The following is a 112,296-nucleotide window of genomic DNA, read 5'->3' as shown; positions in this document are numbered from 1 at the left end:
ATCAGCCCTTTTCTCAAGTTTGTCACTGTATTGTTTTTCCTTAATATTGATCATTAGTATTATTAACTATTTAACTAGATAATTACAACCAGAAGTTCAGATAGAGCTTCCATCACTCACCAGTCTCAATATAAAACCTGCAGAATGAGTGATTTGCTAGACCAGAATGGTGTAATGGAAGACAGGATGCATACTTGCACACAGCAGCTGACATTGTCTGGAAAAGTAACCAAAGAATACTATAACCACCAGAGTATATAACACCAAATAGATAACCTTCTTAGATAGTGCTAAAATATGGCAAAATGAATAAATAAATAAACACAGGGTGTTACAACAAAGTCAGTTAACTAATTTACTCATACTGTAATCATTTCAATCATTTGAGGAAAAAAAAAACCCTGAAGTATTCATGAGCTACAAATTGTGCGTTATTTTATTGTCGTAACAGACCAGATGACTGTGGACATAATGGATGAAATTGAAAGAAAGAAGGTGCTATTAATTGATTGTAGGTGTTGTTCTAATTATTTGAAGAGTTTGCTGTTTACTCAGTGGACAATGAATGAAGAATAATTCTCTATGAAATGAGAGAAGATACTGTATGTATCCCAATACTTGGATAACTAGAAAATATGCGTGGAGAATGGATTCTTAAATTAAAATGCTTCGCTAATGCAAGGTGTTCAAAACAACAACAACAACAACAAAAAAAAAAGGCCTGTGCTTTCTGTAACAAACGGGTGTTTATTTTTTGGTGATAAAATCCATTATGCAACTTGAGCAACATTTTTTTTTAAGATAACAAAAGTATTATACAAAATCAAAAATATCTAGAAGGTAGGGAAAGGCTTTATGAGGATGTTTTTATTGTAATGGGAATGGAGAGATGTCATATATACATTATTACTATCTTACATAAGAGTAATTTGATAGATTGATTGTTTAGTTTGGGTTTAGAAAGGGAGATTTAAACCATGACCTTATAAAAAGAACTTACATTCTAAAAGAACAAGTGACATAAGGTGACCTGTGATTATAGGTTGGAGCATGATATCCACTATGTGTGTATTTTTATGTGCTGTAAATAAAAACCTTACTGTGAGTGACTGACACTGTATGATTAGAAGTTGTCAAACTAGAACAAATAAAAAATCCATGCACACACACACACGCACACACACACACACACACACACACACACACACACAAATAAATTACTGTCATAATACATCAGAACTTTTGACAGATGTAAATGCCACTGTCATGATTTATTGCATAATTTATTGCATAGTTTCCCCAACAAAAGTTTACTGTATACATAATTCATCGGAATGCGAATTTGTTACATCACATTCTAATAAAAAATTATTATTTATCTTATATTGGAAAAAAACCTTACAAAACCGTTCCTAAGACTATACCTAATACTAAAAATACAAGTTCTTTTCAGACTGATTGAGAAAGAGACAAATAAATACCAATGTAGATAAAGAATAAATAAAGAAAGAATGTACATAAGAATTTAAAAATAAATAAATAAACTAAGTGCTTGTGATTTTTTTTCCAACTAATGACTGTAATCATCCTTCATGTATTATGTACTACAAAGTGAAGAAAAAGTATCAGCATATATAGTACATAGTGATCATGTAAGAATTGTTAGTTTAAAGACATTAGAGCAACCTGAGAGAAGTAGAATTCCGGATGTGATTGGGTAATGATTAACTTTGAGAGAAAACTGTCAACATAATAATGATCTAGACATCTTAAAAATAACCTAAATTACATTAATATCTGCACAGGAAAGCATCCAAATAATGTTGGGGTTTTTTTGTATACAATTCTGTATACATTTGCTAACTGCAAAATAAATGACCCAAAGATACTGGATGCAAATCACACAATAAGTTAATGGACACCTGACCATCACATTCATATGTGCTTGTTGAACATCCCATTCCAGATTTCCTGTTATGATAAGCTCCACTCTTTTTTCTGGGAAGGCTTTCCACTAGATTTTGGGGCGTGGCTGTGGGGATTTGTGTTCATTCAGCTACAAGAGCATTAGTGAGGTTGAGGTCAGGCGCTGATGATGGGTGAGGAGGCTCCAGTTCATCCCAAAGGTGTTCAGTGGGGTTGAGGTCAGGACACTGTGCAGGCTCTGTGCAGGACTTCTTCCACCTTCTTGCAACCTTAACACACCATGTCTTCATGGAGCTCACTTTCTGCACTGTGTCATGCTGGAACAGGTTTGAGACTCTTAGTTACAGTGAAGGGAAACTGTAATGCTACAGCATACAAAGACATTCTATACAATTGTGTGCTTCAAACTTGGTGGCAACAGTTTGGAGAAGACTCACATATGGGTGGGATGGTCAGGTGTCCACATACTTTTGACCAAGTTTGCACCTGAAGCACACAGCAAGTTTAAGATAAAGTTTGAAAACTGAAAAATGAACCGCATACCACTAAAAAAAGTTAATACCACACTATCTACTAGCTATCTATCTAGCTAAATTACAACAAAGATCCCTTAAAGGTCAGTGAGCAAGGCTAGAAAGAAAGCTGACTCGAGGTCACAACTTGTAATTCCCAACCTCTAATCAGGAAAAACCATAGAAAACACCCCTACTCATCAACTTGGGGTAGTCGTCTCAACTACAAGTTCATTCCCAGTATATGGATTGAGGTCAAATCAACATGGCTGCACAGAGCATCCGAAGTAAACAAAATAGCACTTCTTATATTTGAATGAGTTATACTGTAAATACAAGTATTTCTTTTAGCTTTAGAGGTAAATATGCATTGCTCATAAGAGTTAGCTGGCTAGCTTGCAACTTACAAGGTAAGTCCAATGCAGCAGAACACTTATAAAAAGACTGAAAGACTGGAAAGTTCTACGGTAGGAGTGGAGGACATTGGTAAATATGGGGCGTGAGGAGGCCTGAGCTGGCTTGGTAGTTATGGTTGGTGTCAGTCATAGAAACTGGCCAGAATGGGCCACACGTGGATACCGTTCCATGTGGAGCTGGAGGACATGCTATGTACCACAGAGTTACTACAGTGGATATAAAAAGTCTACATACCCCTGTTAAAATGGCAGGTTTTTGTGATGTAAAAAAATGAAACCAAGATAAATCATGTCAGAACGTTTCCCACCCTCAGTGTGAAATTACAACATCTAAAAATAAAGTGAAAAACAATCAGAAACATTTTAGAGAAAAATAGGAAAAATAAAAAACTTACAATAAACTTGCAATAACATATGCAACCTGGTTTGCACACCCTTTTCTAACTGGGGACATGGTTGTGTTCAGAATTAACCAATCACATCCAAGCTCAACAACAAACTTATTCGGATTAACCCCAAATAAAGATCAGCTGTTTCTGTAGGATTTTCTTCACATATTATTGGTTTCATCTGACTGCTAAAGCCATGGTCTTCAAAGAGCTTACAGCATCTCACTGTTGAAAGGATAGGGGTATGAAATAATTTCCAAAACATTAACTATACCATGGAACACTATGAAGGCCATCATTAACAAATAGAGAAAAGGCAGCACCACAGTGATATCTCCAAGAACAGGACTCTCTCAAAAATCATTCAAGTTCAACTAAATCACCCCAAACCATGTAGCAAAATGTGTTATGGTCTGATGAGACCAATTTCAAAAGGTATAATAATTGAATAATTCCAAAAGGTTTGTTTGGTGCAAAAAATAGCAGATCCCCAAAAGGACACCATACCCAGGGTGAAGCATGGTGGTGGCAGCATCATGCTTTAGGGCTGCTTTTCTTCAGCCAGAACTGGGGCTTTAATCAAGGTGGAGGGAATTATGAATAGCTACAAATACCAGTTTATTTTAGGGCAAAACCATCATTTATCTGCTAGTAAGCTGAAGATGAAAAGGAATTTCACCTTTCAGAATGACAATGACCCAAAGCACACATCCAAATCAACAAAGGAACGGCTTAACCAAAAGAAGACCTAACCAGAGCCCAGACCTGAATCCAACTACAAATCTGTGGGGTGACCTGAAGCGAGCTCTTCACAGACGATGCCCTCACAATCTGATGGATCTAGAATGTTTTTGTAAGAAAGAGTGGGAAAATATTGCTAAGTAAAGATGTACCATGCTGACAGACTTTCCCACAAAAAGACTGAGTGATGTAATAAAATCAAAAGGTGTTTAAACAAAGAATTAGTTTAGGGGTGTGCACACTTATGCAACCAGGTTATTGCAAGATTTATTTATTTTTCTCCCTGTAAATTTTTCAGCTTGTTTTCAGTTAATTTTTATACATTGCAATTTCATATCGAAGGTGGAAAAAGTTCTGACATGATTTATCTTAGTTTAAACTTTTTACATCACAAAAACCTTTTAGAACTTTTTAAGTACTGTCCATTCGATATCTGTACATTTTGACGGTTTGCTTTAACCAAACGCTGTTGTTAACCAATTGCTGTTATGTTAATTCAACATGGAAAACACAAAATCACCACTGGCTAACCAAGTAATTACACTGCTTAATGACAACTCTTGAACCACCAAAAGTACTTTCAGCAATTTTTCACAGGCACATATGATTATGACTACCTAAACTCCAAAGGCAATATCACTCAAGAGAACATAAAAACACAGAAATATTCTTTAAAAGTAGAATAAAGGGGGAAATAAACAAATTATAAACATGGCCCTTAAAGGGGTTCCTCATCATCGCTTTCTTGATCACCATCTTGTTTGTTCTCAGGCGCAGGTCTCAGGGATGAGAGCGATATAGTGGGATGAGAGGAAGGAGTTTGAGTTTGAGACGGACTGCCGTTGTGACTTCCTGCCCTGCTGATACTAGTTCCTGTCTGAGGGCTGCTGCTTACACTGCTGCTTTCTGTTTTTACCAATATCTCCTGTTTTACTCCTTCAATCCACACTTCTGCCTCCTCCTGTGGTTGGACAGGGGCCAGGGGAACTTGGGAGACCACTTGGGATGAAAGATGGTAGGAGTCGGGGGCAGAGGAAGACATTGGGGAAGTTGGGGCCGTGGAGGCTTGGGTTGGCTTGGAGTACTTACGAATGGTGTCACGGAAACTGGCTAGAGGGGGACGCAAGCGGACCCCACTCCGTGTTGAGCCCTCGATGGCTTTCTGAAGCTGACACAAGATTTTTAAAAAAGAATTTGAATATATGGATCTGCATATTGAATAGTATACATAGTTTGATGAGTGTATATATGCATATATACAGTCTAATATGCACATTTATCTACCTCTTTCAGTGCCACAACTCCCACTAACTTGCCAATACTGGTAACATAGGCATGACTGAGGCCCAGTAAGGAGAACAGTGTATGAGTCTGTGTGAAAAAACAAAGTCATTGGTCAATGCCATCTTATGTACAGTAAGAAACTCAAGAAGTAGCTGAAGGAAAGTAATATGCAAAGGAGTACATTACTCAAATTTATCAGGACTGCATTGGATACCAGTTCATTTTATAATTCAAGATACTTTTATTAGTTTTTAATAAACCTTTTCATAGGCTGGGTCCAAATGATATTTTAGACATGCTCAGGCTACATTCATCTCTCAGATCTATGAAGTTGTCATGCACAAAAATTATTTTTCAATAAATAAATTTATTGAAATGTCTCACCACAAAAACATGAGTTTGACAAACTGTATTTACTAGGCCAACACCAGCCTGTTTTAAGTCAAATTTAGTCAGATATTTGACAGGAAATTATAATTTGGGTAAATAGACAAAGAAAGAAACAAAAAACAAACCTCCATGCCAAGGTCATTTACTGGTTGACTGGCTTAAAACATACATATATATAAAGATTAGTTCTGAAATTAAGATAAGGAATAAAACTTTATTGATCCCAATCGGAAATTCATTTTTAATCTTAGCTTTGAAGAGGTCTACTGAAATTTGGAATATATTAAAACATACTGTACATAAACTATGACTGTACCGTTGATTAGAGGTAAAAATCCCACAGGTAAAGAATCCAAGATGAGAGAAGGTAAACTCACCTTGTGTAATGATGTTCTCTCCACCAGCTGAAAAGGAGATGGATCTATCTTCACCCGCTCAAGTTCTAGTGGCTTATCCATCTGTGAATCCTCCCATGCTTTAACCTATTTCAACCAATACCACATAAGGTCAAACACTGCAATAAACCAGGACATATTTTCTGCCATTTTCTTAACAATTTGTTAAGGAGACCAAGATATTTTCCAAAATATGTACACTATTAAAAATATATGTTCTTTAATGGATCTTAATAGCACCATAAGTTGTGCAAAGAACCTTCTTCTTGTCAGCAACCATTTTTCATTGTATAGGGTTTCTGAGTTGAGCTAGAGTGCCCTCCACTAATATTGGCACCCTTGGTAAATATGAGCAAAGAAGGCTGTGAAAAAATGTCTTTAGTATTTAACCTTTTGATCTTTTGTTTTAAAAAATACTCACAAAAATACTCGGTTCTCATGGATAATAAACAATTGCAACCAAAACACAGGTTTATCCAAAAAAAAATATTTTTGTTAAATATAGGTGTGCAACTATTATTGGCATGCCATTAATTCATATAAGAAAAATATACTTGAAGTATATTCCCATTAATATTTCTACATTATTTTTGTACACCTGGGTGACCAGGAACAGGAAATTGTTCAACCATGACTTCCTGTTTCAGGTGGGTATAAATACGAGGTAACACATAGGAAAAATTCTCTTAATCATTCATAACAATGGGTAAGACCAAGGAATATAGCTGTGATCTGCGGCAAAAGGTTGTTGAGCATCACAAAATGGGAAGTGGCTATAAGAAAATAGCACAAGCATTGAAAATGCCCATTTCCACCATCAGGGCAATAATTAAGAAGTTCCAGTCAACTGGAAATGTTATGAATCAACCTGAAATTGGACGTGTGTCTACATTGTCTCAACACACTGTGAAGAGGATGGTTTGAGTGGCCAAAAAATCTCCAAGGATCACAGCTGGAGAATTGCAGTAGTTTGCTGCATCTTGGGGTCAGAAAGTCTCCAAAACTACAATCTGAAGGCACCTACATCACCACAAGTTTTTTGGTAGGGTTTCAAGAAAAAAGCCTCTACTCTCATCCAAAAACAAACTCAAGTGTCTTCCGTTTGCCAGACACTACTGGAACTTCAAGTGGAATCGGGTTCTATGTTCAGATGAAACCAAAATAGAGCTTTTTGGCAATAAACACCAGAGGTGGTTTTGGCGCACACAGAGAGGTAGCCATATGGAAAAGTACCTCATGCCCTCTATCAAATATCAACAGATATTAAATGAAAACCTGATTGCCTCTGCCAGAAAGCTTAAAATTGGCCATGGTTGGATCTTCCAGTAGGACAATGATCCAAAACATACATCAAAATCAATACAAAAATTATTTACTGACCAAAAAATCAAGGTCCTGCCATGGCCATCCCAGTCCCTGACTGAAACCCATAGAAAACCTGTGGGGTGAATTGAAGAGGAGAGTCCACCAGCATGGAGCTAAAAATTTGAAGGATCTGGAGAGATTCTGTATGGAGGAATGGCCTCAGATCCCTTGCCATGTATTCTCCAACCTCATCAGGCATTATAGGAAAAGACTCAGAGCTGTTATCTTGGCAAAGGGAGGTAGCACAAGTATTGACTAAAAGCGTGCCAAGAACTGTTGATAAAACTGTGTTGTATTTGCAATTGTTTGATATCCATGAGAGCAGAGTATTTTTGTGAATGTTTTTAACAAAAGATCCAAAGGTTAAAAAATAAATAAAAAATGTTCACAGCCTTCTTTGTTCATATTTACCAAGGGTGCCAATATTAGTGGAGGGCACTGTATATGGTTCTTTGGAAATGAAATAAATTCTTTATGTTTCATTATAGGTTCTTCAGAGCAGTGTATATATTCTTCAAGGTATCATCCCTTAACAGTTTAAAGTGAACCTTACTGTATAAGGTTCTTTGAGGGACTGGAAAATGTTCTCCTGGCATCACTCTTAAGGACCTTATTTTGGTTCCTCAAAGCACTAACTAGGGTTTTTTAGAGAACTTATGATAACGTGGTTCCTTGTGGCACTGCTGTGAATAACCATTTCTAGGTTCTTTAAAGCACCAGTAAATGTATGGTTCTATAAAAAATATGAGAGTAAAAGGTTCTTAAAAGGGTTCTCCTAGAACATCAGGCTGAAAAAACCCTTTCTGGTTCTAATTTGAACCTTTATTTTAAATCAGAAGTATAGCTCCTGACTTATTGGAATTGCCCAAATCACTACAACTATTTTACAGGAACTAAAATAGTTTTTTTAATTGGGTTATGTCAAGTTCAAATAAATCTAAAAATGACTACATTCAAAACCCTATTTTAACAAGAATCACAACCTCTTCAGGTGTCATTGTATCAGTGAGGGGTGGAGGAGTTGGTTCCTGTGGAAAAAAAGAAAAACAAATATATATACATATATGAATCATGTCAGAACTGTGGCGGAAAACTAGGAGGAAAAAAAACCTACTGTAATGTTTTAATAAGGTAGTAATCTACTTGAGTACTTTTATTATGCACCTTTGATTGCTCCTCTGCCTGTCTTTCTGAAGAGGAGGAGAAAAGGTTGTGTAAAGTTTTCCTGAAAGACTGGAGAGGACCTTTAGCTTGGAGTAAAAAGTAAAAGTGCAAGAGAAAGGGAGAACATAGCTTACCACAATAACTTACAACAATAGCTGTCGATTATAGAAACTGATTCTAATGGTAACATTGTCACAGTGTGGTTTTAATGAACAAAAATAGCAATACTACATCAGTATTTCTTGTTTTAATAATTACCCCTTCTACAACATCAACTCACCAGGAGGGGTATCATTTGGGATGGGCTCTGGCGGTTTGGGTGAAGGTAAAGGACCATTCCTTTCTTCTAGCATCGATACGCTCTGAGATGTTGAAAGACAACAGTGGTTTAATAAATCTAAAATTCACATCCCACAATGACCATTTCCCCTTCTATAAACATCTGTTTACCTGTTTCTTTTCTTTCAAGCTCTATTTTTATGATTTCGTTTTATTTATTCATTTATATTTTTAATTTACAAACTCAGTTTTAGTTATTGTGATTATTTGCTCTTATTCTTGTTTTTCTCATGCTGTTTCTTCATGATTTCTTAAGTCTTTAGTCTTTTTAGTTTCCGTGTGAAGCACTTTGAGATGCATTTAGCATGTATCAAATACAAATACTACTACTACTACTACCACTATTACTACTACTACTACTACTACTACTATTACTACTACTACTACTATTAATACTACTAGTATTACTACTACTATTACTACTATTACTACTACTACTACTACTACTACTTTAACTACTATTACTACTACTACTATTACTAGTACTACTACTATGACGTCTATTACTACTACGACTACTATTACTACTACTACATTACTATTACTATTACTACTACTACTATTACTATTACTACTACTACTACTACTATTACTACTACTTCTACTACTATTACTTCTATTACTACATCTACTACTACTACTATTACTACTACTATTACTATTACTAGTACTACTACTACTACTATTACTAGTACGACTACTAATACTAATACTACTGTTACTATTACTACTACTACTACTACTATTACTATTACTACTACTACTATTACTACTACTTCTATTACTTCAATTACTACTACTACTACTATTACTATTATTACTACTACTAATACTACTATTATTACTACTACTACTACTACTACTATTACTACTACTAATACTACTATTACTACTACTACTACTACTACTATTATTACCACTACTACTACTACTACTACTACTACTAATAATAATAATAATAATAATAATAATAATAATAATAATAAATAATTATACAGCTTTTTGCCAATAGACAAATACTAGATTCTGAGCAAAATCTAGAATACATTTCTCCCCTTTTCACGCACCTTTTCACCACCACTGTATTCTCCTTCTTCATCCACAAAGGCAATGGATTCCCAGCTGGCACATAACCCTTGGCCTTGCAAACCCTCTTCCTGTGTCATGATCCGCCGCTCTGCTGACAGCCACCAATCACAGAGGGCAAGAAGCTCAGACCGCTCAATGCTTCCCAAGAGGATCATTGATTCTTGGGTAGAAAAACAGGTGATGAATTATTGAATAGATAATTAGCAAAAAAAAAAAACATCCTTTTTACATGCATGTATTTTTTATTCAGATTAAAGCCAAGGCTTGATCAATGCATATCAAAAACAGAAAATGAGAAAAAAAACATACAAATCATAATATTCCTGCTTGAAATGTGCATAAATAAATAAATAAATCTGATATGGCCATATAAGCCAATCTCACCTTTTGTGTCCACCAGAGGGAAATTTTTGAGGGAAGTGGAATCTAGTAGATACAGCACTTCTCTGTATGTGGACTGTGAGCACAGATATTTCACTTTTCTCACCATGATGTCTTCAACAAAGATGTTATATTGACTGTGGCAAGAGAAAATGGACAATATCGCTGATACCTAAAAGAATTTGGTGAATACAGTCAACTCCACAATTATTGGCACCCATAATAAAAATGATGAAAAATTAATATATATAACAAAAACCACATGCAATTAATTATATTTTGAGTTTGAACATCGGACTCTGTTTTATTTTAAAGCATTTTTTTCCCAAGATGTTAGGGTTGCTGCTGAAATATTCAAACAAAACAGCTCCTCTTAATCACTTTAGGACCTGAGTATGTACAGTGCAGCATAATTAAATTTTGTAATAATATATGATAATATTTCACTTATAAATGTCTTATCAGTTTTAAAAGTAGAAAGACCTTATTGCAAATGAAGTATATTTTCTGTTTTGCTAGTCTCACTAACGTAGAAACTTGGATGCAAGTGTGTGCATTTTATTTTTCATTGATTCATCATCCCAGGAATTCTATTCACAATATGCTCATACAGAACATCCTTTGAACACATAGTCAGTGTTTGCCTTTACTATTCTATTTTGTACATTGTAGTTACTTAAAATTATAATTATAATTATTATCCTTGAGGAAACTTAGCATTTGGTGATGTCCATGGCTTCCAGACTTCAGGCATCATTAACTGCAAAGGATTTGCATCCAAGTATTAAAAATAATCCTAATGTTTATGATTACGATCGTTTGTCCAAGTACTTTTGAGCCTGTGAAAGTGGAGGGACTCTGTAGAAAATGGCTTCAATTCCTAAATGGTTAATGCAATATTTTTGCTAAACCCGTTGAATTAAAGCTGAAAGTCTATACTTCAATCAGATCTTAATTGTGTAATTTCAAATCCATTGTGGTGGTGTACAGAGGCAACACTATGAAAATTGCATCACTGTCCAAATACTTATGGACTGGACTGTGGGTTTCTTTTTTGAGTCTCATTAATTTGAGTTTCTTCCTCATGTTATCATGGGGAGTTTTTCTTTGCCTCTGTAGCTTCTGGCTTGATCATTAGGAATCTAAATCTACATCCAGATTTGTGTAAATTTTCTTTGTTACAATGCATATTGTTAAAAGTACAATATAAATAAGGCTGAACTAAACTGAATATTGTGAACACCAACTGTCAAAAATCCAAAATCATTTAAAAACATGAAAGGAGCTAAGTGCAGAGATAAGAATAAAAAATAAAAAAAAGACATTAAAGAGATCTACAGAAGGTCAATGATGAATATAGACAGTTTGAAATCAGCCACATGCAGCAGTCTCACACACAGAGCACATTAGTTTTCTGCAAAATATGTGGACTGCGAACAGAAGTGAGAATCATCCCATACATAAAGCTGGCAGCAGCTCAGTCTTGCTGGGATTTAGTTTCTGAGATTTAGCTGCCATCCATGGCAAGATGCCTGCCAGACATGCTGAGATCTGAGCAGAAACACGAGTGTCTGAATGAGGAAAGAAGAGGATGAGTTGACAATCCACAGCAAAGCACTGGTATGAAAACCCATCTTAGGATATGATCTCACTAAGAGAGTGGGTACAGAGAGAGAACAAAAGAGGACCCAGCACTGAACCTTGCAGGAAACCAGTAGAGTCTGAGTAGAGTGGATGTGGATCCCTTCCGTCTCACTTGCGATGACCATCCCTCCAGGTAAGAAGATTCCAAGACTCGTGAGGATGGACAGGAGAGTCTTGTGATTGACCATCAAGGATTATGAGGACCAATGACAGCTTGGCAAGTATCTAGAGCTGGCTTCTTCTAGATGGGAATAACCCTTGCTGTCTTAAAGGCAGTCAGTACATGACCAAATGTTTTGGAGTTGTTCATCATGGAAGTGTTAAAGTGGAGGATGTTTTATGAGGTGGTGGGTTTGCTGGACAAGATTATATGCAGGATCTCTTCTGTACAAAGAGGAGAAAATTTTAAAAAGGAAAGAGGAAAGGAAGAGTGATTGTGAAGCATAGACATTAGAGTAGAATGGAAGGATTGCCAGAGTTTGCTAATCTTCTAATCAAAAAAGGTGGCAAAGTTATCAGCAGTCAGGGAAGAGCTTGAAAGAAGATACAGAGGGTTAGAAAAGAAAAGTAAAGAAAAACATTGTGGAGATTGCATGCATCAGATGAGTTTGCTTCCAGGTTTCTCTTGCAGGAGGATGTCTTAGCAGCTGTCACGTCAGTTGAGAACTTTAGCAGAAGAGAGTGGTATAAGAGGAGATCAGTGTCAAACTTGAGGAGAACACGTCATGCTGCTGCATTCTTGATCAGTTGCGGGGTAGTGGGTGGGGAAAACCTGCCAGGAATACATTGCATTAGTCCGATCTCAAGATGACATGGGACTGAACAAACACCTGAATGGTCTCCCTGGAGAGGAATAGTCAGATATTGTAAAGGAGAAATCTGCATACTGAGTTAGGTTAGCATTATGAGAAGAGGATAGTTGGTTGTCCACTAACTCTCAGCAATGGCTGTCCAATAATGAACCCAGTGGTCTTAACCTTTTTTTGCATACAGCTAAGTGAGATGCCATATCACCAGAAATAACCTAATAAGGCTTATATATGGTATAGCCATAAAATGGCATGTAATCAGAAAACCTAGATTGCCAGGCTCCAAGATGACACAATTGACCTATCCAAAAGTAATACTCTTGAGCATACTATATGTGTATACTGTGATCCATGATGCAATGAAAAAAGATGCACTACTGTTTAGTGGTATGGGGTTCGCTCACAGATGTTCTCACCTGATATGACCGAAGCCTAGCTCTGGGAGGTAAGGCAACTTCTTGACCTGGATGATGGAGTCATAGAGTGAGGGTTGAAGTCCTTGTGCCACCATGTTGGCCAGGATAACTGCTACCATCATGGGCAGAATGTGCGAGATCTGACCAGTCAGCTCAAAACAAATCACAGCAGTAGAGACTGTATGAGTGACAGCCCCTGTCATTGCTGCTGCACCTGCAAAAGACGAAACTTGCTTAGCAATAGATGGAATTCTACTCAGGAATACACCATACACCATACACTGGTGGTTTCACTTTACAAAGCTTTGTTTAAACATATGCAGCCCAAGCATCAAATACAGATTCCCTGATGACAGTCTGGTGAGGTGTTACGACATTGCCTTGCATATGACACATACAGTCAATTAATTAACCATTTTGCTAATGCCATTTCATGTAATGGAGCTGATCAAAACCCGGCCTTAGTCAGTATGCAACTTAGGCCAGGATGCAAGGTGGCTCATAGATAAGAAACTAGAAACCAGCACAGCCAAATGGACTGGCAACGTGCTGCCCTCGAAGAGCCTGGCTCAATGGCCCAGTGTCCATCAGCCTGGTACAAGCCCTAAACAGACAGAGTCACTCTCCCAGGTCCACAGCAGATACATAGCAATAGAGAAAATATACATTGTGGTTCAGGATAGAGCACTCTAATATCAAAGCAAGCCACATGAATCCTACGTGTGAAAGTATTGTAGATTCATTGTGAATGTTAGCCAACCTGCCAGTGGGGTGCTTTACAGATCAAAACAGAGCTAATAGGGCCATAACCATTGGGACCCAATGGTAATATTGCAGGGGAACAAACTTTAAGTCCACCATTGGCCCTCAGCCTTGTCAGGGCTCAGGGCCTCATCAATTTCATGGGGACACTTCTGAATACTGAAGCAGACAACACAATCCATTAGCATAAAGCAGAACTCAATGAAAAAGCAACCCACAATGTCAGCCCAGTGTATGACAAACATTAACATAATCACCTATCAAAATTGTGCAGGTCACTATGTGCAGCATCAGCTTTTGTTGAGGTAGGATTACTAACCACAGTCTTGAGACTTTTCTTACCAGTTCAGAGAAACACTGCCACTTGCTGGTCCATATGGACAACATTGCAATGTCAGATACATCAATCACCACACAACTATACTCGCTGGGACAAGACAATGCTGCTGCATATGTCTGGGAGAGTGGTGTCTGTACCCAGAAGTGGTGTCCCCAAAACTGGTTTTCCCTGGTGGAGCTGGACAGTCCACTAGGTCATGATACACTGGCCCATTGCTGGTTTGACTGTCTACTGTATACATTTCCACCATTCCACATTCCTGATTTCCACTGCTGCTGTCACTAGAGGATGGAAAACCTGGGCAGCTGACTCCCAGAATATTGTTCCAAATGGATGGATCTATTTGGCACCTTTGGAGTGAAGAGCATATTTAGGATATTGACTAAGCAGTCCAAGAGACACTGTTGAACACAGTAACTCTTATTACATAGGCCTTGTTTGCGCCCATGTGGAAACTGTTCAATGAATGGTCTATTGAAGGTGTATGTGGGAACTCCTTGAGCTGCAGTCCCCTATAACCTCACCTTATGAGCTCTTGCAGGGTGCAGAACTGAAATGGTCACTTTAAAGGCTCCCTTTTTGCTTGTAATCAATTTACCAAAAAAGTGGGAACACTACATGCCTTGGCAATAAGCTAGCTTACCTATGTTGACTCCAGAGTGATCTTGTGGTTAAACTTAGGTTTCTTCCCCCAGTCATATCACCTACTTTTGTTAACCAATAGACTAACATCATATCATAAAACAAAATGCTAGTTGCTTACAGAATGTAACTGTGGTTACTTGAACACCAGGGTCATTTTGAACCAGTGCCAATCAAATGGGAAATCAGCTAGATGGTTTCAGAGTATGATTGCTGTATGACAACAGTATTTATATGAAATACTACATCATAGTATGTATTTGTGACTTTGCTGAAGGTCTCTGCATGCATACGTACACAAGAAGGAATCCAAGTGATCTTCAATGAATATAATGAAAAGTTTCTTTATACAATCCAAGAACACAGAAACTAATGTTCTTAATCTTAGCATTTGCTGCCATATAGGATGTGGATTTGAGATGTAGATTTGATCGTCATAACAATTTTGCTGTGAATTATATGGTTTGTCATGAAGAGAGAGAAATGGAAAGTAAAAAGAAGAGAAGAGAAAAGAAAACAATAGAAGAGAAGAGAAGTGAAGAGAAGAGAAGAGAAGAGAAGAGAAGAGAAGAGAAGAGAAGAGAAGTTGGAAGTAAGACTGACCAATGACAGCATACCCTCCAGGAATGATCCGGTAGAGGATGTCATCAAATAGAATGCCATGAGGAAATAGGGTGGCCATGATCTCCCCCACTAGACGACCAAATGATGCACCTGGGGGGGGATATTTAAATGACTTGTCCTATAGTGGTTTGTACTTCCTTTATTAGGGACAAGTGGTTTGCCCTTGATGTCTTCATTTAAGAACAGAAAGGTAACTTATTACACAATGACAAATGGCTAGCTTTCTGTATTAGATATTAACAAAATTCTTAAAATTCTATTATTACTTATTATTATTATCTTACCAAGTACAAACACAGGCATGAATGCTCCAGAGGGGATGGGCATTGTCGTTGAAACAGCTGACATCCAAAACTGCAAAATACAATGCAATAAGATTCATTACTTTAAACATTTCCAACTAGTTTATTCAATATGAAGAGAAGTCTTAAAAGGCACTTGCATTCTTTATGCTAAAGCTGGTGGCTAATATACTGTACATGATCATATTTCCGTTTACTGCACTTTTAAATACTGAAGACATTAATAGAGGTGATGTACATGTTTATTTAACATTTTAAATATGCTCTCCATGCTCAATTGTTTTATTATAGAAAGAATTGTTTATATTTTGTTGGGAAGTGCACTTTATTAAAAAGTTCTACAAAGGACTTTACACTGTTTCTCATTCACCCATTCACACACATTCACAAACCAATTTCAAGACACTATCTTGCCATCGAGAGAAACTTGGGGTTCAGTGCACAAGGACACTTCAGCATGTGGAGTCATGTGGGCCGGGGATCAAACTGCCAACCCTGCAATTATTGGACATCCGGCTCTACAACCTGAGCCACAGCTGCCCTGGTCGTCTATTGGTCAAGATAATCTCAATTGCTAATAATTACTATGTTGTCCTGGAGACAAGAAGAGCTATAACCATGATAGTTCCAGCTTGCAGAGAGTATAGCCAGAAAGACGGTGAATGGTTTGTCCGTGTCCGAAAGCAAATGAATAACAATAACAAACACTTACACTGCCTGTATTATATTATGTTAGCTTTCTAATAATGCATTCACCATATCTAAAAAACTCTTTCATGTGTAATCCATTTTGAATATAGTTTTAGAAAATGGACATTTTATTTATAACCTAACCTTCTATAAACAAGGACACCTGTTTTTCTAATTCGATTCAATCACTGGATTACCACCAGAGGCAGTGAATATCACCTGGATGGCTTCTTTTGTGTGTACCTTCCAACCAAATCTCAGAGGATTGTATGATGCAGTATTTGCAATTTGTAACCATGTAACCTTTAGGCTGGATCTGAGCTGGGTCCAAATGACAGGGAACCCTGGCGCGTATCCAGTGTTCTTACAACTACAGTTTTATACGTACTGTAACTAATGCTCTATTTCATCCCTCCTAACCACGGAGGCATTATATATGTCACAATGTCATGAGAAACCGAAACACCTTAGGACTGACTGTGGACTGTGTTTAGCCATAAAGTCACCCCCAAGTCAGCTGGCCAGCAAGGCATTCAGTTCCCTTACTCTTTTTGCTGAGGTGATTGCAAGCAAAAAAAGTCAGTATTAAAGACACTCATTGCAGTTCATGAGGTCTTAAGGGCTTAAGGTACTCAGGGCTCTTGCGGGAACATGGTGGACAGAAGCAGCTTGTTTATTCCTTTCAGAAAGGTTGTAATAGGTTTATGAGCCTCAGTCAGATGCAAGTCACAGTGATATGGCACGCTGCAATGGCCACAACACATGCAGGGAGAACCATAATTGACAGTGAGTTGTTGGGCAGCAGCAGCAAGCCTAAAAAATGACCCTGGCATGTGTCCAGCAGTATGTCTGGCAATGTAGACTGTGCCCAACCACACCTGCTGTCATGCATAAACCAGACTGACAGAGAGCCACCCCATGCCCTGGCCCAAGCGTCCCACTGCTAGGAGTGAGGTCTCGACCAGCTCCCCCACAGAGGGATCAACATCTGTAGACAGCTCCTATACAAGCAGTAAAATAGTAAATTAATCATGCTTGTGTGCCTTTTATGAGGAAATACTATCTCACAAGAATACAATTTTTTCTGTCAGTCTTTGCAACGTGGCATAATGAATTCCCTCATGACTAGCATTGTATGAAAGAGTGCATTCAATGCAATCCTATTTGGACTGCTGCCATTTTTGGATGCTACTGAAGCCATATCTGAATACTGAATTTTTTTTTTTTTTTACTATCAGCTTGGAAAAAAAGAAAAACCTCTCAGAATCAGCCATATAAGTGTATATACAGTCATGTGAAGAAATAAGTACACCCCATTGAAATTGTTGCCTTTTTTGACATATTTGGACAAGTGACTATTAATAAAGTTAATATACTTGAACAAAAAAATTAGCTTTTTCAATTATTTATTCAACATAAATATCAATAGATGTGATATTCTTCTGTGGAAAAAGTAAGTACACCCTTGGCCTCAGAAGCTAGTATTGCCCCCTTCAGCAGAAATAACTTCTTGTAGGTGTTTTGCATAATTGTCAATATAGTGTGCACAATCGTTTGTTTTCTAACTCTCATTGGTATTTGCTTATCCCTGATCTTGGTACTTGTCGTAGAGGTTCTCACACTACAAGATTCATTGCAGAGAATTTCAAACATGCTTGAGAATATTGGAGCATCTGCGACAGCTTGCAGACTGAGAAAATAGCATTGCTGAACGATTGGTGACAAACTGTCACCATGGAAGGCACACAGCCATTTGTCACTGAGTGGGTGACAAATCCCCAGCATTAGCTTGCGACAGGGAAATCAGAGCTAAAGTCATGTAATGTGCATTCAGCATAAGTCAAGTTCTCATTTGCACCCTGTATCCCTCACCCTCATTTATCCAAAAATCACCTTTCAGGGATCAGCTAGGAAACTGTGAGCATGTGTGTTCAAGCTTTGCCTCTGGCTCATACCACGTCACATAGCCAAATTTATGTATTGTTGAACAGTAAGTAATACAGAGTAAGGTTTTGTGTTACTTTTTGATGATTAAATGATGAAATATCAATAGTCCAAAACATTTTAAATGAATCAAAATGCTGCAACATATACCCAGAAATGATGTGGCAGAAGTGATCTAGATCACTGTGGTTGTTGCCAATCAATTATGGGCAATAACTACTGCACGCTGTAATCCGCAGCATGCAAGTCTCAGCAATTCTGCTGAAGCATGCTTTGGGCCGAGGATCACTTGATCTCTCAGCACAGGACTGTGTCTGTCAAGGCAAGCCATGCTATACTTTTATTATTTAAGTTAAACAAAGACAAAAACAGTTAACTATGATGAAAAAATGTTAGAGTAAAATAAATATATAAAGAACATTACCTTCATGATAAAGAAGAGAAGTAGTATGATAAATACATTGACATCCCGGTGAAGCCAGGCAGAAGATCGTCCCAGACCAGGTGGAGCAGGAGCACCCCATATTTTGGTCCAGGTGAAGTTATCAAACAGAGAGTTTATAGCCTCTCTGGGCATTAACTGTGTTAAAATATAATTAATATACATTTAAGAGACTGAAAGATGTCAGCTAATAACAACAAGCAATCTCAGATCTTACAATAAAATAGAATTGCAAGATGAAATGCCATGCTTAGTGAATGTTGCAATGTCTTTGTCTAACCTCTCCGGCCATGAAATGTCCAAATCCTGGAGGAAATGTCAGCGTTGCGATCACAAATGTTACAACGGCTGGGTAAATTAGACGGCTGTCAGGGAAAGAAGTGGTTTCATTGTAAACATTGTAAAGAAGTTGTGGAGGCTAATCTGCTAACTGCAAATCAACCAATATAGGAAAAATAAGTCACTAGATAAAGTACACAGTGCTCTATTTGGGTTTGATAGTTGTGGTCTTAATGTCATTTGATATCTTTTAAGCAACCTTTCTTTTGGTTTCAAAAATTTATATGAACGAAAGTGTATTACATCAACTTTTTTGGTGGGCAGAGAACGGCCACCCATCTCACTTCAATTTGTAAAATGCTTCTCTAAAATCTCACAGCTGGCAAATATTGTCTATGTATACATGCTCTATGTTCCCTCTATTTACATTTCATTGGCTCTGTACTTGTACTCTGCACAATGACAATAAAGTTGAATCTAATCTAATCTAATGTTTCCCTTACTGTTTGGTAAGAAACCGTGTAAGGGCGTTGGGTCTTCTCATGAACAGGACAACCTGCCGGTTCAAGTAGACGAAGAAAGCTCCAAGAAACCCACAACAAATGCTGTGTAGCAGAGCAATAGAAACAAACATTAGATCAAATGTGATCTACTGTACCACAGCCCAAGAACCAGCACCAACTAACTCATAAAAGTCTGATTAAAATGAGCTATTCATTCAAACTTATAACACTTACAGTAGAAGAGAGGAAAATATTTTATCTCCATTTCAGTGCTTCCATGATTTCACAATTTCAAATTTCATAAAGTTTGTGTTTTAAATGCTTAAAAATATTTCTTTAAAAAGGTAATCTAGATGATGTTTGAATTATTTGAATTATTTGCCTTAGTACAGCGGTGTTAATGCCACACCAAATGAATTAACTGACATGCAAGGCAAAATGTGTTAAAATCAGTAATTTATTCACTGCCGTGCGTCAGTTCTAAAAATGAGCTTTTAAAGTATGCAAATGTGTACAATGGAACCAAAACTATGATGTTATGATGCACCAAAATTGAAATGTTGTGTGCTTTTGAAAGAGTTCTGTGGCATTGCGAGGGTTGTGGTACAGCAAACATAGCTCCAGGATTGTGCCCTCACCACGAACCTATGGCTCTTGCCCCACGCTCTCACCCAATGATGGCGAATGCTGGCAGCTCCTGCAGGTCAAAGGGGAAGTCCATGCGGAACTTGGTGCGGAACAGAGCAGTGATGGTGACTGGAAGACAGAAGAATGATGGGGGTTTGGAGAAAGGATATCAGGTGCTCACCTACTTCATGTGTGAATAATACTTATGGCCTTATTGGACATACAATTCACACTAATGGCTTAGCTCACCTGCGTCTTTATTGAACACTGAAAGCACCCTGAATATGAAGGCACTAAATGTGGCAGCAAAGTACCCCCTCCAATAGTTCCTCACTGCAAAGAAAGTTGATGTAACCTCAATGCTGAACAGCACGCCTAGAGAAGAATAAAAAGAAAAAGTCTAAGATATTAATAGTAGGAGGAATAAATATTAAATACATAGTGTTTCTTGTCTACTTTTCCACCATCTGTTACAGTCCAGAAGACTGCTATTAATACCAATATATGAAAAAAGACCACTTATAGAGAAAATATATGAAATATAAAAAGAAATCGTCACATTTTACCTCCAAGTGGAGTTCCAAAACAGCAGCCTACCCCCACAGCACACCCGACTGTGAGAATATCTGTGTAGCAATATGGGCTCTACTGACACAGAGGAATGGAAAGAAGGGGTGTGTATAGATAATACGGGGATGAGGAAAGCTGAATGTACATAGACGTAGATAAGAAATACACAGTTTAAAAACATTTTGCAATTAACAGATAAATAGATGATCAAGTTACCTTTTTATTCTTCAAATATCAATATGATTTTGATTAATGACTCATTTCTACTGGATTTGGTTAACAACAATCTTTGACAAGGATCAATTTGGCTGTGCCAACCCATTATTTTATATTGAAAATTGAATTAGCCAGTTATTAAATTGCATCATAGCATTGCTATAATGTCTAGTGCAGTTTGGGATTGGTAAATGTATTTGGAACAGAGGCCTTCTACAGCTCATCAATACAACATACACTATATGGGCCAAAATTTGTGGACACCTGACCATCGCATTCATATATGCTTGTTGAACATCCCACTCCAGATTTATTCTGCCTTTGCTGTTATAATAACCTCCACTTTTCTGGGCAGGCTTTCCACTATATTTTAGAGCGTGGCTGTGGGGATTTGTGATCATTCAGCAACAAAAGCATTAGTGATGTCAGGTGAAGAGGCATCCCAAAAGTTTTTATCCCAAAAATATTTATTTATTTTTTATGGTATTTTGGCAGACACCCTTATCCAGAGCAACTTACATTTAAGTCATTCATACATCTGAGTAATTGAGGGTTAAGGGCCTTGCTCAAGGTGAGTTCAAATGGCAGTTTGAACTCACGACCTTCTGAACAGTAGCCCAACACCTTAACCACTGAGCTACCACTGAGCTACCACTGCCCTTTTATGTCATGCTGAAACAGGTTTGGGCCTTTTAGATCCAGTGAAGGGAAATTGTAATGCTACAGCATACAAATATATTGTATATTCTATACAATTGTGTGCTTCCAATTTTGTGGCAACAGTCTGCGGAAGAACCACATATGGGTGTGATGGTCAGGTGTCCACAAACCATATTTTGACCATATAGTGCATCTCTGTTAAAACTATGGTAAAACTGAATCCAAACCTTGGCAAATGTATCTTTCTTTCAGATCACTGCATGTATTTATGCAAAAAAAAAAAGATAACAACTAACAATAGTTAATAGAAAAAAGCAAGTCTTTTCTATTAACTAATGCTTACCTGATAGACCCCAGAAAATAAGGACATAAACTTGCTGAGCACAGCAGCACAAATGCTGGCTATGTGTACAAAGGGACCCTGAATAACACATAAAGAAATAATACTGGTATGTTACAGCCTATAATTGACTGCCAATAAGTCGCACAAGGAGTTTATGCACAAGGAGATGTGTGAGTGCTTTACCTCTTTGCCTACTGGCATTCCGCTTCCTAGTCCAGCAGTAAGACCAACTACTTTTGCTGCAAATGCTTTAAAAGTGAGGTACTCTTTCAGCACAACTCCTCTAAGGATTGTTTTCATCTCAGGGATACCAGAACCTGAGGAAACAATAGGAAGATTAAGGGGGGTGGAGGTTGGGTGGCAGGTAAGTGGTAACACCAGGCAGAATACCTGAAGATAAACAACGATGAAGTTTCAGATTAAGAATTATGTAATTCAAACAATATCACTGAAATCTTTCCATCGCATCTTGGCAGAAGATGCAAAGAATGTGACAGTGATAGGGCAGAATGTATCAAGGGTATTTGCTGTTTCAACTACTTATCACGGACCAACAAGTCTTCCTCTGCCATCCACATCAGATTTTGATTTTATTGTAACTTATGTCATGTATGTTTAAAACAGAATATATAGGAAGACTTCTGATCCTTGAGGATCCTTTTGGAGCTTCTTCAGTACTTAATATAGACAGTAAATCAGGGGTGGTTCTTAGAAATGCCGGGCTAAAAACATATTGATATATGGTTTCATTTTTGGCATACACATTAGATTATCTGCTGTTAATAAATAAGAACAATAAGCAGGATGGTATGAAGAAGCATTGCTGGGGCTGATTTCTTTCTAGGCCAGAGAGTAGATACATGCAATCTATCAAAGGCAGTCATGTCAGGTGATAACACAGAATGAAATCCAGCAGTTAAAATCAGTGGTTATTGAAGAAGCACATGTAAAATACCATCATGGGTGAAATGAATATGAACGAGGTGGATTGCTTCCTCTCGTCATCAATCTTTCCCCCTAAAATTCCTTTAGAGGAGGACGTAAAATTAGATGGGCTAAGCATACACTGTCCAAACCAACTACAAATTACAAAAAAAAAAAAGAACAGACAACAGTAGCATTAGTTTATTGGGTTTTCTGTTGTTGTTGTTTGAATGAAAGGGCTACAGCTTTCCTGTTAACCATGTTTGGTATTTAGAGGAAACACTGCATGAGCCCAGTAGGGCAATACGGACTTGAAACACTTGAATTTTCGAAATAATGAACGCAGCTGGCTATCTGTCTTTAAGTGTATGTAATAATTTGACCCACATCGTTGTTATTATGCCACTGATAACACCTCATGATATAATACATTGCTCAACCCTAATAGTTTCATTGTCAAGCTATTGATAGATTTTTGCACTCCCATCTAATAACACAACCAGCCATCACTGCAACAAATCATAATTCTAATCAGTTATAGGAGCATGCATTGACATGGTACACTTTTAGAGGTTTAGAGCATTTTAGAGCTTTCAAAGTTTTCAGTCGAAAGAGCAGCAGAAGCGGTTAGAATGAAAATACTAGAAGAAAGCAGACGGCATACAGATGTTAATGGCTCAAGGAACAGCAAAGAGTACACACCGATGGCTTGTGGAGCAACCAGATTGCAGAAGAAGGAGGCGAACAAGATGAGCACCATTGGATAGCTGACCCAAACCAAGTACTGCAGTGGGACATTTCCCCTCAGCTTCCCATACATCCACTTATAAGCTGAGTATGAGGGGTAGTAGCAGCAGTGGAGGACAGAAGAGATAGAAGAAGAGGAAAGAGTGAGGAAAGTGGAAATATGCAAGGGTTGATGGGCAATCATATTTGAGCATTAGAAAATTAAAATAGTTGAGTGGTAGAAAAATGATGAAGAGAATAGAATAAGAGGGACAGAGACAAAATCGGGAAAGAGAAGGAAAAAGAATGTTTAGAGAAATGTAAAGAAATTAAGACAAATAAAGCATCTAAAATACAATTTCTGTCCAATGGACAACTCCGACCAGTAGAACATATTTGATTAACTAATAGAAGAGTGTAGACACAACCATTCATTAACAGAGCTCCACTACTCAGTATGAGTCTGGAGATTGGATAGCTAATCATTAACTCTAAATGTTATGGTACCTTGGAGGCTCTTGGCACTGGCATAGTCCATAGTCCAACTGACTAATGCCATGGAGACACCCAGGAGAACCAGAAAGATCCAATCTTCTCCCAGTTTAGTTACTAGGAACGTCTGTACACGAACCACATAGTCTGCATGAACAAAAGCATGGATCAAAAGTGTTTAGCCAACCAGAGATATTTGCTGGGATATTCCAGCATACCAAATGGCAATTAAATGTGTTTTCAGGCTAAATAAATTTCTTCATCACAGCATATGAAGACCAACACAATTTGTTTGGTTTAACATTGCTCTATTACTGTGTTATTTTTGTTGCTGTTGTTATTATTGTTGTTGTTGTTGTTTTACTTTTCAGGACACTCCTCTGAGAGCTGTTGATGGGGTAAACACAACTGCGAAACTGCTACATAATATTCATACCATGCTTTCAATAAATATTTATGGACACACACAACCTCCCTCACATCTGGGTCTTCAGAAGAGATTATTCATAGTTGAAGAAATAAATCATTAAATGCCACCTTTACACTTGGAGTAGGAGGGTTGTTTCTTCAGGGAGGATGTGTGCCCCTTCTCTGATTCTTTACTATCATGTTCTGTGTCCAGTTCCATGTGGGGTCGGCTGCGGTGGCTGTGACTGTGCAGATGGTGTCTATGATGACCATGGTGCTGGTGTCCATGATGATGCTGTTTCTTCGCCTGCTTCCCTGTCAATAGGTGACCAGCATCTCGTCGACAGGACCCCCCGGGTTGTTCACTGTACTCCCCATACAGCTAGGCAGGAAAAACAATAAAATATTATACTATTAAAAAAACAATAAAATATTATACTATATAATAAGAATAATATTATATATATATATATATATATATATATATATATATATATATATATATATATATATAAAATATTAATAAACCCTGACCCCTCGAAACCATTCATAGTGGAGGTAGATGCCTCAGAAACAGGTTTTGAGGCCATTCTCTCACAGTGGTTTGGAGAAAAGCCCAAGCTCCACTCAGTGGCCTTCTTTTCGAGGAAGCTGGCCTCAGCCAAGAGGAACTACAACATTAGTAACAGGGAGCTCCTAGCGGTAAAACAAGCTCTGGAAGTATGGCATCACTGGTTCATCCATTCACATGATGTACTCATGGATCAAGAACCTAGAGTACTTAAAGTTACATAAAGTACTCAGCCAAGAGACTGAACTCCTGTCAGGCACCATAAACAGTGGCAGTGCCTCCATAGCCAACAACTTGAATATCTTCTATTCACAGTTTGAGGTTACCTGCACCAGCATAGAACAGAAAATCTGTGAGGATTTTCTCATGGTTTGTGGATTACAGCTCTGCCTTTAACACCATTGTTCCCTTACACCTCTGAAAAAAGCTCCAGAACCTGGGGCTCTGGCCTCACATGCAGCTGCCTCACTAATTTCTTGTTAGCAGTATCAGTGGTGAATATATTCACATTATGTGGCTGAATTCATAAGATAAATTCATAAGCTAAATACTGTGTGTACATCACCATGGTGACACATACAGTACGTTGTCAAAGCACCTTTAAATTTAGTAGAATAATTGAGTATGTATTTAATAAATAATGTTGTATTTGCCCCTTATGTTTAATACAAAGTAAAATTAAAGTGTAAAATATTGATTTAATAACAACTAACAATAAGTAAGATATCAAAATTTTATTTGTGACCAATAAGAAAATTTGTTAGCAAAAGTATTTATGACTTGATTATACGTGAAAAATCAATCAATCAATCAATCAATAAATCAATCAATTTGGATATGTATAACGATTTAATGTTATATTGGTTTAAAATGCTTGGATGGTTCTCTTTAATTGTAATTGGGCTGCTGATGGATTTATCAAGTATCTCCCTCCCTCATTACACATGAGCTGGCTCCATCCCATTAGTCTATCCTATTACTTTTGCCATTCCCACAGTACTTGTAATTCCTATCTTCTCTATATTCCACCCCTCCTCTTTCTCCTTCTCTGATCTGTCCCAAACCTCCATATAGACAGTTCCTTTAACACCCCCCCCCCCAACCACTCATCCCCTCACTGGACTCGAGCTAGTCATTTTCCCTCTCTTTCTGTAACACAATCCGCCAGGCTATTTTTAAACTGAGTGAACCAACATGCACGTCCCCACCTTTCTCTCTATATTTTCTTTATTCCTTATTATATGGTCTGTTTCTTTTTATATTGTTAGTCTTAATTGATTTAACTGATTGATTACTTTCATGTTTATGTTCTAACTATCTGACTATCTGAGTGAAATGTATACAATGACTCAAATGTGTGTTTGTTATTTCCAAAGTTAAGCAAGGTGTTAATGTTACATAACTCTACCAATGCCATCACACAAAGTATCTAGATCTGGCATTCATACCAGTCTGTGAAAATACACAGGAAAGACTGGATACTCTATTACATGTTACATGTCACATTCACTAATAATAATAATAATAATAATAATAATAATAATAATAATGAAACTATTTTCTATAGCACTTCTCAAGGTGCTTTACATAGGAATAGAAACATAATCAATAACCAGTAATAAAATACAATTCAAAATAATAATCATAATAATACTGATACTAATAATTAAATAATTTTTTTAAAAAATTGTCTTCACTAAAGAAATCCTAAAGCTATCCTAAAGAAATAGGTTTTGAGAGAAGATTTAAATACACTAAAAGACTGGGCTTCTCTAAGATCAGATGATGTGCGTTTCACAGTTTTTGAGCATAAGAAGAAAAGGCCCTATCACCCATAGTATGTCAATGAGTCTGAGGAACAGTTAAAAGACCAGAATTGGATGAGCGGAGATCGTGTTTTAGGATGTAATGGCTTTAAAGCTAAGCCAAATACTGGGGAGCAAAACTATGCAAAGCCTAGGGAAGCATGAGGATTTTAAAATCAACACGAATCTTTACAGGGCGGCCAGTGTAAGGACTCCAAAATAGGAGTGATGTATCAGGATAGTCAAGATTCTAGCTTCCGAATTTTGCACATAGTAGACTTAAAGACACCAGCAAGTAGCTAATTGCAATAATCAGTGAGAAAATACAAAAGAATTGATCAGCTTTATAGCCACAGAGAAAGATCACTAGGGTGCAATCTTGCAATATTTCTGAGATGAAAGAAGGATGTTTTAACAGTATTCTGCTCCTGGATCAAAGGACAAACTCGCATCAAATATAACTCCTGGGTTTTTATAGTTTTATTTGAAACTCCAAAGCAGAGCCATCCAAGGTTCAATTTAAAGAGCCAGCTTTACAAATCTGGTTAGGAGAGCCAATGAGCATTACTTCAGTCTTATTACTGTTAAGGCAAAAAACAAACTGTTAAGACAAAGAACAACCGAGTGATCTTAAGAGCTAATCAAGAGGAAAAATGTAAATGCTAAAAAACAAGGGGCCCAAGACTGAACACTGAGGGACCCCAAAGTAAACTGAACCCATGGATAGCCATACGCTTAAACTGTCATCTCATGATTTTATGTTAAGTCAAATGTTTTTTTTTTTGTTTTTTTAAGTCCTCTAAAATAGACATTCCTATGAAGTTGTTCACCATAGTGATGATCATGTTTGTCCATGCATTCCAACAAGCCCGCCTACTGCAACTTTCTGCCTATCACCCTTGCCTAAAGAATCTGCCACAGATTTGCTATGTTGACATCCTTTACTATAACTAGTGGTACATATTAAATGGGGCAAGGAGTCTCATATATATATATATAATATGGCGACACATCTGAGTTTACCGCTGCCTCCAGGGTGATAAACACTGAGTTGTCATCCTTACCAGCGACGCTTAAACATTACAAAAATGCAAGCAAATCTTTTAAGCTGTAGTATAGGAAGACGATCAGTTAAATAGTTTCCAAGCGTGCAAAAATGTGCTGTCTCTGTTAAACATTAATAAATGAGTGGGCAATTCATAAAGGACAGACATGGCAAACCCATAGTATTACCTTCTTACCTGCAATTCACAAAGGACAGACATGGCAAACCCATAGTATTACCATCGTACCTACACTTCAAGCTCTCTCTCTCTCTCTCTCTCTCTCTCTCTCCCTCTCTCTCTCATATTAAAACAGTCCCAGATGTTCTGGAATACTCTGAGCCAAGTTCATCACCCTTGTGACTGGGTGATCAGGTTTACCCTTCACACAACAGTGTATGTTTATATTTGTCTGTGCATATAAAGTAACACACTGGTGTAGCCTCAAGCTTTCTGCAGCTAGACAGAACAATATCCAACATTTAAAACACACAAATGTAAAAATAAAATTAAATGTGACAGAGTTGATTGGAAAGGTAAGTAAGCAATGGGGCTGCTCACAGACCAATTTAGATTAACTATAAACAGAGAACTCAAGAAGAGCACATAATTCTACCATAAAGATCTACTAAACACAGGCACCTGTTGATAAAGTCAGTGCTAAGCTCTTCAGCTTTGAACTCACTGGCTTAGTCGAGGTCTCACTGCAGCTAAAGTAATGTGTTACTTCATGCAGAAATGAATTATGTAACGTCTAACCATTTCAAAAGAGTGAAAAATAACAAACCGTGGTACAGCAGAGAATGTCAGTACAAGACAGCAAACCACCATGTAAGAGAGGCTGGTTAAAGTGTGAGAGGATGAAAGAGAAGGAGAATGAACAAAGAGAGTGAGAGAAGTTGGGACAAACCAGGGTCTGTTGGTATCTCAGAGCCTTCCTTTGCGATGCATCTGCGGCCATTGACACACTGTCACTGACCCAAAAATAAACTGTGCGTCTGTCTCAGCATTCCCACCCTGGAGTGGTACAGCCTGAGGGAGAGTGAGTTCACTTTTACACAGACACTGTCACACATGTACACACACCATGTACATAGCCATCAAACTCTCAAATACACACCTTCTAAAATGGTGAAAAAATGAGCTAGGCATTTGTGCACAAGCATATAAGACAGACTTTAGTATATTGATTAAGAGCCAATAAATGGCTTTGAGACACAACTTCAATTCCTGCTTCTTCCAGCATGTTAATGGGTGTAATACTGGCCTATACACCCCCTAATTTCTCCATCTGGGGATTAATAAAGTATTATCTTATCTTATCTTAGCTTACACTTCCCCTTAACAATACACTAAAATTTTGATCACATGTTAATTTGGTGCCATTGTAGACAATTCACCTCTGAACTGCTTGGAAGAAGCAGCCAAGACACAACACAGCCAAGACACAACACAGCCACTTATAAAACTATTATATGAATGTTGTAACACAAGATTTTGTAAGCTTTTTTAACTGTTCATGTCTCATAGGTATGATTAAAAGGCAAAGTGTAATTGATGTCAAAAGTGTGACATGTGAAGGATGTATAAGACTTAGGCCATGGGGGAAGAAGCTGTTTATATAATTAGTTGCAGTCTGTCCTCACTTTTTGCTGAAAGAGAAGCAGTAAAAACAAGATTCAGGGGAAAAGTGTGATGTGTTGTCAATACTAAAAAAAGCACAAGACTTTGAGAGAAAGGAGCTTGCAAGCAGCCATCATTGCACATCATAATATTAAGGTTAGGGTGCCTCAAACTTGGACACCATCACACTGATGGAGAATGTGACAACGCCTTGGTTAATGGACTGTGAGCCAGTTAGCTTTGCAGATTTCTTGGCTGGTGGTAAACAGAAGAAATGGCAACACCTGCCTTCAAATATGAATGGAATGTGATTTACTGCTTCATGCCAGACCCCCATGACCACCTCCAGAAAGGCATGAATGCAACTTCAGCACCACGGCCAGCAACGACATGAGCACGTGGACAGCCACTATAACAATAACAAATGCACATGTTACTGAGGTGGAGTTGGTTTCATGACTGAAGGGTGATCATCTCATTGTCTGCCAGAGAAGCAACTTGCACTATGAAAGCTACTTACTATGCAATGTGTCTACCTTTCTCAATCCCTCTCCCTTTCATAAAGTTCCATGAGGAGGATTACCATCCATCCTAGCACATGAACCTGTGGCCACCTTATGCACAAGACACAAGAGAGCCTGGAGGAGAAAACTGGCCTAAAGTGCTATTAAGCACTGCCTGTCTGCTACCTAGTCCAATATTATGGTGGCAGAGAGAGAAGAGGGCTGGTATAAGTCATCAAACCGTATCTTCACAGGTCTAGGTCAAAGGCATCAGTAATTATCATCAGTTATCATAATTATTAAAACCCCTTTGTTCCCATATACTCATATGCATAACTTCCTAAAATTACAAGCTCTCCAGCCCCTAAACAATATTTGAAGTGCGTTTGTTTGTTTATTTGTTTTATTATTTGGACACTCGACTGTAAAGCCCGCCTACCGAGAAATCTGATAGGTTAGTTAGCACAAAGAGAGACCAGTCAGGACGCGCGCTGGTTCAATCTCTCACCACATCTGTCACTCTCTCTCTCGGTTTCGCCAGAGCCGTCTAACATTAGGACTGATTATTAAACTCTCTCTCTCTCTCGAATTCCGGGATATTGTATAGAATTTGTGGGCGTCAGGGAGCTGCTATTAAAATGCAGGAGATTCCCGGAACTTCCCGGAACAAATGTTTAAAAAAAATATGCGTAAATGATGTTCCATCACACACAGAGATAGGGGTGTGTCACATGCACAGTAGTGGTCTGCCCCAACTGCACCTTGGGATGAGCCGTGACTAATTATTATATTAACCTTAGCATTACCAAAAATATATTTCCGGTAAGAGAAATCTGGGTGTGGAATTGAGGAAAGACTGGTTAGGGCAGGGCATACCTTTGTGTAAGACAAAAAGAAAAGCAAAACATACACGTTGGTTACTGAAAGTAAGACAGACAGTACAGATGGTAGAAACAGTGAAGGATATCAATTTATCCAAGCCAAATAGTGCACCATGGCTAGAATATTCGACTGAAACTTTATCAACAAAATCTATCATAGAATACAAAGATTGTGGGAAAATAAGGAGATAAACTAACGCAGTTCCTCTTTGCTACATATCTCGGCATGTAAGTTTATTTACTTACTACAATCTCTGTCATTGATTATTATTCATATCATATAACCACAATGTTATGATTTTGAAAAGTCATTTATTGTATACAAATGAGACAATATAGCATGTAATAATATTAATAAACATATTATGCAGTAATGTAACTTATATGACATGTATATCAAAGATGAGATACAGTGTACATTTTCAACTGTTCATCTGCATTATGTAGTGTTTGAAGGTATGTTGGCCAGCAATATAGGTTGAAGACAATTTCTATTTTAGTGAATGATCTGTGTGTGCACATAATATACACGCTGTCTGAGCGTCAGCTGAATGCAGATGAACAGGTTGGGTAACAGGTAAAAAGGGAGTTAGAAATGAATGGAATGCCTCCTGACTAGACAAATAGGTATTTTCAATGTCACTGTGACATGTAACAGCTAGAAATAATGTGGGGTTTTCCCCTTCAACATTTGCTGATTCATGCAGTTAACCAATCAGCCATATGGCATATCATATGGCAGCAGTGCAATGCATAAAACCATGCAGCTACAGGTGTCAGTGCCAGTTGAAGACAGGAAAAAGGCCAGATGACACATTTCCAGTCTTCAGTTGTCCACTTTGGGTGAACCTGTGCCCACCATGCTCACCATGTTTGTGGTTTTTTGACTTACTGGAGACTCCTTAACCGCTTGAACCAGTCTGGCCATTCTCCTCGCAGAACCACCGCTCACTGGATGTTTATTGTTTTTCAAACCATTCTCCATAAATTCTACATAAATCCCAGGAGATCAGCAGTTTCTGAAATATGCAAACTAGCAAAGTCACTGAGATCACTTTTCCCCCATTTTGCTGATTGATGTGAACATTCGCTGAAGCTCTTGATCTGTATTTGGATGAATTTTATGCATTTCACTGATGCTGCATGATTGGCTGATTGGATAATTGCTGGAAAGAGTAGGGGTACAGATGTTCCTATTATAGTGGCCAGTGAGTGGATATTAAAGATTTAAAAAAGAAACCTGTGCAATAGTATATTCCCTACAATATCCACAGATCTGACTAAGAAATTTTCCCTCCTCTACATGCAATTTTTTTTAACTAATACATTCAAATGAAATTGTGATGTTTGCATTTGTCATTTGATATAGTAGAAGTGACTTGCAAATGCAAAATAATGCGAAAAAATTACAGAAATGTCATTCTGTCTTCAGGCATTTAACACTTCATCATTGGAGACACTTTCACACTGCAGCTGGCAAAATTCAAAGTGAGAATGAGGGAAACAGCATTTAAAATTTTTTGGAATTGATAGCAAGAATATGTAATGGCAAATAGAGTTTTTATTAAAACTCAGATTTTATTAAATTTTTATTTTTCCATCAGTGAGCCCATGAGGCCTTGGCCACAATAGGGCACCAAAACAGCTCTGTGAAGTTGGAAGAATCTGATCAGAAATGATCAGAAAACAAATACAACAAAGGATAAACAAACTGTATTGACACTGTATTAATTCCTATTCACTGTATCTGATAGTTAGCTTTTCTCTTACAATTCCAAGAAATTCAATTACCCATTGCATGTCTGAGGTTTACAATACCTGAAAAGCAATTCCTAATTCTGAAATACCTACTGTACTACCTGTGTGAAGTCTCTGTGTTCCCACTAAAGTTACAGACAGTTCAGTGTCCATTTGTAATGATAACTCAGGGTTTCTCAGAAGTTGCTGCAAAATTCCGTGTCATTTTACAGACTATTTGCAGATGGTAATACTGATTGTTTGTTTTCTTTTGATAGCATGTCGACTTCAACTAATGTAACAAGCCTGTGTGATTCAGAGGACAGGTTATGCAGTAAGTAGCACAATTTCTTATATCACTATTCTTTAGTTAGGTCACAAAATTGTAATGGGTGCACATCATTTGTTATGTGGGGTTCTTGAATTAGTGTCACAGTGGTGCATTAGGCAGCATTGTCTCCTCACAGCTCATAGGGTCCTATTATAGGTTTAATCCTGGGCTCTGATTCTGTTTGTGTGGAGTTTCACATGTTCATTTAGTGTTCATGTGGATTTCCTCTGTCAACCCCCCCCCCCCCCCCACTGTCCAAAAATATGCAGATAAGCAGATTGTTTATGCTAAATTGCCCCTATGACCTCTGTTATGAAAATAGATTAATTACTAGATTTATTCAAAATATACTTTTTCATTGAGATGTGTTTGCCATGGCATGTTGTGAGCAACAGAATGCTAACAAGGATATTAAGTGTGTATGGGCTTTACTGGCACCATTACCCTCATTTAGATCATGTCATTGAATTTATGATTTGGTAGCTTGAGTTGCAACACAATGGGAGAGAGCATGACTATTGTCGGATGTGGACATAGTAGACGTGTTGTCTTTAAAGGAGAGCACAAATTAACCACAACCTTGCCACAATTTTAGTATTTTAATATTCTGAGAATTTGAAAAAAAAAAAAAAAAGTTTAAAAAATAAATAAATAAGTAAACATAAAGTAAATCATTTTTTAAAAAGTACATGCATAAAGTTAATTGTGCACAAGCATTATGATGTCATGAACTCAATTTAGCATCTCATGACCACGTTAAACTAAATTAAGTGCACAATTAAGTACATCATGAGTTTATTTTTATGGCCTGTCCAGGGATTCATACAGTTGCCCTATAAAGAAAAGAAAAAAATCAGCAAGAAATAACTTCAATTGAAATGGACAATTAAAGCCATACTAAATGTCATGGCAGACTACCTCCATATACAGATTTACAGAAGCATCATGAGGATGGAAATCTTTATTGTACACATTGTCACAGGTACTAACCACCAGCTGAACAAGCAAAACCTATTGTTTGCTCTGCACTGGGTGCACCAGACCTCAGAGTCAATTTATTCCAAGGGTCTGTACACCTGTGATGTTTATAGACATGAACTAGACCAATAAATCTAGCTACTTATTTAAGATACAGTATAGAGAACAACACTAGCACCTCTGGTTGCTTCCGTGTCAGACCACATGTACATCAAATTGTGCTATCCACTTAAAAACTTGTAAGGAAGGCTGTTCTCCTGCCTTCCAAAGCTGGTGATAATCTCCTCTCATTTCATCTCATCTATTGTACCTCAGTAAGTGTACTTTTATATATAAGTACCACCTTTTTTCTTAAAATGCCATAGAATTCTTCAGTGTACATGAAATTTGTTTGTCAACCTTCCTTTGTTAGCATTGCTAGATATTATTAAACTTATTAGCTATAAAATCCATTCTGTACAATCTTGCATCATGTTTATCGGGAAATGATGTGCTTAGTAGCTCTGCACTGATTGGGTGGTAGAATTCTATGGTACTAGGAAATCCACTACACCAAATTTTCTCTTTTGCACAATGTCATTCGCGTTTGATTTACAACCCCAATTTTGAAAAAGTTGGGACAGTATGGAAAATGCAAAATTTTAAAATTCATTTTAAAATTGATTTCACCCTGTACTATAATGAAAACACATTATTCAGACATTATTTGATGTTTTACTTTGTGAATTTAATTTATTTTTGAAAATATACACTCATTTTAAATCTGATGACTGCAACACCAAAAAAGTTGGGACAGTCGACTGTTTACCACTGTGTAACATCACCTTTTCTTTTAATAACACTTATTAAGTGTTTGGGACTGAAGACACCAGTTGGTTATGTTTAGCAAGTGGAATTTTCCCCATTCATCCATTATGCATTTCTTCAGCTGGGCCTTTGTTGCCTTATTTTGCGCTTCATAATGCGCCACATATTAGCAATCGGAGACAGGTCAGGTCTGCAGGCAGGCCATGCTAGCACCCGCACTCTCTGCTTATGCAACCATGCGCTTGTAATCTGGGCAGAATGTGGTTTGGCGTTGTCCTGCTCTGGATGGCAGCATATGTTGCTCCAAAATGTGTACATATCTTTCTGCTTTAATGGTGCACTCACAGATGTGCAAGTTACCTATACCAAGGGCACTGACACACCCCAATGCCATGGCAGATGCTGGCTTTTTGGCCTGACGCTAATAACAGCTTGGATGGTCCTTTTCCTCTTTGGCCTGGAGAACAAGATGGCTGTTTTTTCCAAAAACTATTTGAAATGTTGACTCATTGGTCCACAAAACACGATTCCATTGTGCTATTGTCCATCTCAGATGAGACCGAACCTGGAGAAGTCAGCGGCGCTTCTGGACAGTCTTGATGTATGGCTTCTGCTTTGCATAGTAAAGCCTTAACTTGTATCTGTGGATGCAGCGGCGATTGGTGTTGACTGACAAAGTTTTACCAAAGTATTCCCGAACCCATGTCAGGATATCCATTACAGACTCAAGATGGTTTTTAAGACAGTGACGTCTGAGGGATCGAAGATCACGCACATTCAGAATTGGTTTTTGGCCTTGCCCTTTACGCACCAAGATTCCTTGACTCTTTTAATTATATTGTGCACTGTAGAAGGGGAAATGCCCAAAATCCTACCGATTTGACTTTGGGGAATGTTGTTCTCAAAGTGTTGGATTATTCACGGACGCGTCTGTTGGCAGATTGGTGAGCCTCGACCCATCCTTGCTCTTGAAGTACTAGGCCTTTTTTGGAGACTCCTTATATACTATGGTTAGACAATCACCTCACCTGTTTCACATCACCTTCTTATTTCAACTTATCACATTGCTATTAGTCCTAAATTGCCCCTGTCCCAACTTTTTTGGAATGTGTTGCATGCATCAGGTTCAAATCTTTAAAAAAAAAAACTATGCAGTTGATTAGGTAAAACATCAAATACCTTGTCCTTATACATTTTTTGTTTAAATACACATCAAAGTACATTTACAAATCGTTCCTCTTTGTTTTTATTAGCATTTTCCATTCTGTCCCAACTTTTTCAGAATTGTACTATGCCCTAATGCAGTGATTTTATTGAGAGCTTTAAAGTGGATTTTGGGTAGACAGCTCACCTGCACCCAAACTTTGTGGTGTGTATTCCAGCTTATACAGTATATGATGGATCATGATACATTATTGCATCATGTGCGACATGCACTGGTAATATGTTAGTGTCTTATTGCTAGCATTTCTGCAATCACACCAATAGTCTGAAGCTGATCCTTTTGTAAGGCAGCTAAATGACATCTCGCTCCTAACATTGAAACACATTAGCCAACATTTGGTTAACGCATGGAGTCAAGTGTGGTTTCCACAATCTGCTCTGCCAAACATGTGCAAATCAACCGTGAATAATCTGCGTTTTTGGGCCTGCCACCAAAGAAGCACTGCATAGAAGAGTGCAGGTTTCAGAATCACTAAACCAGCAATCGAATAAACCATCCACATGGCACTTTCAGTCCCTGCAACTCAGTTCTATGAATAAGCACCTACAAGGGCCATGCCTTTGTTATGGGCACAGGGTCATGTGGCCCTGGGCAGTATTCCAGCATGATAACGACCCCAAACACACCTCCAAGATGACCACTTCCTTGCTAAAGAAGCTGAGGGTGAAAGTGATGGACTGGCCAAGCATATCTCCAGACCTAAACCCTATTGAGCATCTGTGGAGCATCCTCAAATGGAAGGTGGAGGAGCACAAGGTCTCTAACATCCACCAGCTCCGTGATGTCGTCGTGGAGGAGTGGAAGAGGACTCCACTGGCAACCTGTGAAGCTCTGGTGAACTCCATGCCCAAGAGGGTTAAGGCAGTGCCGGAAAATAATGGTGGCCACACAAAATATTGACACTTTGGGCCCAATTTGGACATTTTCACTTAGGGGTGTACTCACTTTTGTTGCCAGAGGTTTAGACATTAATGGCTGTGTGTTGAGTTATTTTGAGGGGACAGCAAATTTACACTGTTACACAAGCTGTACACTCACTACTTTACATTGTAGCAAAGTGTCCTTTCTTCAGTGTTGTCACATGAAAAGATATAATCAAATATTTACAAAATTGTGAGGGGTGTACTCACTTTTGTGAGATGCTGTATATATACAGGTATATATAGTTTCTGCATTTGTGACTAAGGATACAGAATCTCATAAATAACTTTTGATGTCATCTAGCTGAAATATTTAGGTTCAAGGAGAGAGGGATGTGAGGGAAATTCCTGTCTCCTGGGCTTCTCATTCATTCTCTCTCTCTCTCTCTCTCTCTCTCTCTCTCTCTCAGTAACACGGGTATACCAACCGGAACTCATAGTGATTCCAGTGCTGCTGCTGGCAGCATTCCTCTGTATGATGCTAAGTTTGTGTTTTCTGAAGCTGTTCCATAAGAAGGAGATGCAGCATAACTCCCAAAGACAACACGGCAGCAACAGGAGGCAGCACCTGCGGGGCATTGATGGTATGATAATAAATTTCTGTTTGACTGTATGTTTTTGTGCATGGACATTTGAGTTTATATATATATATATATATATATATATATATATATATAAAACATATAAAGAAACAAAACAACAATAATAATAGTAATGTTAATAATACTTCTTTTAAAAATGAAATAAGAAGTTTACTCCTTATCTAACTTCTCCTGCCAAATACTATATGAGGCAGATTATTTTAATCACATGGAGATTTTGAGTTTCTGTGTTGAAGCATACTCAGACATTTGCGACCCAACAGAGTGAGAAGATATATGGTAAAGCGTAACGTGCAGATTGGCTGATGTATTCCAAAATCTCAACAGTACACTGTATCTACGGTGTTGCAGTGTTTTTTTTTTTTTTTAATGAATCATCCCTCAGTATTGTTTGTTTCAAACTGTGTCTGTGTTTTAGGTTACTTCACCTCACAACTTGTTTTTATGATAATAGATGCTTGTAGCATAATATAGTAGCTTGTCAATTCGTGCTGCCTCAACAACACTCTTGCCTCGTACGTCTAGGGTTGGGGGTTCGATTCCCACCTCCACCCTGTGTGTGTGGAGTTTGCGTATACTCCCTTTGCTCTAATCCTGCCCCCTACCCCACAAATAATATTAATATATATATTGTTATATTTACCCACTCATTTATTCAGTTTTTTATTTATTTATTTAACTTATCAACTCCATGGCCAGAGCCATATCACCCTGCAGCTCTTGCCTGAGTTCCCACTGAAGCTAAGCAGGGTTGAATCTGGCCAGTACCTGGATGGGAGAACTCCTGGGGCAAACTCAGGTTGCTGCTGGAAGTGGTATTAGTGAGGCCAGTAGGGGGTGTTCACCCTGTGGTCTTTGTGGGGCCTAATACCCCAGTATAGTGCTGGGGACACTACAGTGTAGAAAAAGCACAGCCTTTTGGATGAGATGTTAAACCGAGGTCCTGGCTCTCTATGGTCATTAAAAATCCCAGGACATTTATGGTAAAAGAGTAGAGGTATAACCCTGGTGTCCTGGCGAAATTCCCCCACTGGCTTTTCTCTATCCTGGCCTCCTAATAATCCCAATCTCTGAAGTGGCTACATCACTCTCTCTTCTCCACTAAAAGCTGGTGTGTGGTGGGTGTTCTGGCGCACTATGGCTGCCGTCACATCATCAAGGTGGATACTACACACCAGTGGTGGTTGATGAGATTCCCTCCCCAATATTATGTAAAGCGCTTTGAATTTCTAGAAATAAAAGCGCTATATAAATGTAAGGAATTATTATTATTATAACTATTTGTGTATATACATAGGAATACACTCTGAATGGGATTCCAGTCGATCGCAGGGGACCACGCACATACATTCGCATACTCATTCAGAAGCAACTTACCCTGAAGTTGCTTTTTTGTAAATGTTTACTGTTATAAACAGTGTTTTCTGCATTACTTGACTTTCTTGCATTCTCTTTTTTGATCGCTATCTCATTTCTCCAACATTGTATAATTGAAATACTGCAGAATTGCATCAACAGAGTTAGAAGCTATCCTGTTGACATGGCCTTCATGAACAGATCCCTAGTACTATCACTAATATGCCTTGTTTCACAAATGTAAATCTGTTTGAGAGAGCACTACATTAAAGAAAATAAGTGATCAGAAAAGGCTAGATCCTTTGGGTAGATCCAAATCTGGTGTATACCCTTGATTATGAGTCAACCCTTTCACTAGCTGTGATGAACCAAAGGTGTCAAGCATTTCTTTTGGCAGTACTATCCTTGTGGTTATCTATGAGGTTGAAAATAATTATGTATAGACTGGTAATAATCAAAATCTTCAAACGAGAAAAAGTCACCAATTGATTTCTATTTGCATTGGAATTTGTCTTTAAAAAACAGCAGCTCCAACATATTCATAAAGGTACACTTGATACTTAGAAATAAGAACTAAAAAATATTGGTTAGCAAGTTTGTATCACACAGGGCAGACTTCACAGGGTTGAATTACACATGTCTGGTCAAGCAGATGCGATCAACATTGACAGATTTGCAGTCTGTTCCAGACCGGCTATCATATTGCACCAGATGCCATACACATTGCAATATTTAGGAGTACGTATTCCATGCATCTGGATTCCATGCTTGGGCACTGCTGGGACTAAAGCTTCATCTGGTGAAACCACCAGTGACATGATGCACTCAGCATAGGCATGCAGCCCAGTCTGTAATACCATCTAAAGCACGTACCAGTGTTTTGAGCTATCACTCCACAATTTGGACATTAGGCAGAGTCTTATCGAAATAGACAGTTGCAGATTGGAAAAAGACCAGACGATGTTGTTCCAATCTTTAATCTTCACGTGAGCCTGTTCCTATTGTAGCCTCAGATTATTGGATGACAGGACTGAACCCAATGTGGTCTTCTGCTGTTGTAGCCCTTAAGGTTTGACATGTTGTGTGTTCTGAGGTGCTTTTCTTCTAACCACAGTTGTAAAGAGAGGTTATTTGAGTTCTCGTAGTTTTCCTGTCAGCTTGAAACAGTCACTTCTCCTCTGACCTCACTCATCAGCAAGGCATTTCCACTGCCGCTCACCAGATGTTTTCCACACCATTATGAATAAATGCTAGAGATGCTAGAAAATCCTAAGGAGATCACCAGTTTCTGAAATAATCAATGCAGTTCTTCTAGCACCAACAACCATGGTCAAAGTAACCGTGATCATATTTTTTCCTCCATAATGATGTTTAATGTGAATATTACAGTATCTGAAGCTTGTCAGCTGTATCTGCACGATTTTATGCACTTGCATGACTGGCACATGATTGGTCAATTGGATAAGTGCATGAATGAGCAGGTGTACAGGTGTTCCTATTAAAGTGGCCGATAGGTGTATATGGTTTACTAAAAATGTATCTAGCAAATACCCATTACAGAGACCATTCCTTCCAGTTCTGTTATGATTAATACTTTAGGGGGGGAAACATGCTTTTCTGCTTAGGTTATTATAATTTAGTCTAGATATCTTTGTAAATCTGTATTACTGTATTACAATAATCTGTATGTCTCTGCTTTGGTCCTTTACAGCACCACCGGAGCTGAACCCCTTGGACTGTGAAGTTGTACCTATGACAGTCCACAAGCCCAACACACAGCCTGCAGAACTGCAGTTATCCACTGAGAGGCAGCATTGTTCTTTTGAGCAAATCACCCCACTGCCCCTGTCTTTCACAGTAAAACCAGAAAACATTGTCACTCTCTACCAGGCCACTATGGAACAGAAGCCTGTTGTCTTACGAGTGCTCAATGGTATAAACATGGCATAAATAGAGGATCATTTTTAACTTCTTATGCAGGAAATAAACCCTTGTATGCTGGTTCCTGTGCTTTAAATATGGCAACTATTTTTTGGAACAAATTAGAAAGAGGATATTACTGTCATATAACACACACCACATGTAGGAAATATGGATAATTACCTATATATAGATCAGAGTTTTCATGATATTTTATTCTTAGGAGGGAAAAGATATACTAATGCATGGCTACTGTATATTACATATATAATATAAATATACAACAAACTTAGGACCATTTTGCACAGTAATGCTCCACTATGAATGCACCATTTATGATGTATGTGGGAACATAAATGTGAGAATACTACTAATATACTGTGTAGCCTACATTGTATATTGTAGTCATAATGCCATGAATTAGACTACTATGTGCAACTACAGTATGATCAGCTTACCTCTTTTCTCTATGTTATCTACTCCCATGTAGAATCAGCAGATTCAAGGGAGCGCCAGGTCTTCTTGGGCTTTGCCCACTTCCTATCAGAACTGGGGCCTCATCCATGCCTGCCCAGACTACTAGGGGTTGTGAGAGACAGGGTACCCCTAATTATGATTTTGGATGGGCTGGAGAACAGAGATCTTCTAGGATTCTTATGGAGATGCAGAAAGGTGTGGTATGGTCCTGGTTAAGCTCTAGATGGGCAAATAATTACTCTATATAGCTAAACGTATGTGGACTCCTGACCCTCACAGTCATATGTGGTTCTTCCCCAAAAATTTGGAGGCACATGATTGTCTAGAAAATCTTTGTATGCTGTGGCATTACAATTTCCCTTCTCTGGAACTAAGAGGCCCAAACCTGTTCCACAAAGTGTACAAAGCGAGCTCCATGAAGCTCCTGACCTCAACCTTACTAATGCTCTTGTAGCTGAAAGATCACAAATCCCCACAGTCACACCTCAAAATCTAGTGGAAAGCCTTCCCAGAAGAGTGGAGCTTATTATAACAGCAAGAGTGGGAATAAATCTGGAATGAGATGTTCAACAAGCACATGGATGTAATGGTCAGGTGTCCACAGACAGTACATTTGGCCATATAGTTTAGCTACAAATGAAATACACTAGAATAGAGAATTCAGTTTACATTCAGTAGGTTATAATATTACGTTCTCTCACATCTTCACTTTCAGTGGGAGACTGAATATGATGGATATGATATATTGTCATGTATTGATTGTCACTTAATTCAAAATGGTTTACAATCATTGTCACAACCATACAGGACCACCCAGGTCTGGCGGCACCATGCGCTATTACAGAAAGATTGCTTTTCTCAATGGCAAGACAGATCGCCTCCGCTCTGGTTAGTACTACGTTAAACTGATCATGCGTTTTCTTTTGTTTTTATTCACAGTGTAAATGATTAAATTGTCTGATCCAGGAGCACCAGTATATGATGAAAGATAGAAAGATACAGTACAGGTGTTTTAAACGGGTATGATACCATGATCATAACTTTCAAGCACAGCCCTAACATAAATGAGATCATCACTAACCTTGAACTTTTAGGAACATCTACACAGTAAGAACTGCACTCATGGCAACGTTGGTGCACGAAGTGTCTTGGTTGGTGGAGACCTCTCCGTAAAGCTCTGGGGCTTTGGCCCAGCTTTTCATAGGAGGATGCAGGTGGGGACTTCAGGGGAGGTGAAGGAAATAGAGATGAGAAAGTGGCAAGCTCCAGAGGTGTTAGCCCATCAACCTGTCAGTCAAAGGAGTGATATGTGAGTAGAGCTGGTGTAATCCCAAAGCTGCAGTACATAATAAATTTGAGCTAATGAACTTTATTTGATCGTACAAGTAACAAAGCATTTCTATACTTGTCAGATCAGTCAGCACAAACATTTGAACTTGTATTTACTTACCTATTTGAGGAAGCACAGAAATGAAAGCTAATCACGTGAAATGAAAGCCCCTTATGTAAAATGAAAGCTCCCTATGATCATGTGTGTGAGCTGGACCAAGCAGAGCAAGATAACAAAATCCCCAGCTAATGTTAGAAGAGAACAAAATAACACTGCAAAAACAACCAAACCTGAGTGACCTCAACTCTGTGAGACTTACGTATCTAGCTAGTAGAGATGGCACCAATCTGATATGCAGGATACCAGCAAAAAATGGTGGAGGGGGAAAAGAATTAATTTGATTAACAAATAGAAATCCATCCATCCATCCATCTTCTATATCGCTTATCCTTCTTCAGGGTCACAGGGAACCTGGAGCCTATCCCAGGAAGTATCGGGCACAAGGCAGGGTTAACAAATAGAAATGGATTTGGAAAAGATTTATTTGGATTTTTAATTGATTTTTATAATATTAATGCTTTATACTTTATTACATTGATTATATTGGCAATGTAAGTGATTTTTGTGCAAAAGATTCACTTTTGTATAGTCGTACGTTTAGCTATGTATTTTTCCTGTTTGTTTGGTTTTTTGTTTTTGTTTTTTTCAATCTTCGTTCTTAAAGAAAAGAATAAAAGATGGGAATTGATATCGGCTGATACTCAAGGTTTTGGTATCAGGATCGGTATCACCGAAGAAAAAGTGGTATCATGCCATCTCTACTAGTTAATGGTAACTGAGTTTTGTTCACGGTGTACAAGGTAGACTTAGACTTGGGTGCTCCAACACCACTTCCAGTGGAAGTCTATACCTGGCCACTAGTTAATTGCTCAGATAACTACATTACCAGGAAATCTGATTAACTTGCCACTTTCATGGATAATGTTAGACTAAATCTTTCATCTAGCATTTGGTAGCTGTAGCTGTCACATTGAAGTGCACAAACCATTTTACTGTCATTTTACTGTATGTTTTACTAATATAATAATGGCACAGATTACATCCTCAGAAGACATTCACAAATGGCTTGTATACTTAAGTTGAAGTGAGGGGTGCACATGATGCTAAAAAATATTCTTCAGGTGCTTGTAATAACATGTTTCTACCAGAGATACTTCCAATTACCTAAGAGTTCAATCTTACTGCTTTACTGATTCACTGTAAGGGTCATGAAGTGGTCAAGCATGTTGATTTTCTTCTTTCTCATTTAGATGGTCATTTGGTATCTTGCTATATGAAATGGTAACATTAGGTGAGTTTGTTTCCAAACTTCGCAAAACTTATTTACTCGCCATTTCCAGTGACATTAAAAGACTAAACTGGGTTGTTTACATCAGTGGTTCTCAAACTGGGAGGCCACCAGATAGCGCCAGGGGGGTCGCATAGAAATCCTACAAGATTATTTTTTATTGTAAATCAGGATTGTCAACCTTTGAACTATGATGTACATAAAAATGAGAAACATTAATAAATTAATTAATTATACACAGCACACTAAGACACACACCAAACAGAGACATGTTGATATACTAGTGTACAGTACTGTTATCCACACACTGATAAAACCTAAGGTTATTTATAATGGATCAGTTCTTAGATAGAGGACATAGTCTCTTATCTGAGAAAGTTAATACAGGAAAGCATAGCATGGAAAAAAACTAAGCTGAGAAAATTTGAAGAAGTTTGAGAACCACTGGTTTATATGAACTAAAATGACCTTTATTAGTACAGTTGTTCTCATAAATTTACATTCCCCTTGCAGAATCTGCAAAATGTTAATAATTTAAAAAAAAAAGAGGGATCATTAAAATTGCATTTGGTTTTTTATTTAGTACTGCTCTGAATAAGCTATTTTACATAACAGATGTTTATATATAGTCTTCAAGACACAATACTAACTGAATTTACACAAATGAACCAGGTCAGAAGTTTACATACGCTTGATTCTTAATACTATGTGGTGTTACCTGGATGATCAATGACTGTTTTTATGTTTTGTGATAGTTGTTCATGAGTCCCTTGTTTGTCCTGTTACCCACTGTTCTCCAGAAAAATCCTCCAGGTCCAGCACATGCTTTGGTTTTCCAGCATCTTCTGCATATTTGATTCGTTTCTAACAGTGACTATATGATTCATACACACCTATTACAAGAGGTACAAACATTCACTGGTGCTCAAGAAGGCAACATGATACATTAAGAGCCGGAGGGGGTGTAAACTTTTGACTAGGAAGATTGGTGTAAATTGTTATTATTTCGTCTTCTGGGAAACATGTAAATATCTTATGTAACTTCTGAAGGGCAGCACTAGATGGAAAAAAGTAAGATCTTTAAACAAAATAATAACAATTTACACCGATCATCCTTTTTAAAAGTTTACACCCCTTGGCTCTTAATGTATTATTTTGCGCATCCGTGAATGTTTGCACCTTTTGTAATAGTTGTGTGTGAGTTCCTCAGTTGTATATAGTGTATATAGTCACTGTTGGAAAGGGGTCAAATATGCAGAATAAGCTAGAAAAACAAAGCATGTGGATTTTTCTGAATAACAGTGGACAGTTTAACTGCTCAGGACAAACAAGAGACTCGTGTACAACTATCATAACAAAACATAAAAACAGTTGTGGATCATCCAGGTAACAACACACTGTATTAAGAATCAAGCGTATGTAAACTTCTGACCTGGTTCATTTGTGTAAATTCAGTTAGTATTGTGTCTTTTTGTAAACATCTGTTATGTGAAATGTCTTATTTAGGGAAGTACTAAATAAATAACTAAATAAAATTGTGATGATCCCTCTTATTTAAAAAAATTATTAACATGTTGCAGATTCTGCAAGGGGTATGTAAGTTTATGAGCACAACTGTATGTGTTTTACAGTTCATTAAGCATGAACAATCTGCTGGAAACATGGACTATTTAAACAGTGGCAACTTGTTTATCCAATGCTTAGAAATAAAAGAAATGTCTCATTTAAATTCAGAAAAATACTTATCAGTCTGATTCACCATTTCTCCATTCATCTGTTTTTAGGGGAACCCCCCTTCCCGAATGTAATGGCCAGTGAACTCCTGCAGTACTTACAGAGAGGGAAAAACCTAAAGAGACCAATCACCTGTTCCAAGTCACTGTAAGTAAACAAACACAGACACATAAAGTTTAGAATATATAGTGTATATTAAAAATTAAGCATTTAAAAAAAAATTTTTTAGCTTACAACCACTTAGAAGACCATATAAATGGTCTTACACTCTGCAAAGAGTGTTTTATTGCAATAGCAAACAAATCCCAATCACAAGGCAAGGATCAATATACAGAACAGGAAATGGGTCTGGCGATGTGCAAACAGAGTATCCAAGAACAATTGGACACACTAGTGTCAAAAACCAGACATAACAAACATAGATTATTGTCAGGTGAAGTCAGAGCTGAACGAATATTTAGCAAAGTCCTTGTGCTGTGAGTGTACTCATAGAGTGTGTGGTGTTTATTAAGTCCAGGTGTGTACAATCTGTAATCATAATATGTTCTGTCAGGGCAAAGTGGCTCTAATAAATAAGCAAAATATTCATATGTAGATTTAAATAATGTGTATGAAATATCTTTACTAAAGGGTGTCCATGCAATTTATTTTACAGTTAAGTTGGTTCCTGGCTACTAAAACATTTCAGAGCCCTTGCTTTAAAAGTACACTTTAATAAATAAATAAATAAATAAATATCCTTGCACTGTCTTACATTCTGAATATGAATTCACGCACTGCACAGTCTCAGTCCCTGAATAAATAATTCACTCCATCCACATGAGTGCATTTTAATAATTCGTACATCCTTAAATGGTGTAATATGACCCAAATATGCATTATTTTGCACATTTATTGAACAGATTTTTATTTTCATTGTGCACAGTGTCGCTTTAAAAAGCATTGGAGCTGGAAATGACTGTTGTCCCTTTGTGTAAGATTGCATAGTATAATAAGTGTTATCTAAACGTTCAGCAAGCACACCAACACCTGAGATGTATTTCTAGCATACAGTGCCCTCCACTAATATTGGCACCGTTGGTAAATATGAGCAAAGAAGGCTGTGGAAAATTGTCTTTACTGTTGAACCTTTTGATCTTTTGTTCAAAATATTCACAAAGAAGGCTCAGAGCTGTTAACTTGGGAAAGGGAGGTAGCACAAAGTATTGATAAAAATGGTGCCAATAATTGTTGCACACCTATATTTAGCAAAGATATTTTGTTTTGGATAAACCTGTGTTGTGTTTGCAATTGTTTGATATCCATGAGAGCAGAGTATTTTTGTGATTTTTTTTTTAACAAAAGATCAAAAGGTTAAACAATACAGACAATTTTTCACAGCTTTCTTTGCTCATATTTACCAAGGGTGCCAATATTAGTGGAAGGCAGTTTACATACCAACAGGCAAGAATATAAAGAAGCCCTTCACAATCACTATGTCCTATAGTCACATTATTTTTAGTAAAATGTCTCCTGCATATGCCCTAAGGAGGCAGTTTATCAGGCTCTAACCCCATTATGCATTTTGAATGCACCTAAATTTTATGAATATAAAATCGATATTTTTCAGATACTCTATCATTAAGGCATGTTGTCAGTGGAGACCACAAGACCGAGCTCCACTGAAGGAGGTGATTTCAATGCTCCAGAGAGCTGAGAACCATGCCAGTGACACGGTGCTTCTTCAAGCACCTGAGCCACTGGACATTGAGAAGTACATGCAGGAAGCGGGCTACAGAGAGGCTTACAATTTTGCTTTCCTGTAATACAATTTGAAAATACTTTCGCATATGCGCATTTTGTAGTTTACATTCACATGAATTAAATACACTTACTGTATACTACTGTAGGCCTAATATAGTGTTATTTATATTGTGGGGTGTGGTCTGCTGCAGGGAGGGGGATGCGGTGCACAGAGATACTGCAGGGTTGGGGGCGGGGGTTGGGTGGTAGCAGAACTGATTTTTAGTTTGGTAACTTATTTGGTAATAAACATTAACGTTTGAAAAAATAATTGTGTGTAACATAATTGTGTGGTTATGCTGAACTCCTGCTTGTGCAACATTGCTTAATTATCTACATACAGTATAAACATGTCTCAAAATTGTATGTCTTTTCGGTGTTATTAAGATTGAAGCATGCATTTTTTATAAATATGTATGTGTGTGTGTGTGTATATATATATATATATATATATATATATATATATATATATAATTATTATAATTAAAAAAAATTTTTCCTGTATATGTGTTGCTTTTTTAAAAAATATTGTTGCAGAACTTAATTGTTAGTGTACTTTTATGTTGAACCTAATTGTTACCTAGACAGCATGGAATCAATGTTAATTAATGTCATTTGAATCAGTGTTCGAATCTTATGTTCATTCCTAATCACTTAGGCGCCCTGATTAATATCAAAACAATGCTGACAGAATAACAAGAATTTTACAGAACAATGTTTCTTCGATTATTTATTTCAAATGTTCAATACTGTCATAAAACACTGTCAACTTAATCCTGCTTATTACTCTGTGAAGTCAAATGAAAAACAAACTGGAAAACTTTGCTTTATAAATGAAACATAAAACTTTACAAAAAGAGTACAGCGATGATGATGACTATGATGATGACGATGATGACTACAATGATGATGATGACGATCATGATAACAATGATTTAAATGATGATTATGATGATGAATTCGACAATGATGCTGATGCTGATGATGATGATGATTATCAGGGATGCACATAACTTTTTAGTTTGGTTCTCAGGAGATTTTGTATGGTACTCACCCCCAGAGTGGTCCCACCGTAGGCCTGACTAAGCATCATCCTCCTCAATGCCTTCCTCACTGTCTGCCTCACTATCTTCCATTTCAATTATAGTACAGGATGATAGACTTGCTGCTTCCTCGATGGTGGAAGATGATGCACTTCCCTGATGGAGCCATGGGCTGTCCATAAGTCTACAGCTGGCTTTTGGTAAAATCTTTCTGTGGATGCGCATCAGGGATGAGAGATGAGGATTTGACAGATGGAATCTGCATTTTCCTGCTTGCTTTAAACGCATCCATTCTCTTATAGTTGAGTCTCGGTCAAGAGGCATGATGGCCTCATATTTATGGAGAATGGTGCTGATGTTGTGTTGCCAAAACTATGGAGGTCTTGCATTTCTTGAGGCCAAGTGGAAGGATCAAAAACTTCAAAATGATCACATGAGTTTAGAGCTCCATATCTGTTTTCAAACTCTCCAATTAAACCTCTGAGTAAATCGGTTTGGTCCCTGTCAGCATAAGTGTTGGAAATGGTGTGATTCCTGTGCTGGCCTTCACCATCAAGCAAAAGTGTGAACTTTCCAAAGGCTAGCATGAATTCATCTTTACATTCTCCTATGGTCAGCTTTTCCTGCTGAAACCTTTGGGAGTTCAGCTGCAAAATGCTGTCAGTGTCAAGCATGTTGGCCAGAAAACACTGAAAACACATTGTGCAGATATGCTTCAAGTAATTGTCATCCATTTTAGCCATTGCATTTGAATGACAGGCAAAAGTCTTGATATTTTCAAAAGTGTTTTGATATTGTGAAACATTCCTAATTTCAGAAAGGAGATGCCATTCTCATCACACAACTTCTTTAGCACTTCAATGTTTTTTGCTCCACCTTTATGTAAATAAAATTGCTGCAGCTTGACAACAGAATGATTAAGCGTATATTGTGTGCAGTGCACAGAATATGCACAAGGGCATCCCCAATTGCAGTCATTTGCCATAGTTTTGGGAGAATGTTGTTGTACATACTGACAGCAGCCCCGTCTGTGCAAACAGCGACTAACTTTGTCCTCTATTCATCCAAGCCTGAGTCATAGAATAGATTGACCAGGCCATCCGTTATGTCCTGCTCTGTTCGTTTTGCACCAAGTTCAATTAATCCAAGGAATTCAACGGTGAACTCTCTGTTGGTGGACACAGACACAATATAAACAAGTTCCAGCTCTGTTTTTGTCATGTCCTCCAATCCGTCAAAAAGGACACCCCCAAATTCAGCTGATTTCAACTTTTCCCTCAAATGTGTGCTGAGAACCAGTGCTATGCTTTGAATTATTCGCATTCCCCGTCCACGTGATATTCCCCTCCATCATTCACTCCTAGCCTTTTCAATAATACCATATCCTCAGCATATGAAGACATAGGATGTGCATGTTTAGCTTTATGGAAGGCCATGAGAAAAAACATTACACGGAGCCATCTGTTGCACTTCATTCACCTTGTTTTGCCATCTAGCAAGTGGGTGACTGGATATTTCATCTTGACTAGCATGTCTGTTATTAATAGCTTGTACTACATTTGTATGCTCCTTACTCTTTTCATGCTTACCAAACGCTGGATGACTGAAATTCTTTGTCCCTGCATAGAAGACACTAGTTTTATCTGCTAGATGGGGATGTGAACGGCATATCTTATACCACATTTGACTACGCTCATTGTCGGATTCAAGCCATGGCACTTCTTGAAGCCACTTCTCTGAGAAAACTCTTTTCTTCCGATCGGACTCGATCTGACGTTTCTTCTGAGGTGGAGGAATGCCAAAAAAGTTGCTTAATGTCTGTTGTTTTTTGGACATCTCTCACAGTATTACAGTTAGTCGATCTAAGACGATGACAGTGCATTTACAATTATTATTACGCAAATGAGTGGTCTAAGCTAGTTAACCCCACACCTGTACACCCCTGATTCTTCTTCTTGTTGTTGTTATTGTTGTTGTTGTTGTTGTTGTTGTTACACCTATAGCCCCCTTGGCACCACCACTGGAGAAACTGGTTCATCTTGATTTATACACACATTTCATTTTTCAACCCTTTTCAACAATCAGTATATATTCATTATTAATCATTCATCACCAACCAAAAGCTACGAAACTATACAATTAATACTGATTCAGTGCCACATTGCTGTCCCGGACTGGTGAGCGAATCAGAACGAATCGTTTAACCGAGTCGTTTAACGACTCAAATGATTCAAATACGTAATCTCTAACGAAGACAGTCATTTAAATGTTACAAAATTGCGTTAGCCCTCATCTAGATGCACAGTAGGTGTGTGTGCCAGTTTCACCCTGATTGAGATGTATTTATAAAAGTATTTATTTACTCCAAGCTTTTGTGGTGAATATGTTTAGTGTTAGCACCGTGTATAGTGAAATAACGACAGTGTATATTTATTTATATTGACATAGTGATATGCAGAAAAGTACCCAGGCACATTTGGGGTAAATTTAATCGATTTGAGACCCCAGGGAGGGGTTTCAGCTGGCCCTCTATACAGTGTTTATGTGTCAAGGAGGAAAAGTCTCTGGCGCTGTTTGTTTTTTTTCCCGCAGGTAGCAGCTAACGGAAGCGGAAATTATCCCTGGATTCGGGGAGTCTCAGCTTCTAGTCGTCCCCGCCAACCATCCATCCACCCGTCCATCCATCCACCTTCTCAAAGGTTGGTATTAATAACAATATTATTTATTAAATACTACAAACAACAACCGGTGCAACTACCTGTTTTCTGTTTATCCTCCTGTCCAATGGAGGCTTTTATTTAGCCTGAAAGCTAGCTCTCTGGTCGCTTCTCCATAATGCAGGTATATTATCGAATGACACAAAGTGCACCATCCGGGTTTAGTGATGCAGTGTGTGTTCCTCATGACGAAAAATGTATGCAGCTAAATCATTTAGACAGTATGTTTATTGTTAGTGCTCAAGCTGCTAGTGTTTTCTGCACTCTGCTCTATTGATACGCAATTTCCCTGTATACCTGTATAAATATAGCTCAGTCTAAGTCCTGGTAAAGCTGGTTATATCATAAAACATCACAAGCTTAATTTGGATATATTATAAAACCATGTGCAGGTGATGCTGGTATAGGTTTTGTCATCTCTATAGCTATTAAATTATGGTCATCATTAAGTCCATCTATTGATTCAATTATTTAAATTATTTATTATATAGTAATAATAATACAATTTATTATTATAATCATAATAATAATAATTTGTATATTAATATGACCGAATGAATGTGCCGATCCTACTTAAAAAACAACAATAGAAACCATCACAGAAATTCTAATGGTTTCCACTACAAATACTATTACAAACCATCAGCTGTTAACCATTAAAACCATTACCAAATGGTTTCCATTATTAAGGACATGGGTCCTTAATGGTATCCACCAGACATAAAACGCCACCAATAGAAGGCAACAAATTGCCAGTAGACAGTTTTAATAAAAACTAATACAATTCCTGTTATAAAATTCCCAATATAATTCCCCATTAAATCTATTATAGATTCTATCAGCAGCAGATTTGGGAGGAGGAGAGGAGGGAGTATTTTAATTAAATACTATAACTATATAATACTGTCTTTCAGTTAATAAAACAAAATACCTAACACATGATACATTTCTGAAATCTATAGAAGGAAAAATATTCATATTCTCTATTCTGTGTAGCTCACCCTTTCTTTCCCCAAGACAGACTAAAAACCATTTTTTAATGACATGTCTGGTAATTTGGGGTACGTATTTTCAGCGGTTTGGGACAGCACACCTTCAGATGTGATGCCGTATGAATCATGAATTAAGTCATGGTATTTCATCGCTTCATCTCAGGGTTTCAAAAACACCTGTCTCAGTTTACCTGATGTTGCAGTGTACCTGAATTCACTCTAGTATAGGATTCATATGCACTCATTTACCAGTTTATTAGGTACACCCAGCTTATACCTATATTTATTGACCTTTTTATCAGGTACAACTGCTATACTGACTGTTATAGGGGACTGTTCTCTAGTACACCCACACAAAAGAACAAGATACTTAACACTAACATAAACTATGATGAGATGTGAAAACAATGAAAAGGTATCTATAGTATCCAAGTTAAGAGATTTGCCAGATTCTTTTTCAGCATAGGATCCAAATCAGTGCTTTACATTATTATACTTGTGATATTAAATGGGTTTGTAGATGTAAATGACACAAAGAGTCATTTACATCAGTAAATTAGTCAATTAAAATAAAAATCTCTAAAAGGTTTGCTAGCTGTCTGGCTTATTTACAGGTTGACCGATTGATGGGTTTTGCCGCTTAATTGTCACTGATACCTGATTGCTGTAACTGTTTGGCCAAAACCCACACCAATAGTTTTCCCCGGTTGCGTACGTTGCGCAGCGGCTGAGAAGAGTCCGCTGTGATTATACAGTACGAGAGCGGCCTCTAAAGGCGAAATAAAAACTATCACTGACAAATTTTGTTGTGTTATTTGAAGTGTTTTTTTTTTATTATTCATTTTGGACGTCTCTTTTTATTTGTTTTTTTGGAGTGTTACTTTTTGGTTCAGTTTGGATGCATATATTTTGTTTACTTTAGTATTTATTTATAGTTTATATATATTAATATTTACTTTATTTTAAAAAAGGATTTTGGACCCTTCAGCGAGACTTTTTTTTAACAATCCCTGCAATACTTGCTTATCTCAAAATGAGAAGTGTCCCTTGACTAGGCCTGTGTTTTTTTTTTTATTCAGATAATGTCTATTATTTTTTGACAGATTGTCTAATGATTTATTTATTTTTTTTATTACAAATAAGAAATTTGACAATTTTAAATAATGACATAACAAGCCAAACAAGAAACCCGAACAAGCCAATATTAGACAGGTTACATTATTATACTTGCGATATTAAATGTGTTTGTAGTCATCAGAATCATTTTATTTGCCATATACATTTACATGTATTAGGAATTTGTTCTTGGCATTTTGTTACAGCACGGTACATTCAACACACACATCTCAGACAAAGCAACACAATTACAGTCCTAATGTACAAATATTGCACCAAATATACAAATCTTGAAGAAGCATGTCCTTTGAACGTTGAATCCGAAATGGATCGCTATTGACAAAAAATACACAAAAAGACACAGGATGAATCTCCGTGACACCGTGGCTGCCATATTGGGCCCAAGCTGTCAGCTGCGTTATACTGAATGGTAGTTATATATATTGAAAAAAATTCTATGTTTTGTTGGAAAAAAAATTCCATGTTGGTTTGCTTACACTGTTCTTATTTTATCCTGTTTCCTTTTCCAGAATTGTAGGTAAAACACCAGGTACCATGACCCAGTCAATGATTCGTAGAACCCTTAAGAATCTCGTTCAGAATTTCTCTGAGGCTGAGGTGAAGGTAAGGGAGAACTGTTGTCACCATTTTTGCCCTTGCAAAAAATCATTAGCTCGGTTTCAGTCAGTTCTCATAGTCTCCTTAATGATCTAACTTTCTTTTTATCTCCTACACTAAATGTGGTCTGTTCATTCAGTGTTGTAAGATTTTCCAGTGAGGCTCATTGAATCACATTTCCAACTTAGAGCTGGAGTTCAGCTCATATTCTTTAGTGAGGGGACTTCACTTGTGTTTTCTAGGTGAGAGAGGCGACCTCTAATGACCCCTGGGGGCCGTCCAGCTCACAGATGGCGGACATCTCAGATCTGACCTACAACGTGGTGGCGTGCAACGAAATTATGGCAATGTTGTGGAAGCGCCTAAACGATGACAAAAACTGGAGACATGTATACAAGGTGAGGTGGAGGGCTGAAAGAGGGCAAAAGAAGATGGGTACAGATTAATCAGAATATAATTTGGCTATCAGTGTCGTTCACTGTTAAATTATTTGTTGTTTTAAGGTTGCCTTTAATTGCTCTATTCAGCGACATTTATAGTATTCAGTGCTGGTGCAAATAAATTTACAATATTATAAATAATATATTATTAGCTTGCGGTTCAGTTTCTGTGTTGTTGTGTATACGATCAAGGTAGCGTAATGGTCATGTGGTAGGGGCATGATGAATCAGGGAAGGATATGCAGTGATCCAGAAGACCCAATCAGAGGGCAAATGTGGGCAAAACCACGCCTTTCTTTCCAAAAGTCTTCGTTTTGGTCTGTTTACACTGATACGCGAGCCCGGAGTTTTCAAACTAAAACGGGGTCTTCAGCGTTTCCAAAAGTCTCCGTTTTCGAGGGTGGAAAACGCCAGAGTAGTGTAGACGACAGGCGTATCCATAGCAAAAATTTTAAAACGAAAATGTACTACTGTAAACGGGGCCAAAAACTCATTTGTCAATTAAAATAAAAACACCTAAAAGTATTTCTAGCTGTCTATTTCATTTAGAGGTCGACCGATTAATCGGTTTTGCCAATTAATCAGCACCAATAACATTTTTCGTCTGCTGTGGGAGCGGCTGAGAATTATACATCGTATATCTTTTATTTACTTTAATATAATTTTATAGTTAATATATTAATATTTGTATATTTATGTTAAAAAAAAAAAAAAAAAAAAGTATTTTGGACACTTCAGCAAGACTTTTTTTTTATATACAATCCCAGCAATATTTGCTTATCAAGATGAGAAGTGTCCATAGACTAGGCCTGCGGGGTTTTTTTATATTCAAATAATCTGTCAGTATATTTTTTGACAGATTGTCTAATAGTTTTTATTGCAAATAAGGAATTTGACCATTTTAAATAATGACACAAGGAACAAGTCAAACAAGAAAAGTGAACGAGCCAATATTAACCAGGCTAAACCTGACATGCCTCATTAAACCATGACGTATATACACTGGTGTTGTAAAAGTGACACTTTCACACCAAGTAGGTGCTTCCATTTGTCCATGTATATACATTACTGACGTGCTGATATGAGAGGCTGTAGCACTAAAGGAGTGGACAAATCATATCTAGTCATTAGCTAGTAGAAATTGCAATGCACCAAAGTTCAATAAAACATACATCTTATGTTATTGCCCAGAAACTGACTAGGCTAAAAAGTGTTAGCTAACATAATGTAATAAGGTATGGCAAAATAGTTAGCTAGTTACACAAGTGAATTAATACAAACTAAGGGAAATGAACGTATTTGACGTATTTGATTATTACCCTCTTGTTCTATCCTCACTTCATACTTTCAGTTCATCATTCGATTCTGTCCTACATATCGGCTTGGACAAATTTTAACCCGCTCTTTCTTAAAGTTTTCCCTTAATTTTTCTTGGTTCGACTGACGTGTGTTTAAAGTCCTGTTGAGATTAAGGTCAAGACACATCTTCTGCTGTGCTTCAGGTCACAGACAGAAAAGCTGACATTGTCCTTTACAATCCGCTCGTAAAAGTTTGAATTCATAACTGTCATCTCATGGCCTCAAAACAGACCCAAACTATGATACCGCCACCACCGCGTTTCAAACTTTAGATAAGGTTCCTATGTGGTGTTTGGTTTTCACAGCAGTTTCATAGCAAACATAGCAGCTGTCAAACATTTTGAAGTTAAAAAATTCAAAACTCGTGTAAGATTCTAAATTGTACTTTTACCTGAACATTTACACACGTTTTCAAAACAAGACCTGTAACATCGGATCATTTTGTTTAATAAATGAATGAAAAAAAGTATAGTGGTGTATATGTTGGGTTCAATATTTTATGATTGAAATAATGGTCTGATCTAGAGCTGTGTTAGATTTTAGTTTCTCTGTTCCTGCTAGGAAGGTGTTAACTTGTAAATACATTAAACACCATGTCCTACCACTTATAGGGCAAATTATTTAGCACTAATTCAAAAGAATAAACAAACTAATGCAGCTGGAATGTAACTTTTATGGAGAATTTTTTATATCAAACCCAATAATGTATTGAATATAATGAATGTAAATATCTTTGTTAGCCGAATAAATAATTTCTTTCTCTTTCTTCGTTTGCAGTCTTTAACGCTACTAGAGTATCTCCTGAAAACCGGTTCTGACCGCATTCCAAAGCAGACTCAGGAGAACATTCATGTTATTAAACCTCTAATAGAGTATCGCTTTACGGACAAGGACGGGAAAGACCAGGTACCTGAATTAATGTGTTCACTGATATTATGGGCTGCCTGCTTATATCACAGGTGTGTGACAACAATAATCGTTGCTTGCATTTGTTGTTTCTAAAATTACAATGTAAAAAGAAAATGTTTCATAATTTCACACAAGGTTACATGGTATTTTTTAATTAGTGATACTATTGAATGCAATTTTAGCTTAGGAATGGCACAGCACTGAATGTGTACATCAAGTGAAATAGTGTACATCAAAATAAAACACTCAGTCCCCTCCAAAAATATTGGAACGGCAAGGCCAATTCATTTGTTTGTGCTCTACACCAAAGACATTTGGGTTTGAGATAAAAAGATAGATAAGAGATGAGAGTTTAGGATTTCAACTTTTATTTCCTGGTATTTTCATCTAGATGTGTTAAACAACTAAAAACATAGAACCTTTTGTATCAGACCAAGCAATTTTTAGTTGAGCAAAAGTATAGGAACAGGTAAGTCTTCAAGTAAATTAAAGTACTTTCTCCACACTTTGGCCTTTCCATCACTTTAGTAAAGGTTAATTTTGGTTCCAGAACTTTTGTGGCTCATCTCTGTATTTCTTTGCGAATTCCTATCTGGCTGTCTGATTCTTACTGCTGATGAGTGGTTTGCATCTTGTGTTATGGCCTTGATATTTCTGCTCTCGAAGTCTTCTTTGATCGGTGGATTGTGAGACCTTCACCCCTGCCCTTTGGAGGTTGTTGGTGATGTCACTGACTGTTGTATTTGTTTGTTTTTTTGTCACAGCTCTTACAATGTTTCTGCCATTAACTGTTGTCGTTTTCCTTGGCCAACCCATTCGGTGTCTGTTGCTCAGTACACCAGTGGTTTCTTTCTTTTTCAGGACATTCCAAATTGTATTGGCTATGTCCAATGCTTGTGCAATGGCTCTGATTGATTTTCCCTCTTTTCTCAGCTTCAAAATGGCTTGATTTTCTCCCATAGACTGCTCTCTGATCTTCATGTTGGTTTATCCTTTGTAACAACAAATGCAGTCTTCACAGGTGAAACCCTGAAGAGCTTTTTATTGCTATTGATATAAATTTCTAGCTATGCTTATAAATGGCTAATATGATGGAACTCTTGATGGAAGTCATGTGAGTTGGTGAAGTTACCACTGGAAGCACAAACATTGTATTAGCTAAAGGTTATTTAATAGCTAGCTAGTATGTTATATTCAAGTCAGGGACACAACTGTTAGCTGATGTTTAAGCTTATTAGCATGCAGAATATACTAGGGAAATCCACCGTAGCAGTCGGCCATTTTGAACAGACTTCAGGGTCATATTTCAAAGTCAAGGCCGGTGTTTTATTTCTGCACAAGCACTGACACTTGTTCAAACAAGTATCTCAATTCAATTATGAACAAATGGACAAATTTCCACCAAAACAGATACAAATTCACAATCCATGGGCTGTTGTCTGCGGTAGCAATAAACTGACTTTAAAGAGGTCTCCTATGTTTAATTTAAGTCAAAATTGTTCTTAAATGTGACCTTTGGGTGGCCGTGGGTGGTCCGTATTCATGTAGACTTCAGTTCAAACTGGACTGCATCATTTTCAAAGTGTAGAGATATTGTAAATAAGATCATTGTAAGTAGTATTAGTTGCTGGGAGATCTATCTGTGGAATTTTAGTAATAATAATGTCTTCTCTTCAGGGTGTGAATGTCAGGGAGAAAGCCAAGATAGTGATGCTACTTATACAAGATGAGGAGAAACGTAAAGAAGAAAGGGAGTTTGCCATGAAGACTAAGGACAAACTGGCAACTGGTAATGTTTTCTTTAATAACAGTGAGTCCAGCAATTCAGCATGAAAGAGTTATTAGAAAATATCTTAATTTTTTTAATCACTCTGTTTTCTGGAAATTACTGTACAAGTGCCATGAGGCGGTGGTTTTAATATCTTCTGAAGGCCCGTTATTTTCTCTTTAGCTCTCTTACCTCCTAAAAAGAACTCTACATACAGGATATACTTGTGCTGTGATCTGGGACTGAACAGAAATGTGCAGAAATACTGGCACAACGCACTACTTTTGGAGTTTGATTCAAAAAATGTTTTTGTTTAATCTTCCTTCGGTATTGTCTTTTATTTTCAGCCTCCTCAGAGGCCAGTGACAAAGTAAAGACTGAGATTCCTCCGTATACGGGGCTGCCATCTTTAGACAACATCCCCTCAGTGGCAGATTTGACAGCCAGCATGGCAAAGAAAAGAGAAGAGAAGAGGATACTAGAGGAAAAGAAGAAAGAGGAAGAGAGACGTGTGAGTTCTGTATTTGGAGGGCACATCTAACATGAGATTTGACCATGTTGTCTTTTTTTTAGAGCATGAATATTATGCAAATCGTGTAACGTATGCAAATTTCCGTTAGGCAAAGGAAGGCGACACAGAGCCTGACCTGTGGGAACAAGCAGCAACAGCAGCACCTCCTGCCAGCTCCGATCCCTGGGGAGCTCCAGCTGATGCTCCAGAAGCCGTAGGTCCTACTATGAATGACCCGTGGGGCACAGCAACAAATGACACCCAAGATTCAAATATGGGTTCCAGTGATCCTTGGGGTGAGTCGGCGGATAAAGTGAAAGACACTGCTAATCCTTCCAGCGATCCATGGGGTGATTTACCAGATGAGAAGACATCACCTCCTGCCAAAAATTGTCCATGGGGTGACTCATCAGACCCTACAGAAGACAAAGGTTCAGCTACTAATGACCCCTGGGGCATGTCAAATGACTTGTTAGCAAATTCACAGCCAACAAAGACAGATCTTTGGGGTGCAGTTTCTGCAGAGGAGTCTGCTTCTACAGCGTCAGACCCCTGGGAGCCACCGTCAAAGCCACCTATGGCTAAGTCAGATCCATGGGGTGGGGACAATGGAACTTCAGCTGTGTCACCCACTGATCCATTTAGTGAAGGGCCCAAAGCTGATAAGGACCCATGGGGCACATTAGGTATGTAAAAGAGATGGGGGGAAAAAACTATAAGACATGCTAAAAGATAAGGCTTATTGCTAAGGTTCTGAGGATTTGGGGATTAATGCCCTTTCAGGTAGAGAAAGGCTATTCCTTATACTGTGATCTCTCAGAGCTTTGGTTGTGAAGGGCTATGGTGTATCTTTTGTATGGCCTGTCTTTTGGGATGCTAGCTAGAGCACTAGAGGTGTATATCGGAACTGGGATCCCATGGGACCCAGTAACAGAAACAAAGTTGGAGTGCATGATCAGATATGAAGCTCTTAGGACAAAGAAAGGCCAAGTTCAATAACATGGGTGCATATTGGAGAAGAACCTGGGTTTTAGATTAGCTTGATGAGTTTTCTCATTCAGTAACTGCGCTCTAAAACAGGCCATGACCAAAAAGAAGAAAAGAATGCTCTAGTTTTAGTACTTTCCAACATAATTAGATAAAGGCAGAGTAGAAGTCCACTTTCTTTTTTTTTAAAATTAATTTATTTATTTTATTCTATATCATAATACTTTTTAACAGTGAACTTTCTGTGCATTTTCTCCCTCGCTTTTAGCCTCTTCACCACTTCCAACTAATGATCCCTGGGGTGCTCCAGCAGCTCTCACTGATGCATCAGCAAATGCTGACCCCTTTGGTGATGGAGGAAACTCAGATACTTGGGGGGCTCCTGCAGAGAGTAGGATCAATGAATAAATAGCCTTTTAACTTTCTTGTAAATTGATCGTGTTAACACTTTGCATTCAAGTTCCCTTAACTAACACCGGGCCTCATTTATCAAGCTGGATATGAACAGATTCATTCTTAAATCATTTGTAGGAGAAATTTGATATTCATAAAAATCCTGTAATTTAAAAAGAAGAAAAAAAAAGTTTGTATCCTACTCGTGCTCTTCGTCAGTGTGTGTACATTTACACATTAAAATACTATCTAATATAAACCTTGACCTGATCATGCTTGTTGCGTCCTCATGCTTATTCAATAGGTCAGGGAGTACCACCGAGACAATTTTGTGAAATCTAGCCCCAACACAAACCTACAAATTAAGACAAATAAAACTAACCATTCAAATCTGACAAACGGAGAACATAGCCATAAGTTGTAAACAAATGCCCCAGCTGATGTTTTTGGAAACACTAAAAAATTTGTCCACATAAATGAGCAACAATGTAATTACAGCATGTTCCTATGTTGATATTCCTGTAAATATTGGATCTCACTATTCATCCTCAGTTCGAATTTTTCCAGTTAACAACCACAAGCATGCTAATTAAGCTGTTGGTTCAGGTTGGACATTGTGGACTTCATTTTACTCTGTATGAACACTGGTGTATATTATTATTCTTATTTGGCATATTGGGGTTTAAAAAAAATCAATTAACAAATGTGTTTATTAATGTCAGTTAAGGGAAGCGTAATGTAAAGTGGAACAGTGAGCTTTTAGTTCTGGAAATTGTTTTCTGTTCTGTCGCCTAGGCCACAACCTGAACTGTTTATAAACTGCCTTTTTTCATATTTTATATACCTGTCACATTTTATTTCTGTTCCTGCATTTATCCACAGGTGACGTATCCTTATCTGTGCCCACTGAAGACTCCAAAAAGCCATCTAGTTTCTTGGGGGAAGGAGCCTCATTGGTGGATCTCGACTCTCTCATGTCGAGAGGGAATTAAATTACCCAAGTGTCTACTTTGGGCCCTTCAGATTTAATAATGTTTTGTGGATAGATGTTATCACTGTAGGTGTAACTGTCCTCTTCTTCCCTTCCGTTTTCATTTCTCCCATTTCTCTGCTTTCTGTTTTCGTTTCTTTCTCTCCGCTTCCTCCCATCTTGCCCTTTTTGCTTTGTATTAAACCAACGTCCCATGGTTGCACCATATCAAATGGCAACGTTGGGGTGTTTTTCCATTTTCCATCTGAAATGTTGTTTTTTATTTTATTTATTTACCCCTGTGACGGTCTTCTTTGATCTTCTCTTGCATGCTTAAACCCATCAGATCACCTTCTTTAGTTTGCTCCTGCATAAAAAAGGATATACAGAATGGTACAACCCAGCACTATGGACGCCTTAATGGGGAAATGCCAGTGTTATCACCTGGAGAGTTCTCTAGGAGTCTCCACATAGTTTGGGGGACTAGAACGGTGAAATCTGTAAGGGGATATTTAATTTTTTTCTTTTTTTTTTTAGTTTTCCACTCATCCATAGACATCTAACTTTCACGCATTACCTTACTTAATTCCAGCTTAGAGCCAACTGAGTCTGTGTATATGTGACAATATTTAAAATCAATAAGCAGCAATATGCTTTACGTATAGCCTTGTTTTCCCACTGTGGTAGTGTGGAAATTATGAAACTTGGTTTACTCTTCTTGGGCTTTCTCATTTAGTGTTCTTTTATGGCATTAGTGACATATCTGACAAGTACAGTTGCAAGTTTTAGCATAAATATTGGTTTGTTTGTTTTTATTTATAGGGATAAATTTTTATAATTTAATCTGGTGAGACTTTGGCTCATTGAAAGCTAAAACACCTGAATCCATGAAGCCCTGATTAACTTTCACTCTAGAGGCATAGATTAAATCTCTCCATCACCACAGTGGACTTGTGTCATAGGAGGTCATCGATGTATCAGTATATATCGATACTCGATATATCAGACAGTATATAGAAGGGTATTCACTAGAGGTCGACTGATAACTTGGATTTTACGGATCAGGTTATACAGGATCTGTAAAATGGGCGGTACCTGCCGATAACCGATTAATCAACCGATAGTTTTTAAAATTGATACTGAATGAAAACATAACAATCAAAATATTGCTGAAGTTTATTACAAAAAGAAACAGTACTGACTACCATGAAAATGTACTGAACTTTTTTAAATGAAATAAATATATAAATATTAATATATTAACTATTAATACATATTAAAGTAAATATAAGATATATATCCAAACTGAACCAAAAAGTAACACTCCAAATAACAAATAAAAATAGAGACACAAAATCACTTCAAATAACACAACAAAATTAGTCAGCGATTGTTTTTATTTCGCCTCTAGAGGCCGCTCTTGTAGTGTATAATGACAGCGGACCCTTCTCAGCTGCTCGGCAACGGACACAACCAGGAAACACTATCGATGTGGGTTTTTGACGATAAGCCAATAGTTACAGCAATCCGTGATCGGTGACGATTAATCGGCAAAACCAATCAATCCGTTGACATCTAATACGCACAGAGAATTTTAGTGGAAAGTTCAATGCTATACTTTCATAGAAGTTATCTTCGCTCACCCACATGGCCCCAATGTTCCTCATCAAGTCCAGCGTGAAATCGGGAGCTTGTTGTACAAGGTTAACTAAATGTTTTTCAACACCTATGTGACATTCTATATCCAAAATAGGACGCAACAAAAAAAAATATACTCTGAAGACAGTGTCAAAGTTTCAGCGATGCTTCTACATGGCACAGAAAGTAAGAGTATGAAAGCAGTTGAAACACTTCATCTGTTAAGTTAGAAGAATTTACTGTTTCTAAGCAGTTGTGTATTTATATACATGTATATTCTAGTCTGATTTTGGAAACTCGAATATTTATGGAAAATCAAAGTGTTACAGAATTCATTACCTGTCTATATAGGAATTCTTTCTTAATAACTGCCCTTTTACAACATAAAATAATCTGGATTTTTTTTCTCCCTTTAATCCTTGCCAGAGCCACACTAAACCATCGTCATATGTTTTAGAGTCAACTGTAAGTTGTAAGCCACACAGTTTTGACAACACGTTTATACTGTTGAACTGGTATTAAAAAGAAAGTTGAGTTGACGTTCTCAAAACTTGACGCAAGATTCCCGCAGTATTGATTTCTCCTATGTAAACGTTGCACTGTCGACAGCTGATGCCATGCTAAAGCTGTTTGCTTTTCACCCTACACCCAGGCTGGTAGCCTCACTACTTTATATATCAAGTGCTTTATAATCAGTTAAACTGTTTTGATAGAGCTGTATAGTAACACTGATCAACACAATTTTTATTTCTTAATCTGCCCAATATGCATTTTAATCCAAGAGATTATATATCTGTCTGTTCTTGTCTATTAGGGAGAAACCAAACAAATGAAACCAAATTGTTTGAGAACAGATTTGTCAGGCCGTTTCCTGTTTTGTTTTTTCAGTTAGCTATTTTTCAAATGCAGGAGATGTGACCTCAGCGAAGGATTTACCTTAATTTTCCATTAATTCATCAAGATTTCACCTGTTTTTGTAACACAGGGTGCCTTATATCCTGTGTAGGTTATTATGTTAACCAAAGTACAACTTACTGTCAACTGTATGGCAGGTGTTTGGTATAGCTATCGAGTAAATACACCTAGTAAAGTAGTCGATCTTTAAACCTGCACATTCTGCATTGTGATGTCTGAATGAGCAACTCATTCATTTTCAAATTTCAAATTAGCATTGAATGACGTATTCAAATGTAAAAAAAAAAAAAAATCCATATTTTGTCATTGAGACAAGACATTATCTATCTACATTTATTTATTTATTTATTTATTGTGCTTTTGTATCTTATCATTAATGCTGGACATGCAGTATAATTTCATTTCACTATTATGAAAGGAAATCGGAATGATTGCTGTGCTGTGAACATAAGTTGTATTTTGGATGGTGAATGAATCTATTTATTCTGTTGTGAGTGTTGTTATCTTGTGAATGTGTACCCTGGACAAATAAAATAAAGAAAGGTATGAATTCAGATCTAAATCTTTCCGCTCTGTATTGTTTCTGTAGTTTCTATCTACAGGGCCGTGCACATGTATTCACACCCTCTATGTAAGGCGTTGTATGTGCTGTGTTCTTCTGAGATGTAATAATGTCATCCCAGTGTTTATGATGGAATAAAATGGTTGCACTATGATCTCAAAGGGACAATTCTCTTTTTAAAAGAGGTTTGCTTATTGAGGAAAGGATTCAGTCAAAAAGCACTGCTCAACTGGCAAGTGATTTAATAGGAACAGCGAGTAGAGTAAGTGACATCTGCGTTTAGATCTAAGGATAAGACCGATATGTAGAGTTGGAAATCGTGGGTGAAAGTGCACATTTGTTGATTAAGAGGCTCATGCTTGTGATATGAAGGAAAAACTTGAGAGCAGCTGTGTGATTCTCGGTAACCAAGAATGTCAATGCGGGATGTCGGCAAGAACAGTAAGGTGGCCAAACACTTAGCTAAAACAACTTATATTGGTTTATCCTTTAATCCGTCACCTGTATCTCTATACAATATACATGTGGTATTTAATCTTATTTGGGTTGGGGGGAGCTTTTGTTCATCTAATACTTTCATTGTAGAAAGTTAATTGAGAATAAACCAGATTTAGGGAGTTGTGTTGCAGAGATCTATACTGAGTTGCCAGTTTATTAGGTGTTAGATAAGGATCCTAAAATTAGCAATAGTGTAATATAATATAATAAAGTAACAGTAATGCTAATTTGTTATTAGTGATGCACATCATAAACACATAACTGTGCTTATTTTACAATATAACGATTATATTGTACTGTAATGTACTAAAGACCAGTATACAAATCTAGTGGAAAACCTTTCCAGAAGAGTGGAGGTTATAACAGTAAAGCCATGGTTTTGATATGGACACATATGAGTGTGATTGTCAGGTGTCCACACGGCCATAAAGTGTAGTTTGCATTTTAAGCATAGGATAACTGTAAATGTAAGAATTTGATTACATTTGCATTTACAGATGTACATGCTACTGTCATATGTACTGCTTTTTTTTTCTTCTTTTTTTTTATTTTTTTATTATTTAAATGCTATTCCACCAGAGACTGAGACCTGGTTGGAGGAAAAGCCAGAGGAAAAAGGATGATGCAGAAGATGTATCAGACGACAGCAGAAGGAACAGATGGCCTTAAAGGATGGATTAAAGAATCCGCATAGGGTTGTGATAAAAAAAAAAAAACTACAGTGACAAAGTGAAAAGAGAGAACGCGTAAAAGGTGACGAGAATTCAGGAGGTTGGAAGAAACATAAGCTGGCTCGTGTCTGTCAAAGAGGTGAGTTCCTTTTGATTTTTGGTGAATGATTTGTAACTGGTACTCATGAAGTATATTAGTAGGCAAACAACGAAGTCCGTGGTGCTTTATGCATTGTATGACTGATTGCGATATCAAGTTGTAGGTGGTTCTTTATGTATTATAATAATAATAATGTTGATAATTATAAAAATTTGTTTACTTTATGAAAGTCAGTGAGGATTTAGAGTTGTTTTACTGCAATAAACAACAGCCAAGTTGCCTCATCTTCCTATCAGTTGTGCTTCTGATAGATTTTGATATCTAGTAGTTTAGCAGTGAGCTGGTTCAGCCAGGTTTCACTGAGTAGCAGAACATTCATTTCAACATTAAATGAAAGAAATTAAATCCATCTCTTGTCCCTTTAAACATCCACTGGCTCTTAGGCTCTTGTGAAACAGGTACAATAATATTTGCATATTTTTACAAATACAATACATTTACACTAACAGTGGATTCGCATGTGAAACTTTACATTTTGACATGTGATGTAATTTGTAAAAAGTTAGAAAGACAGACAGACAGACAGACAGACAGACAGATGGATATCTTGTGGGGAAATTCTAGCAAAATTCATTCCTATTAAATTCATATTCATCAAATTAGGGATAACTTGTAAACTGTTTCAAATCTGGAACATATTTTAAGCATTGATTAAAACCTCATTAAAAGTCTGTCAATTATTTAGGCCAGAATTACTAGAATTACTATTATCTATGCTCGTCAGAATTTTTCATCTCTGATGGATCACAAGGTCAAGGCAAAAAAAAAAAGATTCAGAGCAGGTGCATTTTTACATTATGCACATTTACTTTAATCTGAAAGATTAACATAGTCCGTAAAGGATTAAACAGAAATTTGTCGATAATGACTGAGGCGTGGACTAATCCATACAAAACACATAAAACCTTAATCTCTCGAGGAAACTGATCACTCAAAGGATGCAAAGAAGAAAGATGTCATAAGAACAGAAGGTCAGACAAGTCAATGTTTGTATAATGGTAAATGTCTTCTAGAAGATTGTGTATACGGATGTAAACAGCACTGAGATGAGAAGAGTTATTCGAATGAAAAATCTTAAAAGTGCAATTGTAAATTTCTTTCTGTGTGACACCTATGTGCAACCAACAGTACAAAATATAAAATAATTAAGGTTTTCATTTTACTCTCTCAAAATTGTGCGATCAAACTCATATCTGGTCCGTGTATGTGTTCATTTGAGTGTATAACCTTAAAAATGCTTGATTCACAGTTAAAATAATAAATATCGATATCATGAATTATTACAGCATTTATAGTGACTACAGTAGTAAAATTCACAGCAATAAAATTAGAAAATAATAATCATAATTGTAGACACAGGAACCTAGCACTAAGACATAGGGCATGCAGTTTGAACAGTGTTAATAGTGAAGTTGTGAATACGACCAATGCATTGAAATGAACCTTTCTTAGCTCTAAAGTCCTTCAATGGAGTCAAAGGGACATTTATATACAAAATAATTGCTTTGTATCATATAGAATTGCACAGGCGAACAACGTGGTTTATTCAAAGACGTTTAGATGTCATTGTGGGTTTTTTTTAGATTATTATGTCATTTCATATCAACGTATAATAAAACTAAAACAGGCCACCCTCTATTTTACTTATTTTGTTGTTATTTGTTTAGTTTTTTCCCCCCGAATTATTGGCTTATTTACCTTCTGTTAAATTCTTGAAAACAATTTTTTTATATATATATTTTCCAATTCAGACACTGAAACCTTGAGTATCAGTTGAGACCGATACACATCCAATAGTTTTCTTTAAAAGCTACTAAGCTTTAAAAAACTTTTTTTCAAACTGAAGCACTTTCACCCAATTAAATGAAACCCTTCCATGCAAAATCACTTACACTGTAAATCTTATAAATATAATAAAGTAAAGCCAGTCAAGTCTCTTTATATGTAAACATTTCCAGTCCAAAAATAAATTTCTGCTACAAATCCAATAACAATCTTTGCTGTTTGTTACAGAATCAAACATCTGATATAATTTCTCCGACATCCAATCCACCATTTTTTGCCAAGCCATTACTTGGACATCCATCCATCCAGCCATTCATTCATCCATTTTCTGTACTGCTTAGCCAGCACAGTGTCACGGGGAGACTGGAGCCTATCCCAGGCTACTCAGGGCACAAGGCGGAGGACACAATTAAACAAAAGAAACGAAAATTAAACAAATGGGACAAAATATTATACTTGGTTATTTATTTATTGAGGGAAATGATCCAATATTACATATCTGTGAATGGCAAAAGTATGTGAACCGCTAGGATTAGCAGTTAATTTGAAGGTGAAATTAGAGTCAGGTGTTTTCAATCAATGAGACGACAATCAAGTGTGAGTGAGCACCCTGTTTTATTTAAAGAACAGGGATATATCAAAGTCTAATCTTCACAACACATGACTGTGGAAGTGTATCATGTCATGAACAAAAGAGATTTCTGAGGAGCTCAGAAAGAGTTGTTGAAGCTCATCAGGCTGGAAAAGGTTATAAAACATCTCTAAAGTGTTTGGACTCCACCAAATCCACAGTCAGACAGATTGTGTACAAATGGAGGAAATTCAAGACCATTGTTACCCTCTCCAGCAGTGGAGACCAACAAAGATCAGTCCAAAGATCATAGTATAACACTATGTTATAGTCTGCAAGGTCACAAAGGAACCCAGGGCAACTTCTAATCAACTAAAGGCTTCTCTCACATTGGCTAATGTTAATGTTCATGAGTTCACCATCAGGAGAACACTGAACAACAATGGTGTGCATGGCAGGGTTGCAAGGAGAAAGCCACTGCTCTCGAAAATGAACATTGCTGACCATCTGCAGTTTGCTAAAGATCACGTGGACAAGCCAGAAGACCATTGGAAAAATGTATGTGGACAGATGAGACCAAAATAGATTTTTTTTGGTGTAAATGAGAAGCGTTATGTTTGGAGAAAGGAAAACACTGCATTCCAGCATAAGAACCTTGTCCAATCTGTGAAACATGGTGATGGTAGTATCATAGTTTGGGCCTGTTTTCCTGCAGCTGGGCCAGGACGACTTGCCATCATTGATGGAACAATGAATTCTGAATTATACCAGCGAATTGTAAAGGAAAATGTCAGGACATCTGTCCATGAACTGAATCTAAAGAGAAAGTGGGTAATGCAGCAAGACCACGATCTTAAGCACACAAGTCATTCTACCAAATAATGGTTTAAGAAGAATAAAGTTAATGTTTTGGAATGGCCAAGTCAGAGTCCTGACCTTAATCCAATAGAAATGTTGTGGAAACACCTGAAGCAAGCAGTTCATGTGAGGAAACTCACAAACATCCCAGAGGTGAAGCTGTTCTGTACTGAGGAATGGGCTAAACCAATGGAAATGTTTAGTTGCAGTTATTGCTGCACAAAGGGGGTCACACCAGATACTGAAAGCATAGTGAAAGGGTTGCCATACTTTTGCCGCTCACAGATATGTAATATTGGATCATTTTCCACAATAAATAAATGACCAAATATAATATTTTGGTCGCATTTGTTTAATTGGGTTCTCTTTATTAACTTTTTTTTTTTTTTAAGTCTGACAATGTTTTAGATCATGTTTATGCAGAAATGTATAAAATTCTAAAGGGTTCACAAAATTTCAAGCACTACTATATCTTACACCTAAAAGGAAAAACTCAATTTTCAAATTCAAAAAACCTCATCTACATAATATAAGATGAGATAAGATAAGATAATACTTTATTAATCCTCAGATGGAGAAATTAGGGTGTGATCCCAACATCACAATATCCTTATTGACCAAATAGCAGGAAAACAGCAGGGTCCTGGGATAACTGAGTGGATAATTATGGTGAATTGAGTTTTCACAGGTGGGATTTAGGTGGTTTCATTTATTAGCACTGATTGGTGACTCCAGTGTTCAGTAATCTGAGATGGCCATGTTCCTAATGAGAAGAACATAATGCATTGAGAAATGTGTGTAGAATTTTGCTAAATGAATGCAACTGCAAACTATGTTGAATCACTGAGAATGTGTTTATCATTGTGAAGGAAAATTATGTGATTATAGGGATTTTAGCATCTCATAAGGAATCAATTATTTGCTGTATTCGTTTAGTTACAGCGTGTATCCAAATGAGAAAAACTGTAATGCTTTAAACCACCCATATAGATGGCATGTTTATTTATTCCAGTGTCCATCTGAAGACACACTAAAGCCTGTTGTCATCTAAGCACATCTGTCTGTTCTGTCTTGTCCTCACTCTCTAAATCCTCTGTTTCTCTTCCACAGATTTGCTGATCTTTGATACTGAGATTATTTCACTATTTTTATCTCTCTCTCTCTCCACTGCTCAGACCACTCCTCCTCTCCTAAAAAGCTCTCCTCATATAACGTCCTACCATCATCTCATCCGTAACACTTTCTCTCTATCTCACGTTCACTTCTAGCTCTTGTTGTAGTTCTTTTGTCTTTCCTGTGTTCACCACTTTTGTAGAATTTTTTTTTTATTCAGGTGTAGCCACAAACCTATAATTTTTTTTCAAGCACACTCTTGTGCTTTCGTTTGTTTGTTTGTTCATTCATTCATTATGCTGAAGCGCATGTCCAGACGCAGCCGCTCCCTGCTGTCCCTCTCTCTAACCTCTCTGGCCCTGACGCTCTCTGTGCTGGCCTTCTGCACCTCCTTTTGGTGTGAGGGGACACATAAAGTGGTAAAGCCACTCTGCCTGTCTCCTGTGAAAATGAAGAACTGTGGCCAGAACAATACCCAGCCCTATATCACCGGTAAGAAGTATTCAAGTTCAGCCAGTGTTTACAGTGCTGTAGAAGTATTTTAGTTTTTTATTTAGTACTGCCCTGAATAAGCTATTATACATAACAGATGTTTACATATAGTTCACAAGACACAATAATAAATGAATTTACACAAATGGACCAGTTCAAAAGTATACATATGCTTGATTCTTAATACTGTGTGTTGTAACCTGGATGATCAATGACTGTTTGTCCCTTGCTTGTCCTGAGCAGTTAAACTGCCCACTGTTCTTCAGAAAAATCCTCCAGGTCCGGCACATGCTTTACTTTTTCAGCATCTTCTGCATATTTGACTATATGATTTTGAGATCCATCTTTTCATACTTAGGACAACTGAGGAACTCGTACATAAATATTACAAAAGGTGCAAACATTCACTGATGCTCAAGAAGTCAACACGATACATTAAGATCCAGGGGTGTGTAAATTTTTGAACAGGATGATCGGTGTGAATTGTTATTATTTTGTCTCCTGGGAAACATGTAAATATCTTATGTATGTAGCTTCTGAAGGGCAGCACTAAATGAAAACAAACAGATCTTTTAAGAAAATAATAACACGAGTGTGTGCAAAGGGAAACATACAGTGCCCTCCACTAATATTGGTACCCTTGGTAAATATGAGCAAAGAAGGCTGTGAAAAATTGTCTTTATTTTTTAACCTTCTGATCTTTTGTTTAAAAAAAATCACAAAAATACTCTGTTCTCATGGATATCAAACAAAACACAGGTTTATAAAAAAATATATTTGTTAAATATAGGTGTTCAACAGTTATTGGCATTCTTTTAGACAATACTTGTGCTACCTCCCTTTGCCAAGATAACAGCTCTGAGTCTTCTCCTATGATGCCTGATGAGGTTGGAGAATGCATGGCAAGGGATCTGAGACCATTCCTCCATACAGAATCTTTCCAGATCCTTCAAATTTCAAGGTCCACACTGGTGGACTCTCCTCTTCAGTTCACCCCACAGGTTTTCTATGGGTTTCATGTCAGGGCACTGGGATGGCCATGGCAGGACCTTGATGTTTTGTGTTGATTTTGATATATGTTTTGGGTCATTGTCCTGCTGGAAGATCTAACCACAGCCCATTTTAAGTTTTCTGGCAGAGGCAGTCAGGTTTTCATTTAATATCTGTTCATATTTGATAGAGTCCATGATGCCATGTATCCTAACAAAATGTCCAGGTCCTCTGGCAGAAAAACAGCCCCAAAACATTAAAGAGCCACCACCATATTTAACCGTGGGCATGAGGTACTTTTCCATATGACTACCTCTCGTGCGCGCCAAAACCACCTCTGGTGTTTATTACCAAAAGCTCTATTTTGGTTTCAGCTGACCATAGAACCTGATCCCATTTGAAGTTCCAGTAGTGTCTGCCAAACTGAAAATGCTTGAGTTTGTTTTTGGATGAGAGTAGAGGCTTTTTTCTTGAAACCCTTCCAAACAACTTGTGGTGATGGAGGTGACTTCGGATTGTAGTTTTGGAGACTTTCTGACCCCAAGACGCAACTAACTTCTGCAGTTCTCCAGCTGTGATCCTTGGAGATTTTTTGGCCACCTGAACCATCCTCTTCACAGTGCTTTGAGACAATATAGACACACGTCCAATTCCAGGTTGATTCATAACATTTCCAGTTAACTGGAACTTCTTAATTATTGCCATGATGGTAGAAATGGACATTTTCTTATAGCCACTTCCCAGTTTATGAAGCTCAACAACATTTTGTCGCACATCACAGCTATATTCCTTGGTCTTATCCATTGTTATCCATTGTTATGACTAAGGGAATTTGGCCTATGTGTTACCTCATATTTATACCCCTGTGAAACAGGAAGTCATAGTTGAACAATTTCCTGTTCATAGTCACCCAGGTGTACTAAAAAATGTAAAATATCAATGGGAATATACTTCAAATGTATTTTTTTCATATGTATTCATAGGGGTGCCAATAATTGTTGCGCACCTATATTTAACAAAAAAAATTTGATAAATCTCTGTTGTGTTGGCAACTGTTTGTTATGCATGAGAGCAGAGTATTTTTGAACATTTTAAAAGGTTAAAAACTAAAGACAATTTTTCACAGCCTTGTTTGCTCATATTTTCGAAGGGTGTCAATATTAGTGGAGGGCACTGTATCTCTGTAGAGGAAAACCTGTAGAACTATAGTATGTACAATAGAAATTCAAATTGGACCATGTGACATTGAAAAGCTTTCAAATAAGTAAATAAATAAATAAATAAATTCCCCCCTCTATCTCCATTCAAACCCTAACATAGAGAGCCCAACTTCAGACACCAAAAAGCCTGAGTCCAATGTGACAACTACCCCAAAGCAGATGGAGGAGCAAGCCCTCATGAAGGCAAAGAAGCTGTCCAATACAGTCCACTATGTCTGGGAAACAGGAGAGGACAAATATATGCTTAGATACTTTCACACTGGTTTCTGGCTATCCTGTGAGAAACATCACAACGGTGACGGTAAGAGAGTTGGATATTTTTGCTTCTCCAAGAAGATCAGAATTAATATACCTCCTTCCTAATTAATTAATATACAATTCAGGTGGCACTGTGTTCAGTGATGGTTAACTGAGTTGATTTTACAGTGGTGAACCCTTTAGAATTTTCAATATATCTGCATGAATATGACCTAAATCATCATCGGATTTTCACACAAGTCCTGAAAGTAGATAAAGACAACCCAATTAAACAACAAGACTAAAATATTATATATAAAAAGATATGTTTAAAAAACTTTACGCAATTATAAACATTATACAATGCTGTGAAAAAGTATTTGCCACAATAGTGGTAAATAGTTTAAGAAATTAAAACAAAATCTAAGATAAAACAAAGGCAACATGAGTAAATGCAAAATACAGTTTTTTAATAATAATACTAATTGAAGCAAAAATTTTATCCAATACCAACTGGGCCTGTGTGTAAATGTATTTGACCCCGTAGTTCCTAATTCCCCAAATCTATTAAACTGTATTCATAATGGGGTTCAGCTGAACTAGACACAACCAGGCCTGATTACTGCAAACCCAGCATGAAGTTGGTTAAAAGGTCTTACCCAGTAACACTCTATGCCAAAGTTGAAAGAAATTCCAGAAATGATGAGGAAGAAGGTGATTGAAATAGATCAGTCTGAGAAGGGTTACAAAGCTATTTCAAAGGCTCTGGGACTCCAAAGAACCACAGTGAGAGCCATTATCTCCAAATGGAAAAAAAAATCGGCACAGTAGTGAACCTTCCCAGAAGTGGAACACCTTCCAAAATTCCTCCAAGAGCACAGCAACGACTCATCCAGGAAGTCACAAAAGAGCCAAGGACAACATCAAAGGAAAACCACTGCCAACACAGAAGAACATTAAGGCTCATCTGAATTTTGCCAAAACACACCTTGATGATCCTCAAACCTTTTGGAAGAATGTTCTGTGGACTGTTGAGTCAAAAGTGGAACTGTTTGGAAGACAGGTGTCTCGTTACATCTGGTGTAAACCAAACACCGAATTCCACAAAAAGAACATCAGACCTATTTTCAAGCATGTTTTGCTGCTTCAGGGCCTGGGCAACTTGCAGTAATTGAGGGAAACATGAATTCTGCTCTCTACCAGAAAACTTACTGGCATTGTGCATTCACTTCTTTTGCTAAACTGCAGACTCGCATGAATGGTACAATCCCCCAGAAATTTTAAGCAACCGAATGCAGTTTTTTAATAGTATTGAACAAAAATAATTAATAAATTAAATCAGCACATAATTGTGTTTCCGTTTCAGGAGAGAAATGTCGAAGTTTCATTGAATTGACTCCCGTAGAAGCCCAAGGTAAACACGTATGTGACTACACTTCTGTGAACAGCAGGGGTGGTGAATATCACCTGGATACCCTGTTGTGTGTGTGCACATGTCTACCAAATACCTTCACCAAAACCACTGATGTAGTGTTTGGGATAAATACTCTTGTCATACAGAAAATGTTCTCTTGGAAGCATCTCACCATGTTCTGCTGTTGTTCAAAGAACCACAGGTACATATGTAACTAGCATTCTTTTTAAATCCTGTTAGCCTCCAGGTAGTAAATAATGTGCCATAATGTCATGAAGAACCAACCCACCTTAGGACTGACTGGAAAGATGTTTGGAGATAACCTCTGCACCCATTCATCTGAGAGGAGCGATGTTAGCCTTATACAACCTGGAGAAGGTGCACAGTGTTGACCAGGTACCTACAGTGCAGACTTCCTGGAGCGTCATGCATCTAAGTAAGGACCATTAGGCGGAAATGCATGTCAGTTTAGGGGCTGTGATCAAGGATCACCCTGTGTCTTACTTCTGTGGCAGATGAACAGTTGGTCTGATGAAAGAATCTTCTCTGCCTGGTCCAGATAGCACCATAGGGTGGGTACTTTGCATAACAAGAACTCTCAGCTAGGTCAAACGATTGGTTAACAAAACCCCAGAGTCAAGCACAAGTTCATTAGTAGTCTTCCTAGCAGGTTAATGAATCAATCCAACTCCAGCTAGTAGTAGTTCCATATGACTCCAGAAGAATAAAGTACATTCACTACATCCGTGAAATGTGAAAGGAGATGACAAGAGAGATAGAAGTCTGTCTCCAGCTTTGGAGGATAGTTTGCACATGAAGTTTCACATTTGTATGAAGCAAGAAGAAGGAGGAAGAGGAATGCTGCTGTATGATAATGGTGTTCATATCAAATACAGTTAGTTTGTGATTTTGTTGACGATCTTTCTTGGTATGCTTGTATTGACGCACAAGAGGGTACCTGGGTAATGTTCACCATACCTGGCAGTTAGGATGGGTGCAATAGAACATATTTTACAAAGTGCTTGTGTGATTCCAACTATATATTAGACACCATCTATAACCAGAATGGGTTTATGAGGTTACCAATATGGTAATTTTCTTTTTAACAGTGGATTTTTAACAATAATAAAGAAGAATGTCATTATCTTACATGTCTGTTTTATATATCTATATATTTTCAGGGGTTCTTTGGCTCTCCTTGTTCTCAGAGTTCATGTATATCACTCTGCTGGCCATGGGATTCCTAATGATGTGGATGGAGTTGCTGTTACTTTGCTTAAATAAGGAGATGTATGCACTCAAGATCAATGCCTTTGCTGCCATTTGCACCGTTCTCTCAGGTGAGGTATTGGGTATTCAGTTTAATACCTTGATGATGGTAATGAAGGTAACATACACTATATAACCAAACCTTTGTGGACACCTGACCATCACACCCAAGCTCCACTCTTCTGGGAAGGCTTTCCACTAGATTTTGTGGCGTGGGTGTGGGGATTTGTGTTCATTCAGCTACAAGAGCATTAGTGAGGTTGAGGTCAGACACTGATGCTGGGATGTCGAGGAGGTGCCAGTTCCAGTTCATCCCAAAGGTGTTCAGTGGGGTTGAGGTCAGGGCTCTGTGCAGGACACAAGTTCTTCCAACTTCTTCCAGCCTTAACACACCATGTCTTCATGGAGCTCACTTTGTTTCATGCTGGAACAGGTTTGGGTCTCAGTTCCAGTGAAGGGAAACTGTAATCCTACAGAATACCAAGACAGTCTAGACAATTCCATGCTTCCAAATTTGTGGCAACAGTTTGGGGAAGAACCACATAAGAGTGTGAAGATCAGGTGTCCACATACTTTTCACTATATAGCGTATAATGCTTGGCAACATTTAATCATGTCCTTTTATGTCCTTTCTGTTGTAAATTTCCATGCCATTGTCTTTGTTTTAGGAATGTTGGGGATGGTAGCACATATGATGTACACTACAGTGTTTCAGTTGACTGTGAGCATTGGTCCTAAAGACTGGAGACCGCAGACCTGGGACTATGGCTGGTCATTCGCGTAAGCCTTAACTTTTTTGTCTCATTCTCTTTTAAACATTTTCCATTTCATTTGGTTCAACACTAACAGCTACATTTCCGTCCAGTCTGGCTTGGATTTCTTTCAGCTGCTGCATGGCTGCTGCTGTCTTCACCCTCAACTCCTACACCAAGATGGTGATTGAGATGAATCACCGTGCTCGTATTCGCCTGGAAGAGGCTGCCAGCCATGCCCCCCCTTATGAAGATATAATCATGGCTGATGCTAGTGGCAGCATCTACTCCATCAACCTTCCTCTTCAGCACTGCCAGCAAGCAAAGGTGATTGACACCACATGGCCCTCTAGGAAGGACGGATTGCCTGGGGTGATGATGGAAGGAATGAACTCAGAGGGACTGGTGCTGTTAGGACGGTGTGGGACGCAGGGGTGCGAAGACTGCAAGAGAGAGATAGATGCATTGGAGAAAGAAGGTGACAGAGAGGACGAGGAAATATGCTGAGTGGACATGGGTGGATGGAAGTAAAAAAAAAAAAAAATAGGAAAAATGTGGGGTGGTGGAATGGGATGTATACAGAAGCTCTTAAAGGCGAGATGGGAAATAAAGCTTGTTCCCCAGGCAAATTTCCATTTTGTCCATAGTTTGAAAGTCTTCATTATTATATTAAAATATGAGAAATAGTAAAAAATAAAGAAAACATTTCTGTATCCAAACTTGAGTATTTGATTGAGTATTGTGGGGGTTTAATGAAAACTTTAAAGGTCATAAACGAGCAACCAGAAGATGTTTTATTTTCTAGAGAAATCCGGACACTTGTTAAATGCTGGAACACTTGCATTCTTCAAAATGTAGATGGTGTAGAAATACAAAACACTTTAGTGACATCTATTTGCAAACAAAACTAACTAATAATAATTATAAGATTTTCATTTGACTCACCCTTGTGTTTGGGAATACTGTATACTATATCTGGTCATTTCAATAAGTAGATACTGGTATAATATAATCCAATACTTAAAAACAACATGATCTGGGTCCTTCAGAAATATTTTGTCCAGTAGAATTATTGGCAAACTTCATGAAAATGAGAAAAGAAATACCATGCATACATTAAATAAGATATGGTATATTGGTAAACAACATAAAAAGTAGGGTTTCTTTTGTTTTCCTAAGCCTCATTTCAAAGTTATTTGCACCTGTTGTCTGTGCCTATTCATATAATAAACAAAACTGAAGAACACTTATAAGCAGCATTTATTCTATATACTCAAACTTGCCAACGTGTACTGCCATCTTCAGTTTAGACCATAGACTTTCAAATGGGGTCAAATCCATACAAAGACTGAACTGTTCATTGAAAAACATTGATTTTTGTGTTCTCTTAATCATTTGTGTGCTGACTTCAATATTTCGGTATATCTGGGCTCATTCAAATATGTGCAAATATTCATCTATGGGCACCAGGTTTGGGGTTAAATATTCTGCCACTTTCATATTTTATGAATATTCACAAGAGGCCTTGGAAACCTGCAAAACAGCCCAAAAGCATTCATGATTTTATTAATGATGCTTTTCTTTTTACGTAGTCCACTTTTTAAAAAAATGCTCCGAGTTAATTACTAACTTGTCTATTTAATTACTAACCTAGTTAATTCACCCCGCACGTTGGTATGTCAGGTCATGTATTTTATTTGTGGAAAAGTCTGCATTTTCCCCTTCAGTATTTTTTGTTTCTTTTAATACCAGTGATAGTATAATCATCAACATGAGCCAATCAGTGCCCAATATGCCAACTTCAGGACATGCACATTACAAGAGAGTAAGCAAAACCTTTTCATGACTCTTAAGCAAGAAGCTGATCCTAGCAAAGTGGCAGATCTAGTATTCCATCAGAAGTCCAATTTATTTACTAAATTCACCCCTGTGCATGAAAATCTTTATCTGGTGATGATCTGTAGTGCTCACATTGAAAGAAATGCTTCAATTGCACGCTTCAGTTTGGAACAACCTTACTAAAGGCTGTCATGAACAGTCCTCTATTATAAAGTGGACTACTACTCCCACTAGTTCTTAATATACAAAATACCAAGACTTTAACTGGCAGCCTAACAATAAACAGCAAACTAGGATGTGTAATAAAAAATATTTTCACACCAAAACTAACTACACAAAGAGGAATAACATTACGCAAGTCATGTTTATACGTCCTAACCGCAGTCATGATCAGAAGCAGCAGGCTTCAATAGAAAAGTCACGTTCTATCCTCCGGAGCTCACAAGTCTGAATCCCAATCATGCCACAGTCATCCGTGGCTGGGAGCAATGGGAGCAAAATGGGCCGTGCACTATGGGTGGGTGAGAGGAGTAGCAATCAAAGTGACGCTAAACAATCATGAGTTAATCTATTTGGAAGAGGGCAGACAGCACTTTCCTCTGAGCGTGTTACACTGCCCTTGTGATGCAGCATGTGCAACAGTTCAAAAAGATAAGCCTTCACGCATCAGTCTGTCTTCATACATGTGTTACCCTTCACCCACCCCTCCTGGTAGCTGTCGTACGACAGGGGAAAGCTGGCCGGTTAAAGGGAATAAGAGTAATCATATGAAAACAATAGACATGGGTGTCTAAGCAAAAGCTGACATATCAGTCTTGCGCAACACTTTATTCGGCAAAATTTCTAAAATCAACTGAGCACTCAAAGAAAATACAGCATTAAAAAAAATATTGTGTCTATATACATTCTATATTTTGCAGGCGGGTTTTAACAGTGGCTTGAAATAAAGAAGCTTGCTTGCATTTATTTATTTATTTATTTATTTATTTATTTAAAGAGCTTTCTAAAATCCATCTCCTCTCAGATACTGTAGAAGAGCAACAATAATGTGCAACTAGCCGTGTAAAAAGGTCAAAACACAAGAAACTTAGACTGAAATGCAAAGTGTTCTAAATGAAAGTATGAAAACATTTACTGCAATTGAAATAGAACGATACGTAACAACATAACAACAGGTCAGTATGTGCCAATACCGTTGTAAAATACAGATAACTTGTACACCTAAATATTCTCAGGTGCTATGTAATATTCACATGTAACAGCTGAATGATGTTCAGTTCTTGACCTGCTTGGTTGGGTTTCTTTCAGACTTATCATGGAACCTGCAAGTGATGGAGTGAGGGAATAAAAGACAGGAGACACAAACATGAACAGTTTATTATTATTATTATTATTATTATTATTATTATTATGGCCTAAAAAGAGCAACAATAAAATTAAGTAGCTACATTTACCTAGGCAGCTTTCTGAAAATTTCTGCCAATCTGCTTTAGGGAACCTGGTGGCTGCGGTGGGTGCGCATTTTGCGGCTGAGCCTGCGCGCAATGCGGTCCACTGCGTTGCCGATGTGGCCCATCTCCTTGCTTGTAGTCAGGCCGTCGATGTTGCCGCTGTACCACATCACCCAGCAGCCAAGGGACATCAGCACCAGAAGAACTCCTGTGTACACCAAAAAGTCACCAAAGTCTTTGCCTTTCACCTCCAGAGGAACGAAGACTCCCGCAAGCAACACCATCACTCCCACTAGGTCAAAAATGACCGCTAATGCCAACGCCACTTTGCAGTGTGCCAGGCCAGTGCAGGAGGTCATACTGCCTGGTCAAATCTGGTGAGCATAAAACACAACATTTTGGTTCAACTGTAAAATATACAGTAGCATCCACTCATATAGGAAAATAATAATAATACACCGGACTACCATAGCCTAAGTAAAAATGAAATGAACAAAAACTCTTTTCCTCTATCAGGTCTGCGATTGTACCAGGACATCATTACAGAGCAAAAAACAAAACAAAACACTTTCTCTGCAGATGTGCTGAGGATGGAGAACATAAAGATTCTCTAGTGCTCCCTCTCCTGTATCCCAGTGCGCCTTTTCAAACAAATTAAAACTAATATTAAAATCCACTACATTCGTTTTTCTTATTTTATTTAGTTGCGCAGTAGCTAAGATATTTCTCCTTGTGGAGTTACAGTCCAACATTACACAGAACAAATGATTCAGAACCCTGATGTGCTTTGACATCACACCTTACCGTTTCTTGAATGTCTTGAATGTGTGTTCACTGACCACTAGTGTTTGCATTTCATGACTAGAGAGGGTTGACAAATATACCAAAAACAACAGTGTCACTCTGTCAGACCCCACACTAGCTTAATATAAAAACTCAAACAAATAAGCGCATAGATTAGACATTTCCTGATTAAACCAGTTGGCATTCAGTTTACACTTGTAGTTAGTGCTGACCTCTTGTGCTGAGGTGGCTGGTACTAATGCTCATGTAGCTGAATGAACACAGCCCCACAGCCACACTCCAAAATCTAGTGGAAAGCCTTCCCAGAAGAGTAGAGCTTAATATATCTGGAATGGATGTTCGACAAGCACATATGAGTGTTTTGATTTTATGGTGTCCACAAACTTTTGGTCATATAGTGTACAACCGTTCACTCTACAGTTATTCTTGATTACTATGTAAGGAACAGGCTCTATACAGCAAGTTAGTATGAACATGTCAAAAGCAAAGCTTCTGAAGATTTAAATGTTCTCTCACGGGTCTACTTTCTTGACAGATTTGAAAAACGAGGATGGCTATGAAATCTCTATTCCCTTTTAAGACAGTAATGCGGACCAGTCTGGTTTCTACAACCAGAATGACTACATGTTTGATGGTAAATTATTTGTTTAGTAGTGTAAGAGTAGAAATAAATATACATGAAATGTGGTTATCCTAACTGTCTAGCTATCTGTGATGATTCACTCCAAGTGGGGCCTTGGTGACTCGTTTAAAAAGAATTTATAGTTCACAAACCAACCATATCTGGTTTGCTCTTAAAGTGGTTGACTATCCAAATAATGTCTGGTGAGTGGTGGCACCACGATGCTCGCTTGCCACTGATGAACAGGGTAAAGGGATAAAGAGAAATTTTGCACTGTGTACGTACAAACTGGAATCTTAACTGATGAAATGGTTGTCTGTCTGTAGGTAGGTGCACCATATAAACTGGTGTATTTTTTATTTTGTTTTGAGACCATAGTCAATTGTGTTCACATATTACAATTTTCTATCTGATGACACTGTTATCGTGCTTGATATTTTAAAAATAATAATTTCCTGGACACTCCAGGGCATGGTTAGACATGTTTTTGTGATGTAAAAAAAATTAAACCAAGCTAAATCATGTCAGATCTTCTTCCACCTATAATGTGATATGGTAACCAACAAAATTCAAATAAAGTTTTAGGGCAAAAGAAAAGCTTACAATAACCTGGTTGCACAGGTGTGCACACCTTTTTACTAATACTTCATTAAAGCACTGTTTGCTTTGTAATACAACACCCAGTCTTTTGGGGTAAGAGTCTCAGCACATTTGCCAATTTTGTTCCACTTTTACTTGCAAAAATGCTCCAGGTCTATCAAATTGTGAGGTGATCTCCTGTACACAGCGCTCTTCAAGTCATTTGACTGGTTTTTGATAGGATTTAAGATTCCAAATCATGCATCCTCTTCTTCTGAAACCTTTACTTTGTTGACTTGGATTTGTGCGTTGGGTCGTTATCGTGCTCATTTCTTCATCTTCAGCTGTCTAACAGAGTCCTGCAAGTTTTGTGCCAAAATCGACTGGTAATTGGAGCTACATCTCGACTAGTGTCCAAGTCCCAGTCCCAGCTGAAGAGAAGCAGCCCCGTAGCATGATGCTGCCACCACCATGCTTCACTCTCAGTAAGATGTATCACATATCTTTTGGAATTGTGCCCAAAAAGTTATTCATCGGTCTCATAATTTTTTTCGAACATGAGTTTGAATGTGGTGGCTTCAGCCACACTCCCAATTATAAAAGGGTGTGCAACTATTTGGTTTTCCACTTGAATTTTGTTGGTTGCTTATCACATTAAAGGTGGAAAAAAGATATGACTCTGCCATTTCATGGGGTGTGTAGACTTTTTAATATCCACTGTATTTCCATAACCAGTCTGAACCTATATAAACAGGTCAGATACTGACAGTGAAGACAAGGCGCAGCAAAACTCGAACACACCTATTGTAGTTTAACATAAACCAAACAGCGGGCAACAAATCCGGATTATTTTGTCTTACACTAACGTTGGAAAATGTTACGTCCTGTAGCTTTAAAATGGTGCCAAAACAGCGAGTAGTCTGTGGTGATACTGAGAGACTGCTGCTTATGAACATGAGAAAAATACAAGTCTAATTTGTTGTTTATAGCTTGGGCGCTACAGCACGAAGCCTATGAGTTTATTAACCTACAAGCCAGTTATGTTTACATAAACACTTACCCCTTCGCAAGTTTACTGAAATTTTCTGAATAGTTTCTTCATCGACGTTTTTCTAGCGCAGGTTTGTCGCGAAAGAGAGACGTTAAGCTTCTGTTCGCTTGGAACCATGTCACTTCCGGATACACCTCCATTTCATCTCACCTGAAAACCAGGTACTAAAACCTGGGTGGGTCTATAAGCCTCAGACATGAAAATGAATACACAAAGCATATATACAAAACGACAACGACAACAACAACAACCTACTCATAATAACCCTGATAACCCTTCTGAGGAAAGAAAAAACAATAGAAACCAACACATAAATTCTAATGGTTTCCATTACATATCATTACAAACCGTTAGCTGTTAACCTTTTCAACCATTAATATTATATTATTGGTTCTTAATGGTATCCACTATACATAACATCCCTGCTGGAATAACATAACAAACAAAACAATAGAAACCGTCATAAAATTTATAACGATTTTATTGGTTATAATAGGAATTGTATTGGTTTTAATGGAAACTGTAATGGTCCCTGTGGGTATCTACTGGTAATGTATTGCCTTCTAGCAGTGACATGTTATGTCTAGTGGATACCATTAAGGACCAGTAATAGTAATGGTTTTTATTGGATAACAGCTGATGGTTTGTAATTGTATTTGTAGTAGAAACCATATAAATTTCTGTGATTGTTTCTATTGTTTGTTTGTTTGTTTGTTTTTTTCAGCAGGGATGCCAAATGATAAACTAACCCCTTTAAAGTAACATTAAAAAAAACCCTTCCATGCTATAAAAATGGTAAATATATACCATTATTTAGTCCTTACTGTTGTCCACTAGACATAACATCCCTGCTGGTAAAAACAAAACAAAAAACAAAAAAAACAATAGAAACCCTCATAAAATCTGTAATGGTTTTAATGTTTATAATAGGAATTGTATTTGATTTTAATGGAAGCTGTAACATGTCTCTACTTGTAATTTGTTGTCTTCTGTTGGTGGCATCCCTGCTGAAAAAACAACAATAACAACAATAGAAATCATTATAGAAACTCTCATGGTTTCCACTACAAAAACCACTACCATTGTTGGTCCTTAATGGTATCCACTAGACATAACATGCCACCAATATAAGGTGACAGATTACCAGAGACTCACGAGGACCAGTATATTTTTCATTAAAACCAATAAAATTCCTATTATAACCATTAAAACCATCACAAATTTTATGAGGGTTTTACTGTTTTGCTTTTTCAGCAGGGAAGGGATTTAAATAAATAAATAAAAACATCGTTTTATAGAGGTTAATTTATCATTTCTTTATGAGACCCAAAACCAATAGAATATATACATGCCTATACAGCAGGCTTTTCCTGGGTAAAAAAAAATACATTAGGTGCTTTATGAACATAATTTATAATCTATACAAACCCCGGTATAAAATGGACATTTTGGATGTAGCTGTTGCTTAGTTACACCGCCAAGTCACTAGTGCGCATGACCGGAAGACGATTCAGATGAGGGCGGTCTTTTTTTTTCTTCTTTCTTCTTTGATTGTTAACTTCTTGGAGAAGTTAAATATTGCAATAATTCACGAAAACACATACATAAGCAAAGTTGCGTAAATGCGAAACAGAGTAAATGCCTCAGACTGTTTGCAAAACGAAGAATAACAGCAATATCAACATCCTGGATTTGTGTAACGCTGCTAGCGTTTATACTTGCAAACAAAGTTAACAACGTGAGTAAATGCTGCAAACTGGATTTATATATATATATATATATATATATATATATATATATATATATGTATATGTGTGTGTATATGTATCTATGTATGTATGTATGTATGTATGTATATATACTACACATCAAACATGTTTCACTCGACGTGCGCCAAATGATGTGTAGTCTCTGGTTCAGCTAGATCTTGGTATGACAATGAAGAGAACACGTGTGCTTGCAGCCAGTTTATTTACCTAGCTGGTTCGCTAACTAGTTAAGGTTAACTGGTGGCAGGGATGCACAAGTAGAACCTTTCTAGTTTGCTTACTCTTGGAAAGTTTTTGTCTTTTGGCACTTTTCCACCGCATGGTTCGACTCGACTTGACCTGGTTCTGCTCGCTTTTGGGGGGCTTTCCACTGTGGATAGGACCTGGTACATTTTTTTAAAATACCACCTCGGTCGAGGTTCTGAGCGAGCCGAGCCGATACTAAGTGAGATCCACGCACTGAGTGAGTAAGGATTCTCTTTAACGAGTGGTTCTGTATTGAGCCTAAATAAATGTAATTTAATACATACTTTGCGTATGGTAATATTCTATTAATTGAAAACTTCTCATTACAGATAAAATTACAACAAAGGTTTCTGTCTTAGAATTGCTGCAGCAGCTCTCCCCTCTGCCTCTATTTCTTCTGTTCAGTTTGCAGTGCACGCAGCTCTGTTTTATGTCTGATTTGTTAAAAAAAAAAACCCAAAATATCTCCATATTACCGAAGTTGAATGATCTTTTCTGTCATTGATGTCATTGTCCTTCACACTGGTCATTGGCAGCACTACATTTGCTTCAGTGTCGCTCATTTCTCCACTTGACTACAATCCTGTCAGCCACCACCGTGTCGGTAAACACCACGTTAGCTGCCCGGTCTGCAACGCACAGTATATCGAACTTTTGTTAAAATTATATTGAGAAATTATATCGTGATAATTATCGTTATCGAATTATCGCACAGCCCTATTGATAAGCAGATACAGTTCCTAAGATGATGGCCCTGCTTACAACCCATGTGCTGGTGTGTGTGTATGTGTATATTTGTAGGTGTTTGTGAGCTTGGTTTGGAATTTTAAGAGGATCCATGTCAGACTGCGATAATGACTGAACCACAAAGAAATACAAGGAAGTCAACAGGTAACCCTTACTGCTTTAGTATGACCATACAGATGTCATTTCCAGTTTTAAAAGTGTGTGTGTGTGTGTGTGTGTGTATTTCATATTTACTTACACAGTATAACCAAAAGTATGTGGACACCTGACCATCACTCCCATATGTGGTTCTTCTACAAAGTTGGAAGTGCACAGAGCCCTGACCTCAACCCCACTGAACATATGTGGGACGAACTGGAAGTGGAGCCTCCTCACCAAACCTCACTAATGCTCTTGTGACCACAAATCCCCACAGCCACGCCCCAAAATCTAGTAGAGAGCCTTCCCAGAAGAGTGGAGCTTATTATAACAGGAAATACGGGGGAATAAATCTGGTATGGGATGTACAATAAGCAGATATTAGGATTTATGGTGTCCACAAACTTTTGGTCATATAGTCTACAACCTTACCAGTTATCTTTGATTACTATGCAAGAAACATGCTTTATACGGAAAGTTAGTAGGAACATGAGACATAAAGTCAAAAGCAAAGCTTCTGAAGATTTAAATGTTCTCTCCCGGTTCTATTTTCTTGACAGATTTGAAAAACGAGGATGGCTATGAAATCTCTATTCCCTTTGAAGACAGTAGTGCAGACGAGTCTGGTTTCTACAACCAGACTGACCACACGTTTGATGGTAAATTATTTGGTGTATTATAGTGTGGGAGAAGAAATAGCTAATTGACTGAAAGACCCTCTAATTGACTGAAAGTTGGCTTCACACTGCCCAATCAACACATCCACCTGAAGATAAGACACATATACTTGTAATTAGTAGTTAAGCAAAAAGGCCTGAAACAGGCTTATAAGACTGTACAAATTTTGTATACACATGGCTGCCTCAGTATTTTAAAGCAGGGCTACCAATTCTGGTCCTGGAGGCCCTGTTAAGCATGAGTCCAGTGTGGTGCTTTCTCTGCTCTAAAACACAACATATAAACTACAACTTGGGTAAAATGTAGCAGTTAACATGCACCAGTAAGTAGAGATTACCTTTCAGTTTTAACATCACTGCACTGCAGCCTGTTTCCTTTAGAATTGATTGCATATTAAATGTTGTCTATTTGTATTCTTTTTACTACATATTTTACATATACTAGCCCTTGCATGAATGTTACATAACAGATAACTGCTTTCTACAGGCCAGGTGCAGCAGAAATAATGGCATCTCTGTTCTTTCTTTGAACAGAAAGTGCATCAGGACAGACGCCTCCCTGCAACCCGTACCTGTTGATTTCCAACCTTCGTGCCCAGCTGCAGATCTCCCTGGAAAAGAACTCATGGCTACAGAAACGTATCGAGGACCTGGAAGAGGAAAGAGACTTCCTGCGCTGCCAGCTTGACCGGTTCATCTTCACCACCAAGAGTCAGGAGAGGAGTGGTGAGGATTGCAGAGAGATGACAGTTGGATAGGTTGACGAATGGGACACTGCTGGGCTTGATATTAAACGAATATATTTCAATCAGAAATATCCACAGAATGTGACATAGCGGGTGAATTTTGTGCAAGCCCGGGAACAAAAAGGTGTCGAATATAAACTTAACGTTTGTGATGTAATTTCCTTTACTTGTATTCCAGAGCTTCAGCCTGAGGTTTCCCAACAGCCCACATCCCAGAACACTGTCGTTCGCAGGACCTCATCTCCGGTGCCCATGATGACTCGGTCTAGACAAGCACGCAGCCAGACCTTAAAGCGAAACAAGAAGAAGAACAGTGTCCAAGGTTAGTTGCTAACCTGGTATTTTGCAAAAATTATTTATTTATTTATTTATTTATTTATTTATTTATTGTCAGTTCCTGGTTCATTTGTCTACCCACTAAAAATTCTTTATAGATGAGGAAGAGGAGGAGGTGATGGAGGAGGAAGAAGAGTATATAGAGGAGGATGGCTACCTTGAAGAGGAGGAGATTGTATCAAATGATGACGACCCTAACAACAAAGTCCGCAAAAGAAGCAGGCCTAAAAGCAGGTCGAATGGTGGGCCGATGAGAGTGAAAAGAACTCGGGTATTCCGCATAGCACGTGGAATGGAGAGGCAAAGAGGTGAGAGGGAACAGTTTTACAATTTAATCAAACCGAATGCAAGTGCGGCAGGATATGATACAAGAAGGGTGCAATAAAGGTGATACAGGTGCAGTTGGGAAGAGCCATTTTGCAGGCTGTAGGAAGAACACACACAGAGAGAGAGAGAGAGAGAGAGAGAGAGAGAGAGAGAGAGAGGTGTGAATACGAGCTTGGGTTGGGGCTTGTGGTGCATTCATGTCATGTCGGAAAATTGTATTTATGAGTTGAACAGCACATGAATGCCACCACAATGTCGTAATTACCAGTGGGAAACTCTGGATTTTCTTTTTCCATGACAATAAGAAAACATGGTGGAATCAATGGATGCAACAGTAAATTTGTTGAAATTGAATGCTTCCAGTAAAACAAGCAAAATACGATAGAATTGTCCAGTGTCGGTATAATATGCAAGTTTAGCGTGGCTTCATAAAGTGATTAAAAACACAAAAAAAAGCAAAATGCACTTGATGCACATTGTGTTCATTTTCTAGAAGTAGAGTTAAAAAACAAACAAAGCATTGCTGTATTTTATTTATTTATTTGGTAGTTTGATTAAGAGAAGGTACACTGCCATCTTGCTCCGACCAAAGTGACCTGAACGCACCTGATGTCGTAATTATAACTTCCCAGGAGGATCTGAATGCATATTAACATAAGGGCAAAATAAACATGGAGTGTCAAACTGATTGGTGGTTAGTGCATGTGGCTTAAGCCAGGACAGTGGATATAAAGTAAACACACCCCTGTTGATATTACAGGGTTTTCTGATGGGATGGGGGGGACCAAAATGAAATCATGTCAGATTGTTTTCCACCTTTAATGTGATGTAGCAAGAAGGAAAAAATTGTTAAAGCACCTTTTGCTTATAATTCAGCACTCAGTTTCTTTTTGAATAGAGTCTACAAACCTAGCAAGAATGCTCCGGATCTATCGGATTGTGAGGACCTCCTGTACAGATCCCTCTTCAAGTCATTCCACAGGTTTCTGATAGGATTTAAGTCTGTGCTCTGATTTGGCCACTCGAAAACATTGTCATCTTCTGAAACTGTTCCTTTGTTGATTTGGATTTGTGCTTTGTGTCGTTATCGTGCTGGTAAGTGAAAATGTTCAGCTGTCTAACAGACGTCTGCAGGTTTTGTGCCAAAATCCATTGGAGCAATCCCCGATTCCCTCTGTCTAGAGTAGAGCCCGAGTCCCAGCTTAAGAGAAGCAGCCCCATAGCATGATGCTGCCACCACCATGCTTCACTGTGGGTATGGTGTTCTTTTTGGTGATTGTGCTTCCGGCTAGCCACCCTACTCCATAGCCCAGAAATGTGATGAATATGAGAGGTTGTTCCCAGATGTTCCTGCGGTTGCTGTAGGTCTCCCCAGTTTCCCCAATTTCTTGTCCTTTTATCAATTTTGGAGGGATGTCCTGTTCTTAGTGACGTCACTGTGGTGCCCAATTTTCTCCACTTGTCCATGATGGCCTTCTCGACGTTCCATGGTACATCTAATATTTTGGAAAATCACTTTCCTGAGTGATACTTTTTGACGGTGAGATCCTGAACATGCTTTGTAAGCTCAAGAAACCAAGATGTCAAGAAAATCCTACCGAATATGGGGTTAATCAGAATCACTTCACCGATTGCTGACTGGTGTATGATTACTTTTGAGCATGAGTTTGAATGTGATTGGTTCATTCTGAGCGCACACACATGCCCCATAATGAAAGGCTTATTGTACCAGGTTATTGTACTTTTGGGGGGGGGTTCCCCGTTGTCTGTTTGCTTTCACTTGGATTTTTGTTGGTTGCTATATCACATTAAAGGCCAACCTGATTTCTTTGTTTATTTATTTATCATACTTTGCAAAAATCTGCCAGGGGGTGTAGACTTCTATATTCTGCGTAGATATTACTAAGTGAATCATGATTATACTGTATTTAGAGATGATGATGGATGGTTGATGCTATAAAGTCTTGGCTTTTTTCAGTGAAAGACCCTGCTGGAGTACTTTTTCGCTACAAGAAGATTCTGGTGACATACCAGAAGCTGAGGAGCATGTCCAGAGCCTTTCAGGTTCACGGGGTCGACCGTAACACAGTAGCCTCCACCACTCCCATTGCGGAGTTGCTCCTGGTCGCGCCAGAGAAAGTGGAAGAAGTCGGCGAGTTCGATTCCTCCAAGGAGAAGCTTCTAGACTATGCACGACGCTGCTACAAGGCCCTTGATGAGACCGCTCATGCCAAGGTGCAGGCCTTGAAGAAAAACAACCTCCTGCTGCCCATCTCTTACAGATTCAGGAACTGATGCACCAAAAAAAACTGTTTCCTTGAAACCTGTTGCAGTGAATAATGGAAGGAGGGTTCAAGGTTGATGATTGGATGTTGCAGCAGCTAAGCAAAGAATTGTTCTTTATTTTTTTCTACCTCCAGCTACTGATTATTATTTGAACAGAAACACATTGGCATTGCTGGTATTGGCAAGCATGGTTAAGATTGATGGAAAGGTCTCTCTTTTGTTTGAGTTTGAGGACATTAGTCCGAGTCAGACAGGATGGGATCAGGGCAGCTGAAGTGTTAGATGATGCGTTGGCTGAGATATTTGAGCAAGGATCATCGGAGTGGGGTTAGGGTAAGAAAGAACAAAATTCTGAGATATAAGATACAAGAGATGAAGTAAATCACTGTATTTAAAGACTGTGTATGTATATTTTTGTACTTGTTCATTATTATTTGGGGGTAACAAAAAAAAAAAAAAAACAAACAAAAAAAAAAGCTAACTTCCTCACTCCTCAGACGAATGTAACACTTATTCCCCTGTTCATTAACACCTTTTTAATGTAGCTTCCTAAATTGTGAACTCTGATACTGATTTACGATTATGATAATGAGATTAAACTGTGTTCTTGTTCTAAGTTTGAAGACATGGATTTACAGATTTACCACCATGATATTTATTTTAAGAAACAGCAGTTTAGTCATCTGTAGATCATATCTGAATCTTTAAGGACAGTCTGGTCTTTTCAGTTTGCATGTAGATTTGGTTGATGGACCCTTTTTTTTTTTTTTAAACTGTATCACTCCTTCCTCAGTAGTCATGTTCAGTCATGTACCTGCACACATTCCTGTAAACACCTGACTACAATTACTTCGAGCTAAGATTAAAGACACATCATGTAATTAAGTCATTATCCTCAGGGATGTAGCCTGCTAACGCAATTTGATTGCTAAAATGGTAAATCTTCACTTATCTGCCTTGTTATATTACTGAGGTCTTTACACTGTGTAATCATGGGTCAGAGATGTCATTGTATTTAAGTCCATGTACAGGATGGATGATTGGTTCTGTTTTTTCGGTTTTTGTCATTTTCTTTTTGATGATCTGTTTGTTATTGTTTTTCTTTTCTCTACAGGGGAATAAACTCTGTACATTTACAGTATTAATTTACTTCTCAGAAAATAATAATTAACAAAATAATGTTTTATTATGTTTATGATATGGGCTTTATTCTTTAAATCAGCAATAGTAGTGGTGAGTGTATAATGATTAGATTTGGACACAAACATGATTCATGGAGGTTGTAAAATTTTCAAGAAGAAGCAAACCTCAATTTGGAGAAACACTTTATATCTGATCCATGCAGGTCAGTATTCGCTTATGTTTCAATACTGTTGTTTAATTATCTCAGTCTGATGCAAGTGATCTTCTATGTGAGTTATGTGTAATGCTGGATTTGGTTAGTGGTCTGGCTAAATTAATACACACATTAGGCCTCATTTATCCCAAAAAATAATTAGGAAATTCGTGTGTGAACCAAAGCGGACTAAATGCCTGGTTTACAAAAGTTTCAGAAACGCTGATTTCCTTTTGTACTTGAGCGTGCATGTTGACTAATAACCTGCACGCATGACACAGCTCATTTACTTATAGTGACACCCACAAAACTCCATAAAAGGTCAAATGCTCAGACAGCTGGAAGCACGAAATGAGTGATCAGGGTGAAGCCTGAAAAACAGAAGTGGAGGTTATTTTGACTCATTTCTATACCAAAAAATATATGGAATCATATTAACAATAATAAGGGAGTGCTCAGTGGGGCGGCTGTGGTTCAGGTGGTGGAGCGGGTAGTCCACTAATCGTAGGGTTGGCGGTTCGATTCCCGGCCCACATGACTCCACATGCCAAAGTGTCATTGGGCAAGACACTGAACCCCAAGTTGCTCCTAATGGCACGCTAGTGCCTTGCATGGAAGCTCTGCTACCATTGGTGTGTGAGAGTATGGGTGAATGAGAACTGTTAAGGTTAAAAACAAAAGTGCTATATAAGTGCAGGCCATTTAATACTAAATAAATCATTTTTAAGTGACTATATTTTGCAAAATGTTATTGATGGTACTCTTAGTCTCTGTCCTAGTGAATTAGCATGAGGATGTGTTTTTGATAGCGACTCTAAAACACTCCAAGTCGCTCTAGTTAAGGGCGTCTGCTAAACGCTGTAAACAGTAAAGAACTTCTTTCATCTCCAAAGAACCATATACAATGAAAAATGGTTCTTAACCAGAAGAACTTATGGTTCTGTTAAGAACCATTAAAGTACCTATATTTTAAAGTGTGTAGACCAAGCACCTCTGAAATGACCAGTGTACCCTTCACAGAAATTCAGAATTGTGAAGCTAATGCTAACATCGCAGGTCAAAATACTGATGAGCACAGTTGCCTCCGAAAGGAACAGCAAAACCAATTTGCTTTTGTGTGTTGTACACTGAAGACATTTAGGTATGAGATCAAAAGATGGATATGAGAAGATAGTTAAGAATTTCAGCTTTTATTTCCTGGTATTTATATGTAGATGTGTTAAACAACATAAAACATAGCACATTTTGTCAGAGCACCCAATTTGTAGCTGAGCAAAAACATTGGAACACAGGAATGACATGTTTCTTGTTACGCAGGTGTGTCCTGTTTGATTGATTGTTTAAACATCAATAGCTCTAAACATCTGTTTCTTCATATTGTATTGTTGTTGTGTAGGTAGTTTGTACTGGGTTTATTGTGTTGTATTTTTGAAGTTGCATCATGAGTCTAGCATCACATTATTATGTTCCACAATACAGAGTATGGCAACGAACATCAGGCTTCAACGACACATACCCCGAGAGAAAAGAAACCCATGCCTAGATACCGACTACACCATCCTGTTTAATGGTAAAGCAAAAGACTTGGTGCTTGGTGAAATTTAGAAATATGAACTAATGAACTATGCAAGCAAAGTGTTTTCCATATCATTTAGATAAACCCTGCTTTATATTCTCTAGTATGTCGAAACCTGACCATGCGGTTCTTCCCTCAAACTGTTGCCACAAAATTGGAAGCACACAGTTTTATAGATTGTCTTTGTATTTCCCTTTACTAGGGAACTTCTAACATGACAATGCCCCGTGTACAAAACGAGCTCCATGAAGACATGGTGTGTTATCTCTAAATGTAGAGAAAGGTGACAAATCAATTGCTTCTCTCCTACCGTGAAGGGTTCGTTTCCCAGCTCATAGGGTATTTTCCCGATCACACCCCCACTCTTCTATCCTATATTGCCTTGTCAATTCTCTACTATCCCTACCCCAATAAAGCAAAAAAGCCCCCAAAACCAATAAAAACACATTATGTGATTTAAACTACTTTAAGGTTCATCTTTTTAACCATATTTTTACCAAATGTTAGTACAAAATCCAAACAATAAATGTTGTTGTGAATCTTTTTTTATTTAAGAGGCCCACTTTGTTTAAATGAATGTTCTGCATTGTGCTCTTCATTCTCTTTACAGGCCATATAAATATAATGATATTATTAGAAAAGCAACATTATTCATTTTCCTTTAGTGCTTAAAACACAAAATGTTTGGAAAAAAGTGTGTTAAGCAAATCAAAATGATTGACAGAATAACATTAAGCATTAAAACATTATTACTATTACTACTAATTTCCTATATATGTAGTATATGGTAATTATTGTCTTTACATATCTCACTCACTTTACACTTAACAATTATTGTGAATTGCTTGCTACTTATAGTAAAAGTTAATAAGTAAAATTATTGTAAGGATTTGACAGCATTTTTAAAAAAAAACTTTATGAGAAGACTAGCATACTTAAACAATGTAAAAGACTTGAAGCCTGTCATTTTATTCTTACGAAAATAATTGTTAAGGATCCAGAGATCTGCAAGAGCTATGCCAAGTCTCTGGAACACCAACAGGAGGGATAGAACATAATTTTTTCAAAATATATTTCTAAATTTTTACATTTTCAAGATGATACTGGAGCGCGCTGACAGTTTGGTCCAAAATCTCATTTTTTGTTTAATTTACTAAAGATCCGGTGATAGAAAAGGACACAAGGACACAGCATATCATTCACCGTTCAATACCTTGTGACAAGAAAACATATCAAAAAGAAGTGGGCCTCTTCACACAGTCATGCTTTTTTCTAATTTGTAACCCATCTTTGTAAGTATAGTATATAACAAGCTAAAAATGTTACTGAAATCTAGTGGCTGCATGCATGGATTTTGCTTCTTCATCATGTCCTGCTGAGTCTACCACAAACACCTGGCTGGATACTGCATGGACATACTGTGTAAGATTAAAAAAAAAATAGATGAAACTAGAATGAAACTACAAAACAAAGTTTTGTAGAAAAACTTTGAGGTTGGTTTGAAAAAGTCTGGCCTGAAAGTTAAAATTATGGATGGATGGATGGATTAATGAATTCATTCATTTATTCATTCATACATTCAACTGTTCCAGACTCTTGTGTGTGATGTAGACACAGTAAAAAGCATATGGCCTTGTACGGGTTAGTCCATCCATCCATCTTCTATACCGCTTTATGCTTTTCAGGGTGACGGGGAACCTGGAGCCTATCCCAGGGAACATCAGGCACGAGGCGGGGTACACCCTGGACAGGGTGCCAATCCATCGCAGGGCACACTCACATACATATTCACACACCCATTCATACACTACGGACACTTTGGACATGCCAATCAGCCTACCATGCATGTCTTTGGACCGGAGTACCCGGAGGAAACCCCCGCAGCTACGGGTTAGTTTATATTTGAATTTTGATGGTTGGTGTTTGAATAGTCTTGGCTCATCTGAACATTTATTCAATGTGATTTTTCAAGCCAACCAAATTATGAACATCCTCTATAGAATAGTGTAATATAACAGTGTCCCATGTATATTAAAAAAGGACTATAAAATGTGTTCACCAAAAATATCCAATGATTCCCGTTGAAATTCAGGAAACTTATCATTCCCTCGTAGTCATCAAAGTCCACCTGAAATTAAAAAATTTTAATAAAATAAAACACTTATGACATTTCATTGTTATGTAACTGTCTTAAACTATTATGGATAAATTCACACACTTAAAATCTGTATGCTGTGTTTGTTTCTGTAAAGCTGCTTTGAGACAATGTCCATTGTTAAAAGCGCTACACAAATAAAATTGAATTGAATTATTAAAGATAATTAAAGATAAAGATAATCTTTACCTTTGAGAGACTGTTTCTCCGTACTTCATCTCGTTCTCCATGAAGTATAACACTTGCTGTGTAGTGATCTAGTATAAAAATCCTGTTTCCCTGGTCTCTGTTATTCACCACCACTTGAAAATAGCATTGGATTGTCTAAGAACAAAAGAGAAAAAATAAATTATAGTTACCTCATCCAGTGTTTCATTACCTCATCCAGTGTTTCATTAACATTGATTCAATATACTCAACAATGGCTTAACATTGTCATTTTTCCATCCATCCATCTTCTATACCACTTATCCTTTTCAGGGTCACGGGGAACCTGGAGCCTATCCCAGGGAGCATCAGGCACAAGGCGGGGTACACCCTGGATAGGGTGCCAATCCATCGCAGGGCACACTCACACACCCATTCATACACTACGGACACTTTAGACATGCCAGTCAACCTACCATGCAAGTCTTTGGACTGGGGAAGGAAACCGGAGTACCCGGAGGAAACCCCCGCAGCATGGGGAGAACATGCAAACTCCGCACACACAGGGCCACGGTGGGACTCGAACCCCCGACCCTGGAGGCGAACGTGCTAACCACTAAGCCACCCTCATTGTCATTTTTACGTAAATTAGTATATTCCTCTATGTTCACAGATTATTTTTCAATTGTCATAAGAGCAATGCATTTCCCAAAGGTATGAATAATTTTTTCTTACCTCCCCCACCAGCCATTTATGTGGCTGGAGTGTTTTCAGCTCTGAATGATGCTGGATATAAGACCTTTTTTTGTGCATGGGCCCATTCAGTAATAAAATACATGACAATATTTATATATGATTTAATAGTTTATTTTGATAAATATCACAAATCTAAAAGGTGTGTCTCATACCTGACACCCAGATGAACACTTTCCAGTTGGTTTTGTGACTGTAAGTCATTCCCTTCAAATGCTATTGAAGTTAGAAACGTGTATAACAATGTCGTATGTGACTTTAGAGACGGTCCGTTTATTTCCGCATATCCGCGAATATCGAACGTCCAACCAAACTTTATTCCAGTGATGAAACCTACAGGAAGGTACAGTAGATTTCAGGGAAGAGAGTCGATGACCACTGCTGTACTGTAGAGCTGTAGATGATTATGAGGTGTAATAACCCTCCGCGCCGTTAGATGCACTCGCCGTGGAGAAGCCGGGTGAGCGTGGAGAAGCTGGGTGAAACATAAAAGCAGCACTACTTCCTGTGTAAGCGCACTAAGTAGGCTATGAAACGAAGGCTTTCTAGCGCATATGCAGTGCACTTGAATGCCCTAAGCGCGGCCATTTTGGATTCAGCCACAATTCACTTCCGCCTGCGCAGAGAGAAACGAACCTGCTAATAAACTAGCAACGTTGAGTCGGTCGCCTAGCTGGTATTGTATTTGTCCGGAGGATTATTCACCATAACAGGAAACCATTTTATACTTTATTTAAACATATACATAAGAAAGAAAGAAAATCAGTTATATTTAAAGGTATCTATACTTAGCTACAAAGCGTGTAAGGTTGTTTTTTGCGCGCGCTTCGGATCAGATAGCCAGTCTTGTTAGCTAGTTAGCTAACGATAGCTAGCTTAGCAGAGCAGGGGGGAAAAATCCCCAGCAACGCGAGTTAGAGGAAGTTTCTGTGCCGCTAATTGTGCATGCAGCTTTGATAAACCCAGGTTTTTCCGTTTGGCCGAATGTTTCATAACAGACAAAGACATCTAGTTTTTGAAGTAAGATAACGTGGTCGGCTCTAAAGCTTTCACAGGTTTCACTCGTTCCATTCATCCGCTGCGAATTCAAAATGTCGGAGTTTGACGAATTTGAGAGACAACTGACCGAAAACAAACAAGGTTTGTATTTTCTAGCATGTTCCATTAGCACTGATCGGTTAATTGTTCTCCTAACGCACAAGAAGAATAACGTAAAAAAATATAAATAATAATGATATTAATGCTGAATTCACTGCTAAACAGCGATGGGAATTTCGAATCTTTTCACTGAGTCGAATCATTTGACTCTGCTCACCCGTAAGAACCGATTCCCAGTCGGCTCGTTCAACAGGACAAAGGTGGTTTTGAAATGAAATGTTGCTATTTTTTATATATATATAAACTTCCTAATTTTAACTTCAAATGAGCAAAATAACATTACTTTTCAATGCGTTTCCTAAAATATATTTACACACTCACTCCAAATGTGTGTTGACAAATATGATAAAAAAAATTCCTTAGGGGTGTTGTGCCTGTATTTTTTATTCATTTATTTTTTTTATTAAGGAGTTTTATTCATTTCTATTTGGATCCTCTTGGTCATACTGTCTTTATTCATCTCACACAGCTGAGAGTCACACATACCTCTCATGGAGTTATTGAACTCTGTGGAAGCGTATTGATTAAATTACACTGCAAGATGAACGGCGCTGTACGGAAGTCCCGAAAGACCTCGGGTTATTAGTTTTTTCTTCTTATGATCTCAAGTTGTTTTTCTCTACATCACAACTTGTCTTTCTTCATGGTGTCGAAATGCACTGACACGCAACAGGCTGTGCTGTTATCAGTCTCTCCAGGATTTTGCGATCGCAGAAATGAACGCAAAATCAAGCGAGCTACGCAATATTCGGAGGAGCTTGCGATTTCTCAAAATCGTTGCAGATTTTCTGCAGATTTTGTCCGAGACGCATCGCGATTACGTCACACGACACATCTTGGCCCAAATCTGCGGAAAATCTGTGGAAAAGACAGACAAAGCCCTCTTCGAGCATTAGTACAGTTAAAAGGTCTAATTTACCAACAAACAATTTCATGCAACTGTGATTTCGCCAATTCACGTAGTTTTCCACAGAAAAGGACAAAAACTTCTGCAAGTTACATCACAAATTTTGAGAAGAAAAAAAAAACACAGCAAAATCGAGCAAAGCAAGAAATCCTGTAGTTATACTAAAATGATGGGACGGGGTGCCTGGAGTGCATTATTTTCATTTTAACACACAGTCTGGGGTGTGTTATTCCACTTGTACTACAGCGATTTGCCAAAGATTACAATGTTTCATTTATTAACGAACAGCCAGACATTCATCGGAACACTTTATAGTTAGATTAAACATTGTAGAACGTCTGAGAGACAAGTTGCTTCGTGTTCTCGCTCACATTATCAACTAGCGTCCGCTATGCAAGTCCCTGTTTATGGGCTGCTATTAGAGAAACTATGCCATATTCGACCGAGCGCATTAATATTGACCTGTCGTTCATGTTATAGCAGGAACTACTTTCCGAGCCGTCATATTATACAACTATAATACACACCTTCTGAACCAATCAGGTGTGAGAATGAGAATTTATACTGTGGTATAAAAGAAAATAGCTGGCGCACTGGTAGAGTTATTGCTTTACAGCTCCAGGGTCCTGGGTTCAATCCTGACTTCAGGTGACTGTTTGGATTTGATCAATAAAGCACGTCTGCCCGTCCAGTTGTTTGTCAGTGCTAGACAATTTCCCAATTAGTTTCCGTTTCTAGAGAACTCTATACTATACCGTCATGGACACTATAGTGATGCTGAACGGTTGGTCAGTTTCATTGTCAGCCAATCTCGGGGCCTGGGACATCTCTGTGGTTACCGTATGAAGTTTGAGAGATGTCGCCTCACGAGGCAAAATCTTTGGTAAAATACACGGCAGTCAATAAAGGAATTCTTATCATCTCAAGATAGCAAAAGTTATTTTCCGAGATCACGTGGCAGGAGCACATTAAGCCAATTCCAAAGTAATTACACCCTATGCCCTAAGATTTTGGTCACCGGTTGTCTTGTGAGCGACAAACCGTTTAGGCGACATCTATTAGATATCATGGTAACCATGGAGACGTCCCGGTCACTAAAATTGACTGACCACCCGATCAGGATCACTGTAGTGTCCATGGTGGTGTAGCTGGAAATTTCTGACTCGCTTTAGGCAATAGACTTGAATAAGTATAGATATATAGATAGATGCACTTTATTTGGTGTTTTTGAGATCACAAGAAAAGCACGTCCATGGGAATTTTGTGGAAATAGGATGTAATTACTGCAGAATCGTCATAACACCAGTGTATGACAGCATTAGAGGTCGACCGATTGATCTGTTTTGCCGACTAATCTGCACCGATAACGGATTGATAAAACTATGTTATCGGCAAAAAAAATTTCACACTGATAGTTTTCCCAATTGTGTCCGTTGCGGAGCGGCTGAGAAGAGTTAGCTGTCATTACACAGTACGAGAGCAGCCTTTAGAGGCAAGATGAAAATTTTCAAATTTTGTTATTTGAAGTGTTTTTTGATTAATTTTGTACGTCTATTTGTTGTTTGTAGTGTTGGTTCAGTTTTGATGTATATTTTATTTACTTTAATATTTAATAATAGTTAATATATTAATTTTTATTTCATTAAAAAAATTACAGTACATTTGCATGGTACAGTCAGTACTGTTTATTTCTGTAATAAACTTCAGCAATATTTTACTTTGAGTGTTATGTTCTCATTCCGTGTCAAATGTAAAATCTATCAGATGATTAATCGGTTATCGGCAGGTTCTACCCAACTTGGTTATTGGTATCAGTAAAATTCACTATCGCTCGACCTCTAGCCAGCGTGCTACATGATCGCAGAAAATAACTTTCGTTATCTTGATCGTCAGGGAAAAAACGTCAATCACAACATAACAGTATGGGGGGGGGGTGTAACTCATGGCCTTTCTGGACTTCTGTAGCGCTTCCTACATCTATCAAAAAAGGACGTTCATCTAAAAGCTTTCTTGCATAATTCCATAACATGGCAAACGTAGGTGTAATTAATTTGTGTGTGGAAATCTCCGTATTACTTAAATGCAACTGTGTACTGTGTTGAGTAGTGTGTTGACTCTGTTTACCAGTTTTTCATGTCACTACACCAAGTCAGCGCAGCCGTGACCTGTTGGTGTGTGTGCTAAAAGAAGAAAGAAAATTATGGCACCCTCTGATTCTCACTCTCGTTCTCTTTCAATACAGGTGACGGCGTTAACGGCCATGGTGGGTATCAGTTTGGCGTGCTCACTTATATCCAGTGCTCAGTAATACAAATATATAATAACTTTTTAAAACTTTCTGTTTCTTCTTATTTCATATGTTTCAAAAAAAAAAAAAAAAACTTCCTTATGCCAGATTTTTACATGCACACATTTAAAGCTTTTCTAGTCTAGGGCTCAGGCAGGTCTTCTTTGTAACTTTTTTTTTTCTGCTGCTGCTTCTACTATCGGTTCTTCTGTCCTCCACAGCATTATATTTCCTCCGGTCTGCCTTCAGCTAGGTGTATTTTTGTGACCTCTCCCTGTAAGTTTTGTGACCTCTTCTTCCTACTGTCTTAATCCCGCTCGCTCTCTTGCCTCTTTTTAGAGCGGGACAAAGAGAACAGGCACAGGCGCCGGAGCAGCTCGCGTAGCCGTAGCCGTGAAAGGAAGAGGAGGAGCAGGGAGAGGAGGAGCCGGGAGCGACGCAGCAGCAGCAAAGATCGCCGGCATAGACGCAGGTGAGAGGAGAGGAAGTTCAAATATCTGTTACCAAGTCGTCATTTATTTAAGGCACTATTAAAACACACTTTCTGTATTAAAATGAATACGCATTTGACGAGAAAAAAATTCGGATAATGTTAGTAATAGGCGAAATTACGCCTTATATCAGGAGTGCTCACACTTCTTTTACAAGAGATCTTCTTCGTATTATTATTATTATTATGGTAAGATTCACCATATAAAATATGCACTTACATGAGTTTGAGAGATTTTGTTTTTGACAAATTTATTTTGAATTAGTCATTGTAAAGAAAAAAGCTTCTTCCCAAAAAAAGGAATACATTTTTATTTTTTTGCTGCTTCTGCTTCATCCGCCATTTTGAATTTGCAACCATAATATGCTTTAGAGCTGCTGCACTTGCAGTTGGCTGCTATGCAGGGTTTCCACAGGCCCTTAAAAAGTCCTTACAAAATAAACGTATTAAAATGTAATGTTCGTGACTTTAGTGTATCGGCTCATGCCTACTACACACAGATCCTCGGACAGTTACAGCAGTTGTGTGTATGATGACGATGTGATCTCAAAATCGTGATACCTTTTTAAAGTTTTGAATAATGCAAAGTAATTGGAACTGAATGGAAGCAGTTGTTTTGATATTGTTTGGGGTTTATTTTATTTTTTTTATTCCCCCCATTTAATCTTTAAAATTTTGTACAGGTTTTTTTTACTCTGCAACAATTTGCTAAAATTTGCCCCTCTGTTATCAGTATGTGTGCCAAGCAAAGGAATGCATGAGATTGAAAATTTTTAATGTAACAACAATAAAGTCCACAAACAAGCAAACAGGAGAGCATTGTGAGTTAATATAGGATAGCTTTGCTTTTTAGTATACATTTATTTATTTTTGCCATCCATATAATGACGTCTTTGGAGCAAACTGGGTACACAGGCGGTCAAGGAACGTGAAGGTTCAAGAAGGTCTATTAACTATGAAATATATTTTTGTCACTTTTTGTTGGCAAAAAAACAAAATCCCCTTGTCATATGTTGTTGTTTTTTTTTTGTGTGTTTTTTTTTTTTGCCCAATTGTGTATACTGTAAATATTTATACCTAAACTTTCTCTTAATTCAGTCGTTCCCCACCGAGGGAGAAGAAGAAGAAAATCAAAAAGTACTGGGATGTCCCTCCTCCTGGCTTTGAGCACATCACACCAATGCAGTACAAGGCCATGCAGGGTGAGTAAATTACTGAGCAGCCTATAATGCGCTCTTTAACTGCTCAGTGCAACTTTACCTTTATTTCTTTATCTGATATTTTTGTCATGTTCAAATTAGTTTTCTGATAGTTGCCTTTCTGTTTTTTTTATTTTTATTTATTGCTTTCTTTAGTGCCTGTTTATTTACCTTCAGCTTTTAATCTCTTTTCTGCTCAAGCGTGCTAATTTGACACCACACTTTTGAACATGAGTCTGCATTGTAGTCTTTGTTCATCATCCTCTCTCAATCACTGTTCTCTCTGTATCCGTGTGCTTCAGCTGCTGGTCAGATTCCTGCCACAGCACTGCTGCCCACTATGACTCCAGATGGACTGGCCGTTACGCCCACTCCAGTACCTGTAGTAGGCAGCCAGATGACCCGCCAGGCTCGGAGGCTCTATGTGGGCAACATACCATTTGGCATCACAGAGGTAAGTGGGAATAATCTACACTAATTGAACACTGCTTCATCATGAATATACACTGAATATATTACATGGCCAAAAGTATGTGCACCTCTAACCATCACACCCATATGTGGTTCTTACCACAAAGTTTTAAGTAGACAATTGTATAGAATGTGTCTATGCTGTAATAGGGTTGTCACAGTACCAAAATTTCAGTAGGCGGTACCAATAGCAGTAAAATTCCACGGTACTCTGTACCTATTTCGGTACAAAAGCAAAACACAAAAACATGCTAATTAAACATCACACTATTTTATTAATAATGTTAAATATCAATATAAAACATATTTTTAAAAATGCCATTCTGTATACTTCAAGTATATCATTTTTAAAGCTATTAGAGTTATCCAGACTAGAGTAGAAATGTTTTTGACTGACTGATATTAAAGACATAAACAGTGCTAGCCCCACACATTATTTTCTAACACACAAATTTCAGATATATAGGCCATCAAAAATCCTCTGGTGTGTAAAATTAGTAAACCCCATCATGTCCTCCCATTTATTTACCCCAATAAAAGTTAAAGCATTAAATGCTTAATAAGGACTCCTGACCATATTAGTGTTAAACGCGCATATGCTAAGCACTGAGTAAGTGAAAACGAGGATGTGTTCTTGCAATAAGGCACTCAAGTTAAACTATGCTACAACATTCATAATGCAACCGCTACCATCATCAAACTCACCTGTTTGAACTACTTGAATAAATACAATTGTAAGCAGCCGCTCTTCCTGAAAGCACGGTTAATTTAGTGGCACATAAATTTTATTGGCGCGGTTTTTACACACTTGGCGGTAATAGCACCGAAAGTGGAAAACGAGCGTCCGAGAGAAATACATGTATTTCGCCTACTATATAGTAGGTAAGTACGTGGTTTTGGACGCAGCCATGTTAACTGGCAGAGCTGCTACTTTGACTCTTCTTGTTGCACGGTGCACCCGTGAAAAGTTCCCGACTGACTACCTGTTAGGCAGCGCGTCAGTACCGGGTTGACCTGGTTCTACCGGTAATTATGAAAAACTTCTTTTCTTTTTAGTACCGACTTACTACCGGTACTTTTCACAACCCTATGCTGTAGCACTACAGTTTCCCTTCACTGGAACTAAGAGGCCCCAAACCTGTTCCAGCATGACACAAAATGAGCTCCATGAAGACATGGAGTGTTAAGGTTGGAAGAAGGTGGAAGAACTCGAGTGGCCTGCACAGAACCCTTACCTCAACCCCACTGAACACCTTTGGGATGAAATGGAGGCTCCTCACCCAAAATCAGTGCCTGACCTCAATCTCACTAATGCTCTTGTAGCTGAATGAAAACATCCCCACAGCCACACTCCAACAACTAGTGGAAAGTCTTCCCAGAAGAGTGGAGATTATTATAACAGCAAAGGGTTGAATAAATCTGAAATGGGATGTTCAACAAACACATGGGTGTGATGGTCAGGGGTGCACAAACTTTTGATCATATAGTTTAGATCGGGGTTTTATATTTTTGTGTGTGTGTGTATGTAGGTGTGTGTATGTATGTGTGTGTGTGTGATATATATATATATATATATATATATATATATATATATATATATATATATAATATTATTTATATAATATTATTTATATATATATATATATATATATATATATATATATATATATATATATATATATAATATTATTTATATATATATATATATATATATATATATATATATATATATATATATAATATTATTTATATATATGTGTGTGTTAAATAACAAGAAATATGATCTTTTGTGATAAGTGGTACCATGTCCACACATGAGCAAGCACAATCTATTCAGTTGATAATTGGGGAAAACAACTTCCTATCACGTGCATAATTTCTCTTTTTGAACGAACATGAGCATCTTTGCTACCCATGCTGTTTATTTTTATATATATATATATATATATATATATATATATATATATATATATAAATTTTTAAACTGCTGAGCATCTTTTAAGTAGTTTAATCTTACCAGTAGAGCACAGACTACAGTGGTGTGAAAAAGTATTCACTGATTTCTTCTGTTTTTGTGTATATCTCCATAATCACTAAATAGGTTTAGAAATTAAAACAAAATCCAAGATTAATCAAAGGTAACCTGAGTAACCACAAAATACAATTTTTAAATGATGTTATTTATTGAAGCAAAAACGTTATCTAATACCAACTGGGCCTGTGTGAAAATGTATTTGCCCCCATAGTTACCCAAATGTATGAAACTGCATTCATAATGGGGTTCAGCTGGACTAGACACAACCAGGCCTGATTACCGCAAACCCTGTTCAAGCAAATCAACACTTAAAAAGAATTTTCAACAACATGAAGTTGGTTAAAAGGTCTCCCCCCGTAACACGCTATGCCAAAGAAATTTCAAAGGCTCTGGGACTCCAATGGACCACATTATCTCCAAATGGAAAAACTCGGCACAAAAGTGAACCTTCTCAGAAGTGGCCGACCTTCCAAAATTCCTCCAAGAGCACAGCAACTACTCATCCAGGAAGTCAGAAAAGAGCCAAGGACAACATCAAAGGACCTACAGGCCTCTGTTACATCAATAAAGGTCACTGTTCATGACTCCACTATCAGAAAAACACTGGGCAAAAATGGCATCCATGGAAGAGTGGCGAGGTGAAAACCACTGCTAACCCAGAAGAACATTTAGGCTCGTCTGAATTTTGCCAAAACACTTCTTGATCCTCAAAACTTTTGGAAGAATGTTCTGTGGACTGATGAGTCAAAAGTGGAACTGTTTGGAAGACAGGGGTCCCGTTAAATCTGGAGTAAACCAAACACAGAATTCCACAAAAATAACATCATACCTACAGTCAAGCATGGTGGTGGAAGTGATGGTGTGGGGATGCTTTGCTGCTTCAGGGCCTGGGCAACTTGCGGTTGAGGGAAACATGAATTTAAGTGCAACTGGATTATGCAGCAAGACAATGATCCAAAGCATAGGAGTAAGTCCAACTCTGAATGGCTCAAAAAAGCTAAAGTAAAGTTTTGGAGTGGCCTAGTCAAAATTCCACCACGGTACTGTGAAAGACTGATCTCCAGTTATCGGAAGCATTTGATTGCAGTTATTGCTGCTAAAAGTGGCACAACCAGATTTTAAGTTTAAGGGGGCAGTTAGTTTTTCACACGGGTGATAGGTGTTGGATACCTTTTTTTTTGTTTTGTTTTTTTTGCGCGCTTCCAAAATAATACATAAAGACGGCATTGTTTACTCAGGTTGCCTCTGTGTTATGTTGTATTTCGTTTGAAGATCTAAAACTATTTAGTATGAGATGCACAAAAACAGAAGAACTCAGAATGGGGCAAATATTTTTTCACAGCACTGTATATAGTCAGTAGCTTTCCACATCACGTCTAAGACGTTTTGATATCTTTCTGACAGTCCATAACAATATAGACCTTGTACATGTACTAGATCAATGGTCATACTGTGCATTGCTATGAAGTGCATCTCTAAATACTAACAGTCTAACAATGCATTTAATTAGTACAGCATACATTTGGGCTAGTTGTCCTCCCTTTTTTTTTTTTTTTTTTTAAATTATTATTATTTTTTTTTTTTAAGTCTAGTTAATTGTGCTGTTTCTAAGCAAGCAAAATGAATGAGATGTCCATCCTTACTCATGTAATGAGTGTAATTTATCAGCATTACTACATTTGTAGTATTTACATAAGTTTTGATATTAACCATGGTACCACCTCCAAGTGGAGATTGTAGACATCCTATCTCGCTACACACCAACTTCATTTTCTGAGCACGTTCTACATCGATATCATCATCCTCTACTTCATGCTGTTGTATGAATCATAAACGGAACAGGAAGTTTCGGATCCTGTTAATGCTTCACCTTCATAATCCTCAGGAGTCGATGATGGACTTCTTCAACGCTCAGATGAGACTAGGGGGTCTTATTCAGGCTCCAGGAAATCCCGTCCTTGCTGTCCAGATTAACCAGGATAAGAACTTTGCCTTCCTTGAGGTAGGGTGGTTTAAAAAAAAAAAAAAAATGTTCTCTCATACACACTTATTCCCCTGGTACAAAAATCAGGCCAAGTCATGGAGCTTTCACACCTATAAGCATGAATTGGAGTGAAATTGAAATTTTGGTTCATTTATCAATTAGTTTGGTTAAATTTTTCACTGCACTTAATTAAATGAAACAAAAAAATGTGGCCAAGGAGCATTTTATGATGTAAAATTATTTAAAAAAACAAAAACTTGTGCTTCCGTCAGAAATACGGTGACAGAAAAAGGAAAACAAACCAAGTCATGTGTGCATAGCAATCACAAAAAGCACAGAGAACGTGAACATTTTTTTGGTTCCCTTCTTTTTGTTCGTTGATCCCAATTCAGAACACATCCCATTTCTGCACTGCTACAGCTCTGTCCTTTGGCTCCAGTTTGCGCCTCACGGGTCAGTTTAGTAACTCCACAGAAAAATGCTCTAAAACAAGATTTGGAGTCGAATTGCTTTCTCAACATAATCGAACTGCACTGCACAGGAGGGGAAAACACACCAGGGTTCGATTCAAATAGACTAAACTCTGCATATGTGAAAGCACCATTCCAGTCCTGGAGCTTTTAATCCAAATGTTTCTTTTCATCTGGTCAGAGAGATCTGGAACAGCACAGATACTAAACTCAAAGCAGCATCAAAAACAAGTCTGGGATAAAGTCCTGGTGTCGTGTACCAGGAATATTGTGAAAAACAATGACATTTTGAAGTACAATAAATAACTTATCTCTCTACCTGCTTTAGTTGCGCTCAGTGGACGAGACCACACAGGCAATGGCGTTCGATGGCATCATATTCCAAGGCCAGAGTCTGAAGATCCGCCGGCCACACGATTACCAGCCGTTACCAGGCATGAGCGAGAATCCCAGTGTCTATGTTCCAGGTGGGTTTACTGGACAATCACAGCATATACAGTGGTGTTTGAAAGTTTGTGAATATTCTATATTTCTGCATAAATATGACCTAAACCTTCAGATTTTCGCACAAGGCGATACAGTAGATAAAGAAACACAATTTAACAAATGAGACAAATATTATACTTGGTCATTTATTTATTGAGGAAAATTATCCAATATTACATATCTACTTTCAGTATCTGGTGTGACCCCCTTGTGAAGCAATAACTGCAATTAAACATTTTCTGTAACAGTTGATCAGTCCTGCACATCGGCTTGGAGGAATTTTAATCCATTCCTCAGTACAGAACAACTTCAACTCTGGGATGTTGGTGGGTTTCTCACATGAACTGCTAATTTCACCTTCAAATGAACTGTTCACATATTTTTGCCACTCTGATATCTAATATTGGATCATTTTCTTCAAAAAATAAATGACCGAGTATATTATTTTTGTCTCATTTGTTTAATCGTGTTCTCTTTATCTACTTTTAGGACTTCTAGGAAAATCTGGTGGTGTTCTAAATCATATTTATGCAGACATATAGAAAATTCTAAAACTTTCAAGCACCACTGTATATTGGACATTAACATACAGACAGAGCTAAGGATTTAAAAAAAAAAAAAAAAGCTTTACACAATGCATATACTTTATCAATACATCACTTTTTTTTTTTAAATAAAGGAACATCTTTATTCAGATGAAGTTGCCATTGTTTTCTGTTTACTCTAAACGCCATATGATTCATTTGGACTTGACGTGAAATTTTTTTTTTCTTTTTGTTTTTTTCTTCTCTTCTGATGTTTTTCAGGTGTGGTGTCCACTGTAGTCCCTGACTCTGCTCATAAGCTGTTTATTGGAGGCCTGCCCAACTATCTCAGTGATGACCAGGTCTGTTTATACTTTTAAAATTTGCACGATTGTAAAAATTCTGTACTGCTGATTTTACTGACCAGATAAACATTTTTTGGTTTTTTTGGGGGGTTTTTTTGGTTGGGGGGGGTTGTTTGTTTTTTTATATCCACTGAAGAATGTTTCTCCCTATGACTTCTCAGTTAAATTGGTAATGATTGAGACTTAATCTTGTATTTGTTTTTTTTGTTTTGTTTATTTTTTTTTAAACATGACTGGTTCCAACAGGCTATTTCTCTAATCTTCATTGGCTCTTTGAAACATGTGAAACACACAACTTGGAACAAAGAAAGGACTTCACCACCACCTCTGCCACCTGTTTTATATTTTAGGTGAAAGAGTTGTTGACATCCTTTGGGCCTTTAAAGGCATTCAACCTAGTGAAGGACAGTGCCACAGGGCTCTCCAAAGGCTATGCCTTCTGCGAATATGTTGATGTCAATCTTAATGATCAGGTGTGTTGATGCATCCATGTTGGAGAATACTCAACACTCATCATCTAAATAAGCACGTTTAAATAAGTGTGTTTCATTTCACTTTAATCGGAAATGTGTGTGAACTTCAGGCTATTGCAGGACTAAATGGGATGCAGTTAGGAGATAAGAAGCTCCTGGTCCAGAGAGCAAGTGTAGGAGCCAAGAATGCAACTTTGGTAATAAGACAATTTAAAAAAACAAACCCACCTTTTTTTCCTGCTTTGCTTCTTTGTTTTTATATTTTTCCCTCTCCTCTATCTCTCTACTCCTATCTTTCCTTGATGTGTTTAAATGCCAAAGAGTACAAGAACCCAGATGGATCCATGAATCTCGTTTCCCATCTGTCTCTTGAATTCTAGACCAGCATAAACGAGACTCCGGTGACGCTGCAGGTACCAGGCCTGATGAACAGCTCAATGAATCAGATGGGTGGAATTCCCACCGAGGTTCTGTGCCTGATGAACATGGTGGCTCCGGAGGAACTTCTGGATGATGATGAGTATGAAGAGATTGTGGAGGATGTCAGGGACGAGTGCTCCAAATACGGTCAGGTCAAAAGCATCGAGATCCCTCGCCCTGTCGACGGCCTGGAGATCCCCGGAACCGGAAAGGTACAGAAATAGTTGCACTCGTATTTGTTTGCGCTACAGCCTATATTTGACGGCACATGCTTAAGGCACACGAACACCGCCTCATCTTAACAACCCTGTTTTTCTACTCCTTACAGATCTTCGTGGAGTTCACAACAGTTTTCGATTCCCAGAAAGCCATGCAAGCCTTGACAGGGAGGAAGTTTGCCAACAGAGTGGTTGTGACCAAATACTGCGACCCTGATGCCTACCACCGCCGAGATTTTGGCTAGATCAGGACGCATGTGAGGAGAGGAGAGGAGTGTGTGGCGAAGGAGAAACCAGATTAAAAGGCTGTATTATGAACGTGGCGTGGTGAATGTGGAGGGATGGCGAAAGAGGGGAATCTTTTCTTGTAGTGCAAGGTGGCATTTCATGTTTCTTTCTTTTCTTTTTTCCTTTTTTTTTTTTTTTTTTTTTTTTTTTTTTTTTTTTTTTTTAAAAGCAAAAATAGCCTTGGCACAATGGGTTTGCATTTTAATAAAGCCGGAGGGAGTATTAATTGAGTTTATTAATTTGTTTAACTGCATATTGAAGTGATGGGAAGGGTTTGGGAGGGAGGAGTGGAATTACAGTACATAATGCTTCTAAAACCACAGAATATTGTCAATGGCATGAGTGAAGGAAATAAATTGCTTCCTTACACTTTACTTTGATCCCTCTATCGTCATACATTTTTGCTGTCGGTGACCTAACCACCTTGATCCTACTACACACTCAATTTTTCAGTCTTTTTATCTCCGAAGTTAGTTTAGTTAAATTGTGTGTTAGTTTATATCCAGTTCTGTCTGTCCTGTTTCCAGTACACATGACTGCCTCTTATATTGGTAATGTAACTTCAAGTCTAGCATGGCACCTTTGTGTCTCTCTATCTGTGAACATAACCCTCTTTTGATAATAAACTTAGTGAGAATTTGAAAAAGGTTATCAGTGGAGTGCATTCTTATAAACCTCAGCCGATTACAGTAATATGCACGTTATATTAAAAGAAGAAATGAAATTTCTTTTAGCTATTCACCCCCCCAACCCAAAAACTGCAGTATACGATACCTGTAATGGAGTTGTTGTGTTTAACATGTTTGTTCGAAAATACTTTTCATGCTACTGTAATGAAATGATGTCCAGATATTGCTTATTTGAAGCCAGATGGAGAAAAATATGGATTCTGAGATTCTTCTAGACTTAATAGGCTTGCTTGATTTCCACTTTTACGTTACGCAAGTAGTTTTCTGTAAGTTTTAAGTACACTGTAGCACATGCTTTAAGAATGCCGTGTAAATAAAGATCTCTCAGATTTCGCTTAATAGTGACATCTATTCATTAAAGCTGCCTAATTAAACACACTGTCCTTGCAAGTCGGTGACCAATTTTAGATTTGCCAGTGATATCCTGCAGTTAGTTGGGCAAACGTTTAGTAATGTTAATGCATGACTATGTAATTGCATGACTCTGCCACTGAGTGAGAGATTTTCGGCTGTTTTGATCACCAGAAGATGAACTGATTAGATTTTGCAATTGATCCGAAAAGGATCAAGGTCACAGCAAGGACAAATAGTTTTTCTTCGATAGCTTCCTTTCTGTTTGTCATGGTGAAATTGCAATCAAGTTTTGCACGCTCTTTCGTAGTGCTGTTTGTTGGTAAATGAGACCTTTTAATTGTACTCATGTTTGACGCACGTAAATCGGAAGAAGTTTTTGGCTGAATGTGCATTGTAATGACGTCACGTGACGCGTCTCGGCCAAAATCTGCTGTAATATTGCTATTGTGGAGTTTGCTTGATATTTTGCATTAATTTCTGCGATCGTGAAATTCTGGAGGGACTTACTTTCAATTGTGCTATTGTACTGAATAATGAGGTCATTACCTGCATTCCAGACCTCTACTGCTCTTTTCTTCTGAACTAATGGAGGCTATACATCAAAGCTGATATGAGGGTTTATCAAAGCTGCCACTGGTCATGCACCCCACCAGACAATAAAAAGACAGTAAAAGTGTGATAGTGCTGACGACCTACTTTATTTAGCATTTTCTCCTTAATTTGGTCTTGGCCAATGCCCGCCCACCACCTCCCCTACTGTATAAAAGCTACCAACCAGGCAGGGTGAATGCTAATGTTCCTCCAAAACGGGAAGCCAGGGACTTACTTCTTTTCAAACTGCTGCTCGAGCTGCATCCCAGGCCAGTGAAACACACTTGGAGGAAAGCGATGTCTGCTCTTTTCCACATATATGAAAGTGCTATCTACCCTCTTCTGCATACATGGGCTTACAGGAGGCCACGTTTACATAGTGTCGCTGTGATTGACAGGAGAGCTAGTATTCGAACTCTCAAATCTCTGATATTTAGTGAATACTTTAATTGTTCTTTATTGAGGATGAGAATGTCAGAGTTCTGATACTGTTTCTGTTGAGGATATAATTATCCACTGGCATTACAAATCACTCAACATCGATGCTGTTCTCTACTGAGAATGTGAATCACTCAATGCCGCCACCACAGAACACATGGGGTACAAA

The 112,296-nt window shown here is 37.8% G+C and overlaps 6 protein-coding genes and 1 long non-coding RNA gene across 12 annotated transcripts; 5 read left to right on the top strand and 2 right to left on the bottom strand.

Moving 5' to 3' along the window:
- Positions 1-447: 447 nt before the first annotated feature.
- clcn1a (chloride channel, voltage-sensitive 1a) lies at positions 448-29,158 on the bottom strand. Of its 2 annotated transcripts, XR_008387328.1 has the most exons (24): positions 29,084-29,134; positions 24,884-25,136; positions 24,362-24,493; positions 23,831-23,959; positions 22,388-22,521; positions 22,205-22,282; positions 20,982-21,060; positions 20,665-20,790; positions 20,460-20,544; positions 19,789-19,890; positions 19,287-19,371; positions 18,989-19,144; positions 15,913-15,982; positions 15,608-15,718; positions 13,261-13,474; positions 10,395-10,528; positions 9,989-10,170; positions 8,863-8,944; positions 8,583-8,668; positions 8,402-8,446; positions 6,036-6,140; positions 5,269-5,355; positions 2,364-5,152; positions 448-2,243 (listed from the first exon to the last, which is right to left on the bottom strand). XR_008387328.1 is itself a non-coding variant. In XM_053638421.1 (23 exons), exons 1-23 carry the CDS (start codon positions 29,132-29,134, stop codon positions 4,703-4,705), a joined length of 2,976 nt encoding a protein of 991 aa, XP_053494396.1. In that variant the 5' UTR covers positions 29,135-29,158; the 3' UTR covers positions 448-4,702. The 2 variants fall into 2 exon arrangements, 1 of the variants encoding a protein (XP_053494396.1); XM_053638421.1 differs by having other exon boundaries at positions 448-5,152; positions 29,084-29,158.
- A 1,789-nt stretch (positions 29,159-30,947) lies between these two features.
- On the top strand, positions 30,948-48,152 carry styk1a (serine/threonine/tyrosine kinase 1a). The gene is made up of 10 exons (XM_053638722.1): positions 30,948-31,408; positions 33,196-33,251; positions 37,589-37,762; positions 40,848-41,069; positions 41,547-41,728; positions 42,341-42,421; positions 42,628-42,842; positions 44,174-44,214; positions 45,996-46,092; positions 47,555-48,152. The coding sequence occupies exons 2-10, from the start codon at positions 33,197-33,199 to the stop codon at positions 47,748-47,750; spliced, it is 1,263 nt and encodes a 420-aa protein (XP_053494697.1). The 5' UTR covers positions 30,948-31,408; position 33,196; the 3' UTR covers positions 47,751-48,152.
- Positions 48,153-50,540: 2,388 nt separating this feature from the next.
- epn1b (epsin 1b) lies at positions 50,541-65,839 on the top strand. The gene is made up of 9 exons (XM_053638508.1): positions 50,541-51,469; positions 54,126-54,219; positions 54,456-54,611; positions 56,790-56,918; positions 58,599-58,710; positions 59,037-59,200; positions 59,310-59,886; positions 60,456-60,578; positions 61,463-65,839. Exons 2-9 carry the CDS (start codon positions 54,151-54,153, stop codon positions 61,570-61,572), a joined length of 1,440 nt encoding a protein of 479 aa, XP_053494483.1. The 5' UTR covers positions 50,541-51,469; positions 54,126-54,150; the 3' UTR covers positions 61,573-65,839.
- Positions 65,840-70,039: 4,200 nt separating this feature from the next.
- On the top strand, positions 70,040-77,202 carry si:ch211-232m10.6 (uncharacterized protein LOC572203 homolog). Its single transcript, XM_053638925.1, has 6 exons — positions 70,040-70,813; positions 73,124-73,318; positions 74,627-74,674; positions 75,856-76,014; positions 76,612-76,723; positions 76,809-77,202. The coding sequence occupies exons 1-6, from the start codon at positions 70,618-70,620 to the stop codon at positions 77,200-77,202; spliced, it is 1,104 nt and encodes a 367-aa protein (XP_053494900.1). The 5' UTR covers positions 70,040-70,617.
- Positions 77,203-84,553: 7,351 nt separating this feature from the next.
- ccdc106b (coiled-coil domain containing 106b) lies at positions 84,554-92,455 on the top strand. The gene is made up of 7 exons (XM_053638788.1): positions 84,554-84,779; positions 85,858-85,947; positions 86,502-86,600; positions 87,153-87,344; positions 87,543-87,686; positions 87,799-88,008; positions 90,006-92,455. Exons 2-7 carry the CDS (start codon positions 85,911-85,913, stop codon positions 90,320-90,322), a joined length of 999 nt encoding a protein of 332 aa, XP_053494763.1. The 5' UTR covers positions 84,554-84,779; positions 85,858-85,910; the 3' UTR covers positions 90,323-92,455.
- A 464-nt stretch (positions 92,456-92,919) lies between these two features.
- On the bottom strand, positions 92,920-96,729 carry LOC128616373 (uncharacterized). 2 transcript variants are annotated; one of them, XR_008387425.1, is made up of 4 exons: positions 96,436-96,729; positions 95,570-95,704; positions 95,285-95,353; positions 92,920-94,643 (listed from the first exon to the last, which is right to left on the bottom strand). It is a non-coding gene; the product is annotated as an uncharacterized LOC128616373 (long non-coding RNA). The 2 variants fall into 2 exon arrangements; XR_008387424.1 differs by having other exon boundaries at positions 92,920-95,353.
- Positions 96,730-96,920: 191 nt separating this feature from the next.
- On the top strand, positions 96,921-110,197 carry u2af2b (U2 small nuclear RNA auxiliary factor 2b). 4 transcript variants are annotated; one of them, XM_053638994.1, is made up of 13 exons: positions 96,922-97,420; positions 100,588-100,608; positions 100,972-101,104; positions 102,221-102,324; positions 102,624-102,775; positions 106,713-106,829; positions 107,610-107,748; positions 108,016-108,093; positions 108,574-108,653; positions 109,007-109,129; positions 109,240-109,326; positions 109,510-109,761; positions 109,878-110,197. In XM_053638994.1, exons 1-13 carry the CDS (start codon positions 97,372-97,374, stop codon positions 110,010-110,012), a joined length of 1,470 nt encoding a protein of 489 aa, XP_053494969.1. In that variant the 5' UTR covers positions 96,922-97,371; the 3' UTR covers positions 110,013-110,197. The 4 variants fall into 4 exon arrangements, with proteins under 4 accessions (XP_053494970.1, XP_053494969.1, XP_053494971.1 ...); XM_053638995.1 differs by lacking the exon at positions 100,588-100,608 and having other exon boundaries at positions 96,921-97,420; XM_053638996.1 differs by lacking the exon at positions 108,016-108,093 and having other exon boundaries at positions 96,924-97,420.
- Positions 110,198-112,296: the final 2,099 nt, after the last annotated feature.

Source organism: Ictalurus furcatus, chromosome 12 (genome assembly GCF_023375685.1).
Source record: "Ictalurus furcatus strain D&B chromosome 12, Billie_1.0, whole genome shotgun sequence".
NCBI classification, from domain to species: domain Eukaryota; kingdom Metazoa; phylum Chordata; class Actinopteri; order Siluriformes; family Ictaluridae; genus Ictalurus; species Ictalurus furcatus.
This window is presented reverse-complemented; position numbering and strand designations above follow the sequence as displayed.

Coding starts and splice junctions, on each gene's coding strand:
- clcn1a (XM_053638421.1), bottom strand. CDS start 29,134: ATGGCCGCAGATGCATCGCAAAGGAAGGCTCTGAGATACCAACAGACC. Junction 24,494..24,883: donor CTCCTACTCCAAGTGTAAAG/GTGGCATTTAAT, acceptor TTGTTCATGCAG/ACTATGTGGTTCGTGTACAG. Junction 20,545..20,664: donor AGTGTTCAATAAAGACGCAG/GTGAGCTAAGCC, acceptor TCTGTCTTCCAG/TCACCATCACTGCTCTGTTC.
- styk1a (XM_053638722.1), top strand. CDS start 33,197: ATGTCGACTTCAACTAATGTAACAAGCCTGTGTGATTCAGAGGACAGG. Junction 42,422..42,627: donor GACAGATCGCCTCCGCTCTG/GTTAGTACTACG, acceptor TTGAACTTTTAG/GAACATCTACACAGTAAGAA. Junction 44,215..45,995: donor ATATGAAATGGTAACATTAG/GTGAGTTTGTTT, acceptor ATCTGTTTTTAG/GGGAACCCCCCTTCCCGAAT.
- epn1b (XM_053638508.1), top strand. CDS start 54,151: ATGACCCAGTCAATGATTCGTAGAACCCTTAAGAATCTCGTTCAGAAT. Junction 58,711..59,036: donor TAAGGACAAACTGGCAACTG/GTAATGTTTTCT, acceptor TTTTATTTTCAG/CCTCCTCAGAGGCCAGTGAC. Junction 59,201..59,309: donor AGAAAGAGGAAGAGAGACGT/GTGAGTTCTGTA, acceptor AATTTCCGTTAG/GCAAAGGAAGGCGACACAGA.
- si:ch211-232m10.6 (XM_053638925.1), top strand. CDS start 70,618: ATGCTGAAGCGCATGTCCAGACGCAGCCGCTCCCTGCTGTCCCTCTCT. Junction 76,015..76,611: donor CATTTGCACCGTTCTCTCAG/GTGAGGTATTGG, acceptor TCTTTGTTTTAG/GAATGTTGGGGATGGTAGCA. Junction 76,724..76,808: donor GACTATGGCTGGTCATTCGC/GTAAGCCTTAAC, acceptor ATTTCCGTCCAG/TCTGGCTTGGATTTCTTTCA.
- ccdc106b (XM_053638788.1), top strand. CDS start 85,911: ATGACTGAACCACAAAGAAATACAAGGAAGTCAACAG. Junction 86,601..87,152: donor GACTGACCACACGTTTGATG/GTAAATTATTTG, acceptor TTCTTTGAACAG/AAAGTGCATCAGGACAGACG. Junction 87,345..87,542: donor CAAGAGTCAGGAGAGGAGTG/GTGAGGATTGCA, acceptor CTTGTATTCCAG/AGCTTCAGCCTGAGGTTTCC.
- u2af2b (XM_053638994.1), top strand. CDS start 97,372: ATGTCGGAGTTTGACGAATTTGAGAGACAACTGACCGAAAACAAACAA. Junction 102,325..102,623: donor GCAGTACAAGGCCATGCAGG/GTGAGTAAATTA, acceptor CGTGTGCTTCAG/CTGCTGGTCAGATTCCTGCC. Junction 109,327..109,509: donor GAGCCAAGAATGCAACTTTG/GTAATAAGACAA, acceptor CTTGAATTCTAG/ACCAGCATAAACGAGACTCC.